This window comes from Oncorhynchus kisutch, linkage group LG8, assembly GCF_002021735.2.
Source record: "Oncorhynchus kisutch isolate 150728-3 linkage group LG8, Okis_V2, whole genome shotgun sequence".
Classification (NCBI taxonomy): Eukaryota; Metazoa; Chordata; class Actinopteri; order Salmoniformes; family Salmonidae; genus Oncorhynchus; species Oncorhynchus kisutch.
The window spans coordinates 3,386,385-3,530,563 of NC_034181.2; the positions used below are offsets into that span (position 1 = coordinate 3,386,385).

At 43.0% G+C, this 144,179-nt stretch overlaps 1 protein-coding gene across 2 annotated transcripts; it reads left to right on the top strand.

Moving 5' to 3' along the window:
• The first annotated feature begins 21,109 nt into the window (after nt 1-21,109).
• LOC109875913 (atrial natriuretic peptide receptor 3) lies at nt 21,110-110,185 on the top strand. Of its 2 annotated transcripts, none has more exons than XM_031829555.1 (8): nt 21,110-22,084; nt 63,772-63,894; nt 67,161-67,336; nt 90,255-90,390; nt 97,788-97,882; nt 99,699-99,819; nt 103,902-103,986; nt 104,242-110,185. In XM_031829555.1, exons 1-8 carry the CDS (start codon nt 21,415-21,417, stop codon nt 104,351-104,353), a joined length of 1,518 nt encoding a protein of 505 aa, XP_031685415.1. In that variant the 5' UTR covers nt 21,110-21,414; the 3' UTR covers nt 104,354-110,185. The 2 variants fall into 2 exon arrangements, with proteins under 2 accessions (XP_031685415.1, XP_031685414.1); XM_031829554.1 differs by having other exon boundaries at nt 103,899-103,986; nt 104,242-105,714.
• The last annotated feature ends 33,994 nt before the right edge of the window (nt 110,186-144,179 follow it).

The window sequence follows — 144,179 nt, forward strand, 5'->3', positions numbered from 1 at the left end:
GAGAAAGAGAGAAAGAAAAGAGAGAGAGAGGAAGAGAGAGAAAAGAGAAAGAGAACGAGAGAGAAAGAGAGAGAGAAAGAGAGAGAAAAGAGAAAGAGAGAGAGTGAAAAGAGAAAGAGAGAGAAAGAGAGAGAGTTAAGTTAATAATTGTTCATCAACTGTTTCAGTAGCAGTGTGAAGATACCAGTTCCGTAAAGGTTTATAGATCTCAAATGGCTGGTCTATATGATTCTCATCACACTGGGTGTGCTTTGATGCAAACGAAGCACTTCAAATAAATTGGCACGATACCAAAAAGTCTGAATTAAAACAGCGATGCGTCTGAAATGCAAAGGCCCTTCAAGCTAAAGGCTCCTTTAAGAATGTCGTTTTTGAGAATAGGTTTTTACATTGCATTAGCAGAGAGGTGATCAACACGAGACTGCTCTACTCTCTGCCTAGAGTGTATAAACAGTGCCACCTAGTGGCCAAAACCATCACACTGCATGGGGATGGGCTAGGGGTGGGGAGAGCGGAGTCTGAAACCAGCTGATAAATCATCACGATGACAAAGGGTCAGGTATATCCTGTCTTATTAGCTACAACACTTAGTCTACATTGATGACTGTACACATTGTAACGACGGACAGCCAGAACTGAGGTGAAACTATGATCCAAGAATGGATTTCAATTACACACATGCCATGTAGATACACATTTACAATGAACTACTGTATACTAGTATATCATGTGAAACAGTGTTGTAGTTAACAAAAACGCATATATATATCTCCATTGTATGTCTATGGCCGGTGTTAGTCACAACTCAGCCGATGAAACCACAACGAGGTGACCACAAACAGATATTGGACGAACCAGAAAAATAACTTTAGCTCTCTCTATCCAATCTGAATTATTGTAGCGTTACAGATTAGCCATATTAATTTAAAGGTAAATTTGCGATTGAGCCAGCAACGTTTACCTTGAATGTGAGAAAAATCCCTTTAAATTTAGCACTGAATTTCCACCGTACAGATTGAATAGAACCCTTAATCGGACTCCAGACAGATATGAAAACAACTTTAATCAGACCAACAGGCTCCTTCATGGGATCATGGTTGTATCAGGGTTAGGGGAACGCCCTGGTAGTGACCTGGAGACGCTGGGTTGTCCCACCAGTTTCCTTCAGTTGACTTTTCAAGTAGTGGGTTAACATTCTCATATAATACTGTAGCGTTGCAGAGCTAGGAAAGTCAATTATAATCACCTATACTTACTGCATTATAACACGTTAATATTGGGTTATCATTTCGATTTCATCCTCATCCATATTGGTCACACCTTCAGATGAAGGGATTGATTAAGAGGAGGAGCTATAGACAGGGTAGAGAGAGAGAGAGAGCGAGAGAGAGAGAGAGAAAGAGAGAGGAGATATAGACAGGGTAGAGAGAGAGAGGAGATATAGACAGGGTAGAGAGAGAGAGGAGATATAGACAGGGTAGAGAGAGAGGAGATATAGACAGGGTAGAGAGAGAGGAGATATAGACAAGGTAGAGAGAGAGGAGATATAGACAGGGTAGAGAGAGAGGAGATATAGACAGGGTAGAGAGAGAGGAGATATAGACAGGGTAGAGAGAGAGGAGATATAGACAGGGTAGAGAGAGAGGAGATATAGACAGGGTAGAGAGAGAGAGGGGAGATATAGACAGGGTAGAGAGAGAGAGGAGATATAGACAGGGTAGAGAGAGAGAGATGAGATATAGACAGGGTAGAGAGAGAGAGGAGATATAGACAGGGTAGAGAGAGAGAGGAGATATAGACAGGGTAGAGAGAGAGAGAGGAGATATAGACAGGGTAGAGAGAGAGAGAGGAGATATAGACAGGGTAGAGAGAGAGAGGAGATATAGATAGGGTAGAGAGAGAGAGATGAGATATAGACAGGGTAGAGAGAGAGGAGATATAGACAGGGTAGAGAGAGAGAGGAGATATAGACAGGGTAGAGAGAGAGAGAGGAGATATAGACAGGGTAGAGAGAGACGAGATATAGACAGGGTAGAGAGAGAGAGAGGAGATGTAGACATGGTAGAGAGAGAGAGAGAGAGAGAGGAGATATAGACAGGGTAGAGAGAGAGAGGAGATATAGACAGGGTAGAGAGAGAGAGAGGAGAGAGAGAGGAGATATAGACAGGGTAGAGAGAGAGAGGAGATATAGACAGGGTAGAGAGAGAGAGAGAGGAGATATAGACAGGGTAGAGAGAGAGGAGGAGATATAGACAGGGTAGAGAGAGAGAGAGAGAGAGGAGATATAGACAGGGTAGAGAGAGAGGAGGAGATATAGACAGGGCAGAGAGAGAGAGGAGATATAGACAGGGTAGGGAGAGAGAAAGGAGATATAGACAGGGTAGAGGGTAGACAGGGTAGAGAGAGAGAGAGGAGATATAGACATGGTAGAGAGAGAGAGAGGAGATATAGACAGGGTAGAGAGAGAGAGGAGATATAGACAGGGTAGAGAGGGTAGAGGGTAGAGGAGAGGACAGAGAGAGAGAGGAGATGTAGACAGGGTAGAGAGAGAGAGAGGAGAGGACAGAGAGAGAGAGGAGATGTAGACAGGGTAGAGAGAGAGAGAGGAGAGGACAGAGAGAGAGATACCTGCTTGTTCTCCTGTCATTGTGTAGTTCTAGTTGACGACCTATAATTAAACATACACAACATAAAGAAACATGTTCATTTCATTCATCATTCATACCTGGACACACACACACACACACACACGCACACGCATACACACACACACACGCACACACACACACACTATCACAGTGCTTTTAATATTCCTTGACATTCAGCTGATTAGTTCAACCCTGACACCAACGAGACCCCAGGCTATAGTAATCCTTTAATATAGTTGTAAGTATTGGCACGTTGTGGAGTGGCAGCTCAGAGCAGCTCCAGCAGCCTCGCATGACAAGATCTTACCGAGTTCCAGATGAGGAGATATCGACCGACCGCCTCCTTCAATGAGGCGCCTTGAGCCACGGTTACGGTTGACCTCAACAACCCTTCCCGTGATTAACCTCCCGGGACTGGCGATCTGGGGCCTCTTGGGATACAACCAGCGCTAAGGTCACACGCTGCTGTCCACTTCCGCTAAGGATGACAAGCTAATTAGCTGCAATTCTTAGGGGTCATCTCTTGAATAATGTAGGTAGACTACGGATAAAAGCAGGCCTAGCTACTGTTTTTATAGGAAATGGTATTGTTGTTGAGTATTTATTGGTCGGTAGGCCTAACTGAAATTTCAATACCAATTTCCCTCATTGCTTATATATAGAAGGAAATTGGTAATTTATATTTTATATTGAGGGAAATTGGTAATTTATATTTTATATTGAGGGAAATTGGTCATATATATTTTATATTGAGGGAAATTGGTCATTTATATGTTAAATTGAGGGAAATTGGTCATTTATATGTTAAATTGAGGGAAATTGGTCATTTATATTTTATATTGAGGAACATTGGAATTGGCATTTCAGTTCATCCCCACAGGACATCTATCCGTGCACTAAACAACCTTTTAAAGTTCTGCACAACTTTAAGTTAAGGAAACATAATGTTGCAAGGGGTGTGAAGAATTTTTCTAGGCACCGTATATTACACCTGCACTACACTTTCCCTCCAACCCAAAGAGCATAAATACACAGTCATTATGAGTAGATACAGTCATTACCAACAGGTACAGTCATTACCAGTCATTACCAATAGATACAGTCATTACCAGTCATTACCAATAGATACAGTCATTACCAGTCATTACCAATAGATACAGTCATTAGTAATATATACAGTCATTACCAGTCATTACCAATAGATACAGTCATTACCAGTCATTACCAATAAATACAGTCATTACCAGTCATTACCAATAGATACAGTCATTACCAATAGATACAGTCATTAGTAATATATACAGTCATTACCAACAGGTACAGTCATTAGTAATATATACAGTCATTACCAGTCATTACCAATAGATACAGTCATTAGTAATATATACAGTCATTACCGACAGGTACAGTCATTAGTAATATATACAGTCATTACCAACAGGTACAGTCATTAGTAATATATACAGTCATTACCAGTCATTACCAGTCATTACCAGTCATTACCAGTCATTACCAATAGATACAGTCATTAGTAATATATACAGTTATTACCAGTCATTACCAATAGATACAGTCATTAGTAATATATACAGTCATTACCAACAGGTACAGTCATTAGTAATATATACAGTCATTACCAACAGATACAGTAATTAGTAAAATATACAGTCATTACCAGTCATTACCAGTCATTACCAGTCATTACCAATAGATACAGTCATTAGTAATATATACAGTCATTACCAGTCATTACCAATAGATACAGTCATTACCAACAGGTACAGTCATTAGTAATATATACAGTCATTACCAGTCATTACCAACAGGTACAGTCATTAGTAATATATACAGTCATTACCAATACACAGTTGAAGTCTGAAGTTTACATACACTTGGGTTGGTGTCTTTGAAACTTGTTTTTCAACCACTCCATGAATTTCTTGTTAACAAACTATAGTTTTGGCAAGTCGGTTAGGACATCTACTTTGTGCATGACACAAGTCATTTTACCAACAATTGTTTACAGACAGATTATTTAACTTATAATTCACTGTATCACAATTCCAGTGGGTCAGAAGTTTACATACACTAAGTTGACTGTGTCTTTAAACAGCTTGGAAAATTCCAGAAAATTATGTCATGGCTTTAGAAGCTTCTGATAGGCTAATTGACATAATTTGAGTCAATTGGTTTACCTGTGAATGTATTTCAAGGCCTACCTTCAAACTCAGTGCCTCTTTGCTTGACATCATGGGAAAATAAAAAAATCAGCCAAGACCTCAGAAAAAAAACTTAAGCACGGTGGTGGCAGCATCATTTTGTGGGGGTGCTTTGCTGCAGGAAGGACTGGTCCACTTCACAAAATAGATGGCATCATGAGGAATGCAAATTATGTGGATATATTGAAGCAACATCTCAAGACATCAGTCAGGAAGTTAAAGCTTGGTCGCAAATGGGTCTTCCGAATGGACAATGACCCCAAGCATACTTCCAAAGTTGTGGCAAAATGGCTTAAGGACAACAAAATCAAGGTATTGGAGTGGCCATCACAAAGCACTGACCTCAATCCTATTGAAAATGTGTGGGCAGAACTGAAAAAGCGTGTGCGAGCAAGGAGGCCTACAAACCTGACTCAGTTACACCAGCTCTGTCAGGAGGAATGGGCCAAAATTCACCCAACTTATTGTGGGAAGCTTGTGGAAGGCAACCCAAAACTTTTGACCCAAGTTAAACCATTTTAAGGCAATGCTACCAAATACTAATTGAGTGTATGTAAACTTCTGACCCACTGGGAATGTGATGAAAGAAATAAAAGCTGAAATAAATCATTCTCTACTTATTATTCTGACATTTCACATTCTTAATATAAAGTGGTGTTCCTAACTGACCTAAGATAGGGAATGTTTACTAGGATTAAATGTCAGGAATTGTGAAAAACTGAGTTGAAATGTACAGTGGGGCAAAAAAGTATTTAGTCAGCCACCAATTGTGCAAGTTCTCCCACTTAAAAATATGAGAGAGGCCTGTAATTTTCATCATAGGTACACTTGCACAACTTGCACAATTGGTGGCTGACTAAATACTTTTTTGCCCCACAGTATTTGGCTAAGGTGTACATAAACTTCTGACTTCAACTGTATATGTCTGGTTCATATTCAGTTACCTGTGACGTTGCGGGAGAGGAGCACACTCTCAGAGGAGAAGTTATGAGAGAAAACATAATTCTCTTAAACACAGCTGTATTTCCCTTGGTGGGAGTCATCTGGTGGGAGTCATCTGGTGGGAGTCATCTGGTGGGAGTCATCTGTACCATGGAGGAGGGGGGCAGCAGAGTTATTGATACCTAGCTGGGTTTGGGTCTGGGTCTGGGTTCTGTTGGAGCAGGTGAACGTGAGGAGGAAGGAAGCTCCTAGGTGGCTGAGCGGAGCAGGCGATGATGAAGTTATAGCCCCGGAACATCTCGGGCCTCTGGTGGCCCCTCAAGAGCCCTCTCATTGAGTCAGTCAGAGAGATATTAGGTTGGACCAGGAGATGTGGAATAATGAAAGAGAACAAGATAAACCTCAACTACAGGCATCCAAAAGGGTTCTTCGACTGTCCCCATAAGAGAAGCCTTTTTTGTTGCAGGTAGAACCTTTTTTTGGTTCCTTGTGAACTGCTTTGGGTTCCATGTAGAACACTCTGTGGAACCTTGAACCAAAGGGGCTCTTCAAAGGGTTCTCCAATGAGGACAGCTGAATAACTGTGTTAGGTTCTAGATAGCACTTTTTTTTATCTAAGAGTGTAGTTTCCTATAAATATGACAACAACATCAGCATGTAACAGTGCTAGACGCCCTTTCTCACAGGGTTACATAAGTAGTGGGCCTACAGTCATTGAGACAACATACAGTGTGTCTGTATCAGGCTTAAGCAGGACATCTGTAACAAGAGTAGAGAAAAATAAACAAGCTACTCAACTACGTTCCTCATTTAGATACAGATGTTGGAGGTTAATTTGACCAGTCTCATCACAGTGGAGTAAAATTATCCTGCAGCAGAAGGATTTGATTATTCTCAAATTAAGCGAAGCTGGTTGAGAGAATGCCAAGAGTGTGTAAAGCTGTCATCAAGGCAAAGGGTGTCTACTTTGAGGAATCTAAAATCTAAAATCTATTTTGATTTGTTTAACACTATTTTGGTTACTACATGATTCCATATGTGTTATTTCATAGATTTGATGTCTTATTCTACAATGTAGAATAAGACATGTCAACTAAGTGGATATCAACAAAGTGCCCCATGGTGGTGGTGGGGTTATGGTATGTGCAGGCATAAGTTACAGACAACGAACACAATTGAATTTTATCAATTGCAACTTGAATGCACAGAGATACTGTGACGAGATCCTGAGGCCCATTGTCGTGCCATTCATCCGCTGCCAACACCTCATGTTTCAGCATGATAATGCACGGTAGACATGTGTGTGTGTGTGTGTCTGTGCCTGTGTGTGTGTGTGTGTGCACTTTTGTGTGTGTGCGTGGGTGCGCATGAACTCAGCTCTAATACTCTGTCATTCATTCCTTGTAATTTCGTTCCTTCTAAGTCAGCAGTATTACTCTTACTGTCCCTGACACAACAGTCATCATGAAGTCATCAGTGTTACTCATGAAGTCATCAGTGTTACTCATACTGCTCCTGATACAACATTCATCATGAAGTCATCAGTGTTACTCATACTGTCCCTGACACAACATTCATCATGAAGTCATCAGTGTTACTCATTCTGTCCATGATACAACATTCATCATGAAGTCATAAAGTGTTACTCATGAAGTCATCAGTGTTACTCATACTGTCCCTGACACAACATTCATCATGAAGTCATCAGTGTTACTCATGAAGTCATCAGTGTTACTCATACTGTCCCTGACACAACATTCATCATGAAGTCATCAGTGTTACTCATGAAGTCATCAGTGTTACTCATGAAGTCATCGGTGTTACTCATACTGTCCCTGATACAACATTCATCATGAAGTCATCAGTGTTACTCATACTGTCCCTGATACAACATTCATCATGAAGTCATCAGTGTTACTCATACTGTCCCTGACACAACATTCATCATGAAGTCATCAGTGTTACTCATACTGTCCCTGATACAACATTCATCATGAAGTCATCAGTGTTACTCATACTGTCCCTGATACAACATTCATCATGAAGTCATCAGTGTTACTCATACCGTCCCTGATACAACATTCATCATGAAGTCATCAGTGTTACTCATGAAGTCATCAGTGTTACTCATTCTGTCCCTGATACAACATTCATCATGAAGTCATCAGTGTTACTCATGAAGTCATCAGTGTTACTCATACTGTCCCTGACACAACATTCATCATGAAGTCATCAGTGTTACTCATGAAGTCATCAGTGTTACTCATGAAGTCATCAGTGTTACTCATACTGTCCCTGATACAACATTCATCATGAAGTCATCAGTGTTACTCATACTGTCCCTGACACAACATTCATCATGAAGTCATCAGTGTTACTCATACTGTCCCTGACACAACATTCATCATGAAGTCATCAGTGTTACTCATGAAGTCATCAGTGTTACTCATGAAGTCATCGGTGTTACACATACTGTCCCTGATACAACATTCATCATGAAGTCATCAGTGTTACTCATACTGTCCCTGATACAACATTCATCATGAAGTCATCAGTGTTACTCATACTGTCCCTGATACAACATTCATCATGAAGTCATCAGTGTTACTCATACTGTCCCTGACACAACATTCATCATGAAGTCATCAGTGTTACTCATACTGTCCCTGATACAACATTCATCATGAAGTCATCAGTGTTACTCATACTGTCCCTGATACAACATTCATCATGAAGTCATCAGTGTTACTCATACTGTCCCTGATACAACATTCATCATGAAGTCATCAGTGTTACTCATACTGTCCCTGATACAACATTCATCATGAAGTCATCAGTGTTACTCATGAAGTCATCAGTGTTACTCATTCTGTCCCTGATACAACATTCATCATGAAGTAATCAGTGTTACTCATGAAGTCATCAGTGTTACTCATACTGTCCCTGACACAACATTCATCATGAAGTCATCAGTGTTACTCATGAAGTCATCAGTGTTACTAATGAAGTCATCAGTGTTACTCATACTGTCCCTGACACAACATTCATCATGAAGTCATCAGTGTTACTCATACTGTCCCTGACACAACATTCATCATGAAGTCATCAGTGTTACTCATACTGTCCCTGACACAACATTCATCATGAAGTCATCAGTGTTACTCATGAAGTCATCAGTGTTACTCATGAAGTCATCAGTGTTACTCATACTGTCCCTGACACAACATTCATCATGAAGTCATCAGTGTTACTCATGAAGTCATCAGTGTTACTCATGAAGTCATCAGTGTTACTCATACTGTCCCTGATACAACATTCATCATGAAGTCATCAGTGTTACTCATTCTGTCCCTGATACAACATTCATCATGAAGTCATAAAGTGTTACTCATGAAGTCATCAGTGTTACTCATACTGTCCCTGACACAACATTCATCATGAAGTCATCAGTGTTACTCATGAAGTCATCAGTGTTACTCATGAAGTCATCAGTGTTACTCATACTGTCCCTGACACAACATTCATCATGAAGTCATCAGTGTTACTCATGAAGTCATCAGTGTTACTCATGAAGTCATCAGTGTTACTCATACTGTCCCTGATACAACATTCATCATGAAGTCATCAGTGTTACTCATACTGTCCCTGACACAACATTCATCATGAAGTCATCAGTGTTACTCATACTGTCCCTGATACAACATTCATCATGAAGTCATCAGTGTTACTCATACTGTCCCTGATACAACATTCATCATGAAGTCATCAGTGTTACTCATACTGTCCCTGATACAACATTCATCATGAAGTCATCAGTGTTACCCATGAAGTCATCAGTGTTACTCATGAAGTCATCAGTGTTACTCATACTGTCCCTGATACAACATTCATCATGAAGTCATCAGTGTTACTCATACTGTCCCTGACACAACATTCATCATGAAGTCATCAGTGTTACTCATGAAGTCATCAGTGTTACTCATGAAGTCATCAGTGTTACTCATGAAGTCATCAGTGTTACTCATACTGTCCCTGACACAACATTCATCATGAAGTCATCAGTGTTACTCATGAAGTCATCAGTGTTACTCATGAAGTCATCGGTGTTACTCATACTGTCCCTGATACAACATTCATCATGAAGTCATCAGTGTTACTCATACTGTCCCTGATACAACATTCATCATGAAGTCATCAGTGTTACTCATACTGTCCCTGATACAACATTCATCATGAAGTCATCAGTGTTACTCATACTGTCCCTGATACAACATTCATCATGAAGTCATCAGTGTTACTCATACTGTCCCTGATACAACATTCATCATGAAGTCATCAGTGTTACTCATACTGTCCCCGATACAACATTCATCATGAAGTCATCAGTGTTACTCATGAAGTCATCAGTGTTACTCATACTGTCCCTGATACAACATTCATCATGAAGTCATCAGTGTTACTCATGAAGTCATCAGTGTTACTCATACTGTCCCTGACACAACATTCATCATGAAGTCATCAGTGTTACTCATGAAGTCATCAGTGTTACTAATGAAGTCATCAGTGTTACTCATACTGTCCCTGACACAACATTCATCATGAAGTCATCAGTGTTACTCATGAAGTCATCAGTGTTACTCATGAAGTCATCAGTGTTACTCATACTGTCCCTGACACAACATTCATCATGACGTCATCAGTGTTACTCATGAAGTCATCAGTGTTACTCATACTGTCCCTGACACAACATTCATCATGAAGTCATCAGTGTTACTCATGAAGTCATCAGTGTTACTCATACTGTCCCTGATACAACATTCATCATGAAGTCATCAGTGTTACTCATACTGTCCCTGATACAACATTCATCATGAAGTCATCAGTGTTACTCATACTGTCCCTGACACAACATTCATCATGAAGTCATCAGTGTTACTCATACTGTCCCTGATACAACATTCATCATGAAGTCATCAGTGTTACTCATACTGTCCCTGATACAACATTCATCATGAAGTCATCAGTGTTACTCATACTGTCTCTGATACAACATTCATCATGAAGTCATCAGTGTTACTCATGAAGTCATCAGTGTTACTCATGAAGTCATCAGTGTTACTCATACTGTCCCTGATACAACATTCATCATGAAGTCATCAGTGTTACTCATACTGTCCCTGACACAACATTCATCATGAAGTCATCAGTGTTACTCATGAAGTCATCAGTGTTACTCATGAATCATCAGTGTTACTCATACTGTCCCTGACACAACATTCATCATGAAGTCATCAGTGTTACTCATGAAGTCATCAGTGTTACTCATGAAGTCATCGGTGTTACTCATACTGTCCCTGATACAACATTCATCATGAAGTCATCAGTGTTACTCATACTGTCCCTGATACAACATTCATCATGAAGTCATCAGTGTTACTCATACTGTCCTTGATACAACATTCATCATGAAGTCATCAGTGTTACTCATACTGTCCCTGATACAACATTCATCATGAAGTCATCAGTGTTACTCATACTGTCCCTGATACAACATTCATCATGAAGTCATCAGTGTTACTCATACTGTCCCTGATACAACATTCATCATGAAGTCATCAGTGTTACTCATGAAGTCATCAGTGTTACTCATACTGTCCCTGATACAACATTCATCATGAAGTCATCAGTGTTACTCATACTGTCCCTGACACAACATTCATCATGAAGTCATCAGTGTTACTCATACTGTCCCTGATACAACATTCATCATGAAGTCATCAGTGTTACTCATACTGTCCCTGATACAACATTCATCATGAAGTCATCAGTGTTACTCATACTGTCCCTGATACAACATTCATCATGAAGTCATCAGTGTTACCCATGAAGTCATCAGTGTTACTCATGAAGTCATCAGTGTTACTCATACTGTCCCTGATACAACATTCATCATGAAGTCATCAGTGTTACTCATACTGTCCCTGACACAACATTCATCATGAAGTCATCAGTGTTACTCATGAAGTCATCAGTGTTACTCATGAAGTCATCAGTGTTACTCATGAAGTCATCAGTGTTACTCATACTGTCCCTGACACAACATTCATCATGAAGTCATCAGTGTTACTCATGAAGTCATCAGTGTTACTCATGAAGTCATCGGTGTTACTCATACTGTCCCTGATACAACATTCATCATGAAGTCATCAGTGTTACTCATACTGTCCCTGATACAACATTCATCATGAAGTCATCAGTGTTACTCATACTGTCCCTGATACAACATTCATCATGAAGTCATCAGTGTTACTCATACTGTCCCTGATACAACATTCATCATGAAGTCATCAGTGTTACTCATACTGTCCCTGATACAACATTCATCATGAAGTCATCAGTGTTACTCATACTGTCCCCGATACAACATTCATCATGAAGTCATCAGTGTTACTCATGAAGTCATCAGTGTTACTCATACTGTCCCTGATACAACATTCATCATGAAGTCATCAGTGTTACTCATGAAGTCATCAGTGTTACTCATACTGTCCCTGACACAACATTCATCATGAAGTCATCAGTGTTACTCATGAAGTCATCAGTGTTACTAATGAAGTCATCAGTGTTACTCATACTGTCCCTGACACAACATTCATCATGAAGTCATCAGTGTTACTCATGAAGTCATCAGTGTTACTCATGAAGTCATCAGTGTTACTCATACTGTCCCTGACACAACATTCATCATGAAGTCATCAGTGTTACTCATGAAGTCATCAGTGTTACTCATGAAGTCATCAGTGTTACTCATACTGTCCCTGATACAACATTCATCATGAAGTCATCAGTGTTACTCATACTGTCCCTGACACAACATTCATCATGAAGTCATCAGTGTTACTCATACTGTCCCTGACACAACATTCATCATGAAGTCATCAGTGTTACTCATGAAGTCATCAGTGTTACTCATGAAGTCATCGGTGTTACACATACTGTCCCTGATACAACATTCATCATGAAGTCATCAGTGTTACTCATACTGTCCCTGATACAACATTCATCATGAAGTCATCAGTGTTACTCATACTGTCCCTGATACAACATTCATCATGAAGTCATCAGTGTTACTCATACTGTCCCTGACACAACATTCATCATGAAGTCATCAGTGTTACTCATACTGTCCCTGATACAACATTCATCATGAAGTCATCAGTGTTACTCATACTGTCCCTGATACAACATTCATCATGAAGTCATCAGTGTTACTCATACTGTCCCTGATACAACATTCATCATGAAGTCATCAGTGTTACTCATACTGTCCCTGATACAACATTCATCATGAAGTCATCAGTGTTACTCATGAAGTCATCAGTGTTACTCATTCTGTCCCTGATACAACATTCATCATGAAGTAATCAGTGTTACTCATGAAGTCATCAGTGTTACTCATACTGTCCCTGACACAACATTCATCATGAAGTCATCAGTGTTACTCATGAAGTCATCAGTGTTACTAATGAAGTCATCAGTGTTACTCATACTGTCCCTGACACAACATTCATCATGAAGTCATCAGTGTTACTCATACTGTCCCTGACACAACATTCATCATGAAGTCATCAGTGTTACTCATACTGTCCCTGACACAACATTCATCATGAAGTCATCAGTGTTACTCATGAAGTCATCAGTGTTACTCATGAAGTCATCAGTGTTACTCATACTGTCCCTGACACAACATTCATCATGAAGTCATCAGTGTTACTCATGAAGTCATCAGTGTTACTCATGAAGTCATCAGTGTTACTCATACTGTCCCTGATACAACATTCATCATGAAGTCATCAGTGTTACTCATTCTGTCCCTGATACAACATTCATCATGAAGTCATAAAGTGTTACTCATGAAGTCATCAGTGTTACTCATACTGTCCCTGACACAACATTCATCATGAAGTCATCAGTGTTACTCATGAAGTCATCAGTGTTACTCATGAAGTCATCAGTGTTACTCATACTGTCCCTGACACAACATTCATCATGAAGTCATCAGTGTTACTCATGAAGTCATCAGTGTTACTCATGAAGTCATCAGTGTTACTCATACTGTCCCTGATACAACATTCATCATGAAGTCATCAGTGTTACTCATACTGTCCCTGACACAACATTCATCATGAAGTCATCAGTGTTACTCATACTGTCCCTGATACAACATTCATCATGAAGTCATCAGTGTTACTCATACTGTCCCTGATACAACATTCATCATGAAGTCATCAGTGTTACTCATACTGTCCCTGATACAACATTCATCATGAAGTCATCAGTGTTACCCATGAAGTCATCAGTGTTACTCATGAAGTCATCAGTGTTACTCATACTGTCCCTGATACAACATTCATCATGAAGTCATCAGTGTTACTCATACTGTCCCTGACACAACATTCATCATGAAGTCATCAGTGTTACTCATGAAGTCATCAGTGTTACTCATGAAGTCATCAGTGTTACTCATGAAGTCATCAGTGTTACTCATACTGTCCCTGACACAACATTCATCATGAAGTCATCAGTGTTACTCATGAAGTCATCAGTGTTACTCATGAAGTCATCGGTGTTACTCATACTGTCCCTGATACAACATTCATCATGAAGTCATCAGTGTTACTCATACTGTCCCTGATACAACATTCATCATGAAGTCATCAGTGTTACTCATACTGTCCCTGATACAACATTCATCATGAAGTCATCAGTGTTACTCATACTGTCCCTGATACAACATTCATCATGAAGTCATCAGTGTTACTCATACTGTCCCTGATACAACATTCATCATGAAGTCATCAGTGTTACTCATACTGTCCCCGATACAACATTCATCATGAAGTCATCAGTGTTACTCATGAAGTCATCAGTGTTACTCATACTGTCCCTGATACAACATTCATCATGAAGTCATCAGTGTTACTCATGAAGTCATCAGTGTTACTCATACTGTCCCTGACACAACATTCATCATGAAGTCATCAGTGTTACTCATGAAGTCATCAGTGTTACTAATGAAGTCATCAGTGTTACTCATACTGTCCCTGACACAACATTCATCATGAAGTCATCAGTGTTACTCATGAAGTCATCAGTGTTACTCATGAAGTCATCAGTGTTACTCATACTGTCCCTGACACAACATTCATCATGACGTCATCAGTGTTACTCATGAAGTCATCAGTGTTACTCATACTGTCCCTGACACAACATTCATCATGAAGTCATCAGTGTTACTCATGAAGTCATCAGTGTTACTCATACTGTCCCTGATACAACATTCATCATGAAGTCATCAGTGTTACTCATACTGTCCCTGATACAACATTCATCATGAAGTCATCAGTGTTACTCATACTGTCCCTGACACAACATTCATCATGAAGTCATCAGTGTTACTCATACTGTCCCTGATACAACATTCATCATGAAGTCATCAGTGTTACTCATACTGTCCCTGATACAACATTCATCATGAAGTCATCAGTGTTACTCATACTGTCTCTGATACAACATTCATCATGAAGTCATCAGTGTTACTCATGAAGTCATCAGTGTTACTCATGAAGTCATCAGTGTTACTCATACTGTCCCTGATACAACATTCATCATGAAGTCATCAGTGTTACTCATACTGTCCCTGACACAACATTCATCATGAAGTCATCAGTGTTACTCATGAAGTCATCAGTGTTACTCATGAATCATCAGTGTTACTCATACTGTCCCTGACACAACATTCATCATGAAGTCATCAGTGTTACTCATGAAGTCATCAGTGTTACTCATGAAGTCATCGGTGTTACTCATACTGTCCCTGATACAACATTCATCATGAAGTCATCAGTGTTACTCATACTGTCCCTGATACAACATTCATCATGAAGTCATCAGTGTTACTCATACTGTCCTTGATACAACATTCATCATGAAGTCATCAGTGTTACTCATACTGTCCCTGATACAACATTCATCATGAAGTCATCAGTGTTACTCATACTGTCCCTGATACAACATTCATCATGAAGTCATCAGTGTTACTCATACTGTCCCTGATACAACATTCATCATGAAGTCATCAGTGTTACTCATGAAGTCATCAGTGTTACTCATACTGTCCCTGATACAACATTCATCATGAAGTCATCAGTGTTACTCATACTGTCCCTGACACAACATTCATCATGAAGTCATCAGTGTTACTCATACTGTCCCTGATACAACATTCATCATGAAGTCATCAGTGTTACTCATACTGTCCCTGATACAACATTCATCATGAAGTCATCAGTGTTACTCATACTGTCCCTGATACAACATTCATCATGAAGTCATCAGTGTTACCCATGAAGTCATCAGTGTTACTCATGAAGTCATCAGTGTTACTCATACTGTCCCTGATACAACATTCATCATGAAGTCATCAGTGTTACTCATACTGTCCCTGACACAACATTCATCATGAAGTCATCAGTGTTACTCATGAAGTCATCAGTGTTACTCATGAAGTCATCAGTGTTACTCATGAAGTCATCAGTGTTACTCATACTGTCCCTGACACAACATTCATCATGAAGTCATCAGTGTTACTCATGAAGTCATCAGTGTTACTCATGAAGTCATCGGTGTTACTCATACTGTCCCTGATACAACATTCATCATGAAGTCATCAGTGTTACTCATACTGTCCCTGATACAACATTCATCATGAAGTCATCAGTGTTACTCATACTGTCCCTGATACAACATTCATCATGAAGTCATCAGTGTTACTCATACTGTCCCTGATACAACATTCATCATGAAGTCATCAGTGTTACTCATACTGTCCCTGATACAACATTCATCATGAAGTCATCAGTGTTACTCATACTGTCCCCGATACAACATTCATCATGAAGTCATCAGTGTTACTCATGAAGTCATCAGTGTTACTCATACTGTCCCTGATACAACATTCATCATGAAGTCATCAGTGTTACTCATGAAGTCATCAGTGTTACTCATACTGTCCCTGACACAACATTCATCATGAAGTCATCAGTGTTACTCATGAAGTCATCAGTGTTACTAATGAAGTCATCAGTGTTACTCATACTGTCCCTGACACAACATTCATCATGAAGTCATCAGTGTTACTCATGAAGTCATCAGTGTTACTCATGAAGTCATCAGTGTTACTCATACTGTCCCTGACACAACATTCATCATGAAGTCATCAGTGTTACTCATGAAGTCATCAGTGTTACTCATACTGTCCCTGACACAACATTCATCATGAAGTCATCAGTGTTACTCATGAAGTCATCAGTGTTACTCATACTGTCCCTGATACAACATTCATCATGAAGTCATCAGTGTTACTCATACTGTCCCTGATACAACATTCATCATGAAGTCATCAGTGTTACTCATACTGTCCCTGACACAACATTCATCATGAAGTCATCAGTGTTACTCATACTGTCCCTGATACAACATTCATCATGAAGTCATCAGTGTTACTCATACTGTCCCTGATACAACATTCATCATGAAGTCATCAGTGTTACTCATACTGTCTCTGATACAACATTCATCATGAAGTCATCAGTGTTACTCATGAAGTCATCAGTGTTACTCATGAAGTCATCAGTGTTACTCATACTGTCCCTGATACAACATTCATCATGAAGTCATCAGTGTTACTCATACTGTCCCTGACACAACATTCATCATGAAGTCATCAGTGTTACTCATGAAGTCATCAGTGTTACTCATGAATCATCAGTGTTACTCATACTGTCCCTGACACAACATTCATCATGAAGTCATCAGTGTTACTCATGAAGTCATCAGTGTTACTCATGAAGTCATCGGTGTTACTCATACTGTCCCTGATACAACATTCATCATGAAGTCATCAGTGTTACTCATACTGTCCCTGATACAACATTCATCATGAAGTCATCAGTGTTACTCATACTGTCCTTGATACAACATTCATCATGAAGTCATCAGTGTTACTCATACTGTCCCTGATACAACATTCATCATGAAGTCATCAGTGTTACTCATACTGTCCCTGATACAACATTCATCATGAAGTCATCAGTGTTACTCATACTGTCCCTGATACAACATTCATCATGAAGTCATCAGTGTTACTCATACTGTCCCTGATACAACATTCATCATGAAGTCATCAGTGTTACTCATGAAGTCATCAGTGTTACTCATACTGTCCCTGATACAACATTCATCATGAAGTCATCAGTGTTACTCATACTGTCCCTGATACAACATTCATCATGAAGTCATCAGTGTTACTCATACTGTCCCTGATACAACATTCATCATGAAGTCATCAGTGTTACTCATGAAGTCATCAGTGTTACTCATACTGTCCCTGATACAACATTCATCATGAAGTCATCAGTGTTACTCATGAAGTCATCAGTGTTACTCATACTGTCCCTGACACAACATTCATCATGATGTCATCAGTGTTACTCATGAGGTCATCAGTGTTACTCATACTGTCCCTGACACAACATTCATCATGAACTTCAACAAGTGCTGTATGTATCCTTCATTGCTGATTCATTGAAAGTTGGGGAAGTGTCTGTTTTTTTTAAATTGATATTTGTTGAGTGTCAGTGAGGGTCAGGCTCTCTTTGTCTGGTGGTTCTCATAGGGTCACATTGTGTGATTGTCATTTCGGTACTAACACTGTCAACCGGCAGTTAGGAATCTCAGGAAGATTACGTAGTTTCACCACCACATCTCATCAGTATCCACCTACATTTCACACTTGCTTTTGTTGCTGCAACCCCCAGCAGAAGCTATTTCAATAACAGAAAAAAACCAGGAAGTAACACATTCAGCAAAAAAAAAAACAACTACGCCTTTCTGTCGTACAGGGAGGTCTTTATTTGGGGGGGCGTCATATAGGCCTAAACATCAGGTGATATTATCTAAATCACATGAATGGAAATATATCGCGCTGAGAAAACAACTTTTTTAAAAGGCCCTTCATAGACATGTGTTACCAAAAGACATCGTCTAGGATATCGTATAGCTTCACTTACTTACTGTCTGTGGATCAAGTGTCTTCTTTGCACAGGGACAAACACAGGGACATATAAAAAAAACAAGACTGTGTGGTGTTGATATAAAACACACCCTGTCATGGATGACAGATGGCCTTGATAATATGACTCCTTTAATAGATTTAAAAGAGCTGCGGTTATAAACCAGAACCCTTATTACGTGAACTAACACACCAGCAACAACTTGCTCTGCCTGTACCGGTCATCTTCCTGGACAATTATACAACACACACACACACACACACAGACAGACACACACACACACACAGACACACACAGACACACACACACATACATAAACACGCACAGACACACACAGACACACACACACATACATACATACACACGCACACGCACACACACACACAGACATACACACACACAGACACACCCCCACACATACACATACATACATACACACACACAAGCACACGCACACGCACGCACACACACACACACACACACACAGACACACACACACACACACACACACATACATACATACATACATACATACATACACACATACAAGCACACGCACACACACGCACACGCACACACACACACACAGACATACACACACACACAGACACACACACACACACACACACACACACAACACATAACTCAAATGATCTGCATTGGCCCCAACCAGGCCGAGCCAAACAGGTAGAATATAATGTGTCTGCAGGATGAAGTGACCTCTGTCTCCAAGTATCTGTGAACCTAAGAAGGCGTCAGTCGTTCAGCGAATGTCCCAGCCCCTATAGAGACCTACACCTACAGTAGCTACACAACCCTAGCTACAGCACAGGATGCTGTAAAGATTAAATAACAAGCTGTCTAGTTAAGCAGAATGACTCTTAATTGCCTCTAAATAAGCGACTCCAAATTGCACCCATTGGTGTAATCAGGATAAAGGGAGTATAGACTAGAGCAACATTACATTACGTCAAAACCCCTGTCATTATTATAATGAGATTTCTGGAGAATGTGAGCTCTATATGTCAAATGAGCCACAAACCAAATGGCCCGTGAGGGCCGCACATTAAAAGGTGATGTGAATGAGAGGTTGTTAGCCTTTACGTAAAAGGAAACTTGTTATGTGACCCATTTGCAAGCCAACGTCTTAATGGGACATGAGAAATATAACCAGAGGCCCTCCTCCCCCTTGCTAATTCTACATCCAACATTCAGTACTCAGCTGTTTGGATATGTATTCAATATAACACTGAGGTTAGTATTGATTCTATCCATCGTTTCCACATATACCAACACGGGTGCACTCTATTCTAATTAAAAAAGATACCGCTTTGGTTCGAATTGGTCAGGACAGTTAAAGGCATATCGATGTATATATCTCAACCTTGATGATCAAGTAAGCCTACAGTACAGCTTCAGTGTAGAATAGCCTATGTCTGTTGTAGACCACTAGGTGTCAGTCTATAGCAGGGTTACTCTTTCTCCCACGCAGGGTGTCCTCGTGCAGACTTAAGAGGTTTGATCATTCATTGAGTCGTTCGAACGCTCAGGCACACGTGTAATACTGGATATGTTAAGTGGGGTTTCTATCAGTGAAACGAAGTAAATGGTCAGTAGACCAATGATTGTGCAGTAAGCATCGATGTCACACCTTGTTGTCTTCAAGGTAAATTGATCAGGTAAGTCACACATATTTAGTCTATAAATACAAGATATAGACGTTCTATACTATACTGTCTATTGAATTGTATTGTGTAACAACAACAAAAAACACTGCTTAGACTCGTGTGTTTGTATCGAACATAGAAAAGAAACCTTCTCTTGAAACCTTGCCTACAATTATTTTAATTATTCTATTTAGATCACACCATTGTTTGTATGAGGCAATGCATCCCAGTGCATTCGGTGTCTGTAAATCTAAGTGTGCCTACGTACAGTGGAATAAAGCACAACTCTACTTTCTTTGTAAAAAAAAAAAAGAGAGAGAGAGAGAGAGAGAGAGAGAGAGAAATAGAGGGACCTGCAGCTTTAAGAAAGAGGTGTAATCATACAAGGATGACGCATGAATAATAATGAAAAGATTCTTCAAAACTCCTCCCCTCGGCCAGCGTGTGTGGTAGCTGTCTGGGCAGTTACCATATTTAAACAAGAGGATTGACCAGGGAAACGGGAGAATTAGTTAGGAAAACTCAGGGGATTCTTCCATCAGTTGAGAAGGTTGCAGGAGACTCTCTGTACAGGATCATACACTTAATAAATTTAGACATTTTATTTCATTAATTCAAAGAAAAAGACAATTCAATTTAGATTTTGTTTTGTTGTTGAAAGATTCCACATTTGCAATTTACCTGCGCGCTCCGTGGCTCCGGGGACGCAGTTGACTTGGAGAGAGAGTTATACAGAGAGGATAGAATCTCTCCAATATTGCATTATTACTGATTACAGGCAAAGCATAACTTTTAAAGTTGCATCATGCCATTTTTCATTTCATTGTGTTTGTACCTTTGGCTGGGGTTGTTACCTGGCCGGACAAGTACAGCCGTGAATGAAGACATTGAAGTATTGGTGATGTTGCCCAAAAATAACTCGTATATGTTCTCAATAGCAAGAGTGGCACCGGTCATCGAGTATGCAAAGCAGGGGTTGAAAATCGGCGGCGGTCTGTATTCGGGACTTAATTTCAAAGTGCGTTATGAGGATTCCGACTGTGGCAATGATGCACTCTTCTCCCTGGTGGACCGTTCCTGCGAGAAGAAACCGGACTTGGTGCTCGGTCCGGTGTGTGAATACGCCGCGGCGCCGGTTGTAAGGATGGCATCTCACTGGAACATCCCGGTAATATCGACAGGTGCTCTGGCCAGCGGTTTTAGAGACAAAGAGAAAGAATACTCTCACCTGACCCGAATCTCCCCGTCTTACCTAAAAATGGCAGAGACTTTCTTGGCGATGTTCCGTCATTTCAACTGGAAAGACGCGTTGCTGATCTTCGATGACGATAAGAAGGAGAGGAATTGTTACTTCACTATGGAAGGGGTGCACCTCAAACTCATGGAGGAATATCAGACTGTCACCTATTCCATCAACTCGAAAGATGAGCGCCTGAACACAGACGAAATCATCAAATATATCTACGAGAGTGAAGGTACTGTACTGAAAAGTCTCTACTCTGTCCCAGGGTATAGTTTTTAAATGTCAGAATAGTTGGTCCACTAGTCCCATCTGCTAATCGTGCCACCCATTCCACTTATTTCCACTTGTCATGTAATTTTATGCTTTATTGAAAGAAAAAAAACACGTATGTGAATGGCATGCGTTTCTGCTGCCCAGATATGCCCAGTATCTGAGGAACCTATCCATGGAATATGCCAAATATTTACAGGTAGGTTATGTGAAGAACCCATTGGATGTCAACAGGCATCAAGAACACATATTTGCAGTTGGCATATTCACACTAATGAAAATGAAATGGTTCCAATATTTGTTAATTGAATTACAACATGGTGTAGTTTCCCTCCCCGTACTGTGGTACTGTATGTATGTTAGAGCACTCCACACTATGCCAAGAGGTCTTGACCTTTATGGCACACTTTAAGGATGCTGGTTCAAGCATTGCTCAGACGGATCCCCCTCAATCGTTACAACAGTATACCTTCAGTCTGCTGAGACTGCTGTGTTATCAATGTGTCAGGTGCTTATAAACTGTGAATAATGACAATGGCACGTTTACCACAGTGGAGAACAGGTGCAACATGTCGGTTGCCATAGTTACTGTGACACCAGCGGATAAGTGGAATTGTGTTATATTTAAGCAATACGGCACGATAACCTGGGGTTTATTGCGTTTTAATAGGGTTAATGTTAGTTTCTGAATGGCTAGAAAGATAGTGGACAGTTGGTAACATGACTCAATATGCACCTACGCATACAGACCGTGTATATTACACAGTCGCATAAAGCAAAACCAACAACCATACAAACCGAAATTGGATACGCTGTAAACGAAGGTCCAAGGAGAAATAAAATGTAGCTAGCATTGATCTGTTTTTGTAGAGACATCTTTTTTTTGTCGGGGAGCATCTGGTGCCCTAATAACGTGGTGAGTGGTGAACATGCATTTTTCTGGTTCCTACTGTTATGACACAAGTCAAATCCTACCACATGTTTCTAGTTTGACCAACTGTTTTCAGCAACTGACATTTTATAATTAGGTTGACATATTGGAAGGTTTGCAAGCAAAAAAACTATTTAGCCCAGCTTCTAACCCTAGTGTTTGATATGCAATGCGATCTCCTCGTAGTGAAGTGTTCAGTGTCATGACGAGAAGGAAAACTTTTCTAGCTATGCCAGGGAAAATCGGGCTGCACCAACTCATTGTTATGGATGTATACAAATTAATATCAATAGAAAATAGCTTAAATAAGCGCAAAGGCAGCTACTTTGCTGTTATTCTGTCTGCAGAAGTAGTGACTGTGTTAGTTGGCTAGCTAGCAAGCAAGAGATAAGAACGTTGCTATCGAGCATGGCAACGGAACATAAAGCATGGCAGCAGAACATATAGCATGGCAACGGAATATATAGCATAGCAACGGAACATATAGCATGGCAACGGAATATATAGCATGGCAATTGAATATATAGCATGGCAACGGAATATATAGCATAGCAACGGAACATTTAGCATGGCAACGGAACATATAGCATGGCAACGGAACATATAGCATGGCAACGGAATATACAGCATGGCAACAGAGCATATAGCATGGCAACGGAACATATAGCATAGCAACGGAATATATAGCATAGCAACGGAACATATAGCATGGCAACAGAACATATAGCATGGCAACGGAACATATAGCATAGCAACAGAACATATAGCATGGCAACGGAACATATAGCATGGCAACGGAACATATAGCATGGCAACAGAACATATAGCATGGCAACGGAACATATAGCATGGCAACGGAACATATAGCATGGCAACGGAATATATCTCATGGCAACGGAACATATAGCATGGCAACGGAATATATCGCATGGCAAATGAACATATAGCATGGAAACGGAATATATAGCATAGCAACAGAACATATAGCATGGCAACGGAACATATAGCATGGCAACGGAATATATCGCATTGCAAATGAACATATAGCATGGCAACGGAACATATAGCATGGCAACAGAACATATAGCATGGCAACGGAATATATAGCGTGGCAATGGAACATATAGCATGGCAACGGAACATATAGCATGGCAACGGAACATATAGCGTGGCAACGGAACATATAGCGTGGCAATGGAATATATAGCATGGCAACGGAACATATAGCATGGCAACGGAATATATAGCGTGGCAACGGAACATATAGCATGGTAACGGAATATATAGCATGTCAACAGAACATATAGCATGGCAACGGAACATATACCATGGCAACGGAACATATAGCACGGCAACGGAACATATAGCATGGCAACGGAACGTATAGCACGGCAACGGAACATATAGCATGGCAACGGAACATATAGCATGGCAACGGAACATATAGCATGGCAACAGAACATATAGCATGGCAACGGAACATATAGCATGGCAACGGAACATATAGCATGGCAACGGAATATATCTCATGGCAACGGAACATGTAGCATGGCAACGGAATATATCGCATGGCAAATGAACATATAGCATGGCAACGGAATATATAGCATAGCAACAGAACATATAGCATGGCAACAGAACATATAGCGTGGCAACGGAATATATAGCATAGCAACAGAACATATAGCATGGCAACGGAACATATAGCATGGCAACGGAATATATCGCCTGGCAAATGAACATATAGCATGGCAACGGAACATATAGCATGGCAACAGAACATATAGCATGGCAACGGAATATATAGCGTGGCAATGGAACATATAGCATGGCAACGGAACATATAGCATGGCAACGGAACATATAGCGTGGCAACGGAACATATAGCGTGGCAACAGAATATATAGCATGGCAACGGAACATATAGCATGGCAACGGAATATATAGCGTGGCAACGGACATATAGCATGGTAACGGAATATATAGCATGTCAACAGAACATATAGCATGCCAACGGAACATATACCATGGCAACGGAACATATAGCACGGCAACGGAACATATAGCATGGCAATGGAACGTATAGCACGGCAATGGAACGTATAGCACGGCAACGGAACATATAGCACGGCAACAGAACATATAGCACGGCAACGGAACATATAGCATGGCAACGGAACATATAGCATGGCAACGGAACATATAGCATGGCAACGGAACATATAGCATGGCAACGGAACATATAGCATGGCAATGGAATATATAGCATAGCAACGGAACATATAGCATGGCAACAGAACATATAGCATGGCAACGGAACATATAGAATGAACAAGTGGGTTGCGTTCATAAATATAGAACTAACTAGCGTCCAAAAGAGGAGAAAGCATGAATTTGCTAGAAATATACATATACTAAAATATACATATATATTTCTACCGTTGAATGTGTTCTTTTATATTGTTTTCTCAGCAACTGTGGCATAAACAGGTTAAACACCTCCGTTCTGTACATTACCTTGGAAAAATGACCTCCTCAAAGGGACTCGGATCCGCCTTGTCCCGCTGCATTGTCCATTATTTCCAAGGTAATGTACAGAACATCAGCAGTTATCCCTTATGTTGTTCTTAGGTCTGAGGCGAAGGGCATTATTGCTTTTATAAAACTGTTGCCAACATACAAAAAAAAAGATTTCATTAAAAGTGTTATTGTAATGAGTAAATTTGTTTTATTTCATCCTTCCAGTAGATGATATTTAATTTACCTTTATTTAACTAGGCAAGTCAGTTAAGAACAAATTCTTATTTTCAATGACGGCCTAGGAGTTAAGGGTTAACTGCCTGTTCAGGGGCAGAACGACAGAGTTGTACCATTCATGCTCGGGGGGTTTGAACCTGCAACCTTCTGGTTAATAGTCCAACACTCTAACCACTAGGCTACCCTGCCGCCCCATGACGCCCCATGAATAGCCCAGGCAAAAGCCAGTTGCTATTTCTGAAGTTGCGAACCAAACAGGCTGGTTGTTAATTCTTTAGTTTTGGGATGTTTTGACCCAGTCGTTCATTCTATTCATTCCACGTTGCCGTGCTAAACAAATCATTGACATGTAGTTACCCACCGGGCTTACGCTGGTTGAATCAACCTGTTCTTACCCTTATTTCAGTGTTTACAATTAGATGAATTAGATGAAAATTAAAACAAAACCAATGTACTTTCCACAAATTATTTCACGTATGTTGTCAAATTTACATTGAAACAATGTTGATCCAACCAGTGTGTCTAACAAGCAGAGGTTCAGTGATGAAGAAATTCAATAAATTATTTTTTTGTTTATCAGACCAGGAGACATCCCATCTGAGGTGAAAGGTGACAGAACTAGAGAGGTGTTTATCAGACCAGGAGACATCCCATCTGAGGTAACAACTAGAGCAGTGTTTATCAGACCAGGAGACATCCCATCTGAGGTGAAAGGTAACAGAACTAGAGCAGTGTTTATCAGACCAGGAGACATCCCATCTGAGGTGAAAGGTGACAGAACTAGAGAGGTGTTTATCAGACCAGGAGACATCCCATCTGAGGTGAAAGGTGACAGAACTAGAGAGGTGTTTATCAGACCAGGAGACATCCCATCTGAGGTAACAACTAGAGCAGTGTTTATCAGACCAGGAGACATCCCATCTGAGGTGAAAGGTGACAGAACTAGAGAGGTGTTTATCAGACCAGGAGACATCCCATCTGAGGTGAAAGGTGACAGAACTAGAGAGGTGTTTATCAGACCAGGAGACATCCCATCTGAGGTAACAACTAGAGCAGTGTTTATCAGACCAGGAGACATCCCATCTGAGGTGAAAGGTAACAGAACTAGAGAGGTGTTTATCAGACCAGGAGACATCCCATCTGAGGTAACAACTAGAGCAGTGTTTATCAGACCAGGAGACATCCCATCTGAGGTGAAAGGTGACAGAACTAGAGCAGTGTTTATCAGACCAGGAGACATCCCATCTGAGGTGAAAGGTAACAGAACTAGAGCAGTGTTTATCAGACCAGGAGACATCCCATCTGAGGTGAAAGGTGACAGAACTAGAGAGGTGTTTATCAGACCAGGAGACATCCCATCTGAGGTAACAACTAGAGCAGTGTTTATCAGACCAGGAGACATCCCATCTGAGGTAACAACTAGAGCAGTGTTTATCAGACCAGGAGACATCCCATCTGAGGTGAAAGGTGACAGAACTAGAGCAGTGTTTATCAGACCAGGAGACATCCCATCTGAGGTCTTCGGTCTTCTCACTAAATTGTTTGTCGTGTCCAAACAGTTTGGGTTACAAACCCCTCTATGGAAAGGTGAGATTTTGTTTTGCTGTACCCCGGTACCAGTTGAAAAAAGTATTTTGGAAGTATATATGGAGACTATTTAGTGCCAAAAATAAGGTGTTAAATACATTTTAAAAAAAATGTTATAATTACGTTTTTTCTGATTTTTCTCATACAATTATCTCTCAGATTTAGGAGTGACACTTAAGAACAAACTTCCCCCTCCAGCTTAGACAGGGTTTAGACTCTTATGGGTTAATATATCATTTAGAAATAGGCAACCAGAAGCTTATTGTCAAGTCAATAATATAGTTATGGAGGATAGCTAGGCTAACGTTACTTCTCCTTTGTTAGCTAGCTAGCCAACTAAAGCTAACACACAATCACATCAAGCAGCTGCAATATTAATTTTTTTTTAAACATTTTTATTTCACTTTTATTTAGCCAGGTAAGCTAGTTGAGAACAAGTTCTCATTTACAATGACAGCAAACTATGTGTATTTTTGTTTGTTTTACCATATCTATATAGCCATTTCTTTGGATATATCCATTATATCTAATGATACTGAGTAGAGTTGCACATTTTGGGGAATATTCAGAGGTGGAAGCTTTCCGTGGGAATCAATGGGAATATATGGGAATTAACGGAAATATATACAAATTAATATTAATACCATTTAAATGTTTTTTTTGCATTGGCTATGTTTACCATATCATATGGAGACAGAAACATAAACCTTTTACCTTATCATGAGTAGACATAATAGAAATTATCATAAGTACACATAATTGCAAAAGATTAAATCCTTCCAATAGAAAAAAACGAATTGAACTTTAAATGAGATGACTCTTCACATGGGAGGATTTCACTGTACAACAAAAGGGAATATTGAATGATCCCCAATGATCCATCACATCTCCCAAAAACGTCTTCAACATCTGTAAACTGACAGTCTAGAAACTAAAGCTTTGGTTGTCTTCCTCTCAGTCTTCCATGTCTTCTCCATGGACCTCCTCAATGTCCACCTCTTGAACATCAGACTCTGAGGTCTCATCTTCACTGTCACTTTCCAACCCTGTTGAGGATGGCTCGTTGTCAGGCTCAAAAAGCCTCAAATTTGCCCGGATGGCCAAAAATCTTTCAACCCTTGTATTGGTCAGCCTGTTGCGTGCTTTGGTGTGTGTGTTCCCAAACAAGGACCAGTTGCGCTCTGAGGCGGCTGATGTTGGTGGGATTTGGAGGATGATGGAGGCAACAGGGGAAAGAGCCTCAGATCCACAAAGTCCATTCCAACAGGTGGCTGATGAGATGTTTGGCACAACTGCCATATTGCATTTCCATCCCAAAGCCCTTGCTTGGAAGTGTACTTCGCCAGACTGCCAAGAACCTTGCCCTCATCCAGGCCAAGGTGGCGAGACACGGTAGTGATGACAACATAGGCCTTGTTGATCTCTGCACCAGACAGGATGCTCTTGCCAGCATACTTGGGGTCCAACATGTACGCTGCGGTGTGTATGGGCTTCAGGCAGAAGTCTTCACACTTTTTGATGTATTTCAGAACTGCAGTTTCCTCTGCTTGGAGCAACAGTGAAGTGGGCAGGGCAGTACAGATTTCTTCTCTTACATCTGCAAGCAGAGTCTTAACATCAGACAGGATGGCATTGTCTCCCTCAATCTGTCCACTGGCTACTGCTATAGGTTTCAGGAGTTTCAGGCTGCTTACCACTCTCTCCAAAAATACATCATCCAGGAGGATCCTCTTGATGTTGCTGTACATATCGGCAGACTGAGATATGGCCATTTCTTGGAGAGACTCCTTCCCCTCCAGGAGACTGTCAAACATGACGACAACACCACCCCAACAGGTGTTGCTGGGCAGATTTAATGTGGTGCTCTTATTCTTCTCACTTTGCTTGGTGAGATAGATTGCTGCTATAACCTGATGACCCTTCACATACCTAACCATTTCCTTGGCTCTCTTGTAAGTGTATCCATTGTTTTCAGTGCCATGATGTCCCTGAGGAGCAGATTCAATGTATTAGCAGCACAGCCAATGGGTGTGATGTGAGGGTAGGACTCCTCCACTTTAGACCAAGCAGCCTTCATGTTCGCAACATTGTCTGTCACCAGTGCAAATACCTTCTGTGGTCCAAGGTCATTGATGACTGCCTTCAGCTCATCTGCAATGTAGAGACAGGTGTGTCTGTTGTCCCTTATGTCTGTGCTCTTGTAGAATACTGGTTGAGGGGTGGAGATGATGTTGTTAATTATTCCTTGCCCACAAACATTTGACCGCCCATCAGAGATGATTGCAATACAATCTGCTTTCTCTATGATTTGCTTGACCTTCACTTGAACTCTGTTGAACTCTGCATCCAGCAAATGAGTAGATAAAGCATGTCTGGTTGAAGGGGGGTATGCTGGGTGAAGAACATTCAGAAATCTCTTCCAATACACATTGCCTGTGAGCATCAGAGGTTAAGCAGTTGCATACACAGCTCGAGCAAGACATTCATCAGCATTTCTCTAACTATGTTCCTCCATTGAGACAAGAAAACGTTGGATTCCAGGAGGACCATGAGCTGTTGAGGGAACTTTATGCACTTGGCCAGATGATTCTGCATCTTTATTGTATTCTTCACAGATGATTTGGTACATTATTTGCAAATGTACAAGCTTTTCCTTCTACATTAGCTGCAGTGAAATGTGTCCACACATCAGAGAGTGCCCGTGGCATTTTCCTGTAAAGATGACAAAAAATTTGTAAAAAAACAACAAATACCATTCCATGTACAGATAAATAGTTAAGCAGTTAGATTAAACAACTCTTTTGTCAGATAAATGTTTTACAATGAAACATGTATGGTTAGCAGGCTGAAGCAAGCTAAAAACCAACAGTGTAGCAAAAACTACCATGTGGGTTTTAGCCTGTGGGTGGATGGAGTGATGGGGGTGATGGATGGATGGGTGGATGGTTGGATGGATTGGCAGCATGGATTCAAGGGGAAACTGTGATGGGGCATCCTTTTCTGAAATGCCTTCTCTGTATCTCTTCATTCAGACTGGTAATGCAACTAGACCTATGTTTAATGTTTGCACAGAGGCATCCTCTGTTCATTCATGGCTCTCCTTTAACCTCTTGGATATAGGGGGCGCTCTTTTAATTTATGGATAAAAAATGTGCCCGTTTTAAGCGCAATATTTTGTCACGGAAAGATGCTCGACTATGCATATAATTGGCAGCTTTGGAAAGAAAACACTCTAACGTTTCCAAAACTGCAAAGATATTATCTGTGAGTGCCACAGAACTCATGCTACAGGCGAAACCAAGATGAAACTTCAACCAGGAAATGGGCAGAATTTTTGAGGCTCTGTTTTCCATTGTCTCCTTATATGGCTGTGAATGCGCCGGGAATGAGCCTGCCCTTTCTATCGTTTCTCCAAGGTGTCTGCAGCATTGTGACGTATTTGTAGGCATACCATTGGAAGATTGGCCATAAGAGACTACATTTACCAGGGGTCCGCCCGGTGTCCTTTGTCTAAATTGGTGCGTAATCTACAAGCTGCACGCAGTCATCCAGTGATTGAGAGGAGAGAGGAGGCTTTCAACGAACGATATATCATGAAGAGATATGTGAAAAACACCTTGAGGATTGATTCTAAACAACGTTTACCATGTTTCAGTCGATATTATGGAGTTAATTTGGAAAAAAGTTTGGCGTTTTGATGACTGATTTTTCGGGTTTTTTTGGTAGCCAAACGTGATGCACCAAACGGAGCGATTTCTCCTAAACAAATAATCTTTCAGGAAAAACTGAGCATTTGCTATCTAACTGAGAGTCTCCTCATTGAAAACATCTGAAGTTCTTCAAAGGTAAATGATTTTATTTGAATGATTTTCTGGTGTTTGTGAAAATGTTGCCTGCTGATGCTAACGCTAAATGCTATGCTAGCTGCGCTAGCTGTTACACAAATGCTTGTTTTGCTATGGTTGAGAAGCATATTTTGAAAATCTGAGATGACAGTGTTGTTAACAAAAGGCTAAGCTTGAGAGCTAGCATATTCATTTCATTTCATTTGCGATTTTCATGAATAGTTAACGTTGTGTTATGCTAATGAGCTGCGGGGATAATCACACTCCTGGATACAGGTTTTTTTCGTAGCTAAACGTGACGCACCAAACGGAGCGATTTCTCCTAAACAAATAATCTTTCAGGAAAAACTGAGCATTTGCTATCTAACTGAGAGTCTCCTCATTGAAAACATCTGAAGTTCTTCAAAGGTAAATGATTTTATTTGAATGATTTTCTGTTTTTTGTGAAAATGTTGCCTGCTGATGCTAAAGCTAAATGCTACGCTAGCTGCGCTAGCTGTTACACAAATGCTTGTTTTGCTATGGTTGAGAAGCACATTTAGAAAATCTGAGATGACAGTGTTGTTAACAAAAGGCTAAGCTTGAGAGCTAGCATATTAATTTCCTTTCATTTGCGATTTTCATGAATAGTTAACGTTGCGTTATGGTAATGAGCTTGAGGCTGTATTCACGATCCCGGATCCGGGATGGCTCGACGCAAGAAGTTAACAGACTAAAAGAGAGAGATGAAGGGAGAGAGAATAGTGAGACAGACAGAGAGACAGAGAGACAGACAGACAGACAGACAGACAGACACCTTGAGACATGATCTAGACAAGCAAGCGAGTGGTTCATTTGGGGACTCGTAAAAATAGTTAATATTCTGTAAGTATTCTCTTAATGTTCATTTACAGCGGGGCTGGAAGGGGCAGAGTCTAAAGCAAGGTTACATCATCTTCACCATTGTGAATCATAATATTTTAGAGAATGACTACATTAAATCATTCTGTTACCTGGTGACTCACGTTGTGGACTCATTGAGTAGTGTCGTGACTTTGGCTATGCCGGATTAAGTGATATTCTATAAAATAATTTCTCTGTAATTAAGCTAATCAGGTAAATAATTAACTAGAAAGTCAGGGCACCACGAAATAATGTTTATAGACCTGTTGTCTTCTGAATAAACTCTTAAAGACCTGGTCATCTTTTACATCAGTAGCAGTCAATATTTAATCGTCACCTTATTCAGTCTCATCTGAAAGTTGTACATTCTTGGTTATCTTCACGAACCCTGGCTAACAAGTTGAATCAGCAATTCAAAATTGGGTTTAATTATTTATTTACTAAATACCTAAATAATCACACAGAATTACATATACACAGAATGCATCACACATTGATTACAAATGATGTCATAAAGGAAAACGTCCCTAGTGGACAGAACAGATATGACAGCTGGTTACACAAAGGAAAGGGGTTGGGTTTTGAATGAAAGAGCGGGAAGACTAAGGAACAAAGAGATTTTGTTAGCAGATACTCTGTCCATCCTCTCCTAGCCCATGTCTACAGTTGCTGTTCTAACGCGACGGCTAGGAGGTATCACTAAGGGTTCAAAGTTCATACCAAGTTGCCATGCTATATGCTCATGCTATATTCTGACTGGTATAGTCAAAATTCATCCATCCGGCATGTAGGTTGTCACCTTCACATTGAAATTCAATTTCGTTAGGTTCTTGCTGAGGTTGGCATAGTTCTGTAGGTGGTCTTTGTCCTTTCAACGTGGGGACCTCAAGTCCACATGTCCTTGGAACAGGAAGTTGAATTTTCACCAACGGGTTTATATAGTGATGAAAGAAGGGCGTGGTTCATAGTTTACAACCAGTGTCTGTTCACTTGGGCGGGGCCTCTGAGTGAGCAGAGTTTCTCTATGACAAACCGTTCTCTCATTAAAGAAGGTAAAATTACATTGAATCTTTTCACAAATAGTTTCATATTTAAACATTATTATTTAAATATTAAACATTTTGTCATCCTGTCATTAGTAATAATGTCTCAGACGCCAACTTATCTGACATCATATTCATTAAGTACCAACGCATATTTTAAACTGGTTGGATTACCGAAATATGGTTCCGTTTCTCACCTTTTGATGTTACCAGACTCTCTATGTTACAAAGGCATTTCCAATAGTCAGTAGAGTAGAGAGAGGAAAAAGGGGAAAGGTGTTTATGGGGGTCATAAACCTCCCCAACGGGCCAACGTCATGACAGTTGGGTATGTAAACATCAACCATGTCTCTGTTGTCGAAGCACATGGAGATGCAGTACATGCTATCATATTTACCCACTGTTCTCTTCTTGACATGGAACAAGCTATTCAAGCTAGAATAAGCTGCTTTGTACTGTGTTATTAACTAGGTACAGTAATGTACTGTGTTATTAACTAGTAACAGTAATGTACTGTGTTGTTAACTAGTAACAGTAATGTACTGTGTTGTTAACTAGGTACAGTAATGTACTGTGTTATTAACTAGTAACAGTAATATACTGTGTTATTAACTAGTAACAGTAATGTACTGTATTATTAACTAGTAACAGATAAAACTGCCTTTGACTTCAACCTGCCGTGTTAATGAAGTCAAAACCCTTTGGATCAGTTATCTGTACAGCTGCTGCGACTATCTTTTCATTTCTTTGATCTGCTCCCCCATCTTCTCCGAGCAGAGCAGAGCAGGCCCGTTGCACTAGCGACTCCAGACTCCGCACAGACACAGTGTGTACACAAGCTCTCGTTCACATTCGCTTGTAAATATCCAAATTCATCAAAAATGACATTCGGTAGTTTTTAACTAAATATGTATAACTTTATAAGCTGGACTGCCTCTCTTTGCAAAACAAGTATGTTTTGTTTGCTTTCGTTAGCATATTTAGCTAGCAGCCTCCATGGAAATGTGCTATTACTTGTAATTATTTTGTTATAATTTTTTGCGTTTATGTTTGGCGCCACCTTGTGTACCAAGCCGGTAATACTGTAAATCCCAGGTTGAAAGAAGGATGGTAGGAGGATATGACAATCTAGATACCGCCCAACCCCAGCGCGCACAAACACACACACACACACACACACACACACACACACACACACACACACACACACACACACACACACACACACACACACACACACACAAATAGATGAGAAGCCTCAATACTCAGGGTATGACCCTCTATAGGATAATGATACAAGCCTCAATACTCAGGGTATGACCCTCTATAGGATAATGATACGAGCCTCAATACTCAGGGTATGACCCTCTATAGGATAATGATACAAGCCTCAATACTCAGGGTATGACCCTCTATAGGATAATGATACAAGCCTCAATACTCAGGGTATGACCCTCTATAGGATAATGATACAAGCCTCAATACTCAGGGTATGACCCTCTATAGGATAATGATACGAGCCTCAATACTCAGGGTATGACCCTCTATAGGATAATGATACGAGCCTCAATACTCAGGGTATGACCCTCTATAGGATAATGATACGAGCCTCAATACTCAGGGTATGACCCTCTATAGGATAATGATACAAGCCTCAATACTCAGGGTATGACCCTCTATAGGATAATGATACGAGCCTCAATACTCAGGGTATGACCCTCTATAGGATAATGATACAAGCCTCAATACTCAGGGTATGACCCTCTATAGGATAATGATACAAGCCTCAATACTCAGGGTATGACCCTCTATAGGATAATGATACAAGCCTCAATACTCAGGGTATGACCCTCTATAAGATAATGATACGAGCCTCAATACTCAGGGTATGACCCTCTATAGGATAATGATACAAGCCTCAATACTCAGGGTATGACCCTCTATAGGATAATGATACAAGCCTCAATACTCAGGGTATGACCCTCTATAGCCCTCAAACTCAACTCTGGACGAAGCCAGTTCCACTGCATTGTTTCATTGTTTCCCACTAATCCGGGACTGATTTAAACCTTTGGACACCAGGTGGGTGCAATGGATTATCAGGTAGAACAGAAAACCGGCAGGCTCCGGACCTCGTAGGCTTAATCGTTTGATACTCCACCTCAGTAGGATAATGATAAACAAATGTGCACAGAATGCAAGAATCGTTGCTTCACAACGTGTACATTGTCAGTTGTTTTAGCTTGTCATATTGTAGAGGTTTAGACCATGTTTGAGAAACACATGCACTGTACATCAAGAACCCAAGTTTAGTGACATTAAAGGGACAATCCTGAATTTGTGTTTTACCCAGACGGCAGTCCCACCCCTTCTTCTTTACTGGAAAGATGAGGGAGTGGATGGGGGCCGGAGATATTGAACCACTCTCAAATTCATTGATGGAAAAAAACGGAAATATTGAATATTGTACCTTTTTATGAACATGTGAAACTCCTGAACTTGTTCACAGTTCAGGTGTCGATGGAATCTATTACATATCTGTAGGTGTTGTCATCAGAGAGCCAATGGTTGAGGCTACGCTGCCTACCTAGTTCTACAGTACAGACAGAGAAGAGAGAAAGAGTGCCAGAGACAGAGACACACACAGACAGACAGACAGAGACAGAGACAGACAGACAGACAGACCGACAGACAGACAGACAGACAGACAGACAGACAGACAGACAGACAGACAGACAGACAGACACAGACAGACAGACAGACAGACAGACAGACAGACAGACAGACAGACACAGACAGACACAGACAGACAGACAGACAGACAGACAGACAGACAGACAGACAGACACAGACAGACAGACAGACAGACAGACAGACAGACAGACAGACAGACAGACAGTACATAGCCCCGAGTCAGCCTAGCTTGTTAATTAAGGATCCTACCCTGCTCCGGCATCAAGGTCAGGAGACGTCATTGGGATGGTTTCCAGCAACATTGACGTCTTTTTTTTATTCATACATAACCTGCCTGTTATTATCACAGCATGCTGTTATGTTTCCATTCCCAACATGTTGCAGCGGCTGACATGGCCTAAACGTCAACAGCACAATGGAATGCAAAACAGGACTATTGACATGGATCCTTGCCTTGTGGGCACGGCATCAACACATCCCTTCAATAACGACCCAGAGATTTAATGAGATGTATTAGTATACTACACTATGATCTACTTTACATCTATTAATGTCAGGATGGTATGGTTAAAGTGACTATGCATATATGATGAACAGAGAGTAGCAGAAGCGTAAAAAGAGGGGTTGACGGGTGGTGGGACACAATGCAGATAGCCCGGTTGGGAGCACTGGTTGGTTGGGCAAATTGAGGTAGTATGTACATGAATGTATAGTTAAAGTGACTACGCATGTATGATAAACAGAGAGTAGCAGCAGCATAAAAGAGGGGTTGGGGGGAGGGGGGGGGGCAAACACAATGCAAATAGTCATTTGGTTACCTGTTCAGGAGTCTTATGGCTTGGGGGTAAAAACTGTTGAGAAGCCTTTTTGTCCTAAACTTGGCACTCCGGTACCGCTTGCCATGCGGTAGTAGAGAGAACAGTCTAAGACTGGGGTGGCTGGGGTCTTTGACAGTTTATAAAGGCCTTCCTCTGACACCGCCTGGTGTAGAGGTCCTGGATGGCAGGCAGCTTTGCCCCAGTGATATACTGGGCCGTACGCACTACCCTCTGAAGTGCCTTGTGGTCGGAGGCCGAGCAATTGTCGTACCAGGTAGTGATGCAACGGGCCAGGATGCTCTCGATGTTGCAGCTGTAGAACCTTTTGAGGATCTCAGGACCCATGCCAAATCTTTTTAGTTTCCTGAGGGGGAATAGGCTTTGTCATGCCCTCTTCATGACTGTCTTGGTGTGTTTGGATCAATCTAGTTTGTTGTTGATGTGGACACCAAGGAATTTGAAGCTCTCAACCTGCTCCTCTACAGCCCCGTCGATGAGAATGGGGACGTGCTCGGTGCTGTAGTCCACAATCATCTCCTTAGTCTTAGTTACGTTGAGGGATAGGTTGTTATTCTGGCACCACCCGGCCAGGTCTCTGACCTCCTCCCTATAGGCTGTCTCATCGTTGTCGGGGACCAGGCCTACCACTGTTGTGTCGTCAGCAAACTTAATGGTTTTGGAGTCATGCCTGGCCATGCAGTCGTGGGTGAACAGGGAGTACAGGAGAGGACTGAGCACGCACCCCTGGGGAGCTCCAGTGTTCAGGATCAGCGTGGCAGATGTGTTTCTACCTACCCTCACCACCTGGGGGCGGCCCGTCAGGAAGTCCAAGATCCAGTTGCAGAGGGAGGTGTTTAGTCCCAGTTTCCTTAGCTTAGTGATGAGCTTTGAGGGTACTATGGTGTTGAACGCTGAGCTGTAGTCAATGAACAGCATTCTCACATAGGTGTTCCTTTTGCCAGGTGGGAAAGGGCAGTGTGGAGTGCAACTCTGTGGATACACGTGGCATCTCCCTCATTAACCAATCCAACTCTGTGGATACACGTGGCGTCTCCATCATTAACCAATCCAACTCTGTGGATACACGTGGCGTCTCCATCATTAACCAATCCAACTCTGTGGATACACGTGGCGTCTCCGTCATTAACCAATCCAACTCTGTGGATACACGTGGCGTCTCCATCATTAACCAATCCAACTCTGTGGATACACGTGGAGTCTATTTTGGTTTGGTCAGGGCGTGAGTTGGGGTGGGTATTCTATGTTCTATGTTGTGTAGTTCTATGTTTTTGGCCGGGTAGGGTAGTAGTTGTTCCAATACATCAAAGAGAGACAAAGAGAGAGGGACAGATAGACACACACACAGAGACTGGGAGAATGAGAAACAGAGAGAGAGAGACACACAGAGAGAGACAGAGAGAGAAGGACAGATAGACACACACATAGAGACTGAGAGAGTGAGAAACAGAGAGACAGACAGAGAGAGACAGACAGAGAGAGAGACAGAGAGAGAGAGAGACAGAAAGACAGACAGACAGACAGACAGACAGACAGACAGACAGACAGACAGACAGACAGACAGACAGACAGACAGACAGAGACACAGCTAGAGAGAGACACAGAGAGAGAGATACAGAGAGAGAGAGAGAGAGAGAGACAGACATACAGACAGACAGACAGAGACAGACAGACAGACAGACAGACAGACAGACAGACAGACAGACAGACAGACAGACAGACAGACAGACAGACAGACAGACAGACAGACAGACAGACAGAGAGAGAGAGACACAGAGAGAGAGAGAGACAGAGAGAGAGAGAGAGAGAGAGACATACAGAGAGAGAGAGAGACAGACAGACAGACAGACAGACAGACAGACAGACAGACAGACAGACAGAGAGAGACAGACAGACAGACAGAGACACAGAGAGAGAGAGACACACAGAGAGAAAGAGAGAGAGAGACACACACAGAGAGAAAGAGAGAGAGAGAGTGAGACAGAAGCACAGAGAGTGACACACACACACAGAGGACTGTTGTGTTCCTCTCTCTCGTCATGCCTCATTAAAGGGTGCTGTAGCAGCAGCAGCAGGAGCACTGAGATGAAGAGTGTCCCTCTTTCTGGGAGCGGGAGGATATTCCAGGAGCCATGAGGCGCTGTGCGCCAGCCCCCCCCCCCCGACCAGCCACCCCGACCCTCCACTATAGTGACAGAGCTGTGGGAATGTTCCAGCAGACGCTGGATTTATCCCAAATATAACCCTATTCCCTAAACAGTGTACTACTTCTGACCAAAGCCTTATGGACCCAGGTCAACAGTAGTGCACTGTACAGGGGATAGGCTGCCATTTGGCACTCAGTGTCTTAATGTGCCCTATTGACCACGGCTAGTCGACGCGGGGACACTCTGACAAGTTATTTCCAAACCCTCCAACTCGCCTTGTTGTTTGTTTGTCTGTTTGTTGTTTATTTTAAAAACCCTAACATTTCATGGTTACCAGACAGGTTTTCTATGGATATTTGGGTGACGGCTGAGGGCTGTAGGGTCTGTACTGTAGGGTCTGTATCTACTGTAGGGTCTGTATCTACCCTACAATATCCAAGATGGCGTAGCAGTAAGTCGTCCTGTCGTGTCGTGTCCCTGTATATTTTGTTTATATTTTGTTTATTTTTCGTTTTTTTACATATTTTTCGTTTTTTACATAGCTATCCCTTTAAAAACATTTTGCTAAACCTAAGCTTCCAAATACGCTGGATCTTCACAACTAGCTATCTAGCTAAACTGCAACCCTGGATGATTACCCCTGGCTAGCGTTTCCACCCACTTAGCTTGAAGCTAGCCCGGCCTGCGCTACCACCGTAGCATACTCCTGAGCTACAATACCCGGGCCCACGACCGGTCTATCGATGTCACCGCATGAAGAGGAATAAACAGACTCACCCCATCGCGACGTCCCCCAAAGGCTAACTCTCTAGCCCTCGCTATCTCCCTGCTTGCTAATTCGGCCTGCTAACTGCTAGCTTGTCCAGCTCCGGTCCGCTAACTGCTACCTTGTCTAGCCCGGGCCTACAAACTGTTAGCTTGTTAGCACAGGCCTGCTAACCGCCTGAATCGCCGCGTCCCAAACGCCCACCGGACCCATATTTACTTTCTATCTCTTTTGACTTTTAATTTGTTTATACCTTCCGGAAACCTGCCTCACCCAATGTGATACGGAATCGCTATTATTTTTTATTTATTTTTAGAACACACTCAAGAACCTCCAGAAGCTAACCAGCTAACTAGCTACAAGCTATTTAGTCATTGTTCGTTTTTTTAACCTGGATAACACTCGCCAGTCCAGCTTCCCTTCCCCATCCACCGCTGCCCCCTGGACACTGATCTCTTGGCTACATAGCTGATGCACGCTGGACTGTCCATAAATCACGGTACTCCATTCTGCTTGTTTGTTTTATCTGTTGGCCCCGTTGCCTAGTCTACGCCATTTTACCTGCTGTTGTTGTGCTAGCTGATTAGCTGTTGTCTCACCTACTGTTTTAGCTAGCTTTCCCAATTCAACACCTGTGATTACTGTATGCCTCGCTGTATGTCTCTCTCAAATGTCAATATGCCTTGTATACTGTTGTTCAGGTTAGTTATCATTGTTTTAGTTCACAATGGAGCCCCTAGTTCCACTCTTCATACCCCTGATAACTCCTTTGTCCCACCTCCCACACATGCGGTGACCTCACCCATTACTACCAGCATGTCCAGAGATACAACCTCTCTCATCATCACCCAGTGCCTGGGCTTACCTCCGCTGTACCCGCACCCCACCATACCCCTGTCTGCGCATTATGCCCTGAATATATTCTACCATGCCCAGAAACCTGCTCCTCTTATTCTCTGTCCCCAACGCTCTAGGCGACCAGTTTTGATAGCCTTTAGCCGCACCCTCATACTACTCCTTCTCTGTTCCGCGGGTGATGTGGAGGTAAACCCAGGCCCTGCATGTCCCCAGGCACCCTCATTTGTTGACTTCTGTGTTCGAAAAAGCCTTGGTTTCATGCATGTCAACATCAGAAGCCTCCTCCCTAAGTTTGTCTTACTCACTGCTTTAGCACACTCTGCTAACCCTGATGTCCTTGCTGTGTCTGAATCCTGGCTCAGGAAGGCCACCAAAAATTCAGAGATTTCCATACCCAACTATAACATCTTCCGTCAAGATAGAACTGCCAAAGGGGGAGGAGTTGCAGTTTACTGCAGAGATGGCCTGCAAAGTAATGTCATACTTTCCAGGTCCATACCCAAACAGTTCGAACTACTAATTTTGAAAATTACTCTCTCCAGAAATAAGTCTCTCACGGTTGCCGCCTGCTACCGACCCCCCTCAGCTCCCAGCTGTGCCCTGGACACCATTTGTGAATTGATCGCCCCCCATCTAGCTTCAGAGTTTGTTCTGTTAGGTGACCTAAACTGGGATATGCTTAACACCCCGCCAGTCCTACAATCTAAGCTAGATGCCCTCAATCTCACACAAATCATCAAGGAACCCACCAGGTACAACCCTAACTCTGTAAACAAGGGCACCCTCATAGACGTCATCCTGACCAACTGGCCCTCCAAATACACCTCCGCTGTCTTCAACCAGGATCTCAGCGATCACTGCCTCATTGCCTGTATCCGCTACGGAGCCGCAGTCAAACGACCACCCCTCATCACTGTCAAACGCTCCCTAAAACACTTCTGTGAGCAGGCCTTTCTAATCGACCTGGCCCGGGTATCCTGGAAGGACATTGACCTCATCCCGTCAGTTGAGGATGCCTGGTCATTCTTTAAAAGTAACTTCCTCACCATTTTAGATAAGCATGCTCCGTTCAAAAAATGCAGAACTAAGAACAGATACAGCCCTTGGTTCACCCCAGACCTGACTGCCCTCGACCAGCACAAAAACATCCTGTGGCGGACTGCAATAGCATCGAATAGTCCCCGTGATATGCAACTGTTCAGGGAAGTCCGGAACCAATACACGCAGTCAGTCAGGAAAGCTAAGGCCAGCTTCTTCAGGCAGAAGTTTGCATCCTGTAGCTCCAACTCCAAAAAGTTCTGGGACACTGTGAAGTCCATGGAGAACAAGAGCACCTCCTCCCAGCTGCCCACTGCACTGAGGCTAGGTAACACGGTCACCACTGATAAATCCATGATTATCGAAAACTTCAATAAGCATTTCTCAACGGCTGGCCATGCCTTCCGCCTGGCTACTTCAACCTCGGCCAACAGCTCCGCCCCCCCCGCAGCTCCTCGCCCAAGCCTCTCCAGGTTCTCCTTTACCCAAATCCAGATAGCAGATGTTCTGAAAGAGCTGCAAAACCTGGACCCGTACAAATCAGCTGGGCTTGACAATCTGGACCCTCTATTTCTGAAACTATCTGCCACCATTGTCGCAACCCCTATTACCAGCCTGTTCAACCTCTCTTTCATCTCGTCTGAGATCCCCAAGGATTGGAAAGCTGCCGCAGTCATCCCCCTCTTCAAAGGGGGAGACACCCTGGACCCAAACTGTTACAGACCTATATCCATCCTGCCCTGCCTATCTAAGGTCTTCGAAAGCCAAGTCAACAAACAGGTCACTGACCATCTCGAATCCCACCGTACCTTCTCCGCTGTGCAATCTGGTTTCCGAGCCGGTCATGGGTGCACCTCAGCCACACTCAAGGTACTAAACGACATCATAACCGCCATCGATAAAAGACAGTACTGTGCAGCCGTCTTCATCGACCTCGCCAAGGCTTTCGACTCTGTCAATCACCATATTCTTATCGGCAGACTCAGTAGCCTCGGTTTTTCGGATGACTGCCTTGCCTGGTTCACCAATTACTTTGCAGACAGAGTTCAGTGTGTCAAATCGGAGGGCATGCTGTCCGGTCCTCTGGCAGTCTCTATGGGGGTGCCACAGGGTTCAATTCTCGGGCCGACTCTTTTCTCTGTGTATATCAATGATGTTGCTCTTGCTGCGGGCGATTCCCTGATCCACCTCTACGCAGACGACACCATTCTATATACTTTCGGCCCGTCTTTGGACACTGTGCTATCTAACCTCCAAACAAGCTTCAATGCCATACAACACTCCTTCCGTGGCCTCCAACTGCTCTTAAACGCTAGTAAAACCAAATGCATGCTTTTCAACCGGTCGCTGCCTGCACCTGCATGCCCGACTAGCATCACCACCCTGGATGGTTCCGACCTAGAATATGTGGACGTCTATAAGTACCTAGGTGTCTGGCTAGACTGCAAACTCTCCTTCCAGACTCATATCAAACATCTCCAATCGAAAATCAAATCAAGAGTCGGCTTTCTATTCCGCAACAAAGCCTCCTTCACTCAAGCCGCCAAGCTTACCCTAGTAAAACTGACTATCCTACCGATCCTCGACTTCGGCGATGTCATCTACAAAATGGCTTCCAACACTCTACTCAGCAAACTGGATGCAGTCTATCACAGTGCCATCCGTTTTGTCACTAAAGCACCTTATACTACCCACCACTGCGACTTGTATGCTCTAGTCGGCTGGCCCTCGCTACATATTCGTCGCCAGACCCACTGGCTCCAGGTCATCTACAAGTCTATGCTAGGTAAAGCTCCGCCTTATCTCAGCTCACTGGTCACGATGGCAACACCCATCCGTAGCACGCGCTCCAGCAGGTGTATCTCACTGATCATCCCTAAAGCCAACACCTCATTTGGCCGCCTTTCGTTCCAGTACTCTGCTGCCTGTGACTGGAACGAATTGCAAAAATCGCTGAAGTTGGAGACTTTCATCTCCCTCACCAACTTCAAACATCAGCTATCTGAGCAGCTAACCGATCGCTGCAGCTGTACATAGTCTATTGGTAAATAGCCCACCCTTTTCACCTACCTCATCCCCGTACTGTTTTTATTTATTTACTTTTCTGCTCTTCTGCACACCAATATCTCTACCTGTACATGACCATCTGATCTTTTATCACTCCAGTGTTAATCTGCAAAATTGTAATTATTTGCCTACCTCCTCATGCCTTTTGCACACATTGTATATAGACCCCCCCTTCGTTTTCTACTGTGTTATTGACTTGTTAATTGTTTACTCCATGTGTAACTCTTTGTTGTATGCTCACACTGCTATGCTTTATCTTGGCCAGGTCGCAGTTGCAAATGAGAACTTGTTCTCAACTAGCCTACCTGGTTAAATAAAGGTGAAATAAATAAAAAAATAATAATCTACTGTATCTACTGTAGGGTCTGTATCCACTGAATCTACTGTATCTACTGTAGGGTCTGTATCTACTGAATCTACTGTATCTACTGTAGGGTCTGTATCTACTGAATCTACTGTATCTACTGTCGTGTATCTACTGTAGGGTCTGTATCTACTGTAGGGTCTGTATCTACTGTATCTACTGTAGGGTCTGTATCTACTGTATCTACTGTAGGGTCTGTATCCACTGTAGGGTCGTGTATCTACTGAATCTACTGTATCTACTGTAGGGTCTGTATCTACTGTAGGGTCTGTATCTACTGAATCTACTGTATCTACTGTAGGGTCTGTATCTACTGTATCTACTGTAGGGTCTGTATCTACTGAATCTACTGTATCTACTGTAGGGTCTGAATCTACTGTATCTACTGTAGGGTTGTGTATCTACTGAATCTACTGTATCTACTGTAGGGTCTGTATCTACTGTATCTACTGTAGGGTCTGTATCTACTGATTCTACTGAATCTACTGTAGGGTCTGTATCTACTGTATCTACTGTAGGGTCTGTATCTACTGTAGGGTCTGAATCTACTGTATCTACTGTAGGGTTGTGTATCTACTGAATCTACTGTATCAACTGTAGGGTCTGTATCTACTGTATCTACTGTAAGGTCTGTATCTACTGTAGGGTCTGTATCTACTGAATCTACTGTATCTACTGTAGGGTCTATCTACTGTATCTACTGTAGGGTCTGTATCTACTGAATCTACTGTATCTACTGTAGGGTCTGTATCTACCGTAGGGTCTGTATCTACTGAATCTACTGTATCTACTGTAGGGTCTGTATCTACTGAATCTACTGTATCTACTGTAGGGTCTGTATATACTGTAGGGTCTGTATCTACTGTAGGGTCTGTATCTACTGTATCTACTGTAGGGTCTGTATCTACTGTAGGGTCGTGTATCTACTTTAAGGTCTGTATCTACTGTAAGGTCGTGTATCTACTGTAAGGTCTGTATCTACTGTATCGACTGTAGGGTCTGTATCTACTGTAGGGTCTGTATCTACTGTAGGGTCTGTATCTACTGTAGGGTCGTGTATCTACTGAATCTACTGTATCTACTGTAGGGTCTGTATCTACTGAATCTACTGTATCTACTGTAAGGTCTGTATCTACTGTATCGACTGTAGGGTCTGTATCTACTGTATCTACTGTAGGGTCTGTATCTACTGTAGGGTCTGTATCTACTGTATCCACTGTAGGGTCTGTATCTACTATAAGGTCTGTATCTACTGTACGGTCTGTATCGACTGTAGGGTCTGTATCTACTGTAGGGTCGTGTATCTACTGTAAGGTCTGTATCTACTGTATCTACTGTAGGGTCTGTATCTACTATAAGGTCTGTATCTACTGTACGGTCTGTATCTACTGTAGGGTCTGTATCTACTGTATCTACTGTAGGGTCTGTATCTACTGTAGGGTCTGTATCTACTGTATCTACTGTAGGGTCTGTATCTACTGTATCTACTGTAGGGTCTGTATCTACTGTAGGGTCTGTATCTACTGTAAGGTCTGTATCTACTGTAGGGTCTGTATCTACTGTATCTACTGTAGGGTCTGTGTCTACTGTAGGGTATGTATCTACAGTATCTACTGTAGGGTCTGTGTCTACTGTAGGGTCTGTATCTACTGTAGGGTCTGTATCTACTGTAGGGTATGTGTCTACTGTAGGGTATGTATCTACAGTATCTACTGTAGGGTCTGTATCTACTGTAGGGTCTGTATCTACTGTAGGGTCTGTATCTACTGTATCGACTGTAGGGTCTGTATCTACTGTATCCACTGTATGGTCTGTATCTACTGTAGGGTCTGTATCTACTGTATCTACTGTAGGGTCTGTATCTACCGTAGGGTCTGTATCTACTGTATCTACTGTATCCACTGTATGGTCTGTATCTACCGTAGGGTCTGTATCTACTGTAGGGTCTGTATCTACCGTAGGGTCTGTATCTACTGTAGGGTCTGTATCTACTGTAGGGTCTGTATCTACTGTATCTACTGTATCCACTGTATGGTCTGTATCTACTGTAGGGTCTGTATCTACTGTAGGGTCTGTATCTACTGTATGGTCTGTATCTACCGTAGGGTCTGTATCTACTGTAGGGTCTGTATCTACTGTATCTACTGTAGGGTCGGTGTCTACTGTAGGGTCTGTATCTACTGTAGGGTCTGTATCTACTGTATCTACTGTATCCACTGTATGGTCTGTATCTACTGTAGGGTATGTGTCTACTGTAGGGTCTGTATCTACTGTAGGGTCTGTATCTACTGTATCTACTGTAGGGTCTGTATCTACTGTATGGTCTGTATCTACTGTAGGGTATGTGTCTACTGTAGGGTCTGTATCTACTGTAGGGTCTGTATCTACTGTATCTACTGTAGGGTCTGTATCTACTATAAGGTCTGTATCTACTGTAGGGTCTGTATCTACTGTATATACTGTAGGGTCTGTATCTACTGTAGGGTCTGTGTCTACTGTAGGGTCTGTATCTACTTTAAGGTCTGTATCTACTGTATCTACTGTAGGGTCTGTGTCTACTGTAGGGTCTGTATCTACTGTAGGGTCTGTATCTACTGTATCTACTGTATCCACTGTAGGGTCTGTATCTACTGTAGGGTCTGTGTCTACTGTAGGGTCTGTATCTACTGTAGGCTCTGTATCTACTGTATCTACTGTATCTACTGTAGGGTCTGTATCTACTGTAGGGTCTGTATCTACTGTAGGTGTTGTATCTACTGTAGGGTCTGTATCTACTGTATCTACTGTAGGGTCTGTAACTACTGTATCTACTGTAGGGTCTGTATCTACTGTTGGGTCTGTATCTACTGAATCTACTGTATCTACTGTAGGGTCTGAATCTACTGTATCTACTGTAGGGTTGTGTATCTACTGAATCTACTGTATCTACTGTAGGGTCTGTATCTACTGTAGGGTCTGTATCTACTGTAGGGTCTGTATCTACTGAATCTACTGTATCTACTGTAGGGTCTATCTACTGAATCTACTGTATCTACTGTAGGGTCTGTATCTACTGTATCTACTGTATCTACTGTAGGGTCTGTATCTACTGTATCTACTGTAGGGTCTGTATATACTGTATCTACTGTAGGGTCTGTATCTACTGTAGGGTCTGTATCTACTGTAGGGTCGTGTATCTACTTTAAGGTCTGTATCTACTGTAAGGTCGTGTATCTACTGTAAGGTCTGTAACTACTGTATCGACTGTAGGGTCTGTATCTACTATAAGGTCTGTATCTACTGTACGGTCTGTATCTACTGTAGGGTCTGTATGTACTGTAGGGTCGTGTATCTACTGAATCTACTGTATCTACTGTAGGGTCTGTATCTACTGTAGGGTCTGTATCTACTGTATCTACTGTAGGGTCTGTATCTATTGTAGGGTCTGTATCTACTGTAGGGTCTGTATCTACTGTATCTACTGTAGGGTCTGTATCTACTGTAGGGTCTGTATCTACTGAATCTACTGTATCTACTGTAAGGTCTGTATCTACTGTATCGACTGTAGGGTCTGTATCTACTGTATCTACTGTAGGGTCTGTATCTACTGTAGGGTCTGTATCTACTTTAAGGTCTGTATCTACTGTATCTACTGTAGGGTCTGTGTCTACTGTAGGGTCTGTATCTACTGTATCTACTGTAGGGTCTGTATCTACTGTAGGGTCTGTATCTACTTTAAGGTCTGTATCTACTGTATCTACTGTAGGGTCTGTGTCTACTGTAGGGTCTGTATCTACTGTAGGGTCTGTATCTACTGTATCTACTGTATTCACTGTAGGGTCTGTATCTACTGTAGGGTCTGTGTCTACTGTAGGGTCTGTATCTACTGTAGGCTCTGTATCTACTGTATCTATTGTATCCACTGTAGGGTCTGTATCTACTGAATCTACTCTATCTACTGTAGGGTCTGTATCTACTGTAGGGTCTGTATCTACTGAATCTACTGTATCTACTGTAGGGTCTGAATCTACTGTATCTACTGTAGGGTTGTGTATCTACTGAATCTACTGTATCTACTGTAGGGTCTGTATCTACTGTAAGGTCTGTATCTACTGTAGGGTCTGTATCTACTGTAGGGTTTGTATCTACTGAATCTACTGTATCTACTGTAGGGTCTGTATCTACTGTAGGGTCTGTATCTACTGAATCTACTGTATCTACTGTAGGGTCTATCTACTGAATCTACTGTATCTACTGTAGGGTCTGTATCTACTCTATCTACTGTATCTACTGTAGGGTCTGTATCTACTGTATCTACTGTAGGGTCTGTATATACTGTATCTACTGTAGGGTCTGTATCTACTGTAGGGTCTGTATCTACTGTAGGGTCGTGTATCTACTTTAAGGTCTGTATCTACTGTAAGGTCTGTATCTACTGTATCGACTGTAGGGTCTGTATCTACTATAAGGTCTGTATCTACTGTATGGTCTGTATCTACTGTAGGGTCTGTATCTACTGTAGGGTCGTGTATCTACTGAATCTACTGTATCTACTGTAGGGTCTGTATCTACTGTAGGGTCTGTATCTACTGAATCTACTGTATCTACTGTAAGGTCTGTATCTACTGTATCGACTGTAGGGTCTGTATCTACTGTATCTACTGTAGGGTCTGTATCTACTGTAGGGTCTGTATCTACTGTATCCACTGTATCTACTGTAAGGTCTGTATCTACTGTATCGACTGTAGGGTCTGTATCTACTGTATCTACTGTAGGGTCTGTATCCACTGTAGGGTCTGTATCTACTGTAGGGTCTGTATCTACTGTATCTACTGTAGGGTCTGTATCCACTGTAGGGTCTGTATCTACTGTAGGGTCTGTATCTACTGTAGGGTCTGTATCTACTGTATCTACTGTATCCACTGTAGGGTCTGTATCGACTGTAGGGTCTGTATCTACTGTAGGGTCGTGTATCTACTGTAAGGTCTGTATCTACTGTAAGGTCTGTATCTACTGTATCTACTGTAGGGTCTGTATCTACTATAAGGTCTGTATCTACTGTACGGTCTGTATCTACTGTAGGGTCTGTATCTACTGTAAGGTCTGTATATACTGTATCTACTGTAGGGTCTGTATCTACTGTATCTACTGTAGGGTCTGTATCTACTGTAGGGTCTGTATCTACTGTAGGGTCTGTATCTACTGTATCTACTGTAGGGTCTGTATCTACTGTAGGGTCTGTGTCTACTGTAGGGTCTGTATCTACTGTATCTACTGTATCCACTGTAGGGTCTGTATCTACTGTAGGGTCTGTATCTACTGTATCTACTGTATCTACTGTAGGGTCTGTATCTACTGTAAGGTCTGTATCTACTGTATCTACTGTAGGGTCTGTATCTACTGTAGGGTCTGTATCTACTGTATCTACTGTAGGGTCTGTGTCTACTGTAGGGTATGTATCTACAGTATCTACTGTAGGGTCTGTGTCTACTGTAGGGTATGTATCTACAGTATCTATTGTAGGGTCTGTATCTACTGTAGGGTCTGTATCTATTGTAGGGTCTGTATCTACTGTAGGGTCTGTATCTACCGTAGGGTCTGTATCTACTGTAGGGTCTGTATCTACTGTAGGGTCTGTATCTACCGTAGGGTCTGTATCTACTGTAGGGTCTGTATCTACTGTAGGGTCTGTATCTACTGTAGGGTCTGTATCTACTGTATCTACTGTAGGGTCTGTATCTACTGTATCTACCGTAGGGTCTGTATCTACTGTATCTACTGTAGGGTCTGTGTCTACTGTAGGGTCTGTATCTACTGTAGGGTCTGTATCTACTGTATCCACTGTATGGTCTGTATCTACTGTAGGGTCTGTATCTACTGTAGGGTCTGTATCTACTGAATCTACTGTATCTACTGTAGGGTCTGAATCTACTGTACTGTAGGGTTGTGTATCTACTGAATCTACTGTAGGGTCTGTATCTACTGTAGGGTCTGTATCTACTGTAGGGTCTGTATCTACTGAATCTACTGTATCTACTGTAGGGTCTGTATCTACTGTAGGGTCTGTAACTACTGTAGGGTCAGTAGATCTACTGAATCTACTGTATCTACTGTAGGGTCTATCTACTGAATCTACTGTATCTACTGTAGGGTCTGTATCTACTGTATCTACTGTATCTACTGTAGGGTCTGTATATACTGTAGGGTCTGTATCTACTGTAAGGTCTGTATCTACTGTATCTACTGTAGGGTCTGTATATACTGTATCTACTGTAGGGTCTGTATCTACTGTAGGGTCTGTATATACTGTATCTACTGTAGGGTCTGTATCTACTGTAGGGTCGTGTATCTACTTTAAGGTCTGTATCTACTGTAGGGTCGTGTATCTACTTTAAGGTCTGTATCTACTGTAAGGTCGTGTATCTACTGTAAGGTCCGTATCTACTGTATCGACTGTATGGTCTGTATCTACTATAAGGTCTGTATCTACTGTACGGTCTGTATCTACTGTAGGGTCGTGTATCTACTGAATCTACTGTATCTACTGTAGGGTCTGTATCTACTGTAGGGTCTGCATCTACTGAATCTACTGTATCTACTGTAAGGTCTGTATCTACTGTATCAACTGTAGGGTCTGTATCTACTGTATCTACTGTAGGGTCTGTATCTACTGTAAGGTCTGTATCTACTGTAGGGTCTGTATCTACTGTATCTACTGTAGGGTCTGTATCTACTGTAGGGTCTGTATCTACTGTAGGGTCTGTGTCTACTGTAGGGTCTGTATCTACTGTAGGGTCTGTATCTACTGTATCTACTGTAGGGTATGTATCTACTGTATCCACTGTAGGGTCTGTATCTACTGTAGGGTCTGTATCTACAGTAGGTTCTGTATCTACTGTAGGGTCTGTATCTACTGTATCTACTGTAGGGTCTGTAACTACTGTATCTACTGTAGGGTCTGTATCTACTGTATCTACTGTAGGGTCTGTATCTACTGTATCTACTGTAGGGTCTGTGTCTACTGTCGGGTCTGTATCTACTGTATCCACTGTATCCACTGTAGGGTCTGTATCTACTGTAGTGGCTGTATCTACTGTAGGGTCTGTATCTACTGTATCTACTGTATCTACTGTATCTACTGTAGGGTCTGTATCTACTGTAGGGTCTGTATCTACTGTATCTACTGTAGGGTCTGTATCTACTGTATCTACTGTAGGGTCTGTATCTACTGTAGGGTCTGTATCTACTGTAGGGTCTGTATCTACTGTATCTACTGTAGGGTCTGTATCTACTGTATCTGCTGTAGGGTCTGTATCTACTGTATCTACTGTAGGGTCTGTATCTACTGTAGGGTCTGTATCTACTGTATCTACTGTAGGGTCTGTATCTACTGTAGGGTCTGTATCTACTGTATCTACTGTAGGGTCTGTATCTACTGTATCTACTGTAAGGTCTGTATCTACTGTATCCACTGTAGGGTCTGTATCTACTGTATCTACTGTATCTACTGTAGGGTCTGTATCTACTGTAAGGTCTGTATCTACTATATCTACTGTATCCACTGTAGGGTCTGTATCTACTGTATCTACTGTAGGGTCTGTATCTACTGTATCTACTGTATCTACTGTAGGGTCTGTATCTACTGTAGGGTCTGTATCTACTGTAAGGTCTGTATCTACTGTAGGGTCTGTATCTACTGTATCCACTGTAGGGTCTGTATCTACTGTAGGGTCTGTATCTACTGTAGGGTCTGTATCTACTGTATCCACTGTAGGGTCTGTATCTACTGTATCCACTTGTAGGGTCTGTATCTACTGTAGGGTCTGTAGCTACTGTAGGGTATGTATCTACTGTATCTACTGTAGGGTCTGTATCTACTGTAGGGTCTGTATCTACTGTATCCACTGTAGGGTCTGTATCTACTGTATCTACTGTAGGGTCTGTATCTACTGTAGGGTCTGTATCTACTGTATCCACTGTAGGGTCTGTATCTACTGTATCCACTTGTAGGGTCTGTATCTACTGTAGGGTCTGTAGCTACTGTAGGGTATGTATCTACTGTATCTACTGTAGGGTCTGTATCTACTGTAGGGTCTGTATCTACTGTATCCACTGTAGGGTCTGTATCTACTGTATCTACTGTAGGGTCTGTATCTACTGTAGGGTCTGTATCTACTGTATCCACTGTAGGGTCTGTATCTACTGTAGGGTCTGTATCTACTGTAGGGTTGTGTATCTACTGAATCTACTGTATCTACTGTAGGGTTGTGTATCTACTGAATCTACTGTATCCACTGTAGGGTCTGTATCTACTGTATCTACTGTAGGGTCTGTATCTACTGTAGGGTTACTTAGCCGTACGTCTCCAGGGGAAGAGTTCAATTAAATTAAATTCAAATCAAATTTTAAGCCCTTAACCAACAGGGAGTTTTAAAAACGCAGTTTAAAAACAAAATGCAGTTTAAAAACAAAATGCAGTTTAAAAACAAAATGCAGTTTAAAAACAAAATGCAGTTTAAAAACAAAATGCAGTTTAAAAACAAAATGCAGTTTAAAAACAAAATGCTGTTAAGAAAGTATTTACTAAAATAAACTGAAGTAGAAAATAAAAAAATGATCAAATGATCAAATAACTCATAATGAAAGAGCAACAATAAAATAACAGTAGTGAGGCTATATGGAGGGGTTACCGGAGACACATACCTCTAGCTGTGACATCCTTTCCCGTCATTATCACCTGGTTGTTCCTGGTGATATCACCTGGTTGGCTATATGGAGGGGTTACCGGTGCAGAGTCAATGTTCGGCGGCACAGGTTAGACGAGGTAATTGTTGTAATATGTACACGTAGAAAGAGATTCTAGGTGTATACACATATCTCCCTCTGACTTGTTCTTCAACATGATCCTCTACTGGAAGTACGTAGCTTCACTCTGTAGTTCTGACTGACATAATCACCAGCCTAATGCTCTGAAGACTTTGTAGGAGACACATACCTCTAGCTGTGACATCCTTTCCCGTCATTATCACCTGGTTGTTCCTGGTGATATCACCTGGTTGTTCCTGGTTATATCACCTGGTTGTTCCTGGTGATATCACCTGGTTGTTCCTAGTGATATCACCTGGTTGTTCCTAGTGATATCACCTGGTTGTTCCTAGTAATATCACCTGGTTGTTCCTGGTGATATCACCGGGTTCTTCCTGGTGATATCACTTGGTTTTCCTGGTGATAGCACCTGGTTGTTCCTAGTAATATCACCTGGTTGTTCCTGGTGATATCACCGGGTTCTTCCTGGTGATATCACTTGGTTGTTCCTGGTGATAGCACCTGGTTGTTCCTGGTGATAGCACCTGGTTGTTCCTAGTGATATCACCTGGTTGTTCCTAGTGATATCACCTGGTTGTTCCTAGTGATATCACCTGGTTGTTCCTGGTGATATCACCAATATCACCTGGTTGTTCCTGGTGATATCACCTGGTTGTTCCTGGTGATATCACCTGGTTGTTCCTAGTGTTATCACCTGGTTGTTCCTGGTGATATCACCTGGTTGTTCCTGGTGATTTCACCTGGTTGTTCCTAGTGATATCACCTGGTTGTTCCTGATGATATCACCTGGTTGTTCCTGGTCATATCACCTGGTTGTTCCTAGTGATATCACCTGGTTGTTCCTGGTGATATCACCTGGTTGTTCCTGGTGATATCACCTGGTTGTTCCTAGTGATATCACCTGGTTGTTCCTGGTGATATCACCTGGTTGTTCCTAGTGATATCACCTGGTTGTTCCTAGTGATATCACCTGGTTGTTCCTGGTTACATCACCTTGTTGTTCAGTCTGTGTTGTAGTAGTGCTCTGTATGTGTCCAAATGAAATATGATTAAAGAGATTACCTGTGATTATTATTTATCTTTCAGTGGTAATCTTATGCAATGTTCCACCCTCTACCTGGAAAATCTGTGATGGCAAACTGCTTTTGAAAACCGACGTTTAATGTATTTAATTGGAAGGGCATTGGCCTCTACTGTCCTCTCTGGTTGAGTGCCGGGCTAGGAGAGTACTCTAAGTAATTGGGCACTTCTGAAATCAGCCACAAAGACTCAAGTGGGCACAACACTTTTCTGTGTGTTTGTGTGTGTGTGTCTGTTTGTGTGTGTGTGTGTGTATGTGTATCACATTTTTTTTAGTTGCAAAACATTACCTAATTGTGTGTTTCATAATTTTTTCTAACAGTTGAAAGAGTATGGAGTGGTGCTTTCTAACCCTCCTACGGTAACTGCACACTTGATCAGTTAAACATGTTTCAGCCATAAATTCTCTTATAGGGTGTCTTTTGGGACACATCATATTAAAGAAATCCAGGACAAGGAAAACCCTAAGTCCCATAGGGGACCCTATTTCCTATTTATACTACTGCCCTATTGCCTATAGAGTGCATTACTCTATACTACTGCCCTATTCTCTATGTAGTGCACTACTTTATACTACAGCCCTATTTCCTATTTATACTACTGCCCTATTGCCTATTTATACTACTGCCCTACTCTCTATGTAGTGCACTACTTTATACTACAGCCCTATTCTCTATTTATACTACTGCCCTATTGCCTATAGAGTGCACTACTCTATACTTCTGCCCTATTCTCTATGTAGTGCACTACTTTATACTACAGCCCTATTCTCTATTTATACTACTGCCCTATTGCCTATAGAGTGCACTACTCTATACTTCTGCCCTATTCTCTATGTAGTGCACTACTTTATACTACAGCCCTATTCTCTATTTATACTACTGCCCTATTGCCTATAGAGTGCACTACTCTATACTTCTGCCCTATTCTCTATGTAGTGCACTACTTTCTACTACAGCCCTATTCTCTATTTATACTACTGCCCTATTGCCTATAGAGTGCACTACTCTATACTTCTGCCCTATTCTCTATGTAGTGCACTACTTTATACTACAGCCCTATTCTCTATGTAGTGCACTACTTTATACTACAGCCCTATTCTCTATTTATACTACAGCCCTATTCTCTATGTAGTGCACTACTTTATACTACAGCCCTATTCTCTATTTATACTACTGCCCTATTGCCTATAGAGTGCACTACTCTATACTTCTGCCCTATTCTCTATGTAGTGCACTACTTTATACTACTGCCCTATTGCCTGTAGAGTGCACTACTTTATACTACTGCCCTATGCTCTATATAGTGCACTACTCTATACTACTTCCCTATTCTGTATATAGTGCACTACTTTATACTACAGCCCTATTCTCTATTTATACTACAGCCCTATTCCCTATATAGTGCACTACTTTATACTACTGCCCTGGTATAAAGTGCATTTGGAAAGAATTCAGACCCCTTGACTTTTTACATTTTTTGTTATGTTACAGGCTTATTCTAAAATGTATCAATCTACACACAGTACCCCATAATGACATCACAATATCCCATAATGACATCACAATATCCCATAATGAGATCACAATACCCCATAATGACATCACAATACCAAATAACGACATCACAATACCCCATAATAACATCACAATACCCCATAATGACATCACAATACCCCATAATGACATCACAATACCCCATAATGACATCACAATACTCCATAATGACATCACAATACCCCATAATGATATCACAATACCCCATAATGACATCACAATATCCCATAATGAGATCACAATACCCCATAATGACATCACAATACCCAATAACGACATCACAATACCCCATAATAACATCACAATACCCCATAATGGCATCACAATACCCCATAATGACATCACAATACCCCATAATGATATCACAATACCCCATAATGACATCGCAATATCCCATAATGAGATCACAATACCCCATAATGACATCACAATACCCAATAACGACATCACAATACCCCATAATAACATCACAATAAATCAAATCAAATCAAATCAAACCAAATTTATTTATATAGCCCTTCGTACATCAGCTGATATCTCAAAGTGCTGTACAGAAACCCAGCCTAAAACCCCAAACAGCAAGCAATGCAGGTGTAGAAGCACGGTGGCTAGGAAAAACTCCCTAGAAAGGCCAATACCTAGGAAGAAACCTAGAGAGGAACCAGGCTATGTGGGGTGGCCAGTCCTCTTCTGGCTGTGCCGGGTGGAGATTATAACAGAACATGGCCAAGATGTTCAAATGTTCATAAATGACCAGCATGGTCGAATAATAATAAGGCAGAACAGTTGAAACTGGAGCAGCAGCACAGTCAGGTGGAAGTTGAAACTGGAGCAGCAGCATGGCCAGGTGGACTGGGGACAGCAAGGAGTCATCATGTCAGGTAGTCCTGGGGCATGGTCCTAGGGCTCAGGTCCTCCGAGAGAGAGAAAGAAAGAGAGAAGGAGAGAATTAGAGAACGCACACTTAGATTCACACAGGACACCGAATAGGACAGGAGAAGTACTCCAGATATAACAAACTGACCCCAGCCCCCCGACACATAAACTACTGCAGCATAAATACTGGAGGCTGAGACAGGAGGGGTCAGGAGACACTGTGGCCCCATCCGAGGACACCCCCGGACAGGGCCAAACAGGAAGGATATAACCCCACCCACTTTGCCAAAGCACAGCCCCCACACCACTAGAGGGATATCTTCAACCACCAACTTACCATCCTGAGACAAGGCTGAGTATAGCCCACAAAGATCTCCGCCACGGCACAACCCAAGGGGGGGGCGCCAACCCAGACAGGATGACCACAACAGTGAATCAACCCACTCAGGTGACGCACCCCCTCCAGGGACGGCATGAGAGAGCCCCAGCAAGCCAGTGACTCAGCCCCTGTAATAGGGTTAGAGGCAGAGAATCCCAGTGGAAAGAGGGGAACCGGCCAGGCAGAGACAGCAAGGGCGGTTCGTTGCTCCAGAGCCTTTCCGTTCACCTCAATACCCCATAATGACATCATAATACCCCATAATGACATCACAATACCCCATAATGACATCACAATACCCCATAATGACATCACAATACCCCATAATGACATCACAATACCCCATGACAAAGCAAAAAAACTGTTTTTTTAGAACATTTTCCAAATCTATTACAAAAGTGAAATATCACATTTGCGGAAGTATTCAGACCCTTTACTCTGCACTTTGTTGAAGCACCTTTGGCAGCGATTACAGCCTCGAGTCTTCTTGGTTATGATTACGTCATCATGGTAACTAACCTTGTTTAAAATATGTTGAATTTGTACCTGTGGAACAACGTCAGACCTTCAACGTTATGTCCACTATCAGAAAAATGTAAATAAACTGGGCCGCATCTCCTACTAGACAGTTAATCTGCCTAGACCAAACTATTCTTTGGTCTCCCATCCAGGGTTAAAACAAGCCCAGACCTGCTTAGCTTTGATATTTGTAAATTGCCTAAGAAATGATATGTTGGATTCACTTCTCCAACTAAAGTTAAAGAATAGGATTAAGCCAGTAGCTCAGGTGAAACTGTCCAAGCATTAGATACATCTATTTTAAATGTTGACATTTGGTTTTTCCAAGCATTAGATACATCTATTTTAAATGTTGACATTTGGTTTTTCCAAGCATTAGATACATCTATTTTAAATGTTGACATTTGGTTTTTCCAAGCATTAGATACATCTATTTTAAATGTTGACATTTGGTTTTTCCAAGCATTAGATACATCTATTTTAAATGTTGACATTTGGTTTTTCCAAGCATTAGATACATCTATTTTAAATGTTGACATTTGGTTTTTCCAAGCATTAGATACATCTATTTTAAATGTTGACATTTGGTTTTTCCAAGCATTAGATACATCTATTTTAAATGTTGACATTTGGTTTTTCCAAGCATTAGATACATCTATTTTAAATGTTGACATTTGGTTTTTCCAAGCATTAGATACATCTGTTTTAAATGTTGACATTTGGTTTTTCCAAGCATTAGATACATCTATTTTAAATGTTGACATTTGGTTTTTCCAAGCATTAGATACATCTGTTTTAAATGTTGACATTTGGTTCCGTTGTCAACCAAACAATTCAATATTACTTTCGCAATCCAATAATTGGTCAAACTTTAATGCTATTTTACAAACTAATGTAACAGTATTTATTCATGGCCTCATTTTGAGGTTACTGTAACTATACGTTTCTTCAATCATAAAACACGTGCATGTTCAAGATAGAAGGCAAAGGTCGCAGGTCTGTACAAATCTTCACATTTTCTATAATAATCTGACCAACAGCTTACATGATCACTTACTTACACAATGTATTTTTTATGCAATCTCACCTGCAATCCAGGTCATTTGACTGTTAGAAATTCAACAACCTTCTGGCTGTCTTTTTGAGTCGGTGAATAAAAGTAGAAAATCTCATTGATCAACGTCTCAACCAAAAATTTGCTACATTTCCATGTTGAAATGACTGGATGTGCCCAGTGGGATGATCCATTTCCATGTTGAAATGACCGGATGTGCCCAGTGGGATGCTCCTTTTCCATGTTGAAATGACCGGATGTGCCCAGTGGGATGCTCCATTTCCACGTTGAAATGACCGGATGTGCCCAGTGGGATGCTCCATTTCCACGTTGAAATGACCGGATGTGCCCAGTGGGATGCTCCATTTCCACGTTGAAATGACCGGATGTGCCCAGTGGGATGCTCCATTTCCATGTTGAAATGACCGGATGTGCCCAGTGGGATGCTCCATTTCCACGTTGAAATGACCGGATGTGCCCAGTGGGATGCTCCATTTCCATGTTGAAATGACCGGATGTGCCCAGTGGGATGCTCCATTTCCACGTTGAAATGACCGGATGTGCCCAGTGGGATGCTCCATTTCCATGTTGAAATGACCGGATGTGCCCAGTGGGATGCTCCATTTCCACGTTGAAATGACCGGATGTGCCCAGTGGGATGCTCCATTTCCATGTTGAAATGACCGGATGTGCCCAGTGGGATGCTCCATTTCCATGTTGAAATGACCGGATGTGCCCAGTGGGATGCTCCATTTCCATGTTGAAATGACCGGATGTGCCCAGTGGGATGCTCCATTTCCATGTTGAAATGACCGGATGTGCCCAGTGGGATGCTCCATTTCCATGTTGAAATGACCGGATGTGCCCAGTGGGATGCTCCATTTCCACGTTGAAATGACCGGATGTGCCCAGTGGGATGCTCCATTTCCACGTTGAAATGACCGGATGTGCCCAGTGGGATGCTCCATTTCCACGTTGAAATGACCGGATGTGCCCAGTGGGATGCTCCATTTCCACGTTGAAATGACCGGATGTGCCCAGTGGGATGCTCCATTTCCATGTTGAAATGACCGGATGTGCCCAGTGGGATGCTCCATTTCCTCTCCAGCTTTAAGAAAAAAGTCATTTGTCAATTGTATTGTGAACATTATTTTCTAAAACAGTCTTCTTTGTATGTAGTTGAAGTCTTGTTGAAATGGGTTGAGGAGTCAAACTGGTTCATGTCTTCTAGTCTTGTTGAAATGGGTTGAGGTGTCAAACTGGTTCATGTCTTCTAGTCTTGTTGAAACGGGTTGAGGAGTCAAACTGGTTCATGTCTTCTAGTCTTGTTGAAATGGGTTGAGGTGTCAAACTGGTTCATGTCTTCTAGTCTTGTTGAAATGGGTTGAGGTGTCAAACTGGTTCATGTCTTCTAGTCTTGTTGAAATGGGTTGAGGTGTCAAACTGGTTCATGTCTTCTAGTCTTGTTGAAATGGGTTGAGGTGTCAAACTGGTTCATGTCTTCTAGTCTTGTTGAAATGGGTTGAGGAGTCAAACTGGTTCATGTCTTCTAGTCTTGTTGAAACGGGTTGAGGAGTCAAACTGGTTCATGTCTTCTAGTCTTGTTGAAATGGGTTGAGGTGTCAAACTGGTTCATGTCTTCTAGTCTTGTTGAAATGGGTTGAGGAGTCAAACTGGTTCATGTCTTCTAGTCTTGTTGAAATGGGTTGAGGTGTCAAACTGGTTCATGTCTTCTAGTCTTGTTGAAATGGGTTGAGGTGTCAAACTGGTTCATGTCTTCTAGTCTTGTTGAAATGGGTTGAGGAGTCAAACTGGTTCATGTCTTCTAGTCTTGTTGAAACGGGTTGAGGAGTCAAACTGGTTCATGTCTTCTAGTCTTGTTGAAATGGGTTGAGGTGTCAAACTGGTTCATGTCTTCTAGTCTTGTTGAAATGGGTTGAGGAGTCAAACTGGTTCATGTATTCTAGTCTTGTTGAAATGGGTTGAGGAGTCAAACTGGTTCATGTATTCTAGTCTTGCTGAAACTGGTTGAGGAGTAACACTGGTTCATGTCTTCTAGTCTTGTTGAAATGGGTTGAGGTGTCAAACTGGTTCATGTCTTCTAGTCTTGTTGAAATGGGTTGAGGTGTCAAACTGGTTCATGTCTTCTAGTCTTGTTGAAATGGGTTGAGGTGTCAAACTGGTTCATGTCTTCTAGTCTTGTTGAAACGTGTTGAGGAGTCAAACTGGTTCATGTCTTCTAGTCTTGTTGAAACGGGTTGAGGTGTCAAACTGGTTCATGTCTTCTAGTCTTGTTGAAATGGGTTGAGGTGTCAAACTGGTTCATGTCTTCTAGTCTTGTTGAAATGGGTTGAGGTGTCAAACTGGTTCATGTCTTCTAGTCTTGTTGAAATGGGTTGAGGTGTCAAACTGGTTCATGTCTTCTAGTCTTGTTGAAATGGGTTGAGGTGTCAAACTGGTTCATGTCTTCTAGTCTTGTTGAAACGGGTTGAGGAGTCAAACTGGTTCATTTCTTCTAGTCTTGTTGAAACGGGTTGAGGTGTCAAACTGGTTCATGTCTTCTAGTCCTGTTGAAATGGGTTGAGGTGTCAAACTGGTTCATGTCTTCTAGTCTTGTTGAAACGGGTTGAGGAGTCAAACTGGTTCATGTATTCTAGTCTTGTTGAAATGGGTTGAGGTGTCAAACTGGTTCATGTCTTCTAGTCTTGGTGAAATGGGTTGAGGAGTCAAACTGGTTCATTTCTTCTAGTCTTGTTGAAATGGGTTGAGGTGTCAAACTGGTTCATGTCTTCTAGTCCTGTTGAAATGGGTTGAGGTGTCAAACTGGTCCATGTCTTCTAGTCCTGTTGAAATGGGTTGAGGTGTCAAACTGGTTCATGTCTTCTAGTCTTGTTGAAACGGGTTGAGGAGTCAAACTGGTTCATGTATTCTAGTCTTGTTGAAATGGGTTGAGGAGTCAAACTGGTTCATGTATTCTAGTCTTGTTGAAACGGGTTGAGGAGTCAAACTGGTTCATGTCTTCTAGTCTTGTTGAAATGGGTTGAGGTGTCAAACTGGTTCATGTCTTCTAGTCTTGTTGAAATGGGTTGAGGAGTCAAACTGGTTCATGTATTCTAGTCTTGTTGAAATGGGTTGAGGAGTCAAACTGGTTCATGTATTCTAGTCTTGCTGAAACTGGTTGAGGAGTAACACTGGTTCATGTCTTCTAGTCTTGTTGAAATGGGTTGAGGTGTCAAACTGGTTCATGTCTTCTAGTCTTGTTGAAATGGGTTGAGGTGTCAAACTGGTTCATGTCTTCTAGTCTTGTTGAAATGGGTTGAGGTGTCAAACTGGTTCATGTCTTCTAGTCTTGTTGAAACGTGTTGAGGAGTCAAACTGGTTCATGTCTTCTAGTCTTGTTGAAACGGGTTGAGGTGTCAAACTGGTTCATGTCTTCTAGTCTTGTTGAAATGGGTTGAGGTGTCAAACTGGTTCATGTCTTCTAGTCTTGTTGAAATGGGTTGAGGTGTCAAACTGGTTCATGTCTTCTAGTCTTGTTGAAATGGGTTGAGGTGTCAAACTGGTTCATGTCTTCTAGTCCTGTTGAAATGGGTTGAGGTGTCAAACTGGTTCATGTCTTCTAGTCTTGTTGAAACGGGTTGAGGAGTCAAACTGGTTCATGTATTCTAGTCTTGTTGAAATGGGTTGAGGTGTCAAACTGGTTCATGTCTTCTAGTCTTGGTGAAATGGGTTGAGGAGTCAAACTGGTTCATTTCTTCTAGTCTTGTTGAAACGGGTTGAGGTGTCAAACTGGTTCATGTCTTCTAGTCCTGTTGAAATGGGTTGAGGTGTCAAACTGGTCCATGTCTTCTAGTCCTGTTGAAATGGGTTGAGGTGTCAAACTGGTTCATGTCTTCTAGTCTTGTTGAAACGGGTTGAGGAGTCAAACTGGTTCATGTATTCTAGTCTTGTTGAAATGGGTTGAGGAGTCAAACTGGTTCATGTATTCTAGTCTTGCTGAAACTGGTTGAGGAGTAACACTGGTTCATGTCTTCTAGTCTTCCGGAAACTGGTTGAGGAGTAACACTGGTTCATGTCTTCTAGTCTTGTTGAAATGGGTTGAGGAGTCAAACTGGTTCATTTCTTCTAGTCTTGTTGAAACGGGTTGAGGTGTCAAACTGGTTCATGTCTTCTAGTCCTGTTGAAATGGGTTGAGGTGTCAAACTGGTTCATGTCTTCTAGTCTTGTTGAAACGGGTTGAGGAGTCAAACCGGTTCATGTATTCTAGTCTTGTTGAAATGGGTTGAGGAGTCAAACTGGTTCATGTATTCTAGTCTTGCTGAAACTGGTTGAGGAGTAACACTGGTTCATGTCTTCTAGTCCTGTTGAAATGGGTTGAGGTGTCAAACTGGTTCATGTCTTCTAGTCTTGTTGAAACGGGTTGAGGAGTCAAACTGGTTCATGTATTCTAGTCTTGTTGAAATGGGTTGAGGTGTCAAACTGGTTCATGTCTTCTAGTCTTGGTGAAATGGGTTGAGGAGTCAAACTGGTTCATTTCTTCTAGTCTTGTTGAAACGGGTTGAGGTGTCAAACTGGTTCATGTCTTCTAGTCCTGTTGAAATGGGTTGAGGTGTCAAACTGGTCCATGTCTTCTAGTCCTGTTGAAATGGGTTGAGGTGTCAAACTAGTTCATGTCTTCTAGTCTTGTTGAAACGGGTTGAGGAGTCAAACTGGTTCATGTATTCTAGTCTTGTTGAAATGGGTTGAGGAGTCAAACTGGTTCATGTATTCTAGTCTTGCTGAAACTGGTTGAGGAGTAACACTGGTTCATGTCTTCTAGTCTTGTTGAAATGGGTTGAGGTATAACACTGGTTCATGTCTTCTAGTCTTGTTGAAATGGGTTGAGGTGTCAAACTGGTTCATGTCTTCTAGTCTTGTTGAAACGGGTTGAGGTGTCAAACTGGTTCATGTCTTCTAGTCTTGTTGAAATGGGTTGAGGTGTCAAACTGGTTCATGTCTTCTAGTCTTGTTGAAATGGGTTGAGGTGTCAAACTGGTTCATGTCTTCTAGTCTTGTTGAAATGGGTTGAGGTGTCAAACTGGTTAATGTCTTCTAGTCTTGTTGAAATGGGTTGAGGTGTCAAACTGGTTCATGTCTTCTAGTCTTGGTGAAACGGGTTGAGGAGTCAAACTGGTTCATTTCTTCTAGTCTTGTTGAAACGGGTTGAGGTGTCAAACTGGTTCATGTCTTCTAGTCCTGTTGAAATTGGTTGAGGTGTCAAACTGGTCCATGTCTTCTAGTCCTGTTGAAATGGGTTGAGGTGTCAAACTGGTTCATGTCTTCTAGTCTTGTTGAAACGGGTTGAGGAGTCAAACTGGTTCATGTATTCTAGTCTTGTTGAAATGGGTTGAGGAGTCAAACTGGTTCATGTATTCTAGTCTTGCTGAAACTGGTTGAGGAGTAACACTGGTTCATGTCTTCTAGTCTTGTTGAAATGGGTTGAGGTATAACACTGGTTCATGTCTTCTAGTCTTGTTGAAATGGGTTGAGGTATAACACTGGTTCCTTCATGTTGATCTCTTCCAGTTGTTATCATGTGTGCGGGAGCTGACATCGTCCGAGACATCATGCTAGCTGCTCATCGACGGAGGCTCACTAATGGCAGCTACATCTTCTTCAACATCGAACTCTTCAACTCCACATCTTATGGTAACACTACTCCCAGCCCTACATATACACTGAACTAAAATATAAATGCAACTAATTCAAGTGTTGGTCCCATGTTTCATAAGCTGGAAATAAATATATTATATCCATACGCAAAACAAATCAAATGTTTGCACAAAATTGTTTACATCCCTGTTAGTGAGTATTTCTAATTTTCCAAGATAATCCATTCACCTGACAGGTGTATCATATCAAGAAGCTGATAAAACAGCATGATCATTACACAGGTGCACCTTGTGCTGGGGACAAAAAAAGGCCATGCTAAAATGTGCAGTTTTGTCACACAACACAATGCCTCAGATGTCTTGAGTTTTGATGGAGTGTGCAATGCTGTGTGCATGCTGACTGCAGGAATGTCTATCTGCTGCCAGAGAATTGAATGTTCATTTCTCTACCATACCAACGTTGTTTTAGAGATTTTGGCAGAACGTCCAGCCGGCCTCACAACCGCAGACCACGTACGTGTATGGCGTCGTGTGGGTGAGCGGTTTGTTGATGTCAACGTTGTGAACAGAGTGCCTCATGGTGGTGGTGGGGGTATGGACAGGCATAAGCTACGAACAGTGAACGCAATTGCATTTTATCGATGGCAATTTGAATGCACAGAGATACCGTGATGAGATCCTGAGGCCCATTGTCGTGCCATTCATCCACCACCATCACCTCATTTTTCAGCATGAGACCATGTTGCAAAGGATCTGTACACAATTCCTGGCAGCTGAGAATGTCCCAGTTCTTCCATGACCTGCATACTCACCAGATATGTCAACCATTGAGCATGTTTGGGACGCTCTGGATTGACGTTACGACAGCGTGTTCCAGTTCCCGCCAATATCCATCAACTTCTCACAGCCATTGAAGAGGAGTGGGACAACATTCCACAGGCCACAATCAACAGCCTGATCAACTCTATGTGAAGGAGATGTGACTCGCTGCATGAGGCAAATGGTGGTCACACCAGATACTGACTGGTTTTCTGATCCACGACCCTACTTTTTTTTTTAAAGGTATATGTGACCAACAGATGCACATCTGTATTCCCAGTCATGTGAAATCCATAGATAAGGGCCTAATTAATTTATGTTTTATTTGACCTTTATTTAACTAGGCAAGTCAGTTTCTTATTTACAATGACGGCCTACCCCAGCCAAACCCTAACACAGACAACGCTGGGTCAATTGTGCACTGCGCTATGGGACTCCCGATCGGTTGTGATAAAACTTGTTTTTCAACCACTCCACAAATTTCCTGTTAACAAACTATAGTTTTGGCAAGTCGGTTAGGACTTGCATGACACAAGTAATTCTTCCAACAATTGTTTACAGATAGATCATTTCACTTATAATTCACTGTATCACAATTACAGTGGGTCAGAAGTTTACATACACTAAGTTGACTGTACCTTTAAACAGCTTGGAAAATTCCAGAAAATGATGTCATGGCTTTAGAAGCTTCTGATAAATGATGTCAATTAGCCTGAGTCAATTGGAGGTGTATCTGTGGATGTATTTCAAGGCCTACCTTCCAACTCAGTGGCTCTTTGCTTGACCTCCACAAGTCTGGTTCATCCTTGGGAGCAATTTCCAAACACCTGAAGGTACCACGTTCATCTGTACAAACAATAGTACGCAAGTATAAACACCATGGGACCACGTAGCAGTCATACTGCTCAGGAAGGAGACGCGTTCTGTCTCCTAGAGATGAACGTACTTTGGTGTGAAAAGTGCAAATCAATCCCAGAACAACAGCAAAGGACCTTGTGAAGATGCTGGAGGAAACAGGTACAAAAGTATCTATATCCACAGTAAAACGAGTCCTATATCGACATAACCTGAAAGGCCGCTCAGCAAGGAAGAAGCCACTGTTCCAAAACCGCCATAAAAAAGCCAGACTACGGTTTGCAACTGCACATGGGGACAAAGATCGTACTTTTGGAAAAACGTCCTCTGGTCTGATGAAACAAAAATAGAACTGTTTGGCCATAATGACCATCTTTTGTTTGCACGAAAAAGGGTGAGGCTTGCAAGCTGAAGAACACCATCCCAACCGTGAAGCACGGGAGTGGCAGCATCATGTTGTGGGGGTGCTTAGCTGCAGGAGGGACTGGTGCACTTCACAAAATAGACGGCATCATGAGGAGAAAAATTACGTGGATATATTGAAGTAACATCTCAACACATCAGTCAGGAAGTTAAAGCTTGGTCTCAATTGGGTCTTCCAAATGGACAATGACCCCAAGCAGACTTCCAAAGTTGTGGCAAAATGGCTTAAGGACAACAAAGTCAAGGTATTGGAGTGGCCATCACAAAGCCCTGACCTCAATCCTGTAGAACATTTGTGGGTAGAACTGAAAAAGCATGTGCGAGCAAGGAGGCCTACAAACCTGACTCAGTTACACCAGCTCTGTCAGGAGGAATGGGCCAACATTCACCCAACTTATTGTGGGAAGCTTGTGGAAGGCTACCCCAAACATTTGACCCAAGTTAAACAATTTAAAGGCAATGCTACCAAATACTAATTGAGTATGTAAACTTCTGACCCACTGGGAATGTGATGAAAGAAACAAAACCTGAAAATAAATCATTCTCTCTACTATTATTCTGACATTTCAAAATGAAGTGGTGATCCTAACTGACCTAAAACAGGATATTTTTGCTTGGATTAAAGGTCAGGAATTGTGAAAAACTGAGTTTAAATGTATTTTGCTAAGGTGTATGTAAACCTCTGACTTCAACTGTACACAGTGATGGTGGGGTGGCAGGTAGCCTAGCGGTTAGAGCGTTGGGTCAATAATCAAAAGGTTTGCTGGTTCAAATTTCAGAGCTGATACCATGTACATCTGCAGGTCCAGACCTGCATACTATATACATCTGTAGGTCCAGTCCTGCATACTATATACATCTGTAGGTCCAGACCTGCATACCATGTACATCTGTAGGCTCAGACCTGCATACCATGTACATCTGTAGGCTCAGACCTGCATACCATGTACATCTGTAGGTCCAGACCTGCATACCATGTACATCTGTAGGCTCAGACCTGCATACCATGTACATCTGTAGGTCCAGACCTGCATACCATGTACATCTGTAGGTCCAGACCTGCATACCATGTACATCTGTAGGTCCAGACCTGCATACTATATAAATCTCTAGGTTGCACCACATGGTGACAGACATTAGTAGATAAACATTTCAACATGTTAGCAATTTCACCACTTTTTTCTCTCCCCTCGTATGGTCTCCTAGGCAACGGCTCGTGGAAGCGAGGGGATAAGCACGACAGTGAGGCGCGACAAGCGTACTCTGCCCTCAACACGGTCACGCTGCTCCGGACAGTCAAACCAGAGTTTGAGAACTTCTCTCTAGAGGTCAAGAGGTCCATTCAGAAGACTGGCCTACCGGACTGTGACGACTGTGACAACGTACGTAAGTCTACCCTGCCCCGTGTGGCTCCGATGGTAGAGCGTGGTGCTTGGTGCAACGCCACGGTCACTACTGTATGTCTGCAAAAATGTGAAAGAAGATAGAGCTAACTGAATTGATTGACGTTTATGAGGTGAGAGACATGACAAGTGCCAGCTTGGTCCTGGAGCTGTGGAAAAGCATATTTTGATCAACATGCCGTTGACTGACTTTTCTTCCACTTTCTTAGTTAATATTTTGTCTTGTTGAGGACAGTCCTAATGTGTTGTCTTGTTGAGGACAGTCCTAATGTGTTGTCTTGTTGAGGACAGTCCTAATGTGTTGTCTTGTTGAGGACAGTCCTAATGTGCTGTCTTGTTGAGGACAGTCCTAATGTGTTGTCTTGTTGAGGACAGTCCTAATGTGTTGTCTTGTTGAGGACAGTCCTAATGTGTTGTCTTGTTGAGGACAGTCCTAATGTGTTGTCTTGTTGAGGACTGTCCTAATGTGCTGTCTTGTTGAGGACAGTCCTAATGTGGGAACTGGAACACATTGTCGTACACGTCGACCCAGAGCATCCCAAACATGCTCAATGGCTGACATATCTGGTGAGTATGCAGGTCATGGAAGAACTGGGACATTCTCAGCTGCCAGGAATTGTGTACAGATCCTTTGCAACATGGTCTCATGCTGAAACGTGAAGTGATGGTGGTGGATGAATGGCACGACAATGTGCCTCAGGATCTCATCACGGTATTTCTGTGCATTCAAATTGCCATCGATATAATGCAATTGTGGTCATTGCCCGTAGCTTATGCCTGCCCATACCATAACCCCACAGCCACCATGGGGCACTCTGTTCACAACGTTGGAATCAGCAAACCACTCGCCCACACAATGCGAAACACATGATCTGCAGTTTGAGGTCGGTTGGACAGACTCCCGATTTCTCCAAAACAATGTTGGAGGAGGCTTATGGTAGAGAAATTAACATAAAATTCTCTGGCAACAGCTTTGGTGGATCTTCCTGAAGTCAGCATGTCAATTGCACTCTCCTTCAAAATTTTTGACATCTGTGGTATTTTAGAGTGGCCTTTTATTGTCCCCAACACAAGGTGCACCTGTGTAATGATCATGCTGTTTCATCAGCTTCTTGACATGCCACACCTGTCAGGTGGACTTTTTCTATGTTCCCACTCTTTATACACAACTCCAGTTGAGGTTCAGGTCTTAGAGAACGTTTTGAACCAAATACAAATGCTTTTCATTTTAGATGTATACTGAACCCAATATATAAACGCAAGAATTAAAGTGTTGGTCATTATCTTGGCAAAGGAGAAATACTCTCAGGGATGTAAACATATTGCGCACAAATTTGGAGAGAAATAAGCTTTTTCTTGTGCGTATGGAACATTTCTGGTATCTTTTATTTCAGCTCATGGAACATATATATATAGCCTTTAAATGTTGTGTTTTATATTTTGGATGATGCAACAGGACAACGACCCAAAACACAGAAGTAAATCAACAACAGAATGGCTTCAACAGAAGAAAATACGCCTTACCTTGGAAGGTCACAGTCTCTGTGCTGATCGCCTGTGAGTGAGACAACGCTAGCTAGCCAATGGGAGCGTAGTAGAACACTCCTCTGAATAACGGGCCGTGGTTTTGGCTTAACTGAGTTGGGGAAAAGACGCAGTTAGCTAGACCAGTTTACATCTAACACGAAAAGCATTAAAAACATTCTCTAAGACATAAACCTCAACATTAAGAGTGGGACCATAGAAAACGTAGAGGAAACTTAACTAGGTATAACATCGGACGGTCAATTATCATGTTCAAGTCAAATTGACAAAGTCGTTGTGAAGATGGGGAAGGGTATGTCTGTTATTTAAAAAAAATAGATGTGCTCCGTTTTTGACACAAATCAACTGCACTAAATGTTTCAGGCTCTGGTCTTGTCCCCATCTTGATTACCGTCTGGTAATAGGGTCAGGTGCAGCATAGAAAGACTTGGAAAAGCTACAGCTCAAACCAGAGCAGCACACCTCGCCCTTAACTGCACATATAGAGCTAACATCAACATGCCAGTCTTTCCTGGTTGAGGGATAACGGCTTCTCTTCTAGTTGTTATTAGAAATATCAGTGTTATTAAAACACCTCAGACATCCATGTCTACAACATGGGTCTCTCAGACAGACAGACAGGCAGACAGACAGGCAGACAGGCAGACAGACAGACAGGCAGGCAGAGAGACAGACAGACAGACAGAGACAGACAGAGACAGGCAGGCAGGCAGGCAGGCAGGCAGGCAGGCAGGCAGGCAGGCAGGCAGACAGACAGATACAGACAGGCAGACAGACAGACAGACAGACAGACAGACAGACAGACAGACAGACAGACAGACACAGACAGACAGACAGACAGACAGACAGACACAGACAGACAGACAGACAGACAGACAGACAGACAGACAGACAGACAGACAGACAGACAGACAGACAGACAGACAGACAGACAGACAGACAGACAAACAGTGTGGACATTCAGTGCTCTGCTTCTGACTAGACAACTTAGTGGACATAATGAAATGACTCCCCCCTCAGAGAGAGAGAGAGAACACGGTATATATATATATATATAATATGACATTTGTAATGTCTTTACTGTTTTGAAACTTCTGTATGTGTAATGTTTACTGTTAATTTTTGTTGTTTTTCACTTTATATATTCACTTTGTATGTTGTCTACCTCACTTGCTTTGGCAATGTTAACACATGTTTCCCATGCCAATAAAGCCCTTGAATTGATTGATTGAATTGAGAGAGAGAAAAAGACATCCTATTGAAATCTCTACAGTTGAAAGGCGGAGCCTCTCACCAGAAAGCCTAATCTCAGTGGATTGCCATATCCCCAATATTTCTATCCAATCACAACCAGTAGGTGGGTGTGTTGCGTTAGAGCTCTGTTATTACATTCACTAACATGACATACAGTATGTTATACAAAGGACCAGGGCTGAATGATTTGTTTTGTGTCAGGAATGAAAACATGAATGGGTCTTGGCCTAAACGTCCAGAAGAGACTGATGAATTTCCAAACACATTCATCGTTCTGGTTTAAACGTTACTTCACTGTCTGGCCGTTGTTCTCAGAGCTCAAATAAAATATTACAAGAGGGCATTCTTACTGACCTTATCGTGCGAGAAGCACTCAAAGCAAATCCTGTTCCAATTCATGAAACCTAAACTAATATAGTAGGAAGATAGACCTATCTATGCCATCAAAGAGTATATTGAAAAGGAATCTATGACGTAGCCATACAGAATGAAAGAATGTGTATTGTAGATTCTAAAGGCCATTCTGAGACTGTGTTGCTGTCAAATGATTCATCTGTAGAATCTAGAGGCCATTCTGAGGCTGTGCTGCTGTCAAATGATTCATCTGTAGAATCTAGAGGCCATTCTGAGACTGTGTTGCTGTCAAATGATTCATCTGTAGATTCTAGAGGCCATTCTGAGACTGTGTTGCTGTCAAATGATTCATCGGTAGAATCTAGAGGCCATTCTGAGACTGTGTTGCTGTCAAATGATTCATCTGTAGAATCTAGAGGCCATTCTGAGGCTGTGTTGCTGTCAAATGATTCATCTGTAGATTCTAGAGGCCATTCTGAGGCTGTGTTGTTGTCAAATGATTCATCTGTAGATCCTAGAGGCCATTCTGAGACTGTGTTGCTGTCAAATGATTCATCTGTAGAATCTAGAGGCCATTCTGAGACTGTGTTGCTGTCAAATGATTCATCTGTAGAATCTAGAGGCCATTCTGAGTCTGTGTTGCTGTCAAATGATTCATCTGTAGATTCTAGAGGCCATTCTGAGACTGTGTTGCTGTCAAATGATTCATCTGTAGATTCTAGAGGACATTCTGAGGCTGTGCTGCTGTCAAATGATTCATCTGTAGAATCTAGAGGCCATTCTGAGGCTGTGCTGCTGTCAAATGATTCATCTGTAGAATCTAGAGGCCATTCTGAGGCTGTGTTGCTGTCAAATGGTTCATCTGTAGAATCTAGAGGCCATTCTGAGGCAGGCAGACAGAGAGACAGACAGGTAGACAGACAGACAGGTAGACAGACAGACAGACAGGCGGCAGGCAGAGAGACAGGCAGACAGACAGGCGGCAGACAGACAGGTGGCAGGCAGACAGGCAGACAGACAGGCGGCAGACAGAGAGACAGACAGGCGGCAAACAGGCGGCAGGCAGACAGACAGTCCTGTCTTGTTCATTCACCGCATGGATTTTGTGATGCTTCAGCAGTGTGTGTGCATGTGCTAATGTCTCTGCACGTGCTTATGTTTGTGTTCTTGCACGTGCATGTGCACGTGCATGTGTGTCAAACATCTAATGTGCGTCATGAAGAGGCAGGCTGTCAGGTCTGTGCTTGAAGCAACCACCCCCCCCCCATCCCCAGAGCCAACATTAGTTTGAAGTAATTAGATATATTAACAGAAACTTTGTCATTCCTGACAGCCAGATTGTTAGAGCACATTATAATCGTACCTCCAAGCTGTCGACTTGCGTCAACGGAGTGAATAGCATTCGTCCCTTCAAACGTTTTGCCAGGGGCTGCATGTGCGTGTCACAGAGGGCTAGGCCATCGACTGGGGAAACAATCAGGAACATTTCAGATCTGCTTTGAATGTTATTCCTCAAATGTATTTAAGTGCCATTATTAAGAAGCAAGACATGGTCAAGCAGGCAATAGAGACAATGAATAATACATTACATAAAGTAAATGGACAGAGTGGAACCCCCAGCGAATCACAGTACATTTCACTAGGCCCCCAGCGAATCACAGTACACTTCACTAGGCCCCCAGCGAATCACAGTACATTTCACTAGGCCCCCAGCGAATCACAGTACATTTCACTAGGCCCCCAGCGAATCACAGTACATTTCACTAGGCTCCCAGCGAATCACAGTACATTTCATGAGGCCCCCAGCGAATCACAGTACATTTCACTAGGCTCCCAGCGAATCACAGTACACTTCACTAGGCTCCCAGCGAATCACAGTACACTTCACTAGGCTCCCAGCGAATCCCAGTACATTTCACTAGGCTCCCAGCTAATCCCAGTACATTTCACTAGGCTCCCAGCGAATCACAGTACACTTCACTAGGCTCCCAGCGAATCACAGTACATTTCACTAGGCCCCCAGCAAATCACAGTAGATTTCACTAGGCTCCCAGCGAATCACAGTACACTTCACTAGGCTCCCAGCGAATCACAGTACATTTCACTAGGCTCCCAGCGAATCACAGTACACTTCACTAGGCTCCCAGCGAATCACAGTACACTTCACTAGGCTCCCAGCGAATCACAGTACATTTCACTAGGCTCCCAGCGAATCACAGTACACTTCACTAGGCTCCCAGCGAATCACAGTACAATTCACTAGGCTCCCAGCGAATCACAGTACATTTCACTAGGCTCCCAGCGAATCACAGTACATTTCACTAGGCCCGAAGCAAATCACAGTAGATTTCACTAGGCTCCCAGCGAATCACAGTACACTTCACTAGGCTCCCAGCGAATCACAGTACACTTCACTAGGCTCCCAGCGAATCACAGTACACTTCACTAGGCTCCCAGCTAATCCCAGTACATTTCACTAGGCTCCCAGCGAATCACAGTACACTTCACTAGGCTCCCAGCGAATCACAGTACACTTCACTTGGCTCCCAGCGAATCACAGTACACTTCACTAGGCTCCCAGCGAATCACAGTACACTTCACTAGGCTCCCAGCGAATCACAGTACACTTCACTAGGCTCCCAGCGAATCACAGTACACTTCACTAGGCTCCCAGCGAATCACAGTACACTTCACTAGGCTCCCAGCTAATCCCAGTACATTTCACTAGGCTCCCAGCGAATCACAGTACACTTCACTAGGCTCCCAGCTAATCCCAGTACATTTCACTAGGCTCCCAGCTAATCCCAGTACACTTCACTAGGCTCCCAGCGAATCACAGTACACTTCACTAGGCTCCCAGCTTATCCCAGTACATTTCACTAGGCTCCCAGCTAATCACAGTACATTTCATGAGGCCCCCAGCGAATCCCAGTACACTTCACTAGGCTCCCAGCGAATCACAGTACACTTCACTAGGCTCCCAGCTAATCCCAGTACATTTCACTAGGCTCCCAGCTAATCCCAGTACATTTCACTAGGCCCCCAGCTAATCCCAGTACATTTCACTAGGCTCCCAGCTAATCCCAGTACATTTCACTAGGCTCCCAGCTAATCCCAGTACATTTCACTAGGCTCCCAGCTAATCCCAGTACATTTCACTAGGCTCCCAGCTAATCCCAGTACATTTCACTAGGCTCCCAGCTAATCCCAGTACATTTCACTAGGCTCCCAGCTAATCCCAGTACATTTCACTAGGCTCCCAGCTAATCCCAGTACATTTCACTAGGCTCCCAGCTAATCCCAGTACATTTCACTAGGCTCCCAGCGAATCCCAGTACATTTCACTAGGCTCCCAGCGAATCCCAGTACATTTCACTAGGCTCCCAGCTAATCCCAGTACATTTCACTAGGCTCCCAGCTAATCCCAGTACATTTCACTAGGCTCCCAGCTAATCCCAGTACATTTCACTAGGCTCCCAGCGAATCCCAGTACATTTCACTAGGCTCCCAGCGAATCACAGTACACTTCACGAGGCTCCCAGCTAATCCCAGTACATTTCACTAGGCTCCCAGCTAATCCCAGTACATTTCACTAGGCCCCCAGCGAATGACAGTACATTTCACTAGGCCCCCAGCGAATCCCAGTACACTTCACTATGCCCCCAGCGAATCCCAGTACACTTCACTAGGCCCCCAGCGAATCCCAGTACACTTCTCTCTGCCCCCAGCGAATCGCAGTACACTTCACTAGGCCCCCAGCGAATCCCAGTACACTTCACTAGGCCCCAGCGAATCCCAGTACACTTCACTAGGCCCCCAGCGAATCCCAGTGCACGTCACAAGGCCCCCTGCGAATCCCAGTACATTTCACCTGGCCCCCTGCGAATCCCAGTACACTTCGCTATGCCCCCAGCGAATCCCAGTACACTTCACTAGGCCCTAAGCGAATCCCAGTACATTTCACTATGCCCCCAGCGAATCCCAGTACACTTCACTAGGCCACCAGTGAATCCCAGTGCATTTCACGAGGCCCCCAGCGAATCCCAGCGCACTTCACTAGGCCCCCAGCGAATCTCAGTGCACGTCACTAGGCCCCCCAGTGAATCCCAGTGCACGTCACTAGGCCCCCCAGTGAATCCCAGTACACTTCACTAATTCCCCTGTGAATCCCAGTGCACTTCACTAATTCCCCTGTGAATCCCAGTACACTTCACCAGTTCCCCTGTGAATCCCAGTACACTTCACTAATTCCCCTGTGAATCCCAGTACACTTCACCAGTTCCCCTGTGAATCCCAGTACACTTCACCAGTTCCCCTGTGAATCCCAGTACACGTCACTAATTTCCCTGTGAATCCCAGTACATATCACTAATTCCCCTGTGAATCCCAGTACACTTCACTAATTCCCCTGCGAATCCCAGTACATTTCACTAGGCCCCCAGCGAATCGCAGTACAATTCACTAGGCCCCCAGCGAATCCCAGTACACTTCACTAGGCCCTAAGCGAATCCCAGTACATTTCACTAGGCCCCCAGCGAATCCCAGTACACTTCACTATGCCCCCAGCGAATCCCAGTACACTTCACTTGGCCACCAGTGAATCCCAGTGCACTTCACGAGGCCCCCAGCGAATCCCAGCGCACTACACTAGGCCCCCCCGGTGAATCCCAGTGCACGTCACTAGGCTCCCCAGCGAATCCCAGTGCACGTCACTAGGCCCCCAGCGAATCCCAGTACACTTCACTAATTCCCCTGTGAATCCCAGTACATTTCACTAGGCTCCCAGCGAATCCCAGTACATTTCATGAGGCTCCCAGCTAATCCCGGTACATTTCACTAGGCTCCCAGCTAATCCCAGTACATTTCACTAGGCTCGCAGCGAATCCCAGTACATTTCACTAGGCTCCCAGCTAATCCCAGTACATTTCACTAGGCTCCCAGCTAATCCCAGTACATTTCACTAGGCTCCCAGCGAATCCCAGTACATTTCACTAGGCTCCCAGCGAATCCCAGTACATTTCACTAGGCTCCCAGCGAATCCCAGTACATTTCACTAGGCTCCCAGCGAATCCCAGTACATTTCACTAGGCTCCCAGCGAATCCCAGTACATTTCACTAGGCTCCCAGCGAATCCCAGTACATTTCACTAGGCTCCCAGCTAATCCCAGTACATTTCACTAGGCCCCCAGCTAATCCCAGTACATTTCACTAGGCTCCCAGCTAATCCCAGTACATTTCACTAGGCTCCCAGCTAATCCCAGTACATTTCACTAGGCTCCCAGCTAATCCCAGTACATTTCACTAGGCTCCCAGCTAATCCCAGTACATTTCTCTAGGCTCCCAGCTAATCCCAGTACATTTCACTAGGCTCCCAGCTAATCCCAGTACATTTCACTAGGCTCCCAGCTAATCCCAGTACATTTCACTAGGCTCCCAGCGAATCCCAGTACATTTCACTATGCCCCCAGCTAATCCCAGTACATTTCACTAGGCTCCCAGCGAATCCCAGTACATTTCATGAGGCTCCCAGCTAATCCCAGTACATTTCACTAGGCTCCCAGCGAATCCCAGTACATTTCACTAGGCTCCCAGCGAATCACAGTACACTTCACGAGACTCCCAGCGAATCACAGTACACTTCACGAGGCTCCCAGCTAATCCCAGTACATTTCACTAGGCTCCCAGCTAATCCCAGTACACTTCACTATGCCCCCAGCGAATCCCAGTACACTTCACTAGGCCCCCAGCGAATCCCAGTACACTTCTCTCTGCCCCCAGCGAATCGCAGTACACTTCACTAGGCCCCCAGCGAATCCCAGTACACTTCACTAGGCCCCAGCGAATCCCAGTACACTTCACTAGGCCCCCAGTGAATCCCAGTGCACGTCACAAGGCCCCCTGCGAATCCCAGTACATTTCACCTGGCCCCCTGCGAATCCCAGTACACTTCGCTATGCCCCCAGCGAATCCCAGTACACTTCACTAGGCCCTAAGCGAATCCCAGTACATTTCACTATGCCCCCAGCGAATCCCAGTACACTTCACTAGGCCACCAGTGAATCCCAGTGCATTTCACGAGGCCCCCAGCGAATCCCAGCGCACTTCACTAGGCCCCCAGCGAATCTCAGTGCACGTCACTAGGCCCCCCAGTGAATCCCAGTGCACGTCACTAGGCCCCCCAGTGAATCCCAGTACTCTTCACTAATTCCCCTGTGAATCCCAGTGCACTTCACTAATTCCCCTGTGAATCCCAGTACACTTCACCAGTTCCCCTGTGAATCCCAGTACACTTCACTAATTCCCCTGTGAATCCCAGTACACTTCACCAGTTCCCCTGTGAATCCCAGTACACGTCACTAATTTCCCTGTGAATCCCAGTACACATCACTAATTTCCCTGTGAATCCCAGTACACTTCACTAATTCCCCTGCGAATCCCAGTACATTTCACTAGGCCCCCAGCGAATCGCAGTACAATTCACTAGGCCCCCAGCGAATCCCAGTACACTTCACTAGGCCCTAAGCGAATCCCAGTACATTTCACTAGGCCCCCAGCGAATCCCAGTTCACTTCACTAGGCCCCCAGCGAATCCCAGTACACTTCACTAGGCCACCAGTGAATCCCAGTGCACTTCACGAGGCCCCCAGCGAATCCCAGCGCACTTCACTAGGCCCCCCGGTGAATCCCAGTGCACGTCACTAGGCCCCCCAGCGAATCCCAGTGCACGTCACTAGGCCCCCAGCGAATCCCAGTACACTTCACTAATTCCCCTGTGAATCCCAGTGCACTTCACTAATTCCCCTGTGAATCCCAGTACACTTCACCAGTTCCCCTGTGAATCCCAGTACACATCACTAATTTCCCTGTGAATCCCAGTACACTTCACTAATTCCCCTGCGAATCCCAGTACATTTCACTAGGCCCCCAGCGAATCGCAGTACAATTCACTAGGCCCCCAGCGAATCCCAGTACACTTCACTAGGCCCTAAGCGAATCCCAGTACATTTCACTAGGCCCCCAGCGAATCCCAGTTCACTTCACTAGGCCCCCAAGCGAATCCCAGCGCACTTCACTAGGCCCCCCGGTGAATCCCAGTGCACGTCACTAGGCCCCCCAGCGAATCCCAGTGCACATCACTAGGCCCCCAGCGAATCCCAGCGCACTTCACTAGGCCCCCCGGTGAATCCCAGTGCACGTCACTAGGCCCCCCAGCGAATCCCAGTGCACATCACTAGGCCCCCAGCGAATCCCAGTACACTTCACTAATTCCCCTGTGAATCCCAGTGCACTTCACAAATTCCCCTGTGAATCCCAGTACACTTCACCAGTTCCCCTGTGAATCCCAGTACACTTCACTAATTGCCCTGTGAATCCCAGTACACTTCACTAATTTCCCTGTGAATCCCAGTACACTTCACCAGTTCCCCTGTGAATCCCAGTACACTTCACTAATTCCCCTGTGAATCCCAGTACACTTCACCAGTTCCCCTGTGAATCCCAGTACACGTCACTAATTTCCCTGTGAATCCCAGTACACATCACTAATTCCCCTGTGAATCCCAGTACACGTCACTAATTCCCCTGTGAATCCCAGAACACGTCACTAATTCCCCTGTGAATCCCAGTACACATCACTAATTCCCCTGTGAATCCCAGTACACTTCACTAATTCCCCTGTGAATCCCAGTACACGTCACTAATTTCCCTGTGAATCCCAGTACACATCACTAATTTCCCTGTGAATCCCAGTACACTTGATTAGTCTGCAGATAAATGGAAGGGTTAGGCCTCCTGGGACTCTCCTTTTGTCGCTGAATGCAGAGAGAAACTGGTGCTGGGGTTAATAACACCGTGGTCACAGAGAACCTCTTTAACAGACAGGATACACATCACAATCTCTTTAACAGACAGGATACACAACCTCTTTAACAGACAGGATACACAACACAACACAACCTCTTTAACAGACAGGATACACAACACAATAGATGGTTGAGGGTAGAGGAAGGACATCAGTAATAGATGGGAGAGGTTGAGGGTAGAGGAAGGACATCAGTAATAGATGGGAGAGGTTGAGGGTAGAGGGAGGACATCAGTAATAGATGGTTGAGTTGAGGGTAGAGGAAGGATATCAGTAATAGATGGGAGAGGTTGAGGGTAGAGGAAGGACATCAGTAATAGATGGGAGAGGTTGAGGGTAGAGGAAGTACATCAGTAATAGATGGGAGAGGTTGAGGGTAGAGGAAGGACATCAGTAATAGATGGTTGAGGGTAGAGGAAGTACATCAGTAATAGATGGGAGAGGTTGAGGGTAGAGGAAGTACATCAGTAATAGATGGGAGAGGTTGAGGGTAGAGGAAGTACATCAGTAATAGATGGGAGAGGTTGAGGGTAGAGGAAGGATATCAGTAATAGATGGGAGAGGTTGAGGGTAGAGGAAGGACAGGAGTAAAACACACCCACTCATTCCAGGGTTTTAGAACACCCACTCATTCAAGGGTTTTAGAACACCCACTCATTCCAGGGTTTTAGATCACCTACTCATTCCAGGGTTTTGGAACACCCACTCATTCCAGGGTTTTAGAACACCCACTCATTCCAGGGTTTTAGAACACCCACTCATTCCAGGGTTTTAGATCACCTACTCATTCCAGGGTTTTAGAACACCTACTCATTCCAGGGTTTAGAACACCCACTCATTCCAGGGTTTTAGAACACCTACTCATTCCAGGGTTTTAGATCACCCACTCATTCCAGGGTTTTAGAACACCTACTCATTCCAGGGTTTTAGAACACCTACTCATTCCAGGGTTTTAGAACACCTACTCATTCCAGGGTTTTAGAACACCTACTCATTCCAGGGTTTTAGAACACCTACTCATTCAAGGGTTTTAGAACACCTACTCATTCCAGGGTTTTAGAACACCCACTCATTCAAGGGTTTTAGAACACCTACTCATTCAAGGGTTTTAGAACACCTACTCATTCCAGGGTTTTAGAACACCTACTCATTCCAGGGTTTTAGAACACCCACTCATTCCAGGGTTTTAGAACACCTACTCATTCAAGGGTTTTAGAACACCTACTCATTCCAGGGTTTTAGAACACCTACTCATTCCAGGGTTTTAGAACACCCACTCATTCAAGGGTTTTAGAACACCCACTCATTCAAGGGTTTTAGAACACCTACTCATTCCAGGGTTTTAGATCACCCACTCATTCCAGGGTTTTAGATCACCCACTCATTCCAGGGTTTTAGAACACCTACTCATTCCAGGGTTTTAGAACACCTACTCATTCATGGGTTTTAGATCACCCACTCATTCCAGGGTTTTAGATCACCCACTCATTCCAGGGTTTTAGAACACCTACTCATTCCAGGGTTTTAGATCACCCACTCATTCCAGGGTTTTAGATCACCCACTCATTCCAGGGTTTTAGAACACCTACTCATTCCAGGGTTTTAGAACACCTACTCATTCCAGGGTTTTAGAACACCCACTCATTCATGGGTTTTAGAACACCTACTCATTCCAGGGTTTTAGATCACCTACTCATTCAAGGGTTTTAGAACACCTACTCATTCCAGGGTTTTAGAACACCTACTCATTCAAGGGTTTTAGAACACCCACTCATTCCAGGGTTTTAGAACACCTACTCATTCAAGGGTTTTAGAACACCTACTCATTCCAGGGTTTTAGAACACCTACTCATTCCAGGGTTTTAGAACACCTACTCATTCCAGGGTTTTAGAACACCCACTCATTCCAGGGTTTTAGAACACCCACTCATTCCAGGGTTTTAGAACACCTACTCATTCCAGGGTTTTAGAACACCTACTCATTCCAGGGTTTTAGAACACCTACTCATTCCAGGGTTTTAGAACACCCACTCATTCCAGGGTTTTAGATCACCTACTCATTAAAGGGTTTTAGAACACCTACTCATTCCAGGGTTTTAGAACACCTACTCATTCAAGGGTTTTAGAACACCTACTCATTCAAGGGTTTTAGAACACCTACTCATTCAAGGGTTTTAGAACACCTACTCATTCAAGGGTTTTAGAACACCCACTCATTCCAGGGTTTTAGATCACCTACTCATTCAAGGGTTTTAGAACACCTACTCATTCCAGGGTTTTAGATCACCTACTCATTCAAGGGTTTTAGAACACCCACTCATTCCATGGTTTTAGATCACCTACTCATTCAAGGGTTTTAGAACACCTACTCATTCCAGGGTTTTGGAACACCCACTCATTCAAGGGTTTTAGAACACATTCTCATTCCAGGGTTTTAGAACACCTACTCATTCAAGGGTTTTAGAACACCTACTCATTCAAGGGTTTTAGAACACCTACTCATTCCAGGGTTTTGGAACACCCACTCATTCAAGGGTTTTAGAACACCTACTCAATCCAGGGTTTTAGAACACCTACTCATTCAAGGGTTTTAGAACACCTACTCATTCAAGGGTTTTAGAACACCTACTCATTCCAGGGTTTTAGAACACCTACTCATTCAAGGGTTTTAGAACACCTACTCATTCAAGGGTTTTAGAACACCTACTCATTCAAGGGTTTTAGAGCACCTACTCATTCAAGGGTTTTAGAACACCTACTCATTCAAGGGTTTTAGAACACCTACTCATTCAAGGGTTTTAGAACACCCACTCATTCCAGGGTTTTAGAACACCTACTCATTCCAGGGTTTTAGAACACCTACTCATTCAAGGGTTTTAGAACACCTACTCATTCAAGGGTTTTAGAACACCTACTCATTCAAGGGTTTTTCTTTATTTTTACTATTTTCTACATTGTAGAATAATAGTGAAGACATCAAAACTATGAAATAGCACATATAGAATCATGTAGTAACCAAAAACGTTCTTGAAATGTTCCTCATTGACTGACCTTCATGCCTTAAAGTAATGATGGACCGTCATTTCTTTTTGTTTCTTTGAGCTGTTCTTGTCACAATACAACTGATTAGCTCAAACGCATTAAGAAGGAAATAAATACCAGAAATTAACTTTTAACAATCCACACCTGTTAATTGAAATGTATTCCAGGTGACTACCTTATGAAGCTGGTTGAGAGAATGCCAAGAGTGTGCAAAGCTGTCACCAAGGCAAAGGGTGGCTACTTTGAAGAATCTCAACTATAACATTTGTTTAACACTTTGTTTTGCTTCCAACATGATTCCATATGTGTTATTTAATAGTTTTGATGTCTACTATTATTTTATTTTTTATAAAGAAAAACCCTTGAATGAGCATGTGGGTCCAAACTTCTGACTGGTACTGGACGTACATGTATATCTGCTTTAAATTGAAAACAATTGAGACACAAAACCAAAATCCTTTCAGTTGTTCAACTTATTTTGTCTCATCTTCCATGTGCAACCAGGACGTTTTCTGAATAGCAGTGTCACTCCCTGATCTGTTTCCCCTGTCCTTGTGCTTGTCTCCACCCCCTCCAGGTGTCCCCCATCGTCCCCATTGTTCCCTGGATTTTTAAACCTGTGTTTTCTGTCTGTCTGTGCCAGTTCGTCTTGTATGTTCCAAGTCAACCAGCGTGTTTTTCCCGTGCTCCTGCCTTTGTTATTCTCTTTTTTCTAGTCCTCCCGGTTTTGAATCTTGCCTGTTTTCTGGACCATTCTGCCTGGCCTGACCTCGAGCCTGCCTGACCATTCTGCCTGCCCTGACCTCGAGCCTGCCTGACCATTCTGCCTGCCCTGACCTCGAGCCTGCCTGACCATTCTGCCTGCCCTGACCTCGAGCCTGCCTGACCATTCTGCCTGCCCTGACCTCGAGCCTGCCTGACCATTCTGCCTGCCCTGACCTCGAGCCTGCCTGACCATTCTGCCTGACCTGACCTCGAGCCTGCCTGACCATTCTGCCTGCCCTGACCTCGAGCCTGCCTGACCATTCTGCCTGCCCTGACCTCGAGCCTGCCTGACCATTCTGCCTGCCCTGACCTCGAGCCTGCCTGACCATTCTGCCTGCCCTGACCTCGAGCCTGCCTGACCATTCTGCCTGGCCTGACCTCGAGCCTGCCTGACCATTCTGCCTGCCCTGACCTCAAGCCTGCCTGACCATTCTGCCTGGCCTGAACTCGAGCCTGCCTGACCATTCTGCCTGCCCTGACCTCAAGCCTGCCTGACCATTCTGCCTGGCCTGACCTCGAGCCTGCCTGACCATTCTGCCTGCCCTGACCTCAAGCCTGCCTGACCATTCTGCCTGGCCTGACCTCGAGCCTGCCTGACCATTCTGCCTGCCCTGACCTCGAGCCTGCCTGACCATTCTGCCTGCCCTGACCTCGAGCCTGCCTGACCGTTCTGCCTGCCCTGACCTCGAGCCTGCCTGACCATTCTGCCTGGCCTGACCTCGAGCCTGCCTGACCATTCTGCCTGCCCTGACCTCGAGCCTGCCTGACCATTCTGCCTGCCCTGACCTCGAGCCTGCCTGACCATTCTGCCTGGCCTGACCTCGAGCCTGCCTGCCACTCTGTACCTCCTGGACTCTGATCTGGTTTGGACCTTTTGCCTCGACCATTCTCTTGCTTTCCTCTTTTGGATTATTAATAAATATCAAAGACTCAAACCATCTCCCTTCCGTGCCTGTATCTGGGTCTCGCCTTGTGCCCTCATAAGCAGTGATTGAAAAAGTACTCAATTGTCATACTTGAGTAAAAGTAAAGATACCTTAATAGAAAATGACTCAAGTGAACGTTAAAGCCAGTAAAATACTACTCTAATAAAAGTCTGAACGTATTTGGTTTTAAATGTACTTAAGTATCAAAAGTAAAATTATAAACCATTTCAAATTGCTTATATTAAGCAAACCAGAATTCACTATTTTATTTTTAAAATGTATTTACAGGTTGCCAGGGGCACATTAACACTCAGACATAATTTACAAACGAAGCAGTTTGTAAATCTGCCAGATCAGAGGCAGTAGGGATGACCAGGGATGTTCTCTGTTTAGTGAGTCCTCCAGATCAGAGGCAGTAGGGATGACCAGGGATGTTCTCTGTTTAGTGAGTCCTCCAGATCAGAGGCAGTAGGGATGACCAGGGATGTTCTCTGTTTAGTGAGTCCTCCAGATCAGAGGCAGTAGGGATGACCAGGGATGTTCTCTGTCTAGTGAGTCCTCCAGATCAGAGGTAGTAGAGATGACCAGGGATGTTCTCTGTTTAGTGAGTCCTCCAGATCAGAAGCAGTAGGGATGACCAGGGATGTTCTCTGTTTAGTGAGTCCTCCAGACCAGAGGCAGTAGGGATGACCAGGGATGTTCTCTGTTTAGTGAGTCCTCCAGATCAGAGGCAGTAGGGATGACCAGGGATGTTCTCTGTTTAGTGAGTCCTCCAGATCAGAGGCAGTAGGGATGACCAGGGATGTTCTCTGTTTAGTGAGTCCTTCAGACCAGAGGCAGTAGGGATGACCAGGGATGTTCTCTGTTTAGTGAGTCCTCCAGACCAGAGGCAGTAGGGATGACCAGGGATGTTCTCTGTTTAGTGAGTCCGCCAGATCAGAGGCAGTAGGGATGACCAGGGATGTTCTCTGTTTAGTGAGTCCTCCAGACCAGAGGCAGTAGGGATGACCAGGGATGTTCTCTGTTTAGTGAGTCCTCCAGATCAGAGGCAGTAGGGATGACCAGGGATGTTCTCTGTTTAGTGAGTCCTCCAGATCAGAGGCAGTAGGGATGACCAGGGATGTTCTCTGTTTAGTGAGTCCTCCAGATCAGAGGCAGTAGGGATGACCAGGGATGTTCTCTGTTTAGTGAGTCCACCAGATCAGAGGCAGTAGGGATGACCAGGGATGTTCTCTGCTTAGTGAGTCCTCCAGATCAGAGGCAGCAGGGACGACCAGGGATGTTCTCTGTTTAGTGAGTCCTCCAGATCAGAGGCAGCAGGGACGACCAGGGATGTTCTCTGCTTAGTGAGTCCTCCAGATCAGAGGCAGCAGGGACGACCAGGGATGTTCTCTGCTTAGTGAGTCCTCCAGATCAGAGGCAGCAGGGACGACCAGGGATGTTCTCTGCTTAGTGAGTCCACCAGATCAGAGGCAGTAGGGATGTTCTCTGTTTAGTGAGTCCTCCAGATCAGAGGCAGTAGGGATGACCAGGGATGTTCTCTGTTTAGTGAGTCCTCCAGATCAGAGGCAGTAGGGATGACCAGGGATGTTCTCTGTTTAGTGAGTCCTCCAGATCAGAGGCAGTAGGGATGACCAGGGATGTTCTCTGTTTAGTGAGTCCTCCAGATCAGAGGCAGTAGGGATGACCAGGGATGTTCTCTGCTTAGTGAGTCCACCAGATCAGAGGCAGTAGGGATGTTCTCTGCTTAGTGAGTCCTCCAGATCAGAGGCAGTAGGGATGACCAGGGATGTTCTCTTGATAAGTGTGTGAATTAGAACATGTTCCTGTCAAAATGTAACGAGTACTGTTGGGTCTCAATAAAAATGCATGGAGTAAAAAGTACATTATTTATTTTTTAGGAATGTAGTGAAGTTAAAAGTTTTCCAAAAAATATAAATAGTAAAGAACAGATACCCCAAAAAACTACTTAAGTAGTACTTTAAAGTATTTTGCTCTTAAGTACTTTACACCACTGCTGAATAGCCATTCAAGTTGTTATTCATCACCACTGGTTTGGTTTCTGTTGTTCATTTTTTGAACAACAGCCCCCCCCTTGGCCTGCTGTGGGTGGTTGGAGGACAGGGGGGGGGGGGGTGTGTGGCCTGCTGTGGGTGGTTGGAGGACAAGGGGGGGGGGGGGTGGCCTGCTGTGGGTGGTTGGAGGACAAGGGGGAAGGGGGGGTTGGCCTGCTGTGGGAGGCTGGAGGACAAGGGGGGGGGGCTGCTGTGGGTGGTTGGAGGACAGGGGGGGGCTGCTTGGCATGCTGTGGGTGGTTGGAGGACAGGGGGGGGGGGGGGTTGGCCTGCTGTGGGAGGGAGATAGCTTTTTCCTTTGTCTCTTCTTTCAGCTTCCTGCTCCCAGTAGATTTCACCATCCACACTGTCCTGTTGAGAGACAATGGTTAGTAGAGGTTGCCACCAACAGACCAGACCTGCATGGCCGTACTGGCGTATCAAACACTGTATTGTCTTATTCTTCTAGCCCGTTGCTATTCAACTCTAGCCTGGTCCCAGATCTGTTTGTGTTGTCTGGCCAACTCTGATAGTCATTGACAGCACAACATATCTAGGATCAGGCTAATTCCATTTTCTCTCACCTGGTTGATTGGCTTCAGAATCAAGGATGTCCTTTTAGACGAGGCGAGACTAGGCTAGTGTTGTGTGACTTTTCACCAGTGTGAAGAAGTTAACATGTGGTTGCTACTTTTAGTGGCAGTACACAAAGTTGGTTCCTGTGGCGCTGAAGTAGACTGAGGGCTGGGACGCTCCAGCATTGAGCCAAGAGGAAGAAATAGAGGACACTATCACAATCACTGCTCCTGGTGACGTCATATAATGTTGCCCTGATGACGTCACAAGTCTGTCGACAAGTATTTGTTATTGTGCTAGTGATCTGTGCCTCGACACGATCCCGTCTCGGAGTTCTACAGACAATGCCTTCCATCTCATGGCTTGGTTTCTGCTCTGACATGCACTGTCAATTGTGGGACCTTTATATAGACAGGTGTCTGCCTTTCCAAATAATGTCCAATCAATTGAATTTACCACAGGTTGACTCTAATCAAGTTGTAGAAATATCTCAAGGATGATCAATGGAAACAGGATGCAACCTGAGCTCAATTTGGAGTCTCATAGCAAAGGGTCTGAATACTTATGCAAATCAGGTATTTCTGTTTTTGATTTTTTTTGCCCGTTTTTGCCATGTCATTATGGGGTACTGTGATGTCATTATGGGGTACTGTGATGTCATTATGGGGTACTGTGATGTCATTATGGGGTACTGTGATGTCATTATGGGGTACTGTGATGTCATTATGGGGTACTGTGATGTCATTATGGGGCACTGTGATGTCATTATGGGGTACTGTGATGTCATTATGGGGTACTGTGATGTCATTATGGGGTACTGTGATGTCATTATGGGGTACTGTGATGTCATTATGGGGTACTGTGATGTCATTATGGGGTACTGTGATGTCATTATGGGGTACTGTGATATCATTATGGGGTACTGTGATGTCATTATGGGGTACTGTGATGTCATTATGGGGTACTGTGATGTCATTATGGGGTACTGTGATGTCATTATGGGGTACTGTGATATCATTATGGGGTACTGTGATGTCATTATGGGGTACTGTGATGTCATTATGGGGTACTGTGATGTCATTATGGGGTACTGTGATGTCATTATGGGGTACTGTGATGTCATTATGGGGTACTGTGTGTAGATTGATGAGGGTGGGAAAAATGATTTAATCAATCTTATAAATAAGGCTGTAACGTAACAAAATGTGGAAAAAGTAGAGGGGCCTGAATACTTTCGGGATGCACTGCTTCCATAAATGTATTCGACTCGCACCGGGGAACCTTCAGACGAGTCTTCTGAGGCCTGTGGCCATTCTAGAGCGAAACAACAGACATGTAGGTGAGAGTCTCACCTTTACACAGAGGAGACGTTTCAAAATATCTTACTCTAAGCAATTGTATTAGTATAAAATAATATAATTCAAACCATTTTTAGCAGCTCAGTGTTTTGTATTATTCATTTTATACAGTCTTTTTTTGCTGATCTTTAACAAGGGGTCCAATATTTCCAGCGTATATGAGACCGCTTGACCCTGTTTTATCCTGGTGTAAACAAACCTCCATCTGTTTGCCATAACAATCATAATACCACACAGAAAGTCATCTGTTCTCCGGCAATTTGCAGCCTAAGTACCAGACAGTGTAAATAATGAGTTAGTCCACACACAGTCTGTAGCTAAACAAACAATTTGGCCCATATTTGTTTTCACAAGAAACCATGAAACCAACATAAATGTTGAAAGGTTTACCCTTCCACTTAAGACACAGTGAGTCACTGAGTACTCCTGATATCCCTGCGTGAGTCACTGAGTACTCCTGATATCCCGGCGTGAGTCACTGAGTACTCCTGATATCCCGGCGTGAGTCACTGAGTACTCCTGATATCCCGGCGTGAGTCACTGAGTACTCCTGATATCCCTGCGTGAGTCACTGAGTACTCCTGATATCCCTGCGTGATTCACTGAGTACTCCTGATATCCCTGCGTGAGTCACTGAGTACTCCTGATATCCCTGCGTGAGTTACTGAGTACTCCTGATATCCCTGCGTGATTCACTGAGTACTCCTGATAGCCCTGCGTGAGTCACTGAGTACTCCTGATATCCCGGCGTGAGTTACTGCGTACTCCTGATATCCCTGCGTGAGTCACTGAGTACTCCTGATATCCCGGCGTGAGTCACTGAGTACTCCTGATATCCCTGCGTGAGTCACTGAGTACTCCTGATATCCCTGCGTGAGTCACTGAGTACTCCTGATATCCCTGCGTGAGTCACTGAGTACTCCTGATATCCCTGCGTGAGTCACTGAGTACTCCTGATATCCCGGCGTGAGTCACTGAGTACTCCTGATATCCCGGCGTGATCCAGTCAAAGACCTGTTCCAATGGGGCACCGCCATGCTCCCATGTGGTCTAGGCTATACGATTCACCAAGTTACCAACGTTCAGCTCGCCTTTTCATTTTATAACATAGTGATCACTTTTCCAAAACACGTGACCTTGGGTTCCACTCAGTCTCTAAATAAAACAACACACATTTACTGTAGGTGTCTTAATAACGTCCTTACAAGAATCAACTACTAACTCAACGCAATTTGGGTCTGAACGTTCTCCGTCTGACTGATTTCCATTGGCCGGATGAGCTTACAACACCTACCTACCCGTCGTCGGTTTCCTCATTCAAAATGAATCAATCAACCATCACTGAATGGATTTCTTCTCGGGAGGAACGTTCTGTACACTGATCTTCATCCCTCGGGCCGACTAGCCAATTATATGCATGTTGCCTGTGGTGATGCCCTGAGAGCTGTGGATACTGTTAGACTGACACTAATAGTTGATACACCCTGAGAGCTGTGGATACTGTTAGACTGACACTAATAGTTGATACACCCTAAGAGCTGTGGATACTGTTAGACTGACACTAATAGTTGATACCCCCTAAGAGCTGTGGATACTGTTAGACTGACACCCTAAGAGCTGTGGATACTGTTAGACTGACACTAATAGTTGATACCCCCTAAGAGCTGTGGATCCTGTTAGACTGACACCCTGAGAGCTGTGGATCCTGTTAGACTGACACTAATAGTTGATACCCCCTAAGAGCTGTGGATACTGTTAGACTGACACCCTGAGAGCTGTGGATCCTGTTAGACTGACACTAATAGTTGATACACCCTAAGAGCTGTGGATCCTGTTAGACTGACACTCATAGTTGATACACCCTAAGAGATGTGGATACTGTTAGACTGACACTAATAGTTGATCACGTTCTGATCGGGATCATTGTTCCATTCCATGTCTTCTCTATCAATCTATCCAGTGCCCAACCTAAACAGGAAGTAATCTGTGCGCCGCAGAGGACTGCTACTCAGGGGGAACTCAGTACATGTACCAGCCGAGGTAATGGCTGTGTATTTCCATTCACCTTCAGCAGCCGATTAGCAGCCCCGCGGCGGCAGGGATATAGCTGATATAGCTAACAACCAACTCTTTTTAAACAATCTATTCATTTATGTATGTTTTACTCGCTCTGCTGCCCATCGCTGCCCATCGCTGGCGGGGGAGGAAGAGAGGCTGATGCTACATACCGAGGCCTGTGGTTTCATATTTTAGAGAGCGTTTGCTTTCTCAATGCTGACAACACAAGTAAACGTACTCTCCTCCCTCCAAATATATGGTCAAATCGTTTCAATAAAGGTAAGGGAATTTGCTCGTTTCCAAAAAATACACAAATATCGAGCTTAGAATTTTACAGAATATTTTTTGCAGAAACAAAATGCTGACCTGATCCATTCTGAAGCAAACTATAGTACTACTAGGTTTCAGTGGCGGTCAATGCCATTTAAGATGAGGGAGCATGATATATATATATATTTTTTTTTTATGAACATGGCCTTATTTCTATTACAGCATATTGGATGACTGTCATTCATATTCCAATCACCCAGCTCTGGGGAGACCTGAAAACATCTGTACAGGACACTCCCCATCCAACCTGACACCCTCCCCTGTTGTCAATACTCTAGAACCCTCCCCTGTTGTCAATACTCTAGAACCCTCCCCTGTTGTCAATACTCTAGAACCCTCCCCTGTTGTCAATACTCTAGAACCCTCACCTGTTGTCAATACTCTAGAACCCTCCCCTGCTGTCAATACTCTAGAACCCTCCCCTGTTGTCAATACTCTAGAACCCTCTGCTGTTGTCAATACTCTAGAACCCTCCCCTGCTGTCAATACTCTAGATCCCTCCACTTGTGAGGATAACAGCCTTTCTCTGTTGTTGTTTTTTGAGATTGTAGAACACATTCGTATGGATCTTAGACCATTCCTCCATACAGGACCTTTCCAGATGCTTGGTATCATTTTTCGGGGCTTATGGACCATTCTCTTCAATTCAATTCCCAGGCTTTAGTCCAGAGACCGAGGGCCATTTCAAAATGTTGGCTTCAATGAACTCTGTGATACAGTACGACGGGAGGAGATCAGGTGATTAATCCCTGTTTTACTGTTGTTTTCCTCCAGATCAACATGTTTATGGAAGGGTTCCATGATGCATTGCTGCTGTACGCCCTGGCGCTGCACGAAGCCATCAGGAACGGCCTCACCAAGAAGGACGGAGCAGAGATCACCTATCGCATGTGGAACAGAACATTTGAAGGTAAAAAACAAAAACCCTCTGGTCCTTATTAAACCTCTCCTCCCCTCTGGTCCTTATTAAACCTCTCCTCCCCTCTGGTCCTTATTAAACCTCTCCTCCCCTCTGGTCCTTATTAAACCTCTCCTCCCCTCTGGTCCTTATTAAACCTCTGCCTTATCTCTGGTCCTTATTAAACCTCTCCTCCCCTCTGGTCCTTATTAAACCTCTCCTCCCCTCTGGTCCTTATTAAACCTCTTCTCCCCTCTGGTCCTTATTAAACCTCTCCTCCCCTCTGGTCCTTATTAAACCTCTCCTCCCCTCTGGTCCTTATTAAACCTCTCCTCCCCTCTGGTCCTTATTAAACCTCTGCCTTATCTCTGGTCCTTATTAAACCTCTCCTCCCCTCTGGTCCTTATTAAACCTCTCCTCCCCACTGGTCCTTATTAAAACTCTCCCTTATCTCTTCCCCATTCTTATCCTCCCATCCTTATCATATTGGCCTCCCTCCAGAGCCTTAGCAGCCTGCATTCATCCTCTCTCTCTTTGCATCCCTTTCTCTCTTTCTCAATTCAATTAAATTTAAGGGCTTTTTTGGCATGGGAAACATATTTTTAAATGCCAAAGCAAGTGAAATAGATAATAAACAAAGTGAAATATAAATAAATGAAAATCTCTCTCTCTCTCTCTCTCTCTCTCTCTCTCTCTCTCTCTCTCTCTCTCTCTCTCTCTCTCTCTCTCTCTCTCTCTCTCTCTCTCTCTCTCTCTCTCTCTCTCTCTCTCTCTCCTCTCGCTGTCTCTCTCTCTCTCTCTCTCTCTCTCTCTCTCTCTCTCTCTCTCTCTCTCTCTCTCTCTCTCTCTCTCTCTCTCTCTCTCTCTCTCTCTCTCTCTCTCTCTCTCTCTCTCTCCTCTCGCTGTCTCATCATATGTCCTCTGAGGATGTTTTTTACTGAGGTGTAGATCATTTTCCAAAGACTGTAAGACTGCTGGAATGTGATCTGAATTTTAGATCTAAGACCGGAGCTCAGATTCCGTCTCCTTCAGTTGTCCTGGCTCCCAGCTGGACCAATCATCACCCTTAATTAGGCCAATGTTGTCAACCCGAGTTGAGCCTCTGGCATTCTCCACTCATTTTTAATAGCTGTAGAAGGAACATTTATAGCATTATTGATATCACTATCAATTACACAAGGATTTGGCGTGCAACACAGCTAGCTCAGCGCAGTGCAGCTGTGTCCTGAGCTGTTAACCAGAACGATTTCCTTTAGCTTGTAGAGGATGTTAAAATACACCACAGACAGTACACTGTACAGCAGTACCAAGGGCTTACGGCAGTATGAAGGGCTTACGGCAGTACCAAGGGCTTACAGCAGTAGGAAGGGCTTATAGCAGTACCAAGGGCTTACGGCAGTATGAAGGGCTTACAGCAGTATGTAGGGCTTACAGCAGTACCAAGGGCTTACAGCAGTAGGAAGGGCTTACAGCAGTAGGAAGGGCTTACAGCAGTACCAAGGGCTTACGGCAGTATGAAGGGCTTACAGCAGTATGTAGGGCTTACAGCAGTACCAAGGGCTTACGGCAGTATGAAGGGCTTACAGCAGTATGTAGGGCTTACAGCAGTACCAAGGGCTTACGGCAGTATGAAGGGCTTACAGCAGTACCAAGGGCTTACGGCAGTATGAAGGGCTTATGGCAGTATGAAGGGCTTACAGCAGTATGTAGGGCTTACGGCAGTATGAAGGGCTTACAGCAGTATGAAGGGCTTACAGCAGTATGAAGGGCTTACAGCAGTACCAAGGGCTTACGGCAGTATGATGGGTGGAGAGGAGGATCTGATAGAGCCTGAGACTCCCAGCCCTGAGAGGGTGGAGAGTAGGATCTGATAGAGCCTGAGATGCCCAGCCCTGAGAGGGTGGAGAGGAGGATCTGATAGAGCCTGAGACGCCCAGCCCTGAGAGGGTGGAGAGGATCTGATAGAGCCTGAGACGCCCAGCCCTGAGAGGGTGGAGAGGAGGATCTGATAGAGCCTGAGACGCCCAGCCCTGAGAGGGTGGAGAGGAGGATCTGATAGAGCCTGAGACTCCCAGCCCTGAGAGGGTGGAGAGTAGGATCTGATAGAGCCTGAGACTCCCAGCCCTGAGAGGGTGGAGAGGAGGATCTGATAGAGCCTGAGACTCCCAGCCCTGAGAGGGTGGAGTGGGACCAGTGGACTCAATAGGCTGAGTGAATGAGTGGGACCAGTGGACTCAATAGGCTGAGTGAAAGAGTTGGACCAGTGGACTCAATAGGCTTAGTGAATGAGTGGGACCAGTGGACTCAATAGGCTGAGTGAAAGAGTTGGACCAGTGGACTCAATAGGCTGAGTGAATGAGTGGGACCAGTGGACTCAATAGGCTGAGTGAAAGAGTGGGACCAGTGGACTCAATAGGCTTAGTGAATGAGTGGGACCAGTGGACTCAATAGGCTGAGTGAAAGAGTGGGACCAGTGGACTCAATAGGCTTAGTGAATGAGGGGGACCAGTGGACTCAATAGGCTGAGTGAATGAGGGGGACCAGTGGACTCAATAGGCTGAGTGAATGAGGGGGACCAGTGGACTCAATAGGCTGAGTGAATGAGGGGGACCAGTGGACTCAATAGGCTGAGTGAATGAGGGGGACCAGTGGACTCAATAGGCTGAGTGAATGAGGGGGATCAGTGGACTCAATAGGCTGAGTGAATGAGGGGGACCAGTGGACTCAATAGGCTGAGTGAATGAGGGGGACCAGTGGACTCAATAGGCTGAGTGAATGAGGGGGACCAGTGGACTCAATAGGCTGAGTGAATGAGGGGGACCAGTGGACTCAATAGGCTGAGTGAATGAGGAGGACCAGTGGACTCAATAGGCTGAGTGAATGAGTAGTGGATGTCGTCAACCTGTTTTTCAAAGTGGTTGACAAAGTTGTCCTCAGAGAGGGAGGAAGGGAGGAAGGAGGATTAAGGAGGGAGGAGAAGGTGGTAAAGAGTTTCCTAGGTTTAGAGGCAGAAGCTTGATATTTAGAGTGATAGGAAGTGGTTTTAACAGTGGATACAGAGGAAGAGGAGGGAGTGAAAGGATGAAAAGGCCTCCGGAAGTTTATTTTCCCTCCATTATCGCTCAGCTGCCCGCAACCCTATTCTGTAATCTCGTAATGACCTCACTGAACTAATTGCTAATTGCTAATTGCCTAGCATAGGTGGAGAGCACACCTCCCTCTACTAATTGCTAATTGCCTAGCATAGGTGGAGAGCACACCTCCCTCTACTAATTGCTAATTGCCTAGCATAGGTGGAGAGCACACCTCCCTCTATTAATTCCTAATTGCCTAGCATAGGTGGAGAGCACACCTCCCTCTACTAATTGCTAATTGCCTAGCATAGGTGGAGAGCACACCTCCCTCTATTAATTCCTAATTGCCTAGCATAGGTGGAGAGCACACCTCCCTCTACTAATTGCTAATTGCCTAGCATAGGTGGAGAGCACACCTCCCTCTACTAATTGCTAATTGCCTAGCATAGGTGGAGAGCACACCTCCCTCTACTAATTGCTAATTGCCTAGCATAGGTGGAGAGCACACCTCCCTCTACTAATTGCTAATTGCCTAGCATAGGTGGAGAGCACACCTCCCTCTACTAATTGCTAATTGCCTAGCATAGGTGGAGAGCACACCTCCCTCTACTAATTGCTAATTGCCTAGCATAGGTGGAGAGCACACCTCCCTCTACTAATTGCTGATTGCTTATGAGAGTGAAACAAATCACAAATGGCCCTCCCCTTTGATCCTGGTTCCTTTGATCCTCGTTGATGTGTCAACAACTATCTGCAAGTTATGAGCAGCCAGCAGTTCACACACCAAGTAGGCTGCTACAGACCCCTGCCCATTTACCACTACAGACCCCTGTATATTCACCACTACAGACCCCTGTCTCTTCACCACTACAGAACCCTGTCTCTTCACCACTACAGACCCCTGTCTATTCACCACTACAGACCCCTGTCTCTTCACCACTACAGACCCCTGTCTATTCACCACTAAAGACCCCTGTCTATTCACCACTACAGATCCCTGTCTATTCATCACTACAGACCCCTGTCTATTCACCACTACAGACCCCTGTCTATTCACCACTACAGACCCCTGTCTCTTCACCACTACAGACCCCTGTCTATTCACCACTACAGACCCCTGTCTCTTCACCACTACAGACCCCTGTCCATTCACCACTACAGACCCCTGTCTCTTCACCACTACAGACCCCTGTCTATTCACCACTACAGACCCCTGTCCATTCACCACTACAGACCCCTGTCCCTTCACCACTACAGACCCCTGCCCATTTACCACTACAGACCCCTGTATATTCACCACTACAGACCCCTGTCTCTTCACCACTACAGACCCCTGTCTCTTCACCACTACAGACCCCCTGCCTCTTCACCACTACAGACCCCTGTCTCTTCACCACTACAGACCCCTGTCCATTTACCACTACAGACCCCTGTCTATTCACCACTACAGACCCCTGTCTCTTCACCACTACAGACCCCTGTCCATTTACCACTACAGACCCCTGACTATTCACCACTACAGACCCCTGTCCATTCACCACTACAGACCCCTGTCTCTTCACCACTACAGACCCCTGTCTATTCACCACTACAGACCCCTGTCTCTTCACCAGTACAGACCCTGTCTCTTCACCACTACAGACCCCTGTCTCTTCACCACTACAGACCCCTGTCTCTTCACCACTACAGACCCCTGTCTCATCACCACTACAGACCCCTGTCCATTCACCACTACAGACCCCTGACTATTCACCACTACAGACCCCTGTCCATTCACCACTACAGACCCCTGTCCCTTCACCACTACAGACCCCTGTCTATTCACCACTACAGACCCCTGTCTCTTCACCACTACAGACCCCTGTCTCTTCACCACTACAGACCCCCTGCCTCTTCACCACTACAGACCCCTGTCTCTTCACCACTACAGACCCCTGTCCATTTACCACTACAGACCCCTGTCTATTCACCACTACAGACCCCTGTCTCTTCACCACTACAGACCCCTGTCCATTTACCACTACAGACCCCTGACTATTCACCACTACAGACCCCTGTCCATTCACCACTACAGACCCCTGTCTCTTCACCACTACAGACCCCTGTCTATTCACCACTACAGACCCCTGTCTCTTCACCAGTACAGACCCTGTCTCTTCACCACTACAGACCCCTGTCTCTTCACCACTACAGACCCCTGTCTCTTCACCACTACAGACCCCTGTCTATTCACCACTAAAGACCCCTGTCTATTCACCACTACAGATCCCTGTCTATTCATCACTACAGACCCCTGTCTATTCACCACTACAGACCCCTGTCTATTCACCACTACAGACCCCTGTCTCTTCACCACTACAGACCCCTGTCTATTCACCACTACAGACCCCTGTCTCTTCACCACTACAGACCCCTGTCCATTCACCACTACAGACCCCTGTCTCTTCACCACTACAGACCCCTGTCTATTCACCACTACAGACCCCTGTCCATTCACCACTACAGACCCCTGTCCATTCACCACTACAGACCCCTGTCCCTTCACCACTACAGACCCCTGCCCATTTACCACTACAGACCCCTGTATATTCACCACTACAGACCCCTGTCTCTTCACCACTACAGACCCCTGTCTCTTCACTACTACAGACCCCCTGCCTCTTCACCACTACAGACCCCTGTCTCTTCACCACTACAGACCCCTGTCCATTTACCACTACAGACCCCTGTCTATTCACCACTACAGACCCCTGTCTCTTCACCACTACAGACCCCTGTCCATTTACCACTACAGACCCCTGACTATTCACCACTACAGACCCCTGTCCATTCACCACTACAGACCCCTGTCTCTTCACCACTACAGACCCCTGTCTATTCACCACTACAGACCCCTGTCTCTTCACCAGTACAGACCCTGTCTCTTCACCACTACAGACCCCTGTCTCTTCACCACTACAGACCCCTGTCTCTTCACCACTACAGACCCCTGTCTCTTCACCAGTACAGACCCCCTGCCTCTTCACCACTACAGACCCCTGTCTCTTCACCACTACAGACCCCTGTCCATTTACCACTACAGACCCCTGTCTATTCACCACTACAGACCCCTGTCTCTTCACCACTACAGACCCCTGTCCATTTACCACTACAGACCCCTGACTATTCACCACTACAGACCCCTGTCCATTCACCACTACAGACCCCTGTCTCTTCACCACTACAGACCCCTGTCTCTTCACCACTACAGACCCCTGTCTCTTCACCACTACAGACCCCCTGCCTCTTCACCACTACAGACCCCTGTCTCTTCACCACTACAGACCCCTGTCCATTTACCACTACAGACCCCTGTCTATTCACCACTACAGACCCCTGTCTCTTCACCACTACAGACCCCTGTCCATTTACCACTACAGACCCCTGACTATTCACCACTACAGACCCCTGTCCATTCACCACTACAGACCCCTGTCTCTTCACCACTACAGACCCCTGTCTATTCACCACTACAGACCCCTGTCTCTTCACCAGTACAGACCCTGTCTCTTCACCAGTACAGACCCTGTCTCTTCACCACTACAGACCCCTGTCTATTCACCACTACAGACCCCTGTCTCTTCACCAGTACAGACCCTGTCTCTTCACCACTACAGACCCCTGTCTCTTCACCACTACAGACCCCTGTCTATTCACCACTACAGACCCCTGTCTCTTCACCAGTACAGACCCTGTCTCTTCACCACTACAGACCCCTGTCTCTTCACCACTACAGACCCCTGTCTCTTCACCACTACAGACCCCTGTCTCTTCACCATACGTCCTCTGTATATCCAACAAACAGTATGGTGACAGACTCCAGTTGCAAAATAATGTCCTCCAGATAACTCCAGTTAAAGTCTTAAAGGAATGAGGCAGAGTCAACACGGAGAACAAGACCTTTCATCTGCTGTGATTAGAGTCCCCGTTACAGAACGGATGTCCCCTCTCGCCAAACTGGTTAAAAAGCCAATGCATTGCCAGCTCTCAACGTGAAGTAACAATGTTTTGTTCAGCAGGAATCGTCAAGAACAGGGTCATATTTTCTTGTTAAAATAAATAATATGTTAAAAATGCCAACAATTTTTGGGAACACAGCCGTAGGGATGAAATTACAATTCTAGGAGGGCCTGCCAACACAAACGGCGGGAGGAGAGATGGGATTTCCTGTTATATTGGCCGGTGATGGAATTTCTCCACTCCGCTCTCTGCTCTCTGTTTTCCTTGGAATGTTGGGCTCTTGCTAATTAATTCTACCATTCTTTGCATGCCGCTGGTCCTCTGGTCGCTGGGCAGGCATCGCAGGTCAGGTGTCTATGGACTTCAACGGGGACAGATACGGAGACTTCTCTGTGATGAGCATGACAAACACCGAGGCAGGAACCTATGAGGTAAGAACAGAACCTAACACCAACCCTCCTATATCAGGGCCCTTATTCAGTAAGCATCTGAGAGTGGTGTCCACGTCGACTGGACAGTAGTGGAGAGGGTAGTAAGTTTTAGGTTTCTCGGCGTACACATCACGGACAAACTGAATTGGTCCACCCACACAGACAGCGTTGTGAAGAAGGCGCAGCAGCGCCTCTTCAACCTCAGGAGGCTGAAGAAATTCGGCTTGTCACCAAAAGCACTCACAAACTTCTACAGATGCACAATCGAGAGCATCCTATCGGGCTGTATCACCGCCTGGTACGGCAACTGCTCCGCCCACAACCGTAAGGCTCTCCAGAGGGTAGTGAGGTCTGCACAACGGCAAACTACCTGCCCTCCAGGACACCTACACCACCCGATGTCACAGGAAGGCCATAAAGATCATCAAGGACAACAACCACCCGAGCCACTGCCTGTTCACCCCGCTATCATCCAGAAGGCGAGGTCAGTACAGGTGCATCAAAGCTGGGACCGAGAGACTGAAAAACAGCTTCTATCTCAAGGCCATCAGACTGTTAAACAGCCACCACTAACATTGAGTGGCTGCTGCCAACACACTGACTCAACTCCAGCCACTTTAATAATGGGAATTGTTGGGAAATGATGTAAAATATATCACTAGCCACTTTAAGCAATGCTACCTAATATAATGTTTACATACCCTACATTATTCATCTCATATGTATACGTATATACTGTACTCTATATCATCTACTGCATCTTGCCATCTTTATGTAATAAATGTATCACTAGCCACTTTAATAATGGAAATTGATGTAATAAATGTATCACTAGCCACTTTAAACTATGCCACTTTTATGTTTACATACCCTACATTACTCATCTCATATGTGTATACTGTACTCTATACCATCTACTGCATCTTGCCTATGCCGTTCTGTACCATCACTCATTCATATATCTTTATGTACATATTCTTTATCCCTTTACTCTTGTGTGTATAAGGTAGTAGTTTTGGAATTGTTAGGTTAGATTACTCATTGGTTATTACTGCATTGTCAGAACTAGAAGCACAAGCATTTCGCTACACTCGCATTAACATCTGCTAACCATGTGTATGTGACAAATAAAATTTGATTTGATTTGTTCTAGGATCAAATCATAAAGAGTCTCAGTAGGAGTGGTGATCTAGGATCAGGTCATAAAGAGTCTCAGTAGGAGTACTGATCTAGGATCAGGTCATAAAGAGTGTCAGTAGGAGTGGTGATCTAGGATCAGGTCATAAAGAGTCTCAGTAGGAGTGCTGATCTAGGATCAGGTCCCCTCTGTCCATGTGATCTTATTCATAATAATGTAAAAAACCAAACTGACCCTGTATCAGCGCTCCTACTCTACACCTATGATGTAAGAAGATGCCCCCTTCTAAATGACGCTCGTAAAGGACTGTACAGCTTCCATACAATGCTATCTGGCTTGTCAAATGCCCCCTTCTAAATCACGCTCGTAAAGGACTGTACAGCTTCCATACAATGCTATCTGGCTTGTCAAATGCCCCCTTCTAAATCACGCTTGTAAAGGACTGTACAGCTTCCATACAATGCTATCTGGCTTGTCAAATGCCCCCTTCTAAATCACGCTTGTAAAGGACTGTACAGCTTCCATACAATGCTATCTGGCTTGTCAAATTCCCCCTTCTCCTCCTAGTTGTCCTTTTCTAGTACAACTTCTCAATATGTGGTCCCTATTTGAGATTGATGGCAGTTGTTTCCCTTGTGTTTGTTCTTGGTGTGTAACTACCATGGTGTGTGTTCTCAGACGGTGTGTAACTACTATGGTGTGAAGGAGAGTTTCCAGATGCTTCCGGGGTTCAATCCTGACCACTTCACCCTGAGAGGACTACACAGAGTCTCCCACGCAGACCTGCCAGACAAATCATGTAAATTATCTCTAATGATCTGTAATATATCTGTTATATCTGTCTGTCTGCACCACACACCAACAAACACAACTCCTCCCTCTGCCTCTGGCGCTCTAACCCTGTTTATACCTGCCGTTTAAATGCACCTTTTTTTCTGATCTTGTCCACATTCTGATTGCGATCAGGTCTTCGCGACTAGCTCCAGAGGTAGGCAGGCATGCATTGTGTCTGGATAACAATCAAATGTAAACTGATACGGATGATCAACCCACTTAAATCATTATTACACCTCTAATATCTACGACAGGTACCACCATTGACTAATGGCATCAGTAATTGTGTTAAAATAAATGCATTCATATAATATTTTGAAAGAATATACGAAGAGTTAATTTAAAAAAAACTATATATCCATTTTCAGAAATGTTGTTAAATCTGCTTTTATTGTTTATTAAAGAAGTTATAAAATATTTTTTTTTTTCTATATCTAATCAACGACATATACGTATTTATTTATTTGAAATCTTTCGTTTCAGACAGACAAATAATAATGTTTTTTTTTTTGTAAAATATATATATCCGCCTCACTCTCAGATAAATATAATACCGCCAGGGTTTCATTTGTCAAATGGAACAAATAACGTCACATTATTACTTTATTATTATTATTATTATTATTATTATTATTATTATTATTATTATTATTTATTATTACTTTGTTATTATTATTATTTATTTATTATTATTATTATTTATTATTATTATTACTTTATTATTATTATTATTTATTTATTATTACTTTGTTATTATTATTATTTATTATTATTATTATTATTTATTTATTATTACTTTATTATTATTATTATTATTTATTTATTATTACTTTATTATTATTATTATTATTTATTTATTATTACTTTATTATTATTATTATTATTTATTTATTATTATTATTATTATTATTTATTATTATTATTATTATTATTTATTTATTATTATTATTATTATTATTTATTTATTATTATTATTATTATTATTTATTTATTATTATTATTATTATTTATTATTATTATTATTATTATTTATTTATTATTACTTTATTATTATTATTGTTACGACATGTTCAATAAGGGACAAAGGAAACATTTGTGACATCAATATTTAAAGAAGGTACAACAACAACAACAACAACAAATCAATACCAGTAATATAAGATCTGTAAAAACCTTTACATTGTTTAGCAGACGCTCTTATCCTGTCACAGTTGTCCTAAAAGAATGGGACTAAGGCGCAGCGGATGTTGAGTTCCACATATTTATTTCTCAAAGCGAAACTTAAAGCAAAAAACAATAAAGAAATCCACGAACGACGAAACGTGACTACGTGGTGCACAAACACAACACAATACAATATCCCACAAACACAGGTGGGAAAATCAGCTACTTAAATATGATCCCCAATTAGAAACAACGATTACCAGCTGCCTCTAATTGGGAATCATACAAAACACCAACATAGAAAATATCAACTAGAACACAACATAGAAATATTAAACTAGAACACAACATAGACATTTTTAACTAGAATACCCCCTAGTCACGCCCTGACCTACTACACCATAGAGAAACAAGAGCTCTCTATGGTCAGGGCGTGACATATCCAGAGTGACTTACAGTCAATGCATTCATCTTAAGATAGCTAGGTGAGATATACTAAATATCACAAACAATTATACAGGATACGAATATTCCATTCCATCTAAACAATGGATATATGTCTTCTCATTTTAAAACACACCTAAAATCTATGAACATAAATGTTTTACACACATGAAGGTACCCATAAGCAATCATTTCTGGTTAAGAGAACACAAATCTATGAACATAAATGTTTTACACACATGAAGGTACCCATAAGCAATCATTTCTGGTTAAGAGAACACAAATCTATGAACATAAATGTTTTACACACATGAAGGTACCCATAAGCAATCATTTCTGGTTAAGAGAACACAAATGTGAAAAATATGCTGTCGTAACCCAGGGGCACCCGCTCCAGCAGGTATAATTCACTGGTCATCCCCAAAGCCAACACCTCCTTTGGCCACCTTTCCTTCCAGTTCTCTGCTGCCAGTGACTGGAACGAATTGCAAAAATTGCTGAAGGTGGAGACTTATATCCCTCACCAACTTTAAACATCAACTGGGGCGGCAGGGTAGCCTAGTGGTTAGAGCGTTGGACTAGTAACTGGAAGGTTGTGAGTTCAAACCCCCGAGCTGTCGATCTGTCGTTCTGCCCCTGGACAGGCAGTTAACGCACTGTTCCCAGGCCATCATTGAAAATAAGAATGTGTTCTTAACTGACTTGCCTGGTTAAATAAAGGTTAAATAAAGGTAAAATTAAAATGTAAAAAAACTATCTGAGAAGCTGTACATAGTCCATCTGTAAATAGTCCACCCAATCTACCTACCTCATCCCCATATTGTTTTTATTTACTTTTCTGCTCTTTTGCACACCAGTATCTCTACTTGAACATCACCATCTGCTCATCTATCACTCCAGTGTTAATCTGCTAAATTGTAATTACTTTGCTACTATTGGCCTATTTATTGCCTTACCTCCTCACGCCATTTGTACACACTGTATATAGACTTTTTTTCCCCTATTGTGTTATTGACTGTGCACTTCTTTATTCCATGTGTAACTCTGTGTTGATGTTTGTGGCGCACTGCTTGGCCAGGTCACAGTTATAAATGAGAACTTGTTCTCAACTGGACGACCTGGTTAAATAAAGGTGAAATAAAAAATATATAAAAAATGGTGGATATACTGTAGTAACCCAGGTGGGTATACTGTAGTACTGTAGTAACCAAAGTGGATATACTGTAGTACTGTAGTAACCCAGGTGGGTATACTGTAGTACTGTAGGAACCAAAGTGGATATACTGTAGTACTGTACGAACCCAGGTGGATATACTGTAGTACTGTAGGAACCAAGGTGGATATACTGTAGTACTGTAGTAACCCAGGTGGGTATACTGTAGTACTGTACGAACCCAGGTGGATATACTGTAGTACTGTAGTAACCCAGGTGGGTATACTGTAGTACTGTAGTAACCCAGGTGGGTATACTGTAGTACTGTAGTAACCAAAGTGGATATACTGTAGTACTGTAGTAACCCAGGTGGGTATACTGTAGTACTGTAGGAACCAAAGTGGATATACTGTAGTACTGTACGAACCCAGGTGGATATACTGTAGTACTGTAGGAACCAAGGTGGATATACTGTAGTACTGTAGTAACCCAGGTGGGTATACTGTAGTACTGTACGAACCCAGGTGGATATACTGTAGTACTGTAGTAACCCAGGTGGGTATACTGTAGTACTGTAGTAACCCAGGTGGGTATACTGTAGTACTGTAGTAACCCAGGTGGATATACTGTAGTACTGTAGTAACCCAGGTGGGTATACTGTAGTACTGTAGTAACCCAGGTGGGTATACTGTAGTACTGTAGTAACCCAGGTGGATATACTGTAGTACTGTAGTAACCCAGGTGGGTATACTGTAGTAACCCAGGTGGGTATACTGTAGTACTGTAGGAACCCAGGTGGGTATACTGTAGTAACTCAGGTGGATATACTGTAGTACTGTAGTAACCCAGGTGGGTATACTGTAGTAACCCAGGTGGGTATACTGTAGTACTGTAGTAACCCAGATGGATATACTGTAGTACTGTAGTAACTCAGGTGGATATACTGTAGTACTGTAGTAACCCAGGTGGATATACTGTAGTACTGTAGTAACCCAGGTGGGTATACTGTAGTAACCCAGGTGGGTATACTGTAGTACTGTAATAACCCAGGTGGGTATACTGTAGTACTGTAGTAACCCAGGTGGGTATACTGTAGTACTGTAGGAACCAAGGTGGATATACTGTAGTACTGTAGTAACCCAGGTGGGTATACTGTAGTACTGTAGTAACCCATGTGGGTATACTGTAGTACTGTAGTAACCCAGGTGGATATACTGTAGTAAGCCAGGTGTGCAGCCGAGGTACCGTTAACCTTACTAATAGCCTCCCTCTTCTTCTCCAAGCAGGTGGACTAGGAGTATCTGCTGTTACTGGGATCATAGTGGGAGCCCTGCTAGGGACAGCACTGCTAATGGCCTTCTACTTCATCAGGTAAAACAGCATATGTCATGTTCAGTACTGTCTGTGTGGCTCATTTGGTAAGAGTGGATGCTGGTTTCGTACTACAGGGCTGATCTAGTAAGAGTGGATGCTGGTTTCCTGCTACAGGGCTGATCTAGTAGGAAACTATAGCAGGAGGCCCCATTTCACTGTAAACAAGAATCTGTGCACATTTACTGACCTGGCCTAAAGGAGAAGACAGACGATTCAAACCCTTCTCAATGCCTTTTGTCTTGTTCTTAACAGGAAGAACTACAGGATAACCATTGAGAGGCGCACGGCGAGGGAGGAATGTGACATTGGGAAGCACCGTCAGTTACGAGAAGATTCTATCAGATCTAACTTCTCGGCAGCGTAGAGCATCACCGCGGTTACCATCCGTTGCTCCTGACGTTCCCGTTCCAGGGAAGCAAGAAGCAGCGTAGCGCGGATGGAAGCATCATGGGAAATGTGACCAAAGACTCACGCTATACGGCTGTCAGAGGAGTCGTGCTATTTAAAGAAAGACATACTGTCATTTATACATGTTTTAAATTTTCTCTTTTAACTTTTTTGACTTTCATCAACTCAGGAAAGTTCCAATCACACAACAGCACCACTTTCATCTCTGTTGAAGTATATCTTTAGGTGTGTCTTCTCCCCTTAAGAGGGCCAGTACAGATGGCATTAATATTATAATAATATGTTTTCACCTGTTTTATAACAAACAGCGCAAGCGGTTTTGACCATGTAAAAAGCATTTGCACTCCATACAGGGTTAAAGTAACACCAGAGATAACAGGGATCAATAAGCCTGTGAACTTCATTGGTACATGTCAGATCAGAGATAACAGGTCAGATCAGAGTTAACAGGGGTTGATAAACAGGTCAGATCAGAGATAACAGGGGTTGATAAACAGGTCAGGTCAGAGATAACAGGTCAGATCAGAGACAACAGGGGTTGATAAACAGGTCAGATCAGAGATAACAGGGGTTGATCAACAGGTCAGATCATAGATAACACGGGTTGATAAACAGGTCAGCTCAGAGATAACACGGGTTGATAAACAGGTCAGCTCAGAGATAACAGTCTTGTTTAACAGTCTTACGGCTTGGGGTTAGAACCCGTTCAGGGTCCTGGTGGTTCCAGACTTGCTGTGCGGTAGCAGAGAGAACAGTCTACGGCAGTGCCCTCCAACCCTCTTCCTGGAGAGATACCGTTTTCACATCAATCCTAATCTAGCACACTTGATTGTAATTCAACTGAGGTTGGAGCAAACACCTAGGGGAGGAAAGCCCTAGTCAATGGAATGGTCCACACTAAAGGGACCCACCCGAAACTACTACAGGAGATTTGAGTCTTTGAACTTCGGATTACACCATTTCGGTATCAATGCAGTGATTTGATTCTCAATCAACCAATCAAGTAAATCATATAGTATTACACTTTGCAAACAAAAATTCTCTGGTAAAAACCTCCATTCGACTTTGCTTATTTTCTAAATTAAGAATTTTCTAGAGATCTTTTTTTTTTTTTGATTAAATATGGTAATTCTGTAATATACTCTTCCCACAGTATAATAATAATGTATATTACAGTATATGATGATTCTGACACAACTATAACAAAACAGACTGGTTTCTTCTGAGATGAATAGTAACATATATTTATATTTTTCCTCTGCATCTCTGAGACCTGTTATTTCACTATATATATATATATATATATACAGTTGAAGTCAGAAGTTTATATACACTTTAGCCAAATACGTTTAAACTCAGTTTTTCACAATTCCTGACATTTAATCCTAGTAAAAGATCCCTGTCTTAGGTCAGTTAGGATCACCACTTTATTTGAAGAATGTGAAATGTCAGAATAATAGTAGAGAGAATGATTTAGTTCAGCTTTTATTTCTGCCATCACATTCCCAGTGGGTCAGAAGTTTACGTATACTCAATTTGTATTTGGTAGCATTTCCTTGAAATTGTTTTACTGGGGTCAAACGTGTCGGGGAGCCTTCCACAAGATTCCCACAATAAGTTGGGTGAATTTTGGCCCATTCCTCCTGACAGAGCTGGTGTAACTGACTCAGGTTTGTAGGCCTCCTTGCTCGCACATGCTTTTTCAGTTCTGCCCACAAATGTTCTATAGGATTGAGGTCAGTGCTTTGTGATGGCCACTCCAATACCTTGACGTTGTTGTCCTTAAGCCATAACTTTAAAACTTTAAAAGAATGAAGTTTGCTTGGGGTCATTATCCATTTGGAAGACCCATTTGCGACCAAGCTTTGACTTCCTGACTGATGTCCTAAAATGTTGCTTCAATATATCCACATAATTTGCGTTCCTCATCATTTGTGAAGTGCACCAGTCCTTCCTGCAGCAAAGCACCCCCACAACATGATGCTGCCACCCCCGTGCTTCACGGTTGGGAGGGTTTTCTTCAGCTAGCAAGCCTCCCCCTTTTTCGTGCAAACATAACGATGGTCATTATGGACAAACATTTCTCCAAAAAGTACGATCTTTGTCCCCATGTGCAGTTGCAAACTGTAGTCTGGCTTTTTTTATGGCAGTTTTGGAGCAGGTCTTCCTTGCTGTGCGGCATTTCAGGTTATGTCGATATAGGACTCGTTTTACTCTGGATATAGATACTTTTGTATCTAAAAGTATCTATATCCTCCATCATCTTCATAAGGTCCTTTGCTGTTGTTCTGGGATTGATTTGCACTTTTCACACCAAAGTACGTTCATCTCTAGGAGACCGAATGTGTCTCCTTCCTGAGCGGTATGACGGTTGCGTGGTCCCATGGTGTTTATACTTGCGTACTATTGTTTGTACAGATGAACGTGGTGCCTTCAGGCGTTTGGAAATCGCTCCCAAGGATGAACCAGACTTGTGGAGGTCTACAATTATTTTTCTGAGTTCTTGGCTGATTTCTTTTGATTTCCCTATGATGTCAAACAAAGAGGCACTGAGTTTGAAGGTAGGCCTTGAAATACATCCACAGGTACAACTCCAATTGACTCAAATGATGTCAATTAGCCTATCAGAAGCTTCTAAAGCCATGACATAAATTTCTGGAATTTTCCAAGCTGTTTAAAGTTACAGTCAACTTAGTGTATGTAAACTTCTGACCCACTGGAATTGTGATACAGTGAATTATAAGTGAAATTATCTGTCTGTAAACAATATTTGGTCAAATGACTTGTGTCATGCACGAAGTAAATGTCCTAACCGACTTGCCAAAACTATAGTTGTTGAAAAAACACGTTTTAATGACTCCAACCTAAGTGTATGTAAACTTCCTACTTCAACTGTATATTTTGGGAAAATATAGAATCATCAAAGTGATATGTGTAAATTAGTTATATTTATGTATTTTAGTATAATAACAGAAATCTGAGATAAAATATCTACAGACTCACGTATTTAGTACATATGAATGATATCAGATGCCTCATTAGGGTTAGATGGCATTAATATTTCATTATTACTCCTGGCTTCATGGACCCTTATGTTCTCTTCTTCCCAGGCAGGAGGACCATCTCATTGGCAATATGTTGTAGATATATTTTAGAATAATTTGTTTTATTACATTAGAGCTCTGCTCTAATGTAAATCATGTCCTCAAAAGTTTGGTGAAAATGAAAAGTGTGGAAAACTATTCTGAAATGAAATTTCCACTGGACTCTTTTCAATTATCAGCCATGAATAAATTATAAAAATCCATGCCTTTGTAGACACAAAACTAATGGCATAGAAATAGAGCTTACTGTGATACTATAATCACTATAATACCTAGAGCATGCCAGCTAGGTGTCTGGAAGAGAAATCATTAAATGGAAATAATAATTTTTAATTATTTAATTTGAATCTCAGTCTTAATTCCTCTTCCACCTTTGGAATGATCTAAAAGGTTGTGTTTTTCAAATCTTGTTTCAGACATTGAAAATCATCCTCATTCCCTCTTAAACATGTCATTTCGGAGGCCGTTTGGGAGTTAAAAGTTCTAGGGGACATGTTAATGACACGGTATATGGCATCAGTTGGAAAACTCATAATTTGAAAAATGAGTCTGGCAAGGATGGCCAATCAGAGGCCAGTCAAGGCTGTTGTTGGGGGAAACACAGAGGCCAGTCACTGCAGGCCTTGCAGAAGCTAAATACATCCACCCAGCCTATTGGCAGCCTGCGGTTAAACCAGGGCCAATGCTGGGTGATTCAAATGACATGATACTGATTGGAAACTTTTAAAGTGCAGTAGTTAAATGAAAAGCCTGTTGGAGTGGGAGACACATCATCCAATCCAATCCCACTCATTGCAACAACATCACATACAAGAGCTATGAGGTTTTCCTCCCAACTCTAAACTGTTTTTGTCATACGCCAATGTTAATCTCCATGCGTAGTACATAGTATAATAAACACAACCTCGCAGTCCCAAAGTGTTCCCTTCTGAATGTTTATTGGCCTATTTCAAACTCCATTGTAAAATATACTTGATAAAGAATCAGTACGTTCCGAAACCAATTTTTCACTGCAATGACTAGCCGTTACAGCACATCCTTCAGGAAATGATCAAACACCAACTCCGTGTTTAGGGAGTCATTGAGGTGCATACTGACTTCCCTGAACACCCAGTAGGTGTGTTCACAGAGCATCTCAGAGTTGAGGTGGTTATCTAGGATCAGGCCCCCCTCCTCCCTCTTCTTGTTCATTATGATGTTACAGGTCAACATATCTGACCCTAACCCACCAGGATACAGGTCAACATATCAGACCCAAACCCTAACCCACCAGGATACAGGTCAACATATCTGACCCTAACCCTAACCCACCAGGATACAGGTCAACATATCTGACCCTAACCCTAACCCACCAGGATACAGGTCAACATATCTGACCCCAACCCTAACCCACCAGGATACAGGTCAACATATCTGACCCTAACCCACCAGGATACAGGTCAACATATCTGACCCCAACCCACCAGGATACAGGTCAACATATCTGACCCTAACCCACCAGGATACAGGTCAACATATCTGACCCCAACCCACCAAGATACAGGTCAACATATCTGACCCCAGTCCTAACCCACCAGGATACAGGCCAACATATCTGACCCCAACCCTAACCCACCAGGATACAGGTCAACATATCTGACCCCAACCCACCAGGATACAGGTCAACATATCTGACCCTAACCCACCAGGATACAGGTCAACATATCTGACCCCAACCCACCAAGATACAGGTCAACATATCTGACCCCAACTCTAACCCACCAGGATACAGGTCAACATATCTGACCCCAACCCTAACCCACCAGGATACAGGACAACATATCTGACCCCAACTCTAACCCACCAGGATACAGGTCAACATATCTGACCCCAACTCTAACCCACCAGGATACAGGTCAACATATCTGACCCCAACCCACCAGGATACAGGTCAACATATCTGACCCCAACCCTAACCCACCAGGATACAGGTCAACATATCTGACCCCAGACAGACCGACAGACAGACAGACAGACAAAACCTGTGATCTAAACGTCTCTATCTTGAAAATTTGAAAATAGCTTTCAATTGTAAAATGTCATCGGGAGACAATCGTTAGAAGGACTTCCAGAAACGGTGTCGGTACACTTTAATTTAGTTTAGCCTCTCATCTTCTCACAGGCCCCTTTGAGGTGAAAAGGAAATGGAATTACATTTTCTAAAGGAATCCAGTTTTGTAAGCATCCACTAACCTACACCAAATACATGTACGAGCTTCGGCAACAGTCTTTTGGTTAATTAACTTCCTAAAAAAATTGGGCCATTACATATAAGATACCTGTCTAACACGCCTCTCAAAGTGGACATTTCACAGTGAATTAAAAATCAGTTTGTATCATAATTAATTATATATAAAAGCTACATGAAGCTAGTGATGAGGACATGTAGTGATGTAAGTAAAGTATCTGCATATAATGTGTTAGTGTTATTTATGGTTTGATCTTTTATGGTTTGTTTTATTTAACCCCTTGGTTTGTGTAATATACTGTATTATTTTCTGAGATGACACATTATTAAGAAATATCTGCCTTTTACAGACTATACATGGCTTTTTAAGACATATATGTCAGAAATTTAACTTATTTACATTACCAACATACATTGTGTGTATATATATATATTGACAAATAAAATGTAAAAAGTAGCTTGTCCTGTAGTTCCTTATTGTAATCGATTTCCTTGGTGTCACTATAGATTCTCTCCATAAAGGACTCAACAACATGGAAAGAATGCTATTTAGCTTGTCAAATGTCCCCTTCTCCTCTTACTTGACCTTCTATAGCACAGCTCAATAACATTCGGGAACTTTAGACTGTACTGCAAGGGGACTGGACTGTACTGCAAGGGGACTAGACTGTACTGCAAGGGGACTAGACTGTACTGCAAGGGGACTAGACTGTACTGCAAGGGGACTAGACTGTACTGCAAGGAGACTAGACTGTACTGCAAGGGGACTAGACTGTACTGCAAGGGGACTAGACTGTACTGCAAGGGGACTAGACTATACTGCAAGGGGACTAGACTGTACTGCAAGGGGACTAGACTGTACTACAAGGGGACTAGACTGTACTGCAAGGGGACTGGACTGCAAGGTGACTAGACTGTACTACAAGGAGACTAGACTGTACTGCAAGGGGACTGGACTGTACTGCAAGGGGACTAGACTGTACTGCAAGGGGACTAGACTGTACTGCAAGGGGACTAGACTGTACTGCAAGGGGACTAGACTGTACTGCAAGGGGACTGGACTGCAAGGTGACTAGACTGTACTGCAAGGGGACTAGACTGTACTGCAAGGGGACTAGACTGTACTACAAGGGGACTAGACTATACTGCAAGGGGACTAGACTGTACTGCAAGGGGACTAGACTGTACTGCAAGGGGACTGGACTGCAAGGTGACTAGACTGTACTGCAAGGGGACTGGACTGCAAGGTGACTAGACTGTACTGCAAGGGGACTAGACTGTACTGCAAGGGGACTAGACTGTACTGCAAGGGGACTAGACTGTACTGCAAGGGGACTGGACTGCAAGGTGACTAGACTGTACTGCAAGGGGACTAGACTGTACTGCAAGGAGACTAGACTGTACTACAAGGGGACTAGACTATACTGCAAGGGGACTAGACTGTACTGCAAGGGGACTAGACTGTACTGCAAGGGGACTGGACTGTACTGCAAGGGGACTAGACTGTACTGCAAGGGGACTGGACTGTACTGCAAGGGGACTGGACTGTACTGCAAGGGGACTGGACTGTACTGCAAGGAGACTAGACTGTACTGCAAGGGGACTAGACTGTACTGCAAGGGGACTAGACTGTACTACAAGGGGATTAGACTGTACTGCAAGGGGACTAGACTGTACTGCAAGGGGACTAGACTGTACTGCAAGGGGACTAGACTGTACTGCAAGGGGACTAGACTGTACTGCAAGGGGACTAGACTGTACTACAAGGGGACTAGACTGTACTGCAAGGGGACTGGACTGCAAGGTGACTAGACTGTACTACAAGGAGACTAGACTGTACTGCAAGGGGACTGGACTGTACTGCAAGGGGACTAGACTGTACTGCAAGGGGACTAGACTGTACTGCAAGGGGACTAGACTGTACTGCAAGGGGACTAGACTGTACTGCAAGGGGACTGGACTGCAAGGTGACTAGACTGTACTGCAAGGGGACTAGACTGTACTGCAAGGGGACTAGACTGTACTACAAGGGGACTAGACTATACTGCAAGGGGACTAGACTGTACTGCAAGGGGACTAGACTGTACTGCAAGGGGACTGGACTGCAAGGTGACTAGACTGTACTGCAAGGGGACTGGACTGCAAGGTGACTAGACTGTACTGCAAGGGGACTAGACTGTACTGCAAGGGGACTAGACTGTACTGCAAGGGGACTAGACTGTACTGCAAGGGGACTGGACTGCAAGGTGACTAGACTGTACTGCAAGGGGACTAAAACTGTACTGCAAGGAGACTAGACTGTACTACAAGGGGACTAGACTATACTGCAAGGGGACTAGACTGTACTGCAAGGGGACTAGACTGTACTGCAAGGGGACTGGACTGCAAGGTGACTAGACTGTACTGCAAGGGGACTGGACTGCAAGGTGACTAGACTGTACTGCAAGGGGACTAGACTGTACTGCAAGGGGACTAGACTGTACTGCAAGGGGTCTAGACTGTACTGCAAGAAGACTAGACTGTACTACAAGGGGACTAGACTGTACTGCAAGGGGACTAGACTGTACTGCAAGGAGACTAGACTGTACTGCAAGGGGACTAGACTGTACTGCAAGGGGACTAGACTGTACTGCAAGGGGACTGGACTGTACTGCAAGGAGACTGCAAGGTGACTAGACTGTACTGCAAGGAGACTGTACTGTACTGCAAGGGGACTAGACTGTACTACAAGGGGACTAGACTGTACTGCAAGGGGACTAGACTGTACTGCAAGGGGACTAGACTGTACTGCAAGGGGACTAGACTGTACTACAAGGGGACTAGACTATACTGCAAGGGGACTAGACTGTACTGCAAGGGGACTAGACTGTACTGCAAGGGGACTAGACTGTACTACAAGGGGATTAGACTGTACTGCAAGGGGACTAGACTGTACTACAAGGGGACTAGACTGTACTGCAAGGGGACTAGACTGTACTGCAAGGGGACTAGACTGTACTACAAGGGGACTAGACTATACTGCAAGGGGACTAGACTGTACTGCAAGGGGACTAGACTGTACTGCAAGGGGACTAGACTGTACTGCAAGGGGACTAGACTGTACTACAAGGGGACTAGACTGTACTACAAGGGGACTAGACTGTACTGCAAGGGGACTAGACTGTACTGCAAGGGGACTGGACTGTACTGCAAGGGGACTGGACTGTACTGCAAGGGGACTGGACTGTACTGCAAGGAGACTAGACTGTACTGCAAGGGGACTAGACTGTACTGCAAGGGGACTAGACTGTACTACAAGGGGATTAGACTGTACTGCAAGGGGACTAGACTGTACTGCAAGGGGACTAGACTGTACTGCAAGGGGACTAGACTGTACTGCAAGGGGACTAGACTGTACTGCAAGGGGACTAGACTGTACTGCAAGGGGACTGGACTGTACTGCAAGGGGACTGGACTGTACTGCAAGGAGACTAGACTGCAAGGTGACTAGACTGTACTGCAAGGGGACTAGACTGTACTGCAAGGGGACTAGACTGTACTACAAGGGGACTAGACTGTACTGCAAGGGGACTAGACTGTACTGCAAGGGGACTAGACTGTACTGCAAGGGGACTAGACTGTACTACAAGGGGACTAGACTATACTGCAAGGGGACTAGACTGTACTGCAAGGGGACTAGACTGTACTGCAAGGGGACTAGACTGTACTACAAGGGGATTAGACTGTACTGCAAGGGGACTAGACTGTACTGCAAGGGGACTAGACTGTACTGCAAGGTGACTAGACTGTACTGCAAGGGAACTAGACTGTACTGCAAGGGGACTGGACTGTACTGCAAGGGGACTAGACTGTACTGCAAGGGGACTAGACTGTACTACAAGGGGACTAGACTGTACTGCAAGGGGACTAGACTGTACTGCAAGGGGACTAGACTGTACTGCAAGGGGACTAGACTGTACTACAAGGGGATTAGACTGTACTGCAAGGGGACTAGACTGTACTGCAAGGGGACTAGACTGTACTGCAAGGGGACTAGACTGTACTGCAAGGGAACTAGACTGTACTGCAAGGGCACTAGACTTAGACTGTACTGCAACGAGACTGTACTGCAAGGTGCCTAGACTGTACTGCAAAGAGACTGTACTGCAAGAGGACTAGACTGTACTGCAAGGGGACTAGACTGTACTGCAAGGGGACTAGACTGTACCGCAAGGGGACTAGACTGTACTGCAAGGGGACTGTACTGCAAGGAAACTAGACTCTACTGCAAGGGGACTAGACTACTAGAAGTGGACTAGACTGTACTGCAAGGAGACTGTACTGCAAGTGGACTAGACTGTCAAGCTCCTTAACATGAAATTGTTGCACCATTCAAACAAGCAGAAAATATGCTCAGCAGCAAGTACCTTACTTAATCCTTAACATGTAGACATGACAGAAGCATAAACGAATGTAACCTGTCAGGATAGATGAAAAACAGAGGGAATGCTTGAGTCCTTCCTTAGTGTTGCAGCACTAGAGGTTTAGGGTTCAGCCATACATTCCTCATGGACTCCAGACTAGCAGTGTGAACACTGTGGGTAAACAAGTCGGGACCGAGAGGTTGCCGTGTGAACACAGGTCAATCCTGCCAAGACAAACTAGCGCTGACAAACCTGAGCTGAGCTGAGCTGTCCACTAGTTGTTGTTGAGTGGTCAACAACTTCCTACTGTCCACTACACTAAACAGAGTGGTCAACAACTTCCTACTGTCCACTACACTAAACAGAGTGGTCAACAACTTCCTACTGTCCACTACACTAAACAGAGTGGTCAACAACTTCCTACTGTCCACGACACTGAACAGAGTGGTCAACAACTTCCTACTGTCCACGACACTGAACAGAGTGGTCAACAACTTCCTGCTGTCCACTACACTAAACAGAGTGGTCAACAACTCCCTACTGTCCACTACACTAAACAGAGTGGTCAACAACTTCCTACTGTCCACTACACTAAACACAGTGGTCAACAACTTCCTACTGTCCACTACACTAAACACAGTGGTCAACAACTTCCTACTGTCCACTACACTAAACAGAGTGGTCAACAACTTCCTACTGTCCACTACACTAAACACAGTGGTCAACAACTTCCTACTGTCCACTACACTAAACACAGTGGTCAACAACTTCCTACTGTCCACTACACTAAACAGAGTGGTCAACAACTTCCTACTGTCCACTACACTAAACACAGTGGTCAACAACTTCCTACTGTCTACTACACTAAACAGGGTGGTCAACAACTTCCTACTGTCCACTACACTAAACACAGTGGTCAACAACTTCCTACTGTCTACTACACTAAACAGGGTGGTCAACAACTTCCTACTGTCCACTACACTAAACAGAGTGGTCAACAACTTCCTACTGTCCACTACACTAAACACAGTGGTCAACAACTTCCTACTGTCTACTACACTAAACAGGGTGGTCAACAACTTCCTACTGTCCACTACACTAAACACAGTGGTCAACAACTTCCTACTGTCCACTACACTAAACACAGTGGTCAACAACTTCCTACTGTCCACTACACTAAACAGAGTGGTCAACAACTTCCTACTGTCCACTACACTAAACACAGTGGTCAACAACTTCCTACTGTCTACTACACTAAACAGGGTGGTCAACAACTTCCTACTGTCCACTACACTAAACACAGTGGTCAACAACTTCCTACTGTCCACTACACTAAACAGAGTGGTCAACAACTTCCTACTGTCCACTACACTAAACACAGTGGTCAACAACTTCCTACTGTCTACTACACTAAACAGGGTGGTCAACAACTTCCTACTGTCCACTACACTAAACACAGTGGTCAACAACTTCCTACTGTCCACTACACTAAACACAGTGGTCAACAACTTCCTACTGTCCACTACACTAAACACAGTGGTCAACAACTTCCTACTGTCCACTACACTAAACACAGTGGTCAACAACTTCCTACTGTCCACTACACTAAACAGAGTGGTCAACAACTTCCTACTGTCCACTACACTAAACACAGTGGTCAACAACTTCCTACTGTCCACTACACTAAACACAGTGGTCAACAACTTCCTACTGTCCACTACACTAAACACAGTGGTCAACAACTTCCTACTGTCCACTACACTAAACACAGTGGTCAACAACTTCCTACTGTCTACTACACTAAACAGGGTGGTCAACAACTTCCTACTGTCCACTACACTAAACAGAGTGGTCAACAACTTCCTACTGTCCACTACACTAAACAGAGTGGTCAACAACTTCCTACTGTCCACTACACTAAACACAGTGGTCAACAACTTCCTACTGTCCACTACACTAAACACAGTGGTCAACAACTTCCTACTGTCTACTACACTAAACAGGGTGGTCAACAACTTCCTACTGTCCACTACACTAAACACAGTGGTCAACAACTTCCTACTCTCTACTACACTAAACAGGGTGGTCAACAACTTCCTACTGTCCACTACACTAAACAGAGTGGTCAACAACTTCCTACTGTCCACTACACTAAACACAGTGGTCAACAACTTCCTACTGTCCACTACACTAAACACAGTGGTCAACAACTTCCTACTGTCCACTACACTAAACAAAGTGGTCAACAACTTCCTACTGTCCACTACACTAAACACAGTGGTCAACAACTTCCTACTGTCCACTACACTAAACACAGTGGTCAACAACTTCCTACTGTCCACTACACTAAACAAAGTGGTCAACAACTTCCTACTGTCCACTACACTAAACACAGTGGTCAACAACTTCCTACTGTCCACTACACTAAACACAGTGGTCAACAACTTCCTACTGTCTACTACACTAAACAGGGTGGTCAACAACTTCCTACTGTCTACTACACTAAACAGGGTGGTCAACAACTTCCTACTGTCCACTACACTAAACAGAGTGGTCAACAACTTCCTACTGTCCACTACACTAAACAGGGTGGTCAACAACTTCCTACTGTCCACTACACTAAACACAGTGGTCAACAACTTCCTACTGTCCACTACACTAAACACAGTGGTCAACAACTTCCTACTGTCCACTACACTAAACAGGGTGGTCAACAACTTCCTACTGTCCACTACACTAAACACAGTGGTCAACAACTTCCTACTGTCCACTACACTAAACACAGTGGTCAACAACTTCCTACTGTCCACTACACTAAACACAGTGGTCAACAACTTCCTACTGTCCACTACACTAAACACAGTGGTCAACAACTTCCTACTGTCCACTACACTAAACACAGTGGTCAACAACTTCCTACTGTCCACTACACTAAACACAGTGGTCAACAACTTCCTACTGTCCACTACACTAAACACAGTGGTCAACAACTTCCTACTGTCCACTACACTAAACACAGTGGTCAACAACTTCCTACTGTCCACTACACTAAACACAGTGGTCAACAACTTCCTACTGTCTACTACACTAAACAGGGTGGTCAACAACTTCCTACTGTCTACTACACTAAACAGGGTGGTCAACAACTTCCTACTGTCCACTACACTAAACAGAGTGGTCAACAACTTCCTACTGTCCACTACACTAAACACAGTGGTCAACAACTTCCTACTGTCCACTACACTAAACACAGTGGTCAACAACTTCCTACTGTCTACTACACTAAACAGGGTGGTCAACAACTTCCTACTGTCTACTACACTAAACAGGGTGGTCAACAACTTCCTACTGTCCACTACACTAAACAGAGTGGTCAACAACTTCCTACTGTCCACTACACTAAACACAGTGGTCAACAACTTCCTACTGTCCACTACACTAAACAGAGTGGTCAACAACTTCCTACTGTCCACTACACTAAACACAGTGGTCAACAACTTCCTACTGTCCACTACACTAAACACAGTGGTCAACAACTTCCTACTGTCCACTACACTAAACACAGTGGTCAACAACTTCCTACTGTCCACTACACTAAACACAGTGGTCAACAACTTCCTACTGTCCACTACACTAAACACAGTGGTCAACAACTTCCTACTGTCCACTACACTAAACACAGTGGTCAACAACTTCCTACTGTCCACTACACTAAACACAGTGGTCAACAACTTCCTACTGTCTACTACACTAAACAGGGTGGTCAACAACTTCCTACTGTCTACTACACTAAACAGGGTGGTCAACAACTTCCTACTGTCCACTACACTAAACACAGTGGTCAACAACTTCCTACTCTCTACTACACTAAACAGGGTGGTCAACAACTTCCTACTGTCCACTACACTAAACAGAGTGGTCAACAACTTCCTACTGTCCACTACACTAAACACAGTGGTCAACAACTTCCTACTGTCCACTACACTAAACACAGTGGTCAACAACTTCCTACTGTCCACTACACTAAACAAAGTGGTCAACAACTTCCTACTGTCCACTACACTAAACACAGTGGTCAACAACTTCCTACTGTCCACTACACTAAACACAGTGGTCAACAACTTCCTACTGTCCACTACACTAAACAAAGTGGTCAACAACTTCCTACTGTCCACTACACTAAACACAGTGGTCAACAACTTCCTACTGTCCACTACACTAAACACAGTGGTCAACAACTTCCTACTGTCTACTACACTAAACAGGGTGGTCAACAACTTCCTACTGTCTACTACACTAAACAGGGTGGTCAACAACTTCCTACTGTCCACTACACTAAACAGAGTGGTCAACAACTTCCTACTGTCCACTACACTAAACAGGGTGGTCAACAACTTCCTACTGTCCACTACACTAAACACAGTGGTCAACAACTTCCTACTGTCCACTACACTAAACACAGTGGTCAACAACTTCCTACTGTCCACTACACTAAACAGGGTGGTCAACAACTTCCTACTGTCCACTACACTAAACACAGTGGTCAACAACTTCCTACTGTCCACTACACTAAACACAGTGGTCAACAACTTCCTACTGTCCACTACACTAAACACAGTGGTCAACAACTTCCTACTGTCCACTACACTAAACACAGTGGTCAACAACTTCCTACTGTCCACTACACTAAACACAGTGGTCAACAACTTCCTACTGTCCACTACACTAAACACAGTGGTCAACAACTTCCTACTGTCCACTACACTAAACACAGTGGTCAACAACTTCCTACTGTCCACTACACTAAACACAGTGGTCAACAACTTCCTACTGTCCACTACACTAAACACAGTGGTCAACAACTTCCTACTGTCTACTACACTAAACAGGGTGGTCAACAACTTCCTACTGTCTACTACACTAAACAGGGTGGTCAACAACTTCCTACTGTCCACTACACTAAACAGAGTGGTCAACAACTTCCTACTGTCCACTACACTAAACACAGTGGTCAACAACTTCCTACTGTCCACTACACTAAACACAGTGGTCAACAACTTCCTACTGTCTACTACACTAAACAGGGTGGTCAACAACTTCCTACTGTCTACTACACTAAACAGGGTGGTCAACAACTTCCTACTGTCCACTACACTAAACAGAGTGGTCAACAACTTCCTACTGTCCACTACACTAAACACAGTGGTCAACAACTTCCTACTGTCCACTACACTAAACAGAGTGGTCAACAACTTCCTACTGTCCACTACACTAAACACAGTGGTCAACAACTTCCTACTGTCCACTACACTAAACACAGTGGTCAACAACTTCCTACTGTCCACTACACTAAACACAGTGGTCAACAACTTCCTACTGTCCACTACACTAAACACAGTGGTCAACAACTTCCTACTGTCCACTACACTAAACACAGTGGTCAACAACTTCCTACTGTCCACTACACTAAACACAGTGGTCAACAACTTCCTACTGTCCACTACACTAAACACAGTGGTCAACAACTTCCTACTGTCCACTACACTAAACACAGTGGTCAACAACTTCCTACTGTCCACTACACTAAACACAGTGGTCAACAACTTCCTACTGTCTACTACACTAAACAGGGTGGTCAACAACTTCCTACTGTCTACTACACTAAACAGGGTGGTCAACAACTTCCTAAAGTCCACTACACTAAACAGAGTGGTCAACAACTTCCTACTGTCCACTACACTAAACACAGTGGTCAACAACTTCCTACTGTCCACTACACTAAACACAGTGGTCAACAACTTCCTACTGTCCACTACACTAAACAGGGTGGTCAACAACTTCCTACTGTCCACTACACTAAACACAGTGGTCAACAACTTCCTACTGTCTACTACACTAAACACAGTGGTCAACAACTTCCTACTGTCCACTACACTAAACACAGTGGTCAACAACTTCCTACTGTCCACTACACTAAACACAGTGGTCAACAACTTCCTACTGTCCACTACACTAAACACAGTGGTCAACAACTTCCTACTGTCCACTACACTAAACACAGTGGTCAACAACTTCCTACTGTCCACTACACTAAACAGGGTGGTCAACAACTTCCTACTGTCCACTACACTAAACAGGGTGGTCAACAACTTCCTACTGTCCACTACACTAAACACAGTGGTCAACAACTTCCTACTGTCCACTACACTAAACACAGTGGTCAACAACTTCCTACTGTCTACTACACTAAACACAGTGGTCAACAACTTCCTACTGTCCAATACATTAAACACAGTGGTCAACAACTTCCTACTGTCCACTACACTAAACACAGTGGTCAACAACTTCCTACTGTCCAATACATTAAACACAGTGGTCAACAACTTCCTACTGTCCAATACATTAAACACAGTGGTCAACAACTTCCTACTGTCCACTACACTAAACACAGTGGTCAACAACTTCCTACTGTCCAATACATTAAACACAGTGGTCAACAACTTCCTACTGTCCACTACACTAAACACAGTGGTCAACAACTTCCTACTGTCCACTACACTAAACACAGTGGTCAACAACTTCCTACTGTCCACTACACTAAACACAGTGGTCAACAACTTCCTACTGTCCACTACACTAAACACAGTGGTCAACAACTTCCTACTGTCCACTACACTAAACACAGTGGTCAACAACTTCCTACTGTCCACTACACTAAACACAGTGGTCAACAACTTCCTACTGTCCACTACACTAAACACAGTGGTCAACAACTTCCTACTGTCTACTACACTAAACACAGTGGTCAACAACTTCCTACTGTCCACTACACTAAACACAGTGGTCAACAACTTCCTACTGTCTACTACACTAAACAGGGTGGTCAACAACTTCCTACTGTCTACTACACTAAACACAGTGGTCAACAACTTCCTACTGTCTACTACACTAAACACAGTGGTCAACATCTTCCTACTGTCCACTACACTAAACACAGTGGTCAACAACTTCCTACTGTCCACTACACTAAACACAGTGGTCAACAACTTCCTACTGTCCACTACACTAAACACAGTGGTCAACAACTTCCTACTGTCCACTACACTAAACACAGTGGTCAACAACTTCCTACTGTCCACTACACTAAACAGGGTGGTCAACAACTTCCTACTGTCCACTACACTAAACACAGTGGTCAACAACTTCCTACTGTCCACTACACTAAACACAGTGGTCAACAACTTCCTACTGTCCACTACACTAAACACAGTGGTCAACAACTTCCTACTGTCCACTACACTAAACACAGTGGTCAACAACTTCCTACTGTCCACTACACTAAACACAGTGGTCAACAACTTCCTACTGTCCACTACACTAAACACAGTGGTCAACAACTTCCTACTGTCCACTACACTAAACACAGTGGTCAACAACTTCCTACTGTCCACTACACTAAACAAAGTGGTCAACAACTTCCTACTGTCCACTACACTAAACACAGTGGTCAACAACTTCCTACTGTCTACTACACTAAACACAGTGGTCAACAACTTCCTACTGTCCACTACACTAAACACAGTGGTCAACAACTTCCTACTGTCCACTACACTAAACACAGTGGTCAACAACTTCCTACTGTCTACTACACTAAACACAGTGGTCAACAACTTCCTACTGTCCACTACACTAAACACAGTGGTGAACAACTTCCTACTGTCCACTACACTAAACACAGTGGTCAACAACTTCCTACTGTCTACTACACTAAACACAGTGGTCAACAACTTCCTACTGTCCACTACACTAAACACAGTGGTCAACAACTTCCTACTGTCCACTACACTAAACACAGTGGTCAACAACTTCCTACTGTCCACTACACTAAACACAGTGGTCAACAACTTCCTACTGTCCACTACACTAAACACAGTGGTCAACAACTTCCTACTGTCCACTACACTAAACACAGTGGTCAACAACTTCCTACTGTCTACTACACTAAACAGGGTGGTCAACAACTTCCTACTGTCCACTACACTAAACAGGGTGGTCAACAACTTCCTACTGTCCACTACACTAAACACAGTGGTCAACAACTTCCTACTGTCCACTACACTAAACACAGTGGTCAACAACTTCCTACTGTCCACTACACTAAACACAGTGGTCAACAACTTCCTACTGTCCACTACACTAAACACAGTGGTCAACAACTTCCTACTGTCCACTACACTAAACACAGTGGTCAACAACTTCCTACTGTCCACTACACTAAACACAGTGGTCAACAACTTCCTACTGTCCACTACACTAAACACAGTGGTCAACAACTTCCTACTGTCCACTACACTAAACAGGGTGGTCAACAACTTCCTACTGTCCACTACACTAAACACAGTGGTCAACAACTTCCTACTGTCCACTACACTAAACAGAGTGGTCAAAAACTTCCTACTGTCCACTACACTAAACACAGTGGTCAACAACTTCCTACTGTCTACTACACTAAACACAGTGGTCAACAACTTCCTACTGTCTACTACACTAAACACAGTGGTCAACAACTTCCTACTGTCCACTACACTAAACACAGTGGTCAACAACTTCCTACTGTCCACTACACTAAACACAGTGGTCAACAACTTCCTACTGTCCACTACACTAAACACAGTGGTCAACAACTTCCTACTGTCCACTACACTAAACAGGGTGGTCAACAACTTCCTACTGTCCACTACACTAAACACAGTGGTCAACAACTTCCTACTGTCCACTACACTAAACAGGGTGGTCAACAACTTCCTACTGTCCACTACACTAAACACAGTGGTCAACAACTTCCTACTGTCCACTACACTAAACACAGTGGTCAGTGTTATTCTTCTTACACAGGAGTGAGCTTTTTGGCTGATTGTCCTGGCATCTGCAGACAGTGAACGATTGTTTCTTTTAATCAGCAGAGAAAAGAAATGCAGGTTTCTAAAAGTGGTACATGACATCATCATGATATATGGTGTGCTACTTAACTTAAAGTAATGTACTCATCGTGAACATTAACACTTACGTTGTACATATCGTACTTTTAGTACTCTTTATAAAAAGGTCCAGAGGAACATTCAATCTATTTTTAACACCTATTGGAATGTCCACGTTGTCATGGCAATGCTTCTAGGGGTGCCCTGATATGCGGTGTATTATGAACCTTGCACAGGACTTGGGGGCTCAATTGCAAAGTAGGAAAATAAGCAGAAAATGAACTATGCTTTCTCTGTGCATACAGCTCACTGAGCCTTGTTTTCAATCACAACAATTTTTAAAATTCTTATCCTTTTTTTCCAAATACCCCCCTATGGCCTTACACGCCGATATGAGTATTAAATATTTCACTGCAGGTGAAAGTGGACATTCTTTTATCCCTTTGAGTCACTGCATGGAGGAGTGATAAGCACACACACACACACACACACACACACACACACACACACACACACACACACACACACACACACACACTCACACCCCCCCCCCCACACACACACACACACACACACAATGCATTCTCAAGTGAAGAATTCCTATTGAATTCCCGCGGTGGTGTCTAAAGCTAACTGGGGATAGTAGTGCTTTATGTTCCCGCAAAAAAAGTGTAGGTTCTGTAAGATAGTATACTGTAAGTGTAGGTTCTGTAATACAGTATACTCTAAGTGTAGGTTCTGTAAGATAGTATACTGTAAGTGTAGGTTCTGCAAGATACTATACTGTAAGTGTAGGTTCTGTAAGATAGTATACTGTAAGTGTAGGTTCTGCAAGATACTATACTGTAAGTGTAGGTTCTGTAAGATAGTATACTGTAAGTGTAGGTTCTGCAAGATACTATACTGTAAGTGTAGGTTATGTAAGATAGTATACTGTAAGTGTAGGTTCTGCAAGATAGTATACTGTAAGTGTAGGTTCTGTAAGATAGTATACTGTAAGTGTAGGTTCTGCAAGATAGTATACTGTAAGTGTAGGTTATGTAAGATAGTATACTGTAAGTGTAGGTTCTGTAAGATAGTATACTGTAAGTGTAGGTTCTGTAAGATAGTATACTGTAAGTGTAGGTTCTGCAAGATACTATACTGTAAGTGTAGGTTATGTAAGATAGTATACTGTAAGTGTAGGTTCTGCAAGATAGTATACTCTAAGTGTAGGTTCTGTAAGATAATATATTGTACAATGCATTCAGAAATTATTCAGACCTCTTGACTTTTTCCAAACTTTGTTAAGTTACAGGTTCATTCTAAAATGGATTGTACAACACATTTTCCTCATCAATCTACACACAATACCCCATAATGACATCACAATACCCCATCATGACATAACAATACCCCATAATGACAAAGTGAAAACAAGATTTTGAGAAAACAGAAATACCTTATTTACATAAGTATTCAGACCCTTTGCTATGAGATTTAAAATTGAGCTCAGGTGCATCCTGTTTCCATTGATCATCCTTGAGATGTTTCTACAACTTAATTCGAACCCACCTGTGGTAAATTCAAATGATTTGACATGATTTGGAAAGGCACACACCTGTCTATATAAGTTTACAGAGGGCATCTGAGGAGGGTTTATTATACTGTAGTCAGGGGGCATCTGAGGAGGGTTTATTATACTGTAGTCAGGGGGCATCTGAGGAGGGTGTATTATACTGTAGTTTACAGAGGGCATCTGAGGAGGGTTTATTATACTGTAGTTTACAGAGGGCATCTGAGGAGGGTTTATTATACTGTAGTTTACAGAGGGCATCTGAGGAGGGTGTATTATACTGTAGTCAGGGGGCATCTGAGGAGGGTTTATTATACTGTAGTTTACAGAGGGCATCTGAGGAGGGTTTATTATACTGTAGTCAGGGGGCATCTGAGGAGGGTTTATTATACTGTAGTTTACAGAGGGCATCTGAGGAGGGTTTATTATACTGTAGTCAGGGGGCATCTGAGGAGGGTTTATTATACTGTAGTCAGAGGGCATCTGAGGAGGGTTTATTATACTGTAGTTTACAGAGGGCATCTGAGGAGGGTTTATTATACTGTAGTTTACAGAGGGCATCTGAGGAGGGTTTATTATACTGTAGTCAGGGGGCATCTGAGGAGAGTTTATTATACTGTAGTCAGGGGGCATCTGAGGAGGGTTTATTATACTGTAGTCAGGGGGCATCTGAGGAGGGTTTATTATACTGTAGTCAGGGGGCATCTGAGGAGGGTTTATTATACTGTAGTTTACAGAGGGCATCTGAGGAGGGTTTATTATACTGTAGTTTACAGAGGGCATCTGAGGAGGGTTTATTATACTGTAGTCAGGGGGCATCTGAGGAGGGTTTATTATACTGTAGTCAGGGGGCATCTGAGGAGGGTTTATTATACTGTAGTCAGGGGGCATCTGAGGAGGGTTTATTATACTGTAGTTTACAGAGGGCATCTGAGGAGGGTTTATTATACTGTAGTCAGGGGGCATCTGAGGAGGGTTTATTATACTGTAGTCAGGGGGCATCTGAGGAGGGTTTATTATACTGTAGTCAGGGGGCATCTGAGGAGAGTTTATTATACTGTAGTCAGGGGGCATCTGAGGAGGGTTTGTTATACTGTAGTCAGGGGGCATCTGAGGAGAGTTTATTATACTGTAGTCAGGGGGCATCTGAGGAGGGTTTATTATACTGTAGTCAGGGGGTATCTGAGGAGGGTTTATTATACTGTAGTCAGGGGGCATCTGAGGAGAGTTTATTATACTGTAGTCAGGGGGCATCTGAGGAGAGTTTATTATACTGTAGTCAGGGGGCATCTGAGGAGGGTTTATTATACTGTAGTCAGGGGGCATCTGAGGAGGGTTTATTATACTGTAGTCAGGGGGTATCTGAGGAGAGTTTATTATACTGTAGTCAGGGGGCATCTGAGGAGGGTTTATTATACCGTAGTCAGGGGTCATCTGAGGAGGGTTTATTATACTGTAGTCAGGGGGCATCTGAGGAGGGTTTATTATACTGTAGTCAGGGGGTATCTGAGGAGGGTTTATTATACTGTAGTCAGGGGGCATCTGAGGAGGGTTTAGTATACTGTAGTCAGGGGGCATCTGAGGAGGAGTTACTATACTGTAGTTTACAGGGGGCATCTGAGGAGGGAGCCTTAAAGTTCAAGTCCCACAGGGGCCCCTGTTCTACAGCACATCCCGTGTTCTAGAACCCTTATTAGGTTAATGTATCCAATAAAATGTTGCATTATGGGAAACATTGAAAATGACAGCTAAATTACAGAGCGGCTCTTTGAATATCTAAATGTCACTCGACAGGACTTGTTAATTCTTCTTATTTTGGTTTACGTGACTAAATCTTATATATATATAATATAATATATTAATTAATATATTTATTTAGAAGTCATGGTTACATCACTTCAGGCAGTATTGGCATTGGAAATCCATTTCTTTAGCTAAGGACTGGTTCACTGGAAACCTGTAATGCATTAAAACAGAGTTTCTTCTTATCATAAGCGCACTTCTCAGGAGTCAACTGTACATTACACCGTCTGCTGGAAAGGTTGGCTACATCTGGGCTGACAGGTTCCCAGTTGGCTCTGAAGCAGCATCAATGCATAGTTTTGGAAACTGTGCAGTACATCTTGTCTCCAGAATCTACAGGATCATACTGTGTTTCTGCTGCCATTGGTCCAAAACCTTGTATTTTTCCATGGTTTTGAGTTTAGTATACGTAGCTTGGGTGCTTTGACTACACTGTCTACATTACCCTCTCTGCCTTTGCATCAGATTTCCTCTGCGCTGCGTCTTCCACATTAGACTATCATCAACGCATATCAGTCAAATGCATCTTCTGTTGTTCTCTCTTATCTGAGGAGGAAACCTCCCCAGGCACTCGTTGGGCCCAGATCTTACCCCCCAAGAGCTCTCCTGATACCCCTTTGGAAAATAAACGCAGGGCTGAAATTGCTGGGCAAGCAGGACGCATTAGTTAAACAAACAGGGGGCTTACAGAGGGCTAACTCTCACGATACTATCTGTCAGGATTCCTTATAATCAAACCAGTCCATCAGTCAATCCACAATGAAGCACAGGGAACACCTTGGTGTTGCAGTGAAAGGAGACTGGACATTATTCGATGTTAAATGGGCCCTTATGTCATTTTCAGTAGCTTAACTATTCAGTCTAACTATTTATCCAGCTGACTATTCAATCTAACTATTTATCCAGCTGACTATTCAATCTAACTATTTAGCCAGCTGACTATTCAATCTAACTATTTAGCCAGCTGACTATTCAATCTAACTATTTATCCAGCTGACTATTCAATCTAACTATTTATCCAGCTGACTATTCAATCTAACTATTTATCCAGCTGACTATTCAATCTAACTATTTATCCAGCTGACTATTCAATCTGACTGTTTATACTACTTATCCAGCTGACTATCCAGTCTGACTGTTTATACTACTTATCCAGCTGACTATCCAGTCTGACTGTTTATACTACTTATCCAGCTGACTATCCAGTCTGACATATACTACTTATCCAGCTGACTATCCAGTCTGACTCTTGATACTACTTATCCAGCTGACTATCCAGTCTGACTTATACTACTTATCCAGCTGACTATCCAGTCTGACTGTTGATACTACTTATCCAGCTGACTATCCAGTCTGACTGTTGATACTACTTATCCAGCTGACTATCCAGTCTGACTGTTGATACTACTTATCCAGCTGAATATCCAGACTGACGGTTGATACTACTTATCCAGCTGACTATCCAGTCTGACTGTTGATACTACTTATCCAGCTGACTATTCCGTCTGACTGTTGATACTACTTATCCAGCTGACTATCCAGTCTGACTGTTGATACTACTTATCCAGGTAACTATCCAGTCTGACTGTTGATACTACTTATCCAGGTAACTATCCAGTCTGACTGTTGATACTACTTATCCAGCTGACTATCCAGTCTGACTGTTGATACTACTTATCCAGCTGACTATCCCGTCTGACTGTTGATACTACTTATCCAGCTGACTATCCAGTCTGACTGTTGATACTACTTATCCAGCTGACTATCCAGTCTGACTGTTGATACTACTTATCCAGCTGACTATCCAGTCTGACTGTTGATACTACTTATCCAGCTCAATATTCAGACTGACTGTTTAGAATATTTAGGCAGGTGGCTATTGCCACAGCCCTGTGCCAATGTACTGTGCAGTAGCTATTGGCTTTTGAGTCTGATCATTGGAGAAGGAGCGCGTCTAGGACTGGAAGTATTGTATGTGCTGTACTGTATCTGCAGCATGTGCTATGTGCTACTTGTTCGACGACATGTTGAGTGACTTTTGGTCTTCTCCTGTAGGTCTTTCTACAGGTGATGACAACATGCTGTAAATGATCAGACTATCAAACTGCAGGGTTCCCCAACTGGTGGTCTTGTGTTTGTATTTTTCCTCATTCTTAGACATAAAACACTGTAAAAAAAAAAACACCAGGAAATCAGCTCTAAGTGATTTGAATTTCAAATCTGTTCCCAAGTATTCCCACGCATATTAGAGAGACACATGATCGTATACAAATGTATGCAAGATTTGACGTTATTATGTTTTAGTCAAACATTATATCTGTTTGTGCTTCTTGAGGTCAATTTGCAGTCTACAAATTATTTTGTAATTATGTTCCCGGCCCCCCGACCATCCAGTCAAGAAAAATCGGCCTTTGGCTGAATCTAGTTGATGATCCCTGAGATCTGCTGTCCATCCAACAGCCTGTAACTCAGTAGGCTTTCCTTCCAAGTCCTGTAAAAACCCAGCCCATTCAAAGTCACCCTTTTCATTTCACATCTGGCAATGGTAACCAACCTCGGTGGAAAAAATTCCTTGGGTTCTTTTTAATCAAAGGACTGCAAACTTCGAGGCTGAACCTGTTTGCTGTGTTCAGCCTCCAAGCAGTTACGCTTCAGGGGAAAGGGAGAGGATCGCGGCTGGCCTGGCCGAGTAGTGACCTGCGCTGTTAGACTTATTTGGCCCTAAACTGCCGTTTTTAACACGGACATTCCTGTACCTTTATAGTAGACGTTTTACGATGTTGACTGGCATGTATCATTTAACACTTTGTCATAGAAACTTAAGAATTCGAAAGGCTGATAATCGATTATCAATTTGTGGTTTTTGTGTCCGTAAACATCTTATTTAGATACATCATATTATTTTCCCTCCTTTCGTTTCATTTGATTAAAAATCAAGCTTATCCTTCCATCCATCTCAATGACGGATGTTTTTTTTCTCTCCTGTCCAAAGCATTCGCCAAGTAGTCAGACTATCTATAAAAGGTTTCCCTCGTGAGAAACCTTCGAGCTGTATTGAAAAATTATTTAAAATATTGGAAATCCGCTTTGAAATACACATTTAAAAGCCTTATTAAAAGAACAAGTTTGGCTGCAGCAAAACAGTGAGCTGACATCCCTTTTTTTAATCTAGTATGCTATTGTAAAAAATGTTTTTTTTATCACTACTACTTATTTCTCAGTGTGTGAGGCAGAGAAAGTGTTTTTGCAAAACAAAACTTAAATATTTGTCACTTTGAAATAAAACCTACAAGTGATAGATTTAAACAAATATATGTATGTTATTGAACAACAGTATGTCATGATTAGATAGTGGAGAAGAAAAATATATAAAAAAAATGTCTTTATACAATAAAAGCTAATTTATCAACATTTCTGAAAATGGATAAATAGCATTTTGGAAATAAACTTTAATGTGAAAAACGATCACATGTGTATATCTCATTTGCAAATTCACATGTGTGGTTGAAACAATGTTATCCTCCTCACATGTGAAAAGATGGTGTTGAAGTAGCAATATTTCCACCAATGGAATTAAGGTGACCACATCTAAAAATACCAAATTCGAAATTAGGGAACAATTTTACAGGACAGTGAACAGATTTCTTTTTTTGGGGGGGGGGGGGCTGGTACAAAATCTGGTGTGTCAATTCAATTACATAATAAAACAATTCCCATCAAAATCCGTTGGTTTAAGATAGAGATATGTGTTGTTGTTGTTTGCATGGGCTGCATCTCAATCCACCACATCCTCTACTGAAAAACAAGGGAAAAACACTATAACATATCATATCCAGACAGAAACTATAATTCTAGCATGATACCTAAATCATACATTCTAGAACACTGACAGACAATTACAAAAAAGGCTAATTCAAAGAACCTCAAAACAGGCTGAATATTTTCATATCTACAAATAACTGATAGGACACCTGGAGATGATTATTTCACACACAAAAAAAGACCCCTCCTTTTTTTCTCATAGTAATAAAAGCTATTCCCACAATTGACTGTGTTTTTATTTCCCCAAAATAATTTACTGGACAAAAAAGTGATATCAGATCATTCTCTCGTATCATGCTTAATTACACCAACAGGAAATATTGAACACTTATCGACAGAATCCGGAGAATGAAAAGAGGTTTTTAGACTGTAAATGTATTAAATACATAAGTTTAAACTCAAATAAAACTATTTAATGGCAAATAAACCTGGTAAAAAAATCTTGCAGCCCTCACAAAATTAATACACATTTAACCAGTTATAATTCAAAAAGATAAAGATACAAATGTGTTAATTAGAAACAGCAACGTGATTAATGAAATTTTTAAAAAGCTTCTAGAAAGATCTATAAATTTTTTTATTTAAACAGGGATGGATCCTACAGCTTTTTTAGATTCAACAACTCAGAAGCAAATGAGTTAATTATTATTATTAATTGATCAGCAGATTAAAAATAAACACTAAAAACAGAGATATTAAATACTGTTAAAACATTTGCGTGGAGAAAAGCGACGGCTTTCTCAAAGAATTCATTTTGGGACAAAGTAGAGCGAATATTTACACAAATGAAAATGCATACAGTATCAGTCAAAAGTTTGTACACAACTACTCATTCAAGGGTTTGTCTTTATTTAGACTATTTTCTACATTGTAGAATAATAGCGAAGAAAACATTTAAAAAAAAATAACAACACACATGGAATCATGTAGTAACAAAAAAAGTGTTAAACAAATGAAAATACATTTTATATTTCAGATTCTTCAAAGTAGCCACCCTTTGCCTTGATGACAGCTCACAGATCACTGCACCTGTACATACAGTGGGGCAAAAAAGTATTTAGTCAGCCACCAATTGTGCAAGTTCTCCCACTTAAAAAGATGAGAGAGGCCTGTAATTTGCATCATAGGTACACTTCAACTATGACAGACAAAATGAGAATAAAAAATCCGGAAAATAACATTGTAGGATTTTTTTATGAATTTATTTGCAAATTATGGTGGAAAATAAGTATTTGGTCAATAACAAAAGTTTATCTCAATACTTTGTTGTATACCCTTTGTTGGCAATGACAGAGGTCAAACGTTTTATGTAAGTCTTCACAAGGTTTTCACACACTGTTGCTGGTATTTTGGCCCATTCCTCCATGCAGATCTCCTCTAGAAAATTGATGTTTTGGGGCTGTTGCTGGGCAACACGGACTTTCAACTCCCTCCAAAGATTTTCTATGGGGTTGAGATCTGGAGACTGGCTAGGCCACTCCAGGACCTTGAAATGCTTCTTACGAATCCACTCCTTCGTTGCCCGGGCGGTGTGTTTGGGATCATTGTCATGCTGAAAGACCCAGCCACGTTTCATCTTCAATGCCCTTGCTGATGGAAGGAGGTTTTCACTCAAAATCTCACGATACATGGCCCCATTCATTCTTTCCTTTACACGGATCAGTCGTCCTGGTCCCTTTGTAGAAAAACAGCCCCAAAGCATGATGTTTCCACCCCCATGCTTCACAGTAGGTATGGTGTTCTTTGGATGCAACTCAGCATTCTTTGTCTTCCAAACACGACGAGTTGAGTTTTTACCAAAAATGTATATTTTGGTTTCATCTGACCATATGACATTCTCCCAATCTTCTTCTGGATCATCCAAATGCTCTCTAGCAAACTTCAGACGGGCCTGGACATGTACTGTCTTAAGCAGGTGGACGCGTCTGGCACTGCAGGATTTGAGTCCCGGACGGCGTAGTGTGTTACTGATGGTAGGCTTTGTTACTTTGGTCCCAGCTCTCTGCAGGTCATTCACTAGGTCCCCCCGTGTGGTTCTGGGATTTTTGCTCACCGTTCTTGTGATCATTTTGACCCCACGGGGTGAGATCTTGCGTGGAGCCCCAGATCGAGGGAGATTATCAGTGGTCTTGTATGTCTTCCATTTCCTAATAATTGCTAGGTAGTCACCTGCACACTCTTGGCATTCTCTCAACCAAATTCATAAGGTAGTCACCTGGAATGCATTTCAGTTAACACGTGTCCATACTTGATGATGCTTAATAAGACAAATAACAAATATAAAAATAACTTCATCACCATTACTGCATTAGTCATCAACATGAAAGCAGATTTAATTAAATGGAATCATCTTGAATCTTACAGGTATAATACACCTCTTCAGAATGGCATGGCTCCAAAGGGCTTTATGTTCTTGGTAATACCAATTCCACCAAAGATATTCTGTTAAAACAGTATACTAAGATCAAAACAGACTTCATGTGGGCAAATAAAACTCATAGAATAAAAAGGAAAGTTTTACATCTTCCTAAGTCAGAGTGTGGTTTTAACCTTCCTAAGTCAGAGTGTGGTTTTAACCTTCCTAAGTCAGAGTGTGGTTTTAACCTTCCTAAGTCAGAGTGTGGTTTTAACCTTCCTAAGTCAGAGTGTGGTTTTAACCTTCCTAAGTCAGAGTGTGGTTTTAACCTTCCTAAGTCAGAGTGTGGTTTTAACCTTCCTAAGTCAGAGTGTGGTTTTAACCTTCCTAAGTCAGAGTGTGGTTTTAACCTTCCTATGTCAGAGTGTGGTTTTAACCTTCCTAAGTCAGAGTGTGGTTTTAACCTTCCTATGTCAGAGTGTGGTTTTAACCTTCCTAAGTCAGAGTGTGGTTTTAACCTTCCTAAGTCAGAGTGCGGTTTTAACCTTCCTAAGTCAGCGTGTGGTTTTAACCTTCCTAAGTCAGAGTGTGGTTTTAACCTTCCAACGTCAGAGTGTGGTTTTAACCTTCCTAAGTCAGAGTGTGGTTTTAACCTTCCTAAGTCAGACTGTGGTTTTAACCTTCCTAAGTCAGAGTGTGGTTTTAACCTTCCTAAGTCAGAGTGTGTTTTTAACCTTCCGGAATTGTATCTACTCGCCACCCAGTGCTTCTACTTTGCGACAAATGTTGGTTAAATGCACTAAGGGTAGTAAGTTGGTGGTCTGTTGATATCCCTGTTGATATGCGTGTCTGATAAGGACTGATAAGGACATTAACAACTTCATAGTTAAGAACACTATAACAAGGAAGAAAAAATTAAAGTTATTCTTTAAAAATAATAATAATATCACTCCCTAAAAACACAACCAGTCAGGGTTGTGGAACAGTCGTTGGATAGCATTTCAGAATTCACTGTTAAATTGGTCTACATGGAAAACTAAAGGCATAGAAACCGTAAATAACTTGGCAATAGAAAATAAATTTAATTCCATGACAGAATTAGAAAAGGAATTTGACTGACCAGTGTAGATATTTTCAAATACATGCAATTTAACAGTTTCATATCAAGAAATGTCAATTGGAAATCTTTTGACATCAGAGCAACCTTGAGTGAACCTTATTTGGGTCAGAATATAGATATACTAAACCTTGCAGAGAGCCTATCCAACTGACAACCTCAGCCTCCTTAATAGGATCAGAGGCAAATAATCCTAGTGGAGAGAGGGGAGCCAGCCAGACAGAGACAGCAAGGGCGGTTCGTCATTCCAGTGCCTTGCTGTACACCGTCGCAACCCTGGGCCAGACTACACTCAATCACAAGACCTACTGAAGAGATAGGTCTTCAGTAAAGACTTAAGGGTCGAGACTGTATCTGTCTCTCTCACATAGATAGGCAGAGCATTCCATAAAAATGGAGCTCTATAGGAGAAAGCCCTGCCTCCAGCTGTTTGCTTAGAAATTCTAGGGACAATAAGGAGGCCTGCGTGCTGCAGGACCAAATCGGAGAGATAGGTAAAAGCAAGTCCATGTAATGCTTTGTAGGTTAGCAGTAAAACCTTGATCTTAACCCTAGTCTTAACAGGAAGCGTAGAAAGGCTAGCACTGGAGTAATATGATGCATTTTGTTTGTTCTAGTCAAGATTCAATCAGCTGTGTTAAGCTCTAACTGAAGTTTATTCTGTGCTTTATCTGGGTAGCCGGAGACTAGAATTAATTACTTAAAAATCATACAATGTGATTTTCTGGATTTTTGTTTTAGATTCAGTCTCTCACAGTTGAGTGTACCTATGATAAAAATTACAGACCTCTACATGCTTTGTAAGTAGGAAAACCTGCAAAATCGGCAGTGTATCAAATACTTGTTCTCCCCACTGTAGGTGTCTGGTTAGACTGTAAACTCTCCTTCCAGACTCACATTAAGCATCTTCAAAATTAAATCTAGAATCTGCTTTCTATTTCACAGCAAAGCTTCCTTCACTCATGCTGCCAAACATACCCTCGTAAAACTGACCATCCTACTGATCTTTGAGTTTGGCGATGTCATTTACAAAATTGCCTCCAACACTCTACTCAACAAATTGGATGCAGTCTATCACAGTGCCATCCGTTTTGTCACCAAAGCCCCATATACTACCCACCATTGCGACCTGTATGCTCTCGTTGGTTGGCCCTCGCTTCATACTCGTCGCCAAACCCACTGGCTCCTGGCCATCTATAATTCTCTGCTAGGTAAAGCCCCGCCTTATCTCATCTCACTGGTCACCATAGCAGCACCCACCTGTAGCACGCGCTCCAGCAGGTATATCTCTCTGGTCACCCCCAAAGCCAATTCCTCCTTTGGTCATCTTTCCTTCCTGTTCTCTGCTGCCAATGACTGGAACGAACTGCAAAAATCACTGAAGCTGGAAACTCATATTTCCCTCACTAGCTTTAAGCACCAGCTGTCAGAGCAGCTCACAGATCAATGCACCTGTACATAGCCCATCTGTAAATAGCTCATCCAACTACCTCATCCCCATACTGTATTTATTTATCTTGCTCCTTTGCATCCCAGTATCTCTACTTGCACATTCATCTTCTGCACATCAATCACTCCGGTGCTTCAACACCTGCATTGCTTGCTGTTTGGGGTTTTAGGCTGGGTTTCTGTACAGCACTTTGAGATATCAGCTGATGTACGAAGGGCTATATAAATAAATTTGATTTGATTTGAATTGATTTGTTTAATTGGTGTATTGTAATTACCCTGCCACCATGGCCTATTTATTGCCTTACCTCCCTTATCTTACCTCATTTGCAAACACTGTATATAGACTTTTTCTACTGTATTAATGACTGTATGTTTGTTTAGTCCATGTGTAACTCTGTGTTGTTGTATGTGTCGAACTGCTTTGCTTTATTCTTGGCCAGGTCACAGTTGTAAATGAGAACATGTATTCAACTGGCCTACCTGGTTAAATAAAGGTGAAATAAATAAAATAAAATAAATAAACTAGTGTACCCAGGAGGAGAGGCCTCATTTAACAGAGTAAATTCATCAAGCTTGAGCCATGTTTCAGTCAGGCCGATCACATCAAGATTGTGATCAGTGATTAGTTAATTGACTATAACAACATTGGAAGTGAGGGATCTATCATTAAGTAGTCTTATTTTGAGATGTGAGATTATCACAATCTCTTTCAATAATGACAGGAATGGAGGTCTTTATTCCAGTGAGCTTAGTAAGGCAAACACCGCCATGTTTTACCCAACCTAGATTGAGGCACAGACACGGCCTCAATGGGGAAATCTGTGCTGACTACACTGACTATGCTAGTGGCAGACTCCACTAAGCTGGCAGGCTGGCTAACAGCCAGCTAGAGGAGTTAGAGCCCTGTCTATATTGATAAGATGTGAGCACCCCTCCAGATTGGATGGAGTCCGTCAATCGTCAGCAGGCGATCTGGGGGAGTCTCAGAAAGAGGGCCAGTCATCTACAAATTACATTTTTGGGGAGGGTAAGAAAATGTTTTCAACCAGTGATTGAGTTGTGCAAGTCTGCTCATCACTCTCCCTAACTGGGAGGGGGCCAGAGACAATTACTCAATATTTCTAGATAAGTTACACGCTGAAGTTATGTTGCTCTTGGTGACCTCTGACTGTTTCATCCTAACATCGTTGGTGCCGACTTCGATAACAACATCCCTATACCATCTACACTCGCCGGTTTTAGTCTCAGACAGCACCATTTTCAGATGAGCCTAAGTCGGCAGATCTGCCCCCTGATAAAAAATAATCATCCAATGATCATATATTGTTTAAGTCTAATATTGCAGGTAATGGAGTCACCCATGACTAGGGTTTTAAATTTGTCAGAGCTAATGATGGGAGGCTTTGGCGACTCAGACCACGTAACAGGTGAAGGAGAGACCTGAGAAGGCTCGGCCTCCGACTCCGAATCGTTGCTCAATGCGGAGAACCGGTTGAAAGTTTGTGTTGACTGGATGAGCGACAACAGTTGATCATGCCAACAGCATTTCTTTCCACAAGTCTTGAGAAAATTGTCCTGCTGCGGGGGGGTATTTATACTACTATCTGTACTTACTGGTGGTACAGACACGGTTTCATCCCTTCCTACACATAAATTGCCCTTGCCTAATGATTGCGTCTAAAGCTGGGCTTGCAATTCGGCTATCCATTAGGCGATAGTTCTACTGCATATTATGAGTACAGCGATTGCAATTTGTAGCTTTTTTCGGATGGTGGAATTCCTGTAGAACCATGTTCAGATAAAGCGTCCGGTGTAGAAAGTTGAATGTAAAAAGTTGAGTGAGGAAAAAAAACTAAGACGTTGTATTATTAGAAAATGTATTAAATTTTTTATTAAAGTGAAAAACAACGAGTGTCAACAAACAGGACTGGAGTTTCGTATATAATAATACATTATAATAATACATAATCAAGCCTTCTGGGAAAGCTGGGAATGCTGGGAAGTCCAAAATGTTATGGCCGTTTTGTTCTCATTAGATGTAGCTGAATATAATTTGACAGGTAGATTAACACCTCACCATCATCAATCTTCTGGAGACAGGATTTCCGTTTAGCTTCTGGTTTATTGAGTCAGAAAATGGAAGGGTGAAACTGAGAATAGAAGATAATCACCAGTCCATATATAAGTTCAGAAGTAACCTCATATTTTACAACACACTGTGTGTCCTCAGAACCATACTCCACTACCATGCAAAATCCATGTGTACGTGTGTGCATGTTATCATGTGTGTGTATGCATGTGTCTATGCCTACAGTGGGGCAAAAAAGTATTTAGTCAGCCACCAATTGTGCAAGTCCTCCCACTTAAAAAGATGAGAGAGGCCTGTAATTTTCATCATAGGTACACTTCAACTATAACAGACAAAATGAGAAGAAAAAAATTCCAGAAAATCACATTGTAGGATTTTTAATGAATTTATTAGCAAATTATGGTGGAAAATAAGTAGTACTGTGCACCTCTGATAGTCTGCTCTGAACTTGGGGACTGTGAAGAGACCTCTGGTGGCTTGTCTTGTGGGGTATGCATGGGTGTCTGAGATGTGTGCTAGTCGTTTAACTTCTTATGGCTGTGGGGCAGTATTGAGTAGCTTGGATGAAAAAGGTGCCTAAAGTAAACGGCCTGCTCCTCAGTCTCATTTGCTAATATATGCATATTATTATTAGTATTGGATAGAAAACACTCTAAAGTTTCTAAAACTGTTTGAATGATGTCTGTGAGTATAACAGAACTCATATGGCAGGCAAAATCCTGAGTTGAAATCAAAACAGGAAGTCGGAAATCTGAGCTTTGTATGTATTCACCAGAGTCCCCAATGAATTCTCCTTGAGATATTAATAATGTTGCACTGCCTAGGGGCTCCACTAGATGTCAACTATCAATAGAAATTATAATGAGGCTTCTATGGTGTTGTGGGAGTGAACGAGAGCAGAATATATCAGATGTCCATCAAGCAGCCATTTTCTGATCATGTTTATTCCTCATGGTAGTCACTTGCGTTCCATTGCTCACGAAGACAAGAAGGAATACTCTGGTTGGAACTTTATTGAAGCTATATGTTAAAAACATCCTAATGATTGATTCTGTATTTAGTTTGAAATGTTTCTTCGACCGGTAATATATAACTTTTTAAAGTTTTTGTCCGATATCACGGTGACCAGAATGAGCGTTTGGATATGTAAACCCATACGCGTTAACAAAAGAAGGTATTTTGGACATAAATAACGGACATTTTCAAACAAAACAAACATTTATTGTGGACCTGGGATTCCTGAAGTCTAACAAAACATTCCCACAATCTTTTCGTCATCAGTTTCTCTCAGCTAATCATCAGTCATTTTGTGTAAATGCTGTGCTTGTCGAATGTCCTTCCTTATAAGCGTGCTGAACGTCTGCTGTCAATTTGTTTACTGTGAAATAGCACTGTATCTGTTCAAACACCATTTTTTACGAAAGTTTACTAAGGGTTGGTAGCAGGCCATTGGTTGGCTATTTGGGCCAATAAAGGGGGCTTTACTATTCCTAGGTAGCAGAAATACTGTAGCTTCCCTCCAAGCCTGAGGGCACACACTTTCTAGTATGCTTACATTGAAGATATGGCGAATAGGAGCAGCAATATCATCCGCTATTATCCTCAGTCATTTTCCATCCAAGTTTTCAGACGCAATAATTTGATAAGATATACTTGGATGTGTAGTGTCAGCGGTTGTTACTTGCATGTCATGCCTAAGTTTGCTAACCTTGCCAATGAAAATAATCATTAAAGTAGTTGGCAATATCAGTCGGTTTTGTAATGAATGAGTCATCTGATTCAATGAATGATGGAGCTGCGTTTGCCTTGTTGCCCTAAATTTCATTTAATTTCATTGAAGGTTTTTATTATCATTCTTTATACCTACTTTATACCTACCTATATTTTGTTTAGTCACATGATTTCTCAACTTGCAGTACGTTTGCCAATTGGTTGTGCAGCCAGACTTGCCATTCCCTTTGCCTCATCCCTCTCAACCATATACATTTTCAACTCCTCAACAATCCACGGGGATTTAATCGTTTTTACAGTCATTTTCTTAACTACCCTGGTAGGTTGCAGGCACTGGTTACAGTTGGAAGCTTTTTCTTGAGTGGGCAGCATGATGAAAGCCAGTCAATATTTAAATCACCCAGAAAATATACCTCTCTGTTGATATCACATACATTATCAAGCATTTCACACACGTTATCCAGATACTGACTGTTAGCACTTGGTGGTCTATAGCAGCTTCCCACCAGAATGGGCTTTAGGTGAGGCAGATGAACCTGTAGCCATATTACTTCAGCAGTATTTAACAAGAGATCCTCTCTAAGCTTTACAGGAATGTGGTTCTGAATATAAACGGCAACACCTCCACCACTGGCATTTCTGTATTTTCTGTAGATGTTATAACCATGTATTGCTACCACTGTATCATCAAAAGTATTGTCTAACCTTGCCAATGGTGAGTTTCAGAGATAGTCAGAATATGAATGTCATCTTTTACTAGTAAGTTCTTAATTTCATGATCCTTGTTTCCTAAGTTACATATGTTCATGTGGGTTATTTTATTTATTATTTTGTGCACTTTTCTGGGATGCTTGCTTGTTTTCATTACTTTACTAGGAAGCTTAGGAGAAGTAGATATTCTCATCTTATTTATGTTAGTGCAGGGTGAGCTGCATACAGTGGACTTCCTATTAGGGCACACCGCCTCAGTGCTAACAGCATAAATCACACGCTGCATACAATAAAAATCCAATCAAATTGTATTTGTCACATACACATGGTTAGCAGATGTTAATGCGAGTGTAGCGAAATGCTTGTTGCTTCTAGTTCCGACAATGCAGTAATGACCAACAAGTAATCTAACTAACAATTCCAAAACTACTGTCTTATACACACAAGTGTAAGGGGATAAAGAATATGTGCATAAAGATATATGAATGAGTGATGGTACAGAGCGGCATAGGCAAGATGCAGTAGATGGTATCGAGTACAGTATATACATATGAGATGAGTATGTAAACAAAGTGCCATAGTTAAAGTGGCTAGTGATACATGTATTACATAAAGATGCATTAGATGATATAGAGTACAGTATATACATATACATATGAGATTAATAATGTAGGGTATGTAAACATTATATTAGGTAGCATTGTTTAAACTGGCTAGTGATATATTTTACATCATTTCCCATCAGTTCCCATTATTAAAGTGGCTGGAGTTGAGTCAGTGTGTTGGCAGCAGCCACTCAATGTTAGTGGTGGCTGTTTAACAGTCTGAAGGCCGTGAGATAGAAGCTGTTTTTCAGTCTCTTGGTCCCAGCTTTGATGCACCTGTACTGACCTCGCCTTCTGGATGATAGCGGGGTGAACAGGCAGTGGCTCGGGTGTTTGTTGTCCTTGATGATCTTTATGGCCTTCCTGTAACATCGGGTGGTGTAGGTGTCCTGGAGGGCAGGTAATTTGCCCCCGGTGATGCGTTGTGCAGACCTCACTACCCTCTGGAGAGCCTTACGGTTGTGGGCGGAGCAGTTGCCGTACCAGGCGGTGATACAGCCCGACAGGATGCTCTCGATTGTGCATCTGTAGAAGTTTGTGAGTGCTTTTGGTGACAAGCCGAATTTCTTCAGCCTCCTGAGGTTGAAGAGGCGCTGCTGCGCCTTCTTCACAATGCTGTCTGTGTGGGTGGACCAATTCAGTTTGTCTGTGATGTGTATGCCGAGGAACTTAAAACTTGCTACCCTCTCCACTACTGTTCCATCAATGTGGATAGGGGGGTGTTCCCTCTGCTGTTTCCTGAAGTCCACAATCATCTTAGTTTTGTTGACGTGGAGTGTGAGGTAATTTTCCTGACACCACACTCCGAGGGCCCTCACCCCCTCCCTGTAGGCCGTCTCGTTGTTGTTGGTAATCAAGCCTACCACTGTTGTGTCGTCCGCAAACTTGATGATTGAGTTGGAGGCGTGCGTGGCCACGCAGTCGTGGGTGAACAGGGAGTACAGGAAAGGGCTCAGAACGCACCCTTGTGGGGCCCCAGTGTTAAGGATCAGCGGGGTGGAGATGTTGTTGCCTACCCTCACTACCTGGGGCCGGCCCATCAGGAAGTCCAGTACCCAGTTGCACAGGGCGGGGTCGATACCCAGGGTCTCGAGCTTGATGACGAGCTTGGAGGGTACTATGGTGTTAAATGCCGAGCTGTAGTCGATGAACAGCATTCTCACATAGGTATTCCTCTTGTCCAGATGGGTTAGGGCAGTGTACAGTGTGGTTGAGATTGCATCGTCTATGGACCTATTTGGGCGGTAAGCAAATTGGAGTGGGTCGAGGGTGTCAGGTAGGGTGGAGGTGATATGGTCCTTGACTAGTCTCTCAAAGCACTTCATGATGACGGAAGTGAGTGCTACGGGGCGGTAGTCGTTTAGCTCAGTTACCTTAGCTTTCTTGGGAACAGGAACAGCAGACTGGGATAGGGATTGATTGAATATGTCCGTAAACACACCAGCCAGCTGGTCTGCGCATGCTCTGAGGGCGCGGCTGGAGATGCCGTCTGGGTCTGCAGCCCTGCGAGGGTTAACACGTTTAAATGTTTTACTCACCTCGGCTGCAGTGAAGGAGAGGCTGCATGTTTTGGTTGCAGGCCGTGTCAGTGGCACTGTATTGTCCTCAAAGCGGGCAAAAAAGTTATTTAGTCTGCCTGGGAGCAAGACAACCTGGTCCGTGACGGTGCTGGTTTTCATTCTGTAATCCGTGATTGACTGTAGACCCTGCCACATACCTCTTGTGTCTGAGCCGTTGAATTGAGATTCTACTTTGTCTCTATACTGACGCTTAGCTTGTTTGATTGCCTTGCGGAGGGAATAGCTACACTGTTTGTATTCGGTCATATTTCCGTGACACAATGGTAACTGAGCTGGCCTTGGGTCATTGATAAGTCATTGTCTCAACGCAGACTTATAATGCTGTGAAAGGATCCAGGAACACAAATTATTTTGTTTCCAAATGGTATCGAAATTGTCAACAAACGTTAAACACATTGAGCTGCAATAATCAGAATCCTGCTTAAGCATTCAATGCCACGATTCAGAGAAAGGCACAGGGCCAGATATGATGGGTCTTTGTTAGTGTCTAGCAGAGAGTCAATCAACTCTTTGAAACCCAGTTTCAACTGTTCAGAGCTGTTCTTCATAATGTCATTAAAACCCACATGGACTACGATAGAATCAATGTCCATGTCCTGGCACGATGGAAGGTAAAAAACGGTATTATCTAAATGTTGAAAGTGCGTGGGTGACCGAGACAACAAAATGGTGCAGAGAGTGATACAGGAGCTGGAGATGGTGGTGGGGGGGGGGGGGGTGTAGGTGGGTCTGGGCAGTGGTGATGTTGTGGATATTTGTGTGCGACTGCATGTTGTCGTTTGTATGTGGATGTTTTGCATTGTAAAACAAAAACAAATGACAAATTAAACCATAAATTGTGAAAAATCGATGTGTAACTTCACATGTGTACAAAAAAATGTGCCTGACTCATGAACAGTAAAAAAAAAAGATATTTTTTTCATTTATTTTTTGTGTTTTTTTTGTAAGGGAATAGCACCTCTGCCAGCGCTTTGAGTTGCATAAGGTTTGTTCAAATAGAGCCTTTAAAGTGTTAAAGTAACCCACACCCTTGTATCACCCTTCTACTTGCCCCCCCCCCCCCCCCCCCCCCCCCCCCCCCCACCCCCACCCCCATCATATGAATCGAGATGGTTGGATAGGTTCTTGGACAGAACTATGTGAGCCAATCACAACACCTCGTTGGTTCCTGTTGTGAACATCACATATTTTAAACCACCTGGGAGGAGGAAACAGTATGATTCATTGTTCATTTATTATTATTCAACTTCAGTCTGAACTTTCAACGGACACGTAGAAATTCAACGCGTTCTCCAATGGGGTTTTTGTTTTGTTAAAACAGTGAACAGCAGAACAGAACCATTTTATAGCTCCATGTGGGGAAGTATAATGTCACATTTGACAGAAGTGAGTGACACTTCAGGGGAAGCTGACATAGAAGACTCATTATGTACTGAAAAGCGATATCAGAGGTATTGTTGGAAATCCCATCTATTGTAATGTTAATCATTAACTTTGTGTTACATTCCCTAAAATCTCATCTCTTGTCATACTAATTACCTTTGTGTTACATTCCTTGAAATCCCATATCTTGTAATGCTAATAATTTATTAGCTACTGGTCAGAATAGAGAGAGGGATTCTACTATTGTGTTACCTAATGGTTGGAGAAGAGAGAGAGGGATTCTACTATTGTGTTAACTAATCGTTGGAGAAGAGAGAGGGATTCTACTATGGTGTTAACTAATGGTTGGAGAAGAGAGAGGCATTCTACTATGGTGTTAACTAATGGTTGGAGAAGAGAGAGGGATTCTACTATGGTGTTAACTAATGGTTGGAGAAGAGAGAGGGATTCTACTATGGTGTTAACTAATGGTTGGAACAGAGAGAGGGATTCTACTATTGTGTTAGCCAATGGTTGGAGAAGAGAGAGAGCTATTCTGCTATGGTGTTAACTAATGGTTGGAGAAGAGAGAGAGAGGGATTCTACTATTGTGTTAACTAATGGTTGGAGAAGAGAGAGAGAGGGATTCTACTATTGTGTTAACTAATGGTTGGAGAAGATGGTTGACTCCTGTCTAACTGGTAGACTACCGGTGTCTGGCTCCTGTCTGACCGGTGTCAATGCAATGTAATGTCCTAATACAGTTGGTCTGGCAATGTGATTTATATATATGTATATCCATATACATCTAACTGTTGGTTCATTCCTGCAAGAGTTTCCTATGCAATCAGTCCTGGGATTTGAACCAACAACGCTCTGATTACCAG

Bases quoted from the DNA above. Each gene is read 5' to 3' on its own strand.
- LOC109875913 (XM_031829554.1), top strand. From the start codon at position 21,415: ATGCCATTTTTCATTTCATTGTGTTTGTACCTTTGGCTGGGGTTGTTA. The intron at 97,883-99,698 runs GTAAGAACAGAA...GTGTGTTCTCAG, and splicing joins CCGAGGCAGGAACCTATGAG to ACGGTGTGTAACTACTATGG. The intron at 99,820-103,898 runs GTAAATTATCTC...TTCTTCTCCAAG, and splicing joins AGACCTGCCAGACAAATCAT to CAGGTGGACTAGGAGTATCT.